This window comes from Sphaerodactylus townsendi, linkage group LG13, assembly GCF_021028975.2.
Source record: "Sphaerodactylus townsendi isolate TG3544 linkage group LG13, MPM_Stown_v2.3, whole genome shotgun sequence".
NCBI classification, from domain to species: domain Eukaryota; kingdom Metazoa; phylum Chordata; class Lepidosauria; order Squamata; family Sphaerodactylidae; genus Sphaerodactylus; species Sphaerodactylus townsendi.
Window position 1 is genome coordinate 5,986,083 of NC_059437.1, and position 144,179 is coordinate 6,130,261.

The 144,179-nt window shown below is 45.6% G+C and overlaps 1 protein-coding gene across 1 annotated transcript; it reads left to right on the forward strand.

Moving 5' to 3' along the window:
* Nucleotides 1–633: 633 nt before the first annotated feature.
* SMARCA1 (SWI/SNF related, matrix associated, actin dependent regulator of chromatin, subfamily a, member 1) lies at nucleotides 634–68,013 on the forward strand. The gene is made up of 24 exons (XM_048514236.1): nucleotides 634–817; nucleotides 7,334–7,420; nucleotides 9,904–10,070; nucleotides 11,478–11,578; nucleotides 11,676–11,776; nucleotides 13,979–14,158; nucleotides 15,962–16,117; nucleotides 16,476–16,607; nucleotides 16,762–16,830; nucleotides 18,267–18,376; nucleotides 19,575–19,801; nucleotides 20,562–20,683; nucleotides 21,823–21,975; nucleotides 23,306–23,438; nucleotides 27,270–27,418; nucleotides 27,691–27,810; nucleotides 32,934–33,044; nucleotides 34,026–34,139; nucleotides 42,106–42,228; nucleotides 47,413–47,545; nucleotides 49,723–49,841; nucleotides 51,094–51,306; nucleotides 65,014–65,124; nucleotides 67,528–68,013. The coding sequence occupies exons 1-24, from the start codon at nucleotides 698–700 to the stop codon at nucleotides 67,597–67,599; spliced, it is 3,123 nt and encodes a 1,040-aa protein (XP_048370193.1). The 5' UTR covers nucleotides 634–697; the 3' UTR covers nucleotides 67,600–68,013.
* Nucleotides 68,014–144,179: the final 76,166 nt, after the last annotated feature.

Consider the following 144,179-nt stretch of genomic DNA (forward strand, 5'->3'; position numbering starts at 1 on the left):
TGAGGAAAGGACAACCAGGAGAGAAAGCATCTATCAATTCTCCCTCCATCCTCCTTTTTGGCGCCATCTCTTACAACCAGTCAGGTTCACCTTGGCAGGCCGGGCATGACTACCAGGCATAAAAAGAGCTCAAGAGCGTCAGAAAGGGCTAAGGCGCATGCTCCGTCCGGGCTCGTTCCCCATGTGAGGGCAAAGGGCTTCATCGGTCACGACTTAGCACGCGCAACTCCTTCCGGCGCGCATGCCCAGTAAAAAGCAGGCGAAACGTGTGGAGGGAAGAAAATGCCCGACTGGGGGAAAAAGCGCAGAGCGCATGCATATCCCACTCCCAAACAATAGCATTGAAAATCCAGTATGATTCGCTCCACTTGCTGAGGGGATGTTCTGGGCTTGTCTAGGGTGACTTCCCCCATCAATAAACGGGGGCGAGATGGCGGGAAATGAAACGCCCACATTATTTCATTGTATTTTCATTTCTTTACGGCACGAGCGAAAGCGGGGGTAATGACGACGTTAGATGTTTAAAAAATGATTAAAAGCGGCTTCAGGCTCGCGCGCTTCCCGCGTTCGAAACAGCGGCCGCCAAGTCTCGCGAGAGTTGCCGTAGAAGACGCGGGGGGGGGGGAAGGGAGGCGGGCGGGTTTTGTGGGGGTCCCTTCCCCCTCCCCCCCGACCGGCGGGCCGTCGCTGACACAAAATGGACGCCGCCGTCACCAGCGAGGCCGCTGCCGCGGGCCCCTCCAGCCCCAGCGAGGAGGAGCCGTCCACCTCGGCCGCGGCCGCCTCCTCCTCCTCACAGGAGTCCAGCCTGGAGGAGGTAGGGCCCGGGGAAGGGGAGGGGAAGAAGGAAGGAGAGAGGGAAGTGGCGTCGCGCCCGCCGCGACCACCCCCCCCCCCCCGCGGCCGCAGTTGCAGGCCTCGGAAGGGACCCCGGAGGAACGCCCCCCCCCAAGACCGCTGTAACTCTCGGTTGCTGGAATGGCCCGTTCACACGTTACTTGTGTTCCTGACACGCAACATGCGCGTCAGGACTGAGTGAAGCCTGACCTCAAGCTTATTAGTATTGTCATCATCGAGTCAATAATAAAAATGTAGACTTGTCGTTATTGTCAGACACTATCACGCCCTTTCCCATCAAGGAATGGGGTGTAAGGCGTGGGGTGTTTCTCCGCCCAGGGGCTTGAGTAGCTTAGCTCTTGCACCTGCGTAGATGGAGGATCGCCAGTCTCCCCATGGATTGTACGGCTGCCGCTCTGCCTCAGTAGCTGGAGGCTCTCTTGCGCCAAGTATGTTAAGCGATGTTATTGAAGTGTGAATGGACCCCTAAGGAAAAAGACAGGTTATTATTAGAAATCATATAGTCAGTCGGTCAAGTATTTATTGTTTGAGCCATTGGCTGTAACAATACAGAGATACATGCAGTTAAAACATTTAAATTAAAACAATAACTTAGTTTTACATTAAAATATAAATTATTTGTATTCGTAATCTCTAAATTAAAATGCCCCATCAGATACTTTCCATGTCAGATGTTTTTGCAGCTTCTTCAGCTAGAAATCATATAGGCAACTTAAATAACACTGCTGAATATATTGGGTTAAAGAGAGCCCCCAGCTGCTGGAGCAGAGCGGTATTAGTACAACCTGTTGATGCACGTACCTCCTGATTGTTATGGTGATCTCCACATGGAGCCTGGAGATCTGGAATTACAACTGATCTCCAGTGTTACAGAGATCAGTCCCCCTGGGGAAAATGACTGCTTTGGAAGATGAACTGTATGGCATTATACACTGTTGAGGTCCCTTCCCAAATCCTACCCTCCACCCCAAAATCTTTTGGAATTTCCCAAGCAGAATTGGCAGCCTTACATGTTGTCAGGGGGATGGTATCTAATTGACTGAGATGCATTCCTAGCTCAATGTAATTGCTACAAGATATATGTAACCAGCCTGCTATAAGTTATCACTGCCATTCTGGGACATTCTTTCCTTGATCTTTGCTTTATGGCTTCACACGCTGGGTAGATAACTAGGCTTTCCCCTGACACTTTGGTCTCATGGGCAACGGGATTGTTTCTGTTGTCCTGTGGGGGCAGGAAGTCAGGTGGCTGTCGCCAACCTTGTGGTGCCTTAGCTCTAAACTAACTCTCACATTCTTTGGGAAAATAGGAGGGGGGATTAACATTGGAATAAAATGGGTAGCAAAAGCCAGGTTCCCTAGAACTGTCTTTGTCCAGCTGGGTGCTTCAGTTCCTATCAATAAACACTGCTGATCAGCAATACAGAGTCCATTGATTGCTTCAAGGTTCGAGACCTAACACATGTGTCCTTAAATTTATAACAAAAATTGGAGTGGGTTCCCAGTCAAGGCGTTAGTGCTAATCTGTGTGGAATGAGGGACCATGAATATGAGAAGCGAATGGCAGAATCTGGCCGCTAATTACACTATTATCACGCTGGAGGCCTGGCGGGGGAAGGGGGAGGGGTGCGGTGGGAGAGGGAAGTAAAACTTTCACTTTCTGAAACCCAATAATCCCACTATCACACAATAGAAGTAAAAAGACAGTCAGAAAAGGCAATCCTAAGCAAAAATGCTGTGTGAGGGGTAGGATAACTTCAGAAAAGCTAAATTTGTAGAGCAGCCATCTGATCTGCGGTTTTTCCTTCACATGTCATCACAGCACTTGACTTCCCACAAAAATGCAATAGGAACAGAAAAATAAAAGCATGGAGAATATTTTGAAATATTTTGAAATGGACCTTTCTGTTCCACATTTGCCTCTGTCAGAATGGCCCTAATTCTTACATGGGGGGTGGGGAAGGGATGCTTAGGGCAGTAAGGGATGCTCCTCTCCCTTTCCTGCCAGTTGGTCGGGGCCTGCTTTAGCTCAATTCTTTATCAGTGTGAAATGCCTTTTGTCTTTTGTACTTTTGCTTTGATCCTGTGGGAACGGGATTGGCGTCATGAGCCTAGGGACTTTGCAAGATCTCTCCTCCCCACCCTGGGCTCCCCGACACTAAAAGCTCCATCTCTCCCAGGGGAGGGGGGCCCTTAACAAACAGTTCACTCCAATTGGGGTGAGCACCTAAATCCCACCATTGCACCTGCCCTGCTCTTGGCAGACGCACTCCTCCCAATGGAAGCCAATCACCCGGACTGCTGCTTTTTAATCCTACCTCCAGCGTTTTAGTTTGGTCCCAAAAGTTACACACCAAGAAAAGCGTGCCAGCCTCCAGTCTCCCAAGCTTTGTGGGGGATGGGGGGTACTTGTGGGGCAGTAGATGGTACTTACAGCAAATCAGGTTGACTCAAGAGGACCTCCCTGAAGCTCAGCCCCAGCTGGCAGAGCGCCTTGTGCACGGCCAGCCTGTGCAGCATGACTCCCAACGTGTTTGATGGCAGCCACCTCTGGCTGGGTGAGGGGGAAATGACAGCATGCGTGCCCACAGAGACGGCTCTGAGTGCTGCCTTGGGAACCCGTGTCATAGGTTCGCCATCACAATACTAGGACTACTAAACTTAACCAAAGGCAGTCCTCAATAAAACAGCCCTCAATCACCTCTTAAAGACCGAAAGTGAGATGGCATGCTGTATGTCCCCAGGGAGTTTGTTTGTTTGTTTATTTATTATATTTATATACCGCCCTCCCCAAAGGCTCCATAATTGTGGGGTGCCTCTGAAAAAGCCCTTGTACCTCCCGAATGAGCTCCTTAGATTGATTGGGGTCAGGAGGGCCTTTCCCAGTGATCTTGATTCCCAGGCAGGATACATGTGGGATAAGGGGGTTCTTCAGAACCCTTTCCTAAGCCCCCAAAGGCTTCATCAGTCAGGGCTGCCCTTGCTCTTAATCTATCTGCCTGTTAAAGTATTTCTCTTATCATCTGCCCAGCAACTCTTTACAGAATCTTCATTTTATGTATTTATTTATAATTCAATTTATGGGCCACCCTTCCCTTTAAACAGGCTCAGATTGGCTTACAAAAACAATTTTACAATCAAAACTAAACAATCAGTACCACTACCAATTGGCCATGCTGGTAGGGACTGATGGGAATTGTAGTCCATGAACATCTGGGGCGCCAGAGTTGGACACCCCTGTGCTATGCTATATACTACACTAGACTTTTGCAGGCTTCCTTCCCAATTATTCCTCATAATTTGCCTTCTCCTATTGGCCACTTGCTTAACTGCAAAAAATCCCTGGACAGAAGACCTTTTGTGCACATCGGACACAAAACCTTTTGTGCACATTGGACACTTCAAGTCAAGCATACATTACCTTTGGGTCACTTTCTCCCTCTTCAGAACTCACTGGACCACTGATCAGAGAAGCCCCATGGCTTTCAAGAGCAGGAAAAGCACATTTTTTCCTCTGCCTGTGCAGGGAAAGTGAAGCAGAGCAGTACATGTTTTGCTTTGATTAGCTTTTCCATTCCTTCCTGCCTTCCCTGCCCACGCAGGAACGGTTCCGCTGGCATTCCTGGGGGATTGATAGGGCTCCTTTTTATTTTAATTTAAAGAGTTTTGATCTGTTTCAGGAGCAATATATCGAAGAAATGGCCTTTAAAAAAGTTAAGAAACAAGTGGCAAACAACCATCCGAATCTGGAAGCAGGGAGCAGACAAAATAGCCGCTAGGCTCAGGGGAAGCAGTGGGCTCCTTCTCACGTGTAAATGTGGGGAGAACCCACTGCTTGCACCCCCACCCCTCCCCCTTTGCATGCAGAGCCATAACTGAAGATTTCCTGGTTTAATTATTGTGGTAACCTAGATGTCTTTCTTTGGAGGGACTGCATTCAAATTACTATGACAACTGGTAATTAAACTGTGATTAAGCACAAATATAGCTTGTTGCTGTCACAGGCGTAGCTACCATGGGGACATCCGGGGACAAGCGCCCCGGGCGCCACCTTGTGGTGGGTGGAAAAATTGCAGGTTCGTTTGAAGCTTTCTGTATTTTTTACTGTTTTTTCCAATTTTGGTCTGCAGGAGGCACAGTTTTTAGGCTAGTGGCACCAAAATTTCAGGCTATCATCAGGTGACTCTCCTGATGATATCAGCCAAGTTTGGTGAAGTTTGGTTCAGGGGGTCCAAAGTTATGGACCCCCAAAGGGGGTGACCCCATCCTCCATTGTTTCCAATGGGAGCTAATAGCAGATGGGGCTATCATTTTGAGGGTCCATAACTTTGGACCCTCTGAATCAAACTTCACTAAACCTAGGTGGTATCATAAGGATAGTCTCCTTCTGATACCACCCAGGTTTGGTGAAGGTTGGTTCAGGGGGTCCAAAGTTATGGACCCCCAAAAGGAGTGCTCCATCCCCCATTGTTTCCAATGGGAGCTAATGGTAGATGGGGCTACCCTTTTGAAGGTCCATAACTTTGGACCCCCTGAACCAAACTTCACTAAACCTGGGTGGTATAATCAGGATAGTCTCCTAAAGATAGCCTAAAATTTTGGTACTGTTATCTTAAACATTGCTCTCCTGACAAGCACCCTCAAATTTTCCCCGGATTCTCTCTTTAAATCCACCCCCTTTGGAGTGGATTTAAAGGGAGAATCTGGGCTCCCTAGATTAAAAAAAAAACATTGAAAGTATTGTTGAAGGCTTTCACAACCAGATTCAACTGATTGTTGTGGGTTTTACAGGCTGTGTGTCCATGGTCTGGTAGATCTTGTTCCTAACGTTTCACCTGCCTCTGTGGCTGGCATCTTCAGAGGTGTATCACAGGGAGAAGTCTGTTATAAGAGAAGTCTGGACACAGTGTATAACAGACTTCTCTCTGTGATACACCTCTGAAGATACCAGCCACTCTGTGATACACCTCTGAAGATACCAGCCACAAGATCTACCAGACCACAGCCGGATGCAGCTTAGAAAACCCACAACAACCAACTTTGACAATGGTGCTGTTGGGGGTGGATGGGTGGGAAATCTACCCTGAAACAGCATCACTTTCAATGTTGTTTAAACTAGAGAGCCCAGAGTCTCTCTTTAAGGTGAATTTAAAAGGAGAATCTGGGCTCTCTAGTTTAAACAACATTAAAAGTGATGCTGTTTCAGGGTGGATTCCCCCCCTTCAAAAACAGCATCACTTTTAATGTTGTTTAAACTAGGGAGCACTGGGTGTGTTCAGATTCATGTGTTGGGGCATGTTCTATAATGTGATGGTGTTTGGTCATGGTGGGGAAGGGGGAGGGGCGCTGCCCATATGCCGGGGGCGGGGGCGGGGCGCAAAACTCAGATTTTGTCCCGGGCTCAATTTTCCCTAGCTACGCCACTGGTTGCTGTGCTCATGCATTTCTCTACCCTCCCCCTTCTTCTTTTCACAGAATTTAGTTAAAAGGGTTTGAGGAGGCTTTCCATCTGTTTTTTCTAATCCGACTTCATTAGACTTTATCACCACTAGCTAGTGTTCTAAGCTTTGGATAGCTCCCATTGGGTTTGTACCAGACTTTTCAGGTTATCTACAGTTTGTTGTGACATCTGAATTAACCTGTAACCATTTAATTTTGGATTGGAATTCCGGGCGTCTAATTTCTTCCGGTTTCTGCATTTGGAAATAATACAAATTTGAATTCCTAATTCAGGAAGTATGATGGAGGCTCTGCGTATAGTGAGAGCGTCATGTTAGTTATAAACTAATTCTGGTTTCCTTGTCATATCCAAATAGAGCGCTAGACACAGTTACATTTGCATTTATTGAATTACTTCCCCTTATCAAATATATCAGTTCCACAACTGTTGGTTTTTTGGGAAAAAATAGGACTGTTTATGACATATAATATTAAAGTGGTGCGTTTTTGGTGTTTAATGAATGTAACCAGATAAAGATGGTAAATTGGATCTCAATTGCTTTGCAATAGAAAGTTTTCTAATTCAGATTTTCTGGCAAATCTGCACCATTGCCTTCCACCATTGCTTTTCTGGCCAGGATCCAGAAGAGTACTTAAGCGTTGCATAATGGAATTTTTCATGTTTTTATTTCAGCAGCAGTGCTTGTAAAAGTCAGTGTGCTTAGAAGAGTGTAACTGTGCTTGGGGTTATACTCACTTTCAGAAGCAGTTTCTTATATAGCTAGGAGGGCCTCTTTTAGAAACAGGAATTAAAATTGCCCTTGGCCATATGGTGCTTGGGCCCTAGCCAATTTACTTAGGATATGGCTGTAGGCAGTATTTAGGTGTGATTGGTTATTAGGTATTGTGCTTGAAACAAACATAACAAACATAAACTTCTTTCTTAATTTCTGAACCTCATACCCTGTAGATTGTTCTTTAGGCCTGTCAGCCCTCAGACATACTGCCATGATAAAATTTTGAATTTTATTTGCAGAAAAATGACCGTCCATTTCTACTCAAGCCTCCCCCAAAGGCATCTAAACCTGAAAAAGAAGTTGATCCAGAGTATGAAGAGAAAATGGTGAGTTTTCCATCTTGTAAGTTTATACATAATAGTTACAGTTTTTAAATAAGACAATAAATTTCCATTAAGTAATTAATATCCGGCTTCAATAGCCTTTAAAAGAAAGATATGTAAGTATATACACAAATTTCCAAAGATTGCAGCTGGAACTGGTACACACAAACAGAATTTAAAATGTAAGACTATGTAACCTTCAGAAAGTATTTATGAAACACCTAAGCACTTAATTGAGAGCCAGTATGGCATAATAGGTAGTGTGTTGGAGGATCTGGGAGAGCTAGGTTGGGATATACTCTCCCATGGAAGTTTGCTGACTGACCTTAGGTCAGTGTATGACTTTACAGGGTTATTGTGAGGATGAAATGGGGGAAAGAAGAATGATTCTCCCAGTAGAGAAGAAGATGGGGGTATAAATGAAGTAACTAAATAAATAATCAGTCACTGTAGGAAATTTATGTGCATATTGACACAAAAGTAATTCTACTCTTGTGTAAATATGCATGGAATTGCAGCTCACAGATGCTTTCCAAGAAGTAAGTCTCCTCGCAGCAGAGACCCTGCAGCAGAGTACAAGTCTGAAGTGCTCTGTGTTGCCTCGGGCATATTTGACCATCTTTCCAGGGTGTGCTTGTTGAGGAGGCTAAAGTCATGTATAGACCAGCTGTCAAATAGCATTCCCTCCCACCAATCAAAGTGCCTAGTCCTTGAATGGCTGTCTCCTGAGCAATTATGCTTTTTGTAAGGAAATATTAAAGAATGATGTTTTGGAATCCACACAGTCCTCTCAAACCCTTTTGGCTTTTGAAGTTTTATTTCCCCAGTTGAATAGTGTAGAAAGGACTCCCAGTTGTTTGATTTCTGGACTGTTTTGATGGTCAAACATTCTTCTAGCGGGCTTACCTTAGGGGAGGGCAGGCTCAAGAAGGAGCAAGGCTCCCATACTTCTAAATCAGGGGTGTCAAACTCCAGATGTTCATGAACTACAATTCCCATCAGTCCCTCCCACACGAGCATTGGCTATACCGGCAAGGGCTGATGGGAATCATAGTTCATGAACATCTGGAGGGCCGTGAGTTTGACACCTGGGTTCTAAATAATCCTGTGGAACTTTTGGAAGGTGCAGATTGTCACATCCCAATGGTGTTGGGGTGAGAAAGCCTTCGCCCCTAGAATTCTTCCTGCTACATGGTTGTTAAAAATTAGAGGGGAACCATATCCTCTGTTATGCAAGACGGTGCCATGCTTGACACATCAGTGACCTAATTCTGCCTCTGCGAAAGGCCACGTGGTAGTTCATGTATGCTTGAAAATATTGAGGGTTCATTGTTACTTGGTAATGTCTTCAGAGCAAGACTTCCATATCATTCTTTCTGTCCTGGCCTTATATTAAATGGTCCCTCCCTGTTTTGTGGAAGGAGCCCTGTGATGCAGAGTGGCAAGCTGCAGTACTGCCGTCAAAACTCTGCTCACAACTTGAGTTCGATCCCGACTGAATTCAGTTTCAGGTAGCCAGCTCAAGGTTGACTCAGTTTTCCATTCTTTTGAGGTCAGTGAAATCAGTACCCAGCTTGCTGGGGGTCAAATGTAGATGACTGAGGAAGACAAAGGCAAACCACCCATAAACATAGTCTGCCTAGTAAACGCCATGATGTGACATCACCCCATGGGTCAGTAATGACCCAGTACTTGCACAGGGGACTACCTTTACCTTTTACCTCATTTTGTACAGATGTTTTGTCCCACAACGCACCGCTGGTCCTTTTTATTTCTGTGCAGGCACAGCATTGGAAAAAGTGCAGGAAGTCCCATGTTTTCTGCATGTTGGCAGCCCACCTCACTTTTTATCTTGATTTCTCAAAATCATATTTTGTAAGTTTGATAAATGAGGTTTGTTGGAAGTTAGGAACAAATTCTGTGCTCGTTGTTGCATTGCCCTCGTGTGGTGAAAAGATGTCAAGATGTGACTTCAAAGAGGGGGTCAGACATCCAAAAGTGTAATGTGTTTGTTTTATGTATTTTCTCATTATTGATCTTTGACTAAAAATAAAGTTTTGACACCTTGGCGGAAAAGCTGGTGACAAAGTATAGTACATTTCAAAGCACTTTACATATATTTTATTGCTGTCACCCTTACGATAATAATTTAAAATAGATCATTATGGTTACCTTCATATTGAAAATAGATGCATTGTTACACCAGCTGCATATTTGAGTTGTATTTATTCGAAAATAAAAAGTGTACATTGATTATGAAGCATATGTTTAGGTTTTTTTCCCCAAAGATAAAATACACCATGCATTTTTTAATTTGTTTCTTCTCTGGAGAAATTTGCCATGAATTGCCTTTTCAGAGCTAACAATGATTACAAGAGATAACATTTTTATCTATCAGTAGGGGCAGCAGTTTCTTTGGGTCTATTCTTTAAAATAATGAGTATTACACTTCAGATATCATTTTGCTTTTATGGCTTTGCCTGCAGAAAACGGATCGAGCAAAAAGATTTGAATTCCTGCTGAAGCAGACGGAGCTTTTTGCCCATTTCATTCAGCCTGCAGCACAGAAATCACCAACATCTCCCTTAAAAGTGAAGCTTGGACGGCCTCGGGTAAAGAAGGATGAAAAGCAGAGCTTACTATCAGCTGGGGAGTATGTTTCATTTTCACATTTTAATGTTTAAATAATGTTTAAATAATAATAAAGTTTGCAGCTTAACAGTCGAATCCGGGTGGGGGTGGGGGTCTGGGCAGCCCAGCAAGGCTCTTGGCAGCCCAGCAAGTAGTGGAGCTCTGGGTAGTGCAGAAAGCAGTGGGGCGGGGACGACGACCCCACTGCTACCTGGACAACTCCATTGGAGGGACAGATTTATTCCATTAGATATCGTGGTGTGAGTCTAAGGGCTACGCTGCAGGCATACCCAGGCCGAAAGCTCAGTGGAAGCCAACTAAACTTGACTCTGCCCCCAGAAATGTCCCTAGCCTCCCCCCTTCCGCCCCCACAGCTGCGCTGGCATTCACCTGTGGGCCAGCATAGTTCTGCAGGCATCAGACCTCTCTGAGTTAGGTGCCACCAAGCTGTTCAGTGTCTGCCTGCTACCCTGCTTGCCCTCCCTGCTGGTGTATGTGCCACTTATGCCAGGGGGGTGGGCAGATGTGCTGGCATGAAGCTGTGCCGGTTCCAGCAGTCACTCCCCTGCCCCCTGGGCTGTAAATCTTATTACATGTGTAACTTTTATGCTATACAACCAAAGGAGATGAAGTATCGTGTAAGCCTTAATTATGACTGCAATCCATTTGAAAGAAATACATTAGGATTGGTATCATTTTAGTGTAAGAGGGTATCCAGTTACATACTTTATAATCAATCCTCATAATATCTTAGTTCATTATTAAGTGCAATGCTGCAACCTTAAAGATGCCTCTCAATTATTTGGATTGCTGTTCTCCAAGTGCTATTTTTAAAATTTGCGTTTTGCTTAAATATTTTTGAGATAAAGTATTTCAGTTTAAAATCGTTTCCATGAGTGTATAATGATCCAATGACTCTTTGGCTACAATTAATAGGCATCTCTATTAGAATCTTATCAAGATGTATCATGCCCCCATGTACTTATAAGTACATTGAACAGAGTGAAAATAAGATGTTAGCGAGAAGGCTAGGTTAAAATACGTCATCCTGACATGTTTGGTTTCTAAATGTTGAGACTTCTACAGGAGCACAAGTGAGCTCCCACCTGCAGTCTGAAGAGGTAAAACCGCCAAACAAATTCATTTCCTCAGTGAGAATGAGGCCTTGGTTCTGTGTGTGTGTGTGTCAGTATGGTGCTTCATGTTAGTCCGGTCTGTCAAAGAGTCTGACAGATACAATGAATGTCTTCGTTATCTAAGGAATGGAAAACAACCCTGGCCAATTCTGGAGCTTACCCTGGCATAGCAGCCAAGATAAGCTGAATATCAAGGGAGATCCAGTTTGTATACTTGGTATGCAGAAAGATCCTGGCCAAGAGATCTTACTTTGTATACAAGCTTCAGTGTAATTTCTCCATTTTTCCTGCAGTTATCGCCACAGACGCACAGAGCAAGAGGAGGATGAAGAACTCCTTTCTGAGAGTCGAAAAACCTCCAATGTGTGTGTCCGATTTGAGGAATCTCCTTCTTGTGAGTATATTCACCCACAAGTCTCTGGATTTGTTTAGATAGCTCTGGTATAAACCAAGAGTCCAGATAACTAAATGACATTTTGTGTTTTCTGAAGATGTTAAAACTGGTACTTTAAGAGACTATCAAGTTAGAGGCTTGAACTGGATGATTTCCCTGTACGAAAATGGCGTGAATGGCATTTTGGCAGATGAAATGGTAAGCAGACTGTTTTCTGAATGTGTGTTTTTGGGGAAAGGTGGGAAGGGTGTGTGCCTCTTTGAGTAAGGTTATTTTGATAGATGGAAGCTAAGCCATGAGATTTCCAGTAGCCCACATACAAATGGAGAAGAACTGAATCTTAATCAGAGTGTAGCCCACACTGAAATCGTTGTCCACAATCCAGAGGTATGCCTATGCTTCCTCTTACAAGCAACATTCTTGTCAACTCCCCAAATATTTTTGAAGCTCTCTTAAAGTTAAAGAAGGAGTTTTAGACAGTGGCCTGTACCCACTTTCTTGTGGCGGTTCAGCTGATTTTTAAGTCAGCCTTGCAAATGAATGTAGAGCTGGGGTGCTGTCTGGTTTCCGGGCTGTATGGCCGTGTTCTAGCAGCATTCTCTCCTGACATTTCGCCTGCATCTGTGGCTGGCATCTTCAGAGGATTTGTGGCTGTGCATCTTCAGATATCAGATCCTCTGAAGATGCCAGCCACAGATGCAGGTGAAACGTCAGGAGAGAATGCTGCTAGAACACGGCCATGCAGCCCGGAAACCAGACAGCACCCCAGTGATTCCGGCCGTGAAAGCCTTCGACAATAGAATGTAGAGCTGTTTTCCTGTAAGTTGTTGCCCACAGGTAGCCATCAGAAATAAAATGTTATGGTGGCCAAACTCCCTTCCTCACCCTCTCATGTGGCTTTTGTGATTCCCAGGATATCACAAGACATTCAGATGAAATTGACAAGTCTGGTAACAAGATTACTTGAGATTGTAAATCAGTGGTTCTCAACCTGGGGGTCGGGAGCCCTTTGGGGGTCGAACGACCCTTTCACAGGGGTCGCCTAAGACTCTCTGCATCAGTGTTCTCCATCTGTAAAATGGATAAATGTTAGGGTTGGGGGTCACCACAACATGAGGAACTGTATTAATGGGTCGCGGCGTTAGGAAGGTTGAGAACCACTGTTGCAGATTGTGAATAGCATCCTTAGGGTATTGTCCATATCAGGCTGAAACAAATGGCAGCTCTCACATTAGTTTTGTTGACTGGGATGTAGAAGTTTTGCAAAACATTGGCTGTGGTTACAAAAGACTTTTCACCGTGTTCCATATGAAACGAAGGAATGCTGTTACGTTCACTGAGTCCCCCAGTGGGGACTCAAAGCAGCTTGCATTGTCTTCTCCCTTCATTTCCTCACAACAGCCTTATGAGGCAGGTTAGGCTGAGAGCATGTGATTGGCCAGCAGGCTTTCATAGCAGACTGAGAATTTGAACCCAGGTCTCCCAGCACTCTTAACTGATACACCACACTGAATATATAATCAGAAACTATCCAACTTTGCTTCTCTGATTATTTTGTGGAAAGTGCATCTGTTTTCCATATGTTGAAAAAATTAATGGATCCATAGGTATCTCAAATAATCAGAGAATAATTCTATGTTATTCTGCGGGAAAATGCATAATGCATAGCGGTAGTACAGGATGAGACACAAATATTCAGCTACAGCTCAGAGCTAGCTGTAATTAAAATTTAATTCTCTGTAATATTTCATTTATATACAGAAGAATGCTTATGAGAAACTGTAATTTTATAGTCTGAAAATGAACAAGTGGTACTTTACATATTGTAATATATTGAAATTACGGCAAATTTCTATTCTATAGTCTGTATCGTAATCATAGTTTATTTTTATTTAGTTTATTAAATTCAGCTGGATACCCAGCCCTTTCCTGAGTCAAAGGCCAGGTGCAGGGCTGCTAACAATATTAAAAAAAAATCACATAGAATCAGGGGTCTACAACCTGCGGCTCTTCAGAAGTTCATGGACTACAATTCCCATCAGCCCCTGCCACCATGGCCATCTGGAGAGCCACAGGTTGCAGACCCCTGACATAGATTATGTAACAATAATCAGTAACATCACCTATAAAACAGATCATTTCAGGCTAAATCAATCGATAAAATCATCTAGTCTTCTTAAAAAATCCTATGGCACTGGTTTCTATTCAGTATAATTGACATTGCCTGTTAAAGTAATTCCATATGATCTAAAACTGTCACCCTCCCTCTATCTCCTAATTTAAATCATAGTAATGGAAAGGAGGGTAGGGGCAGATAGACTTTTCTCATGCACAAGGATAAATGGAAAACAGTTCAGTGCTGCTGGCAAAGTTGCATAACATTGTTATTTTTAACTCCAGGGTCTAGGTAAGACTTTGCAGACAATCGCTTTGCTGGGCTACCTGAAGCATTATCGAAACATTCCCGGTCCGCACATGGTTCTGGTTCCAAAATCAACTTTGCACAACTGGATGAATGAATTTAAACGCTGGGTTCCTTCTTTACGTGCTGTTTGTCTCATTGGAGACAAGGATGCTAGAGTAAGTAAGAGCACAGATCACTCAAACAGTGTTATGATTTATAAGTAGTAGAAGAAGAAGAAGAAGAGTTTGGATTTATATCCCCCCTTTTTCTCCTGTAGGAGACTCAAAGGGGCTTACAATCTCCTTGCCCTTCCTCCCTCACAACAAACACCCTGTGAGGTAGGTGGGGCTGAGAGAGCTCCGAGAAGCTGTGACTAGCCCAAGGTCACCCAGCTGGCGTGTGTGGGAGTGTACAGGCTAATCTGAATTCCCCAGATAAGCCTCCACAGCTCAGACGGCAGAGCTGGGAATCAAACCCGGTTCCTCCAGATTAGATGCACGAGCTCTTAACGTGATATCTCTGAAACAGAATCTTTGTTTCTCGCATCGTTCAATTGGGGTAGAACATAAGTTGTAATTGCGGCCTCTTTGAAATCATTCTGATGTGTGTTTAGAATTTTTGCAAAATCTCATAGCAATAACTGGGTACATTGGCAGCCCAATCCAAAGAGAGTGTGTGTGTGATAGAACGGCAGCCTGGGACAGCACTGTGGCACTGCTTCCAGAGAAGCAGTCAATGGCGTGGACAGAATGTGCGGAGGAGAAAATCCTTTTTTCTCCTAGTGAGGCTAATCATCTGGAATGACTTACACCACACTTTTGGGTTGTATAAATCTGCACCGCAAAAAGGGGATGTTTCTGGGCCAAACCTCCACTGGGAGCCGACTAAATTTGACTCCGGCCAGAGAACGCCACCCTCCACATTGGCGTAGGCTTCGATGATGCAGAATGATTGTATAGTGGCAAACGTCTGGATTCAGGCACCGTGGAACCGCACAGTGCCTCACTGCTGAGATAAGTGCCTCTGCACGAGCGGCCATGCCACTTTACGTGGTGCTGGTGGCAATGGCACCAGTTCAGCGGTCATGCCGCTTCCAGTGCAACTTCAACCTCCCCCCTTTGGATTGCTCAGTTGTGGTCTTGTATTGATTCATTACAGAACTTGAACTTTTTTCTTTCTGCAAGTGGAAGGTAACTGTGTGGAGTTTTTTGGGGTCCTTGCTAATCTTTCTCCCTGACACTGATAAGTAGCATCAGTCTCCAGATGATTCTAATGGCCCTGCTTCATTTTAATTTCTTTTAAAACACTAAACATGATAATGGAAAAATATATTATTGATAACTAACCCCCAAAACACACTTAGCATATTCGCAGGTCTCAGGTTCAGATCATATGTCTTTACTGAAAAAAAAGTCTCTAACTCATATTTTTATATTTCTATTGAATTATGGTTTGTAGTTTATGGTCTATGTGAAAACTTAAAACCGTTAATAAAATTAACTTTAGTAACAGTGTGGTCCTGTGCAAAGATTGATTGTAACAGGTTTAGAATGGAATAACTTTGGCTCATTCTGCACGTGCAGAATAATGCACTTTCAAACTGCTTTCAGTGCTCTTTGAAGCTGTGCGGAATGGCAAAATCCACTTGCAAACAGTTGTGAAAGTGGTTTGAAAACGCATTATTTTGCGTGTGCGGAAGGGGCCTTTGTGAGATTGTGCTGTAAATTCCATAACTTGGACACCCATTCATTTCTTGAAGGTTCTATCTAAATGTCATTCTTGATTGCCAAATTTAAGACTTGACAATTGTTCTGCTGTAATCTTATATGCTAATGTGGTTCAGGTACTGAATGCGGTACATATTTTAAAGGAAATAACATATCTATAGACAAGGAAGTGCTCAGGATTTAATTAATTGTACTTGCTACCGGTCCTACCATACTTTCTAAGAAATGTTTACAGCCTTCATTTTTCACTAGGCTGCTTTCATCCGTGACGTTATGATGCCTGGAGAGTGGGATGTTTGTGTGACCTCATATGAAATGGTAATTAAAGAGAAATCTGTTTTCAAAAAATTTAACTGGAGGTATCTGGTGATCGATGAAGCCCATCGAATAAAGAATGAAAAATCTAAGGTAAGCTTCAGGGTTTTTTTTATCAGTAGCTCATGCTATAATAGCTAAAGTAGTGAATACTTTGGGGGTTGGAGGTGGTGTGCAATGTGGAAAGTTTTGGGGAGAGGAAAACTTGTTGGTACACCTGCCAAAAATAAAAAGATGCATAATGACATACTTCATTTCAGAATGAGAGATGGAAAACCTAGAATTTAAAACAAGAGTTGTTAGGACTGTTTTATTCATATTGAATTAAAAAAAATATTATTAGGAAGGTACAGTACCTGGGACCCTCATATTGAATTACTTGCGACTTCCATTTGTTGAAAATGGAACTTTTTGTATGGTGGTAATAAACTTTCTTTTAACATTTTCCTAGCTATCTGAGATTGTCCGTGAATTCAAGACAACAAATCGTTTGCTACTAACAGGAACTCCGTTGCAGAATAATCTTCATGAACTGTGGGCACTGCTCAACTTTCTTTTGCCCGATGTCTTCAATTCTGCCGACGTAAGACTAGATCTGGCTTTACAAATGTTGTTTTTCTGTTCTGCTTTTGAGAGAGGATGAGATAAAATGTGACGGCTCTGTTGTAAAATATCTTTTTGTGCTAATTCTAAGTGATGGGAAATAACATCACAATCACATGTAATATTTTTTACAGGACTTTGACTCATGGTTTGACACAAAAAATTGTCTTGGTGATCAAAAACTTGTAGAACGACTTCATGCAGTAAGTATAGCATTTTTCTTTGTTGCGGTAAAATAAGAGATTTACTCATTCCACTGCCCTATAAAAATGTGTAGTACAGAAAACATTAAATTATCTGAGAAACAAAGTATTATAGTAATGAAAAGTAAGCCTGCGTTTCTTGAATTCCAATGATGATGAAGAGTAGTTTTTATATCCTACTTTTCTCTACCTTAAGAAGTCTCAAAGCTTAAAAACTCCTTTCCCTTCCTCTCCCCATAACTAACACCTTGTGGGGTAGGTGGGGCTGAGAGAATTCAGAGAGAACTGTGACTAGCCCAAGATCACTCAGCAGGCTTCATGAAGAGGAGCAGGGAAAACAGATCCAGTTCACCAGATAAGAGTCCACCACTCATGTGGAGAAGTGGGGAATCAAACCTGGTTCTCCAGATTAGAGCTCACCGCTTTTAACCACTACACCACACTATTTGTAATAGATTTATCTGTTACAATGATTTCCAGTGATGCATAGTTTATAGCTGATAGTTAGTATAGCTCTTGGGAGGGAGAATGTGTCTTTTCCTGAAAGCAAATCATTTCAGTTAACTTAAATTTATTTATTTTATTATTTCATTATTTATTAGATTTATAGGCCATGCTTTCCATTGGACGGGCTCAGGGAACCCTACAACAGTCAGCGACTTCAGTGCTAAAATCAATCAACATCAGCAGTTACAATGCAATCACAGCACCATAAATCTTAAAAAAATATAACAACCAGGCAACCTGAAAGGGGGCTGGATTAGAAAAACAAAACAAGGATAGGAAGGGAAGAGAAATTAAGAGAGAACGTTCAGGTTGGATATAGTATAGGCTGACCAGCCGTCCCGCTTTTGTCGGGACCGTCACGCCTTTAGACAATTTGTCCCACGGGTTCTACAAATTGTCCCGATTTTTGGGAGGCTGCTGCACTGCCTTGGGGGCGGAAGGCAGTGCGGCAGCCTCCCGTGCGCCCGGCCGCAGGAGCGCATGGCCTTCTGGGGCTTGCCATTTGCCGCTCTGTCACAGGGCGGCAAACGGCAAGCCTCAGAAGCCTGTGCGCTTCTGCGGCCGCTTCCCCGTCCCGGATCACAACGGTGACCATCTGGTCACCTTAATACAGTAGCAGCCCTCAACCGTAGGCCTGGCAGCACAGCACAGTCTTGCAAACTCTGTGAAACTATGACAAGTCCCGCAGGGCCAGGATCCCATATTAGGCATTCAGTAAAGAATTTTGCCGGTTCAGATTTAGGGAAGAGTCTTGAGACCCTGCTTCAGAAAGAACAAATGGTCATTGGAAAGTAATGCATTTTCAGCAGGGAATTAATCAGAAAGGGGCATTGTAAGAACACAGAAAAGAGCCCAGGATTTGGGCAGAATTAAATACGAATATATTAACTGAAGGCTTGTGACAACCTGAAAAAATGATTGGTTCTTAGGTCCTGAAGCCATTTTTGTTGCGGCGCATAAAAGCTGAAGTGGAAAAGAGCTTGCCTCCCAAAAAAGAAGTAAAAATTTATTTGGGACTCAGCAAAATGCAGAGAGAATGGTAAGGAATCCCTTTGTCTTGCTTGCGTTGGGCTGGTTAAAGCTGGGAGCGGTAGGTGGCGAACTGAGGCATTCTGCTAACTATGTGGGGCCTGTCTTTTATTAGGATATTTCTGGCAACCAGACTTTGTCTATCTTTTTTCTTCATTTTATGGTGTGGATGCTGTAATGCTTGACGTATATTCTTCAGATGTTACTCTCGTCCCAGTAATTTGGAGTAAATGCATCTGTAACATAGTAATTGGCTTTGAGGAGTATCTGGAAGTGTGTCGAGATGCATTTTTGCTGTCATGTATTGTCTGTTGTTTATTTGTACCATTTGTTTGTACCATCTAGAAAATTGACCTGTTTTGTGATCTGTCCAAACTCCTGTTGATGGGGGTATATATGAAAGTTAGATATTATGTTAAATATGAATAGTATTATAAATAAAATCCAGTTTCCAAAATTGTACTGTGAGCATATCGAAGGAACAGAAGGCTGGGATTTGGAAGAGAGGTAGAGCTAGTGCAGGGGTCTGCAACCTGTGGCTCTCCAGATGTTCATGGACTACAATTCCCATCAGCCCCTTCCAGCATGGCTATGCTGGAAGGGGCTGATGGGAATTGTAGTCCATGAACATCTGGAGAGCCACAGATTGCAGACCCCTGATTGCATATCCACTGAGCATTAATATTGAAGAAGATAAGAGGGAACGAAAGACAGTATATCAGAGATGCTTTGTTTAAGTAAGCCCTTTGAGTTAAATTCAGCTGGAGCTGGAAGAATGTTTCCCTGACTATGTGCATGTCTGGTTTGCAGTGTTCATCCTTCTAACCTAGTCTGAGATTTGACACTACCTGTGATACTTCCTTGCCATTACTATAACTCTTGATAGGCCTATAAGTACTAGTGCTAAAAAATCCTCAGGTGGACTCCACATGGGCCAAAAACAGCGATGTGTAAACTCTTTTACACCATTTTAAACTATTCTACACCATTTTCACATCGCTGTTTTTGGCCCATGTAGAATCCGCCTTATTCTGTTTCTGCACAAATTGATTCTAATTTACCAAACTCTGTCACACACTTTCTTGGAAGTACGTTCCACTTCTGTAGTACTTGCTTTTGAATAAAGATGCATATGATTTATGTACAACATGTACATCTTCAGACTTTAAGGACAAGCACTTGTTCATAAATTGCCAACATTGCTACAGGTATACAAAGATCCTGATGAAAGACATTGACATCCTAAATTCAGCTGGAAAGATGGATAAGATGCGGTTGTTGAACATTCTGATGCAGCTGCGGAAGTGTTGTAATCACCCCTACCTGTTCGATGGTGCAGAACCAGGTCCGCCCTATACCACTGATACTCATCTTGTGACCAACAGCGGTAAAATGGTGGCTCTCGATAAATTACTATCAAAGCTCAAAGAACAGGGTAAGGAATTGCTGAGTTATGTGGGATGAACGGCCTGCAGTTTGGGCCACAGTTGGGAAAGAACAAAACTTCACCCTTAGTTTGATTTTTGGGGTTGCCAGAGCTAAGGAATTAGTTTACACCTTACACCAGACCTGGGCATTATACGGCCCGCGGGCCACATCCGGCCCGCCGGATGACCCTGACTGGCCCCTGCTTTAGAAGAACCCGTCGTCAAAATGGTGGCCAGGAGAAGCGGCGCGAGACTGGGATTATTTAAAAAAGCCTCTCTCGGTCATTCACGTGCGCGTGCGCACTTCCCCCTCTTGGGAGCCCCGCCTTCTTACGCAGGCGCGGTGTCAGGAACAGACGGGGAGGATCGCGAGAGAGTTAAAAAAAAGCTGTAGTTCTCTCCCCACCAGCATATACTGGTTGTGGTGGGCTTTCCAGGCTGTGTGGCCGTGGTCGAGTAGATCTTGTTCCTAACATTTTGCCTGCATCTGTGGCTGGCGTCTTCAGAGGTGATAGCACACTTCTCTCTGTGCTACACCTCTGAAGTTGCCAGTCACAGATGCAGGCGAAATGTTAGGAACAAGATCTACCAGACCACGGCCACACAGCCCGGAAAACTCACAACAAACAGTTGAGTCCGGCCATGAAAGCTTTCGACAATACACAAGCATATACCTTTAGCAGCCAGCTTGGCTAGTACCATGTTTTGGAGGATGTCGTTCTGGTAGCTGACAGTAGCTTTGTGATTTGTTTGTCCCTCCCCCACCAGGTTCTAGAGTTCTTGTTTTTAGCCAGATGACCCGTTTACTGGATATACTGGAAGATTACTGCATGTGGCGGGGCTATGAGTATTGCCGGCTAGATGGACAGACACCACATGAAGAGCGGGAGGTGAGAGAGATTGGTTTAGTTACTTGAATTTGTATCCCATCTTGTCCCCAAGGGTGGTTTGGAAACTGGTCAGTACCTGCTCTGTGGCTCTTATACGGCAGCAAGTCATTCCTCAGAAATGTCTCCTAATTAGGACACCCAGATTTTGTGAATTTTATGGGTCTCCAAAGGGATTGCCCCCAACTCCCATTGGTTCCAATTGTTTCTAGTGGGAGATGGGGAATACCCCCTTTGGGAACCCATAGAATGAAACCCCCTGAACCAAACTTCACCAAACCTAGTTGCTCTTGTCAGGAGAGTCTCCTGAAGCCACCCTGGATGTTTGGTGCCTTTACTTTGAAAAATGCCCCTCCCTACAGACAAATGCCCCTCAACTTCTCCGTATGCTCAAATGGAGCCAAACCTTTTCAGTTTTTTTTCAGTAAACCCAAAAATATTAGACTATTTGGGTTTTTCAGTTTTCTGGTCATTTTAAAGCCAAAGTAATCCCAACTTGAATTTTACCGTTTTTTTGTTTTTTGCTGAAGGCTCTTGGATTGCCATATTGTTCTCTTGATTCCAGTTAGCCCCATGTCTTGCCATGGAAATAAGCTACATAACTTGTTTTTTTAATAGCTGATAAAACCACTGTTGTCTTGAAATTTATTTTATTTATTTATTTATTTATTTATTTATTGCATTTTTAAACCGCCCTCCCTCAAAGGGCTCAGGGCGGTGTACAACAGATAAAATATGCAATCTAATAAGCTAAAATCATGTATAATAAGTTAAGCAATTTAAAACTGACAGCAGTAAAAGTAATAAAAATCAGAACCATTTCATAAAAGGCGATATACCCTCCCCTCTCCTCCCTTGCGCCCACAGGAGGCCCAGATGGTATTGGGTGTTATCCTCAGCCCGGCTGGCCAAAGGCCTGGTGGAATAGGTCTGTCTTGCAGGTCCTGCGGAAACTTGTATTTATATATCCAGTCCTTTATTGTTGGTATTTTCAGGAATTTCCATTCTTTAGCATGTGAAATTCTTGCAGCGGTGATCGTATACAATACTAAAATTTCATTTTCTTTTTTAAATACTGTACCTATTAAATTCAACAGAAAAAAATTGCTGTCATTTTAATAAAATAACTTTTTCCCTTTTAGGAAGCAATTGACACCTTTAATGCCCCCAATAGTAGAAAGTTCGTTTTTATGCTGAGCACAAGAGCTGGAGGTTTGGGAATTAATTTGGCTACAGCCGATGTTGTGATCCTCTATGATTCTGACTGGAATCCACAGGTGGACCTGCAAGCCATGGTGAGTGATATTTTAGTACGTCTCAGGCTGCTGTTCGCATCTATAAGGTATCGGAGAACTCTGGAGCTGAGAGGAGGGCTTAGAACGAAAGCCAGAGAGTTAGGAGAGGAGTAAAGCAGGTTGGTTTGGACTCTGCAACTCCAAACTTCAGCGTCAGGGGCATATAGGGAAGAAAAAGTGCTTGATTAGTTCAGGCATCCACTCTACAAGAAGAGGCTGACCATTCCATTGAAGTGGACTGAGCAGCAGATAGCTGCCTGAGAGCCACAGTTGACACACAGGAACAAATGGAAGGGGGCAGTCCTTCAGTTGAATGGCAGAGCATCTGCTTTGCATGTGGAAGGTCCCAGGTCCCAGGTCCACTCCCAGGCACCTCCAGTCAAAGGGTCAGGTAGTAAGCAATGTGAGAGACCAGCCTGAGACCCTGGAGAACCTCTAATATAATCTGTCTCTGATAAAGGCGTTAGTTGAGGTCCAGCTTTTGAGAAAATGGTATGCTTCCGCATTAGAATATAGTTCTGAATGAATAAGAGAATTATCATTTATTTTTTCATGCTGCATGCGAACGGCCTCCGCCTCCACGCCGGCAGAATTCTTGCCGGCGTGGAGGCGCCTCAACGGCCGTGCAGAAACAGCCAGAGTGTAGTCAGAGGAGATGGCTCTAACCTTGATGGAGCAATGCTCTGAATCATTATAAGACAGCTTCGTGTATTTTGATTTTGTGCTGCAAAACAGTGTGTGCTCCTTCAGGGACTTTGATCAAAGTTTTGGGCAGAAAGGGTGTCGGCTGGGCAGATAGGGGACTGGAAATCCAAAATGCAGTTATTTTGCTATTGACAGGATCAGAGGTCTTCTTCTCCACCTTCCAAAGTGGCAACTATGAGCACTGCAACTGAGAATTAACTCAAATCCCAAATAGCCTCCACACAGCATAAGTTGATGCTGGAATTCCAGTGTTGGGCCATGTATATGGAGCATAATTACCACATGTTTTTGAAGTGGCCATAGATTCTTCTTCACAGACCATAAAGGAAGGGGGGGGGTCTGTCTCAGAATGAACAGTGAACAGGACTTGCACTGAACATGGGTCATGTCTTAGTGGCAGGCACCAAGTCATTGTGAGAGAAAGGGTGCCAGCTGGTTTGGATTGGTTCAAGATGCTAAGCAGCTGTAGCTTTTAGGATCAGGCTGTGAAAGCTGAGAATGAAAGAAGAACAAAGTTGATCTGTAATAATCTTAGGGGTGTAAAGAACTATTTTGTACTCTTGCGATGTTTTTGTCAGTAAGGCTGTGCCTAATACATTGTTTAAAAGACCTGTTTTGCTATTAGGACCGTGCGCATCGTATTGGACAGAAGAAGCCAGTGCGGGTATTCCGACTTATCACTGACAACACTGTTGAAGAAAGGATTGTGGAGAGAGCTGAGATAAAACTGAGGCTGGACTCAATTGTTATACAGCAAGGTATGGCATGATTTGTGTTCTGTGGCTTAAATGCTGTTTAACCATTCTGAAAATATTGAGAATGGACAAGGTTTCTACACCTGTCCTGCTCCATCGGAGAGCAGAAACCACTTCTGTTTATGCAAATGCAAGTTCAGAAGCAAAATTTCCTTCCAGCTGCAGCCCCACAAGCATTTTTGGGTGCCATTCTGGAGGCTCCTCAACAGCCATAGCAGAGAGAGTGCTTAAAAGTACCCCTTTGTATCTCAGCCATACAAAGTGAGGGATGAAACAGAGAGAGGGCAATGCACAAAGGGTCTGCTGCATGATGGGGGCGAATGGCCCTCGCAGCAAGATTTCTTGTACGGAGGTATTTTCTTGAGCACTGCTTTCACTTTCCATTCTCTCCGCTGCAAACAACACCACTTCTAGCGCAACTTTTAATTTGCTGTGTTGCCAGAGCAGGCAGATCTGCCAGTTAGCACGGCTTTGCCCCAACCATCTTCCCTCCACCCATAGTCAGCCTACCTAGCTCCACTCTTCCCACCCCCTCGTACTGCCATCCATGCCCTCCCCCTCACCCCTTTCCCCTTGCATGTTGCTGGCTCCTTACTTCTCTAATTGCTCATATTGAGATATTGATATAATAATATAACAACAGAGAGTTGGCTTTTTCAAGGCACAGTACAAGCAGAGACTCTTTTGGGCTCCACCCCACCTCTTCTGCTCTACTTTAGCCCTTCTTTTGATTGGGGGGGACTTTTAAAATGTTTTTTGAACCAAGCCTTTTTTAAAAAACAAGTCTTTCTCTTCTCCTGTGGCAGCAGCAGCGGCAGGAAGTGTGTGTGTGTATGTGTGGAGGGGATGCAGAAAGGGAGAAAATATTAGCTATAGAAGATGGTCCTGTTCTTCAGCAGCATGTGGTCCATGGAACTGCTTTGCCTCTTTCATTTTGGGGGCAGGGGGTGGATTATTTCTGGAAAGGGGCTGCAATATCGTTATAACTGCAATAACTGCAATATCAATATAACAGTAATTTAAAAGCGTTTATGAAGCCAGCAATCTTGTCACTACTGGGTGTGATGAGATCTGTGCCTTTAAGGCTGAGTTGAGTAAAGAGAACCAGGAGAAGCAGGGCCTTGGAGAGTTCAGCAAACAAATTGCGTGGCAAGGAGAGCTCCTCATGTGTAAACAGAAACGTGAGGATACTCCACTGTGTAATGAAGAACCCTGAGGTAAGTGTTCCATTCATAACGGGGCAGAGTGTTGTACAGTGGGTGCAGTGTTTTGCTGTTGTACGTAGAAGAAGAAGAGTTGGTTTTTAAACCCAGCTTGTCTCTACCTTTAACACGTCTCAGTGAAGCTTACAGCTGCCTTCCCCTCCTCCCTTAAAGCAGGCACCTTGTAAAATAGGTTGGGCTAAAGAGAGTTCTGAGAGAACTGTGGCTGGCCCAAGGTCACCCAGCAGGCTTCATGTGGAGGATCAGGAAAGAAAATCTAGTTCATCAGATGAGAGTCCACTGCTCAAGTGGAGAAGTAGAGAATCAAACCCAGTTCTCCAGATCAGAGTCTGCCACTCGTGTGGAGAAGTGGGAAATCCAACCTGGTTCTCCAGATCAGAGTCCTCTACTCTTAATCACTATACCATGCTGGCTCTCTCAAGACCTATCTTGTAATTTCTGTTCAGACATTCTCTGTCTATTAATATTTTCCGTTTTTTGTTACACATGCAACCCCATCCCCCAGTAATGACATCATAGAATTTTTTTATGAAGGTGAGTGAGGTGTTACCCAAGCAAATATTGCTTTAAAGTGAGATGTTACCCAAGCAAATATTGCTTTAAAATAAATGAGTCCCTATTGTGGTGTTTTTTTCCTATTTTCATTCAGGCTGGATATGCTCAAAACTGATAGGACTTCTTTGCGGATAAATAAACTTAAGTTTGAACTTAATCTTCGCTGTCATTAATGTTAACTTCCAAAAAAGCAAATTATAGCCCCACCTTTTAGTTAACAGACAGGGAAAAAACCCTGAAGTAGTTGAGGTTTTCTGTCTGTGAAATATTACATGAGACAGCATATTTATTGCCAGCTAGGCTTTAAATATATATGTGTTGTATGTGGGATTGTGAACCTCTCAAATTCTATACATTCTCCAAGGTGTAAGATATAATCTAAGTCACCAGCTTTGTAATCATGATGATAAAAAGTTAGGCCAGGGAATGTGACAGTTATTTATTATAGTTTTATTTTGCTTTTCAGCCCAAAATTGGCACCCAGGATTGAAAGTGTAACACAAAAGCTAACAGTGAATACTAAATATGCCTCAGGGGGAGGGAATTCTCAGCTGAAATAGACACAGGCATGGTGTATGTTTATGTGTGTGCCTGACTTGTTGTTGCTGCCGATGTGGCCCTATTTGTAGCATTGGGCAGCTGGAGGGAAGCAGTCCTCAGCTGGAAGTGTTCCTGGCTCCTTCCAGCTGGCTGTTGTCTACCAGTTGTAAGAACATAAGAACATAAGAACTAGCCTGCTGGATCAGACCAGAGTCCATCTAGTCCAGCAATCTGCTACTCACAGTGGCCCACCAGGTGCCTTTGGGAGCTCACATGCAGCATGTGAAAGCAATGGCCTTCTGCGGCTGTTGCTCCCGAGCACCTGGTCTGCTAAGGCATTTGCAATCTGAGATCAAGGAGGATTAAGATTGGTAGCCATAGATCGACTTTTCCTCCATAAATCTGTCCAAGCCCTTGTAATTTGACATCTGCCCCATTAATTAAAATGTATCCAAGTTATCACAATGTATTGGTACACAACTTTGGGTGCCAGGCACAATTCCAAGTCTATGAAACACCTAATGAACTATTTTAGCTGTTCAGGAAATGTACATAGCTACATCCCCTTTTTCCTTTAGGTTGTATGTATCTCTGTTTGTGTGTTATGTCTTTGTTATGTGTTATATAGTGAAAGCGCTTAAGGCTTTCCCATGGTGGGCAAATTCCCCTCTTTTTTTTGGTTAAGTTTTTCTAGAGTTTTCCCCCATTCCTTCTTGTATTAAATCTTTGACATCATTTTTTTTTTTGCAATTTGTTTTTCTCAGCCAAAACTGAATGGAAAGTTTTAGGGCAAGCGCACCCTCCCCCCCGCCCCAATGCAAAGAAAATCTTGTTCCAGAATATTATTTTCAGTTCTGTTGACCATCTCAGCCTCTAATTTGCAGCTCATAACTTTTGGGAAGAAAAGCACTACTGTTTTAAAATTTAGTTTGGTTATTAGTCTATTGAAGCCCTTTTCTGGATGACCCAGTCTAGCCTGATCTCATCATATCTCAGAAGCTAATCAGGATTGGTTCGGGCTACTCCTTGGATGGGAGACCACCAAGGAATACCAGGGTTGCTATGCAGAGGAGGACAATGACAAACCACTTCTATATGTCTTTTTCCTTGAAAACCCTACTGGGTTGCCATAAGTCACTGCAACTTGACGGCACTTTACACACAAAAAACATCCTGATGGATCTGTCCTCCCAGCTCATGTAAGTTTTTCGTGCAGCTCTCAGAGCTGAACAAAGTGGCTCATCCCTTTTATGTGCTTTGTGCAGCTTAGCAGAGTAGGGGAGCCATTTGTCACTTGTTGAATTATTCCATCACACCAGTTTCATTTGATCCTCACTTTTAAGTTGAGTAAAGATGGCAGTTGTGTTTCCATTGAAGGGTCAGTACTGAATTAAGACCCTCCCCACATTACAGCAAGTGGGTTAAAGTCTTGGTTAGGTGAGAAAGGAGTGCCTGTCTACTTCTGACAGCAGGCTTGAGATTGCAGCTCTCTCTCCTTCTCCTTTCCCTGTGTCAGGAAGGCTCATTGACCAGCAGTCTAACAAACTGGCAAAAGATGAAATGCTGCAGATGATCCGGCACGGAGCAACGCACGTGTTTGCTTCCAAGGACAGTGAGCTGACTGATGAAGACATCACCACTATTTTGGAGAGAGGTGAAAAAAAGGTGAGATGAAATGGACCTTATTTATTTCTAAAGGGGCCTCCAGTTTTATGTGCAATCAGACAGTGTCTTAATCTTTTGTAACCATATTTACTTATTTAAAGCATTTGTTTATAAGTCCGTGCCTTTTTGTTTTCTCTCTTTATTTTTGTGCCTAGACATCAATCTTTGACTTAGGAAAAATTACAGCTGTTCTTCATAGTTTTCTTTTCAATGACAAATGAAATATTCTGAAGGTTGCTGCATTCTTTTTTTTTCTTGGTGACATGCTTTAGACGGCTGAAATGAATGAGCGTATGCAAAAAATGGGCGAGAGTTCCCTCCGCAATTTCACAATGGAAACAGAAATGAGCTTGTATAATTTTGAAGGTGAAGATTACCGGGGGAAACAGAAGGTATCTTTTCTCTACATGTGTTTGCATTGCAACTGTGTGTGTGTGGCCCATTGTTTTGTTTTCCATATTTGTTGGCATAGTCCCATTTACTTCTGGTGATTTGTTTCTCCCAATTGCTTTCGCTTCATTTTCTAAACCTGTAGGTTCTTCTTCAAGAGATTCTTGTTTGAAGGAGGGTGTCATCTTTTCATCTCTTCAGCATAGCTTTTGAGCGTGTTGTTCCTAACTTTATTTTGTCCCGTTTAGTTCATTCATTTCTGGGTTGATGTTTCAATATGCCTAACCATACTTTAAATGTCCTTTTGATTTGTTGGATCATGTGGAACTGACCTCTTCTTCTTCCTTGTTTGTTCTGTTTCTTTACACCTGTTATTATAACTGTTCTCTTTGTCTCTGTGTTCAAGTCGCTGGTAGGCTGGGTTCAAACATCTTGCAAATGTTCTCTAAGCAAAGTACCTCAGCTTTCAAAGAAAGGTTTGTGTTAGGAAGAATTTACGATTTTTAAAAAATGTTTTTTGTCGTCTTCTACTTTATGCAAACAGCACTTCGTAAGGGCACTGTCGCGTGAGACTGTCTCACATAGAAGTTTCCTTGCTTTAAGAACATAAGAACATAAGAACAAGCCAGCTGGATCAGACCAAAGTCCATCTAGTCCAGCTCTCTGCTACTCGCAGTGGCCCACCAGGTGCCTTTGGGAGCTCACATGTAGGATGTGAACGCAATGGCCTTCTGCGGCTGTTGCTCCCGATCACCTGGTCTGTTAAGGCATTTGCAATCTCAGATCAAAGAGGATCAAGATTGGTAGCCATAAATCGACTTCTCCTCCATAAATCTGTCCAAGCCCCTTTTAAGAACATAAGAACATAAGAACTAGCCTGCTGGATCAGACCAGAGTCCATCTAGTCCAGCATTCTGCTACTTGCAGTGGCCCACCAGGTGCCTTTGGGAGCTCACATGCAGGATGTGAAAGCAATGGCCTTCTGCTGCTGCTGCTGCTCCTGAGCACCTGGTCTGCTAAGGCATTTGCAATCTGAGATCAAGGAGGATCAAGATTGGTAGCCATAGATTGACTTCTCCTCCATAAATCTGTCCAAGCCCTTTTTAAAGCTATCCAGGTTAGTGGCCATCACCACCTCCTGTGGCAGCATATTCCAAACACCAATCACACGTTGCGTGAAGAAGTGTTTCCTTTTATTAGTCCTAATTCTTCCCCCCAGCATTTTCAATGAATGCCCCCTGGTTCTAGTATTGTGAGAAAGAGAGAAAAATTTCTCTCTGTCAACATTTTCTACCCCATGCATAATTGTATAGACTTCAATCATATCCCCCCTCAGACGTCTCCTCTCCAAACTAAAGAGTCCCAAACGCTGCAGCCTCTCCTCATAAGGAAGGTGCTCCAATCCTTCAATCATCCCCGTTGCCCTTCTCTGCACTTTTTCTATCTCTTTGATAGCTTTGGTTTTGGAGTAGCTTTTATGTGGTTATACAAGGAATGGCCTAACCTTTGCAGAGCACAGTAATGTGAGATTAGTGATCCAAGTATTCTCAGAAGCAGGAAGTACTCTGGTGGGGCATAGACCTACTCCTCCTTTGGATTCCCTTTTGATAGGGCCTTTGCTTCAGAGCCAGTTGAAGTTGACTGTAGAGTAACAAAAGCGCTACCAGAAAATACAGGCTATGCCTATCCTGGGAGAATCATATCTTGGTTTGATTAAGGCTGCTTCCACATGGACATTTAGTTCTGCTTGCCTTTAAAACTTGCATTCCCCCCTCCAAAATTTTCATATAACGTTATTGAGCAAGCATTCACCATCTAGATTTTGCTCGGCCTCACTGCACTTTTTCCCCATAACCTGCTGTAGTTTAGTTTTTCTAGAAATATCCTACTCAGAGTGGGTTTAGTCACTGCCTTTCCCTTTAGTATCACCTTTTCCCCACTCTTCTCCCCTAGTGTGCTTTTGCCAGCATTGAAAAAACCCAGTAATTTCTATATCTCTGCAGCAGAATTCTCCAACGTGGGCCCCGTATACTTTCTGGTGCCCACCACTACTACTTCTGATGCCTGCTGAGCTTTCCAGAAAGTAGGTGGAACAGTTGTAAGACAGGGCTTATTATTGGCTGCCCTCATTGAAATGAGCAGGTGGGGGTGAGTGGGCTGGGGGGCACAAAGGAGACACAGTGTATGCTCTGTTGTTATCGAGAAGGCTTTTAGTTTGCTTGTTTGTTTATTTATTTATTGGACTTTTAGGCCTCCCTCCCCCGAAGGGCTCAGGGTGGTGAACAACAATATATATAGTGTATAATGATACATAGATGGATAGTGCTGGACTACTGGAGAGAGATCTGCATTTCTTGTTGTGCTGTCAATATTTTTGCTAAATTGGAGATTTGTAATATATTTGGTCATTGACCTTAAATAAAGTATTCATTCATTCATTCATTCATTCATTCATTCATTCATTCATTTCATTCATTTCATTCATTCATTCATTCATTCATTCATTCATTCACAACAATAATAAGCAATAAAATCACAATTTAAAATACAATATAAAAAAACTGTTTTAAAACAAACTGATCCAGATGGCGACAATTCCCACCCCGCACCGTACCCACGGGAGGCCAAGATGTTCTATGCAATTGTCAGTGAGTCCTTAGTGCAGACCTGGGCATTATACAGCCCGCGGGCCACATCCGGCCTGCCGGATGACCCTGGCTGGCCCCCCTGCCTTGCTGGGGAGCGAGGTGCCTTTGAAAGCCCCGCAGAAGCCGGTTGTCTTGGCTGCCGGCTTCTGCGGGGCTTTCAAAAGCGCCTCCCCCCCCGCCTTTTGGCCCGGCCCTCCACAATATTTTCTGTTTCTTATGCAGCCCCATGGAAAACATAATTGCCCACCTCTGCCTTAGTGGGTACTGTTGTGTGAATGCAGTCTAACAGCCCCACCCAAAGCCCGAGGTGGTAGGGATGGCTTCTGCCACTTTGCCCGCCACTTCCAGAGGACTTTCAGGGGGTTCGGGGAGGCAGGAAAAAGAAAAAATTGCCAGCCACCTGAAAGCTCTCCATTGCCTTAAATGGAGTGGCATAACCTTGAGGTCCTGGGTGCTGCATTCCTGGCAACATAGTCCAGGTGAAAGCCGACTAATAGCTCCACCCCCGGGGACACCCCCAGAACACCCTGAGCCATGCCGGCATCCTCCTGGATGCCAACACAACTCTGAAGGCCCACTTCCCTTCCGGTTCAGGCACAGCCAAGGCCCACTGCACCTGCCCGCGTCCTAACTTGTCCAAATGCACCAGTGGAGTGGGCAAATATGCCGCCATGAACTCATGCTAGCTCCATAGACCTATTCACCCATCCCGTTTGGATTGGGCTGTAAGCATAACACTTAAATTGATTGGGGTGCTGTGTGGTTTCCGAACTGTTACGGCCGTGTTCTAGCAGCATTTCCTCCTGACGTTTCGCCTGCATCTGTGGCTGGCATCTTCAGAGATGCAGGAAATCTTCAGAGGATCCTCTGAAGATGCCAGCCACAGATGCAGGCAAAACGTCAGGAGGAAATGCTGCTAGAACACGGCCACACGGCCCGGAAACCACACAACAGCCCAGTGATTCCGGCCGTGAAAGCCTTCGACAATACTTAAATTTATTGTTTTAAAATTGAAAGACTGTCTGGGGTGAAAGGCAGTGACTTTGGGGTAGTCTGAAGGGCTCATGAATTGGTACTCTGTACAGTCGCTTTAACCACAAAGAGCATATATCTTTCCTGGTCGATCCAGGAGAATAGTTGTACATATGACCACTGTGCAATGAGTGTCCTCCTGTAGCACTCCCAACTACTCAAGTGACGTACCCTCAGAAAACTAGCTTGATCAACCCATCTGTTTTGAAGGAGCTGGGAAAGATGTAAACAGTCTTCAGTGCCCTGAGTAGAGGATAATTCTATATTCTGAAGCAGACTGGAAGTAATAAGCCTGCAAAGGAAATCTGAAAAGCCTCAAGTCAAGCGCTGATAAACAGAAACCTCTGAATGAGATGGCGGGTGGGGAAATAGGGACAGATGGCTCTTGTCCATTATTGCTGGCCTTCATTTCATAGTTATCTGTCAGTTTCTGGACACAATAGAAAAATGCAAGTGTTTCTTTGCTGCTCTGTGGATTGAAGTGTTATCTTTTAAAGGCAACCCAAAACAAACTTTCCAGTACTGTTACATGAAGTGGCAACAACTCATTAGCCTTCAGACGCAGTCCCAGTTTATAAAAAGAACCCTAACCGGGCAGTGTAAATGTAATCATTCCCTTTCAGAGCCATGAGGTTTCTTGTAGACTGAATTCAGTTTCATCTCAAATGTTCATAATCTCTTATTTGTCTCTTCCCTTGTTTGCTGGGTTGTTTCAGATTCAATAATATTATTCGTTGAGAGATGGGAATAAAAACTTGCTTGCACGATTATAGCATAGCTACAGTTTATGTTTGAATACTAGCCAGTCCACCTGCCTGTTAGTGAGGAAGGCAAGAAGGATACAAACACATTTCTTGGGATGTCAGCAACTGTCTATCTTGCCAGAAAATTTGGGATAGATTGGGGGGGGTGTGTGTGTGTGTCTTCTTTCAACTTGTATTTTTCACATCAATTGGACCATGTTATTCTGAAGCAAGGCTTCTTGAACCCTGTGATTTGTTATTATACATTTACATAGCAGTTTAGATCAGGGGTCTGCAACCCATGGCTCCAGAGCCGCATGCGGCTCTTTCAGCCTTATACTGTGGCTCCGCGTGGCCCGGAGGTCGGAGGGTAGCATGGGCGTGTCCCTCCAGGAAAGGTGAGTGGAGGGGCCAAACTGGAGGCGGCTCTGAGGCTCAGTAGTGCTGCCTCTCTGGCTCGGTAGATCTTCGGGGCCGTGGAAAATGGGTCCAAATGGCTCTTTGGGTGGTAAAGGTTGCTGACCCCTGGTTTAGATAATGTAGGTCTGATTGTTGAGATGTGTTTTTCTGAACACGAGCGTCGCAGTTGTCAGCACCATCTTTGTCAATCAGTGGAGTCCAGGTTATTTGCTCCAATGTCTCTTGCCTTTTCCAGAAAAAAATCGAACCTGCTTAAGTTTGCTAATTGTTTTTTGTCTCTAGCTAAGCATGATGGAATGGATCGAGCCTCCAAAACGGGAGCGCAAAGCCAATTATGCTGTGGATGCTTACTTCAGAGAAGCTCTCCGTGTCAGTGAACCCAAAATCCCAAAGGTGAAAAAATCTAGCTGTGTAACCCATACTGTTCTTTCCTGTGTTGTAACTTGGTTAGGTAAAGAGAAAAATATTCCTTTTCCTGAATGTGCAGTAGGAACTATGACACATCATAGTGAAGAGTGGTTGGATGCCAGTTGAATTAACCTGGGAGCTTCCAGGGCTTCCACACTCCCGCCTCCTCCTACTCCTCGAGCATGGTTCGGAATCAGTGATTTTCAATTTTGTGGAAAGCCGCAGTTTGCTATTTTGTCCAAACTGGCAAACTGTGGTTTGTATTTTGTCTACATCGCAGGATTACTAACAGTTGATTAGATCACGGTTTGGAATCCTGCTTGGGCAAAAGTACAAAACCCATTTGGATTAAAATGCAACATAGATGTTCTATTGGGTCTTTTGACCCATTCCATCTCACTGGTTTCCTAATTTTGTACTCCCTCCTTCTCCGTCCTGATAGTTAGAGGTTGATTGAACCTGTGATAAGAGTTGAGGATGAATTTTTAGGTTGTGCAGAAGTCCTTTATGGATACCCTAATTTGTTGCTATCAAGGATATTAATGAATTGTATTTTAAAGTTTTAATGTTTAAATATTGCGGTTATGGTTTCTATGAATTGATGTTCTTAAGTTATGTGTGTGAGGCACCCTGAGTCCGACCTTAGCTGGGGAAGGGTGGGGTATTAAATTTAATAAAATAAAAACTATTGATTTAAGGGAGGGAGGCAGATGAGGAGAGTATTCAAACCTGAGGATCTTCCAGGCCCCTACCTGTAGCGTGAAATTATGGCTTACTATTATCTCTGGCCATCTCACTAGAATCTAAGTATAGCATTAAGAATATGTTATTCCCTGATGCTAGATGATCTGAATATAAGTTTATTGGTTGTTAAATTCCTATATATCATATTTTCTTTTAAGAACTATTGATCAGAAGAGATCTGGAAAGGAAAAGCATTAATAGTATGTGCATTTATCTTTCAAGGCTCCACGACCTCCAAAACAGCCAAATATTCAAGATTTCCAGTTCTTTCCACCACGGCTATTTGAGCTTCTTGAGAAAGAAATTCTTTACTACCGCAAGACCATAGGCTACAAGGTAATGACCAATCCATTTTGCTTTTTTTTGCTAATGGCAGGAAAGTATGTTGGCATTGACGTTATCTTCATTTTTAAAAGGAGCAAAATTAGAAATGTTTTTCAGGCAAACAGAAGAAAGCGCAGATTCTGTCATGTGTGTTTCTTGTCCTTCAGACTTCCTGGTCATTTTGTATTTTGTTCCTTTTGTTTCTTGCAAGAGCAAGAAAATTACTTAGCAGAGAGTTATCTAGGAAATGCCTTGTTAATTAAAGGGACACCAGAAGGATTGTTGATTCAAGAGTTGGTAATTAGCTGACTTTTTGGATTTGAACCATTATGTCGGAGACCCATGATTCCTGGCATTAAAAACAGGGAGGGGGAGCTTAATCAGGGAGGAGCAGCAGTTCTGTAGGAGGTTAAGAGCTCGTGTATCTAATCTGGAGGAACCGGGTTTGATTCCCAGCTCTGCCGCCTGAGCTGTGGAGGCTTATCTGGGGAATTTAGATTAGCCTGTGCACTCCCACACACGCCAGCTGGGTGACCTTGGGCTAGTCACAGCTTCTCGGAGCTCTCTCAGCCCCACCCACCTCACGGGGTGTTTGCTGTGAGGGGGGAAGGGCAAGGAGATTGTCAGCCCCTTTGAGTCTCCTGCAGGAGAGAAAGGGGGGATACAAATCTTCTTCTCTTCTTCTTCTAATCACAGAATCATAGAGTTGCAAGGGACCCTACAGCCATATCGTCTACCTTTCTGTTCAACGTAGGATCAGCCTGAAGCATCCCTCACAAGTTGCCAGTCACGGGGAGCTCACCACCTCTTCTCCTCTGCCATTTTTCCAGGAGGCATCAGCCCATCACCCCCAGGCTGCTATTAGCACTGTTAAAGGGGGGAAAACCCCCCAAATATTTTCTTTTTCTTTCTGCTAGGCCTACTAGAGGGATTCCTACCAAGAAAACAGTATGGAAGGAAGGGGTTAATTCCCCCTCTCAGTGCTGTGCTCCATATAGGGGCCCTAAAAGTTTTGGCTTTTTAAAGTATTGTGTAGTTGAGCTCTTAGAGAAGGAGGCTGCTGTCAGAGGTGCTCATGAGCCCTGAAAATACTGCCGTGTGGCTGGATAATTTACATAAGGACTGCTTGCTTTATTCAGGAGGAAGCAATATGAATATTAATATTTTAGGAATAAACATCCGTGCCTGATAAATGAATGTATATTGCGAGCGGTGAGGTCTGAGCATGTATTATGTAGGCATCCTGTTTGGGTAGTACAGAACTGCATTTGTGCAGACTGATTATTGGCTGCCGCTTTCCTATGGTGTGGTGCAACATTTCAATAAGATTAGGGTTGTAGAACCAACCTGAAATATTAAAAGTCTTCTTCCTGCTGGAAGATATGGAGACTGTCCGCCTGCTGCCTCCTGAAGCAGTCCTGACCCCATTGTTCGTTGGGTGTCCTTTAATTTCTAATGAGATTTAAGGTCAAGATCACACGTGATGGTCAGGGAGGTATACTCTCTCGCTTTTTTAAAAAAACAGGTTTGCTCCCTGATGCTTCAGTTTGGATGGAAACTTGCTTCAAGAGATGTGGGCACACCTCGTTCCTCCTGGGCGTTTCTCGTGTCAAACATCTCTTACTCTGAGCTGCTTTTGTTTCTGGGGCAGAGGGGAGCTCCAGGTATCTCCTCACAGGGCAGTCAAGCAGCTCCATTGGTGTGATTTTGATCTGGAATATCTGTGAATATCTCTGTTGGTGCGATTTTGATCTGGATTTTGACCTGGAATGGCTAATAAAGAAAAAGAAACTCATCTTCCATACCCCACTTTTCTCCCAGATGGAGGGTTAACCCAGTCCCCTAAAAACACACGCGCACTAATGTGTGAGTAAACATTCATGTGCATCATGCATTATTTGACCCTGACCCAATTAGGGATGGGGGAGGGTGTTTTGAAATTGCTCTTATGGTGTCCTGCACAAAACGTGTCCAAATGCTGTCTTGAGGATATGTGAAATGTATTGTCATTCCATTTACAAGTGCCATTGTAATTCCCATTTACGAAAAGGGAGATCCCATCTGCCCTCCTAACTTTAGACCCATTAGCCTTTTTATCAATAATGGGCAGACTATATGCCAAATATTAAATAAACTGATGCTCTGGGTGGACCAATATCAGATTCTTGGACCTGAGCAAATAGGTTTTCGCCCAGGTTATTCTACCTTGGATCACTGTCTAGTACTCCATAACCTAGTGCAATCACCAGACATGCAATCAGGAAAAAAGGCAGGCTATAGGTGGCCATTCTTGACCTGAAGGGAGCATTCGATTCAGTGGGCAGAGCATTACTCTGGCGTAAACTTGATTTCTTAAAGATGGAACCTTTAAAGCCTCGGCTCGCTCCTCCTTTCATCCGGTGACTATGCCCCTTCCCATGGTGGCTCCCTTTCCCATTCCGCCCTCGCCTGGGCAGTGCCAGCTGGGCTCGTTCCAATCCCCCACCCCGATCAGCAACTCCGCCTCGTGGTAATTCACAGGCGCCTTTTGCTGCCCGAGGGTGGATCACTTCTTGTGCGAGGCCCCTCTATAATGATACACATCACACCGTTGCTGGGGTAATAAATTGGCCATAGCCATTTTATTGAGCAGAAGTGTGAGGCTAAGCATGGGTCTGGATCTGGTCATGCGGGTACATGCTACAACTCAGCAGGGCGGGTCCCCGGTCCCGAGCTTCGATCTACTGTGGGGCTCTGCCGGGCGGCCGCTCCTGGCCAAAGTTAAGGAACTCCATACTAATATATTCTGTCAGGTGAGAACGTCAAGAGAGGATACCCTGACAGAAATGATCCCTGTAAATAATGGCGTAAAACAAGGATGCCAATTGGTTCCTGTTCTATTCAGTCTATTCTTGAACGATTTATCCACTGTCCTATTAAAATCCAATGGGCATCCTTCAAGATTGGACTGACTTGGAATTCCTAATTTACTCTATGCTGATGATGCAAGTCATATTGTCAACTTCTCAAGTAGGATTAAAACACTTACCGAGACATAGGCCCCTTCCGCACATGTAGAATAATGCACTTTCAGTTCACTTTCACAATTGTTTGCAAGTGGATTTTGCTATTCTGCGCAGCTGCAAAGTACATTGAAAGTGGATTGAAAGCTCATTATTCCGCATGTGCAGAAGGGGCTCTTGTGTTGACTATTGTTCAGCCAACAACATTGTTCTTAACTGCGAAAAGTCAAAGTTATGATTTTTGCCAGATCCTGGCAGAAATATTGTCGGAACATGAACAATCATGACTTAGAACAGGTCAAGCACTATAGATGCTTAGACCTGCTATTTCATTATAACTTACCATGGTCAGTTCATTGTAGAGCAGCTATAAACAAGGCCAAAGAACAGCTGCAGCAATTGTTCCCTTTTTTTACACCCGAGGCCATCAGTTTATTCCTGCTGCTGTAAAGATCTTCAATGCCAAAGTCAGCGCATAACTATTCTATGGAGCGCTTATTTGGATAGAACACATTAGACAGGACATTGAATCTCCCCAATCATGTTTTTTGCGCCACATATTTGGGACTCCAAGATGTGTCCCTTATGCGGCTTTGTGTAGGGAAACAGCTCAATACAGCATGGAATCCATGGCCTGGCTGAGGGCATTCAAATACTGGATTTGGATTCACTTTAACACCAATCCAAATAGCCTTCTGTCTCATTTGCTCACAGAATCCAATACAGTCAGCTGGCTACCAGTTGTGGAAAAAGAAGCTGGCCACCTTAGGTTCATCAATCGATTTTTTTCCAACCTCCTCTCATACTACATCATACAAAATAATTAAAATTAGGCTGTTAGAGCTAGACAGGCAAAGGCTTGAACAGGAATCTAACAAAAGCTGCTCCCCTCAGCTGCTTGGAATTGACTATTTTGAGGACCTTTGTGCTGATTACTTGAATATATTGAGCAATCCAGAACAGCGCAGAGCCTACTTACCCTTTTCAGTTCTATTCCCAATGCAATGACCTTTGGTAGATTCAATGAAATTCTCTATAAGGATAGACTACGTCCATGTGAACTGAATGAAATTGAGACGATACAACATGTCCTCTTGGCATGCCCAAATTAATCCTTTCATAGGAAAATGTACATTTCTCCTCTCCTTGTAGGGTTAAGCGAAAATTCATTGGCGGGTTTGATGAACTACTTATTTAATAGTTTGAATAGTTTTATTTGTGAAAATGTTTCTAACTTTTTAATCTCTGCTCTAGCTTAAGGTGACCAGATGGTCACCTTTGTGAACTGGGACGGGGGGTAGGCGGCCGCAGCAATCTCAGAATTGAAGGATGGAGACAGGGCGGGAAACGGCAGTGCCCCAGAAGGCCGTGCTCCTGCGGCCGTGCACGTGCGGGAGGCTGCCGCACTGCCTTGTGCCCCAGAAGGCAGTGCGGCAGCCTCCCAAAAATCGGGACAATTGAAATAACCCGCGGGACAAATTGTTTGAAGGCTGGACTGGCCCGCCAAAAGCGGGACGTCTGGTCATTCTACTCTAGCTAAACGAAACCAACTTCTTTGAAGTTTGTATATAAATTTAAATTTTACTGTATTCCTAATGCCAATAAATGCTGTGATGATGATGATATGTGAAACTTTCACTCCATAGCCATGTTATTCAGCAATCTCCATCCTTCAATTCTGAGATTGCTGAATAGAACTTCTTTGGATCCAACCCTTTGCTTCCAAATACACCCACGTTTTGCTCTGAAAAAAAACAAAACAGTTTGCTGCATGTTCGCAGTAAATACCCTTCCGGAGCAGGAGACATTGACCCTGCGCTTGACAAAGAAAAATATGTTTATGTGTACTTTCATGTTCAAGCTCCAGAGTGAGTTAATTGCATGTCTCTCAACTTTACTTCTGTGATCAAAGTGTTTAAGCAGGTACATTCAGTGGCTAATTTATATAATTTACCAGGAAATTATTTTTGTGCTTTCTTCAGATAATTTTGATGCATCAAGCCGTGGTTAGGATTTGTTTCTATCATGCTGTATAGAGTACTGAAATTATATTCATGCTGAAGCCAGTGGGGTAGCTAACATAAGCCTCAGTTCCTTGGTGCTAGGAAATTATTGACATGAAGATACCACTCAGGTTTTCTTAAACTTGATTGACAGGAAATCTGTTAACTTCGCAAGCCTGATGTTGAAAAACTGTATTATAATTTAGACATAAAAGCCAGAAGTTCGTAGTAGCATTGAATGGGAAACAATGCAGTTTATTTTATCACCATGAAGAGGTATAATTTGAAAAACTGAAGCACTTGCTTTGAATAAATTAAAAAAAATGATTATTTCTTGGTAAAGAATATATAGGCTGTTGTTCAGTGGTGAGTAGGAGCCTTCTCCTGGTGTTGTGTTTTATATAACTTCAGCAATGACATCCTTTCACACAGCATGGGTGGAATCATACTAAAATAGACTAAAATAATTTGCTGCAGTCCTTTGCTCAGGATATTTTTCTGGTTTTCTGAGGTGGCTTATTTGTTTTAGACACAGTATGAAAGACCCCCTTTCCATCCATTGTTTTGTTAGACGACAACAGTTATGTGTAAAACACTTCTAAAATGGACTCTGGTAATTGATTATATATAACTTGTATGGGATTCGAAACCTGTAAGCTTCCATTCAGAGGTAGCGTTGATGGCTGTAAAGAAAGGCATTGCATTTAAATTGAGTGTGTAAGATTTGAGCTTTCTTTGGGCAGTAGCAAAGATAGCTGAAAAACATTTGAAACAGTCAATTGATATTTCTTATTAAGGCCCCGTTTAATTTTGCTGTAATCTTTCTTGAACAGCAGAGAAAAGCCTTCTAATCTGGTTTGTTTGTTTGTTTGTTTGTTTATTCGATTTGATAAACTGCCCTACCCCCGGAGGGCTCAGGGCGGTGTACAACAACAAACAACAACACAATAAAACAAATCAAATAGCCCCAGTTAAAATAATACAAAACCTTAAAACTATAAAACTATAGCAGCAGTGACCGTCAGTAGGTGATTAATAATAAGAGACGTCTGGTATCAGACCCCAGTGGTCAAACCCTGGGAGGGATGGGGTTGGCAGATGGTCAAATATATAACCAATGCGCAGGGCAACAAGAGGGGCGGGCTCAGCAGCCGGCCTCCCCAAAAGTTGACAATCCCTTCTCTATAAATACTGTGTCAAAGGGCCAGGTTAGATACGATGGCAGCAGATCTCCTTGTTTAAATCTGCCTCTGCCTCAATCCTGTAGAACGTGGTGGGTGGAGCAAGGTTGGGTTGTCCAACGTTAAAGGCCGCCGTGGCGCATGAGTGAGGAGTGCAGAATCCGCTCTTTGGCCATCCTGTACACCCCTCCCTGCATTCACTCTTGCCAAATGCTTCTCTTCTTGATAGGCTCACTTCTGAATAGACTATAGGGAGGAAACCTACAGGCAGGGGGAGAGTTCTGTACTTCTTCTGCGTCCACTTATTTTGCTTTTAAATTTAGACAACCTGCCCCCTCCTGCATTGGAGCTATTATGTCCCTCCTTTGCTACTTAAGTGTGACCCTTCCCCCTTCTACTCTCTCCTGCTGTCAATCAGAGAAACTTCCACTATCACAATATCGATGAACCTTTCGGAGCAGATCAGTAGGTAGAGCCAACTTTAAATACAGAGGTCATATCTCGTTTGGCCATAGAGTTCAGAGGCATATAACTGGCCTGTTTCGTGGGTTGAGTCAGAGACACAACAAATCTCACAGGTCCATGCAACGCACATGTTATGTAACCCAAGACCATAGTTCCCTTTGTTTCAAATGGTGGCTGCCCACTATCAGAGCTCGTGGCTCCTGAAGTCTAGCCCAGATGTTGGCTTGTTGCTTCCCAGATGTACAAGCAGGATGTTAATGGTGGCCTTATGTAGCTTGGCTGTTTGGAAATTGCTTAGTTTTGCACTTCCATCCCTTGAAATACAGCTTGCTGGAAGGAGCAGTTAGACAGGGCCTGTTCCTTGGTTCTGCGAGTCCCTTCTGCTGGGAGCTTGGAGAAATCTTAGATTATGGGTTGTGTCCCAAAGAACTCTGTGGCATTTTGCACCACTCTGTGGCATTGTGCACCAATTCTCTCGTGTGGTTTTGCACGAGTATTTGCAAATACTGGTCCAAAACCACATGAGAGAATTGGTGTACTGCTGCAAGAGAGAGAGTCTGGAGTCACTTGGATGCTTCTGCTTTCATGCGGCATAGTGTCACCTCTTGAGCAAGTGAGAAGGCTCCTTGGTATTTAGTTTCACTTGTCTTGCACATTTCCAACTCCTGCCGTAACAGCAAGATGTCTTCCACAAGTCAAAGGACTTAAGTCGGCACATGCTTCTTTCTGGCCACTACAATTGTTGAGGAGGGTTAGAAATATTGAACAAACCGAAAGCGTTATAAAACTACATTGAGAAGTTCTTTTAAGTACCGTATAATTGCAGTGTAAGTTCATTCCATTCTGGATAAAAATGACCATAAAAGTTAATGTCTGTTTCATGGTGCAGTCATTGGAGTATATATAAACCTCTCTGGCTCTCTCTTTTTCTTGGTGTCCCGGAGTGCTTTTCCAGCTTAAAGGAAACCTCTTGGGGTATATCAGTTACTTACTAGCCTCAGTTACTATTATACTTCACAGGAACAAGAGCCTCTAAGCCATTGAAGAACAAATGTAGATGGATGAGTTATGATGTTCTGCGTTCACCTTGCCTGAAGAAGTTTTGGAGGATTGTAAACACCACTAAAAGCCATGTTTCTCTGCTAGCATCCCCACACCATGGAAATACCTCCCTCTCTTAACAAATGCTCAGTAGATGTGAAATATATCAGTTTTGCCTGACTGGTGTTTCTGGAAGAAGCTGTAAAGGGAGATGGATTGGAGTGTATACCGAACTCTTAATAGCATTTCTCTTTTACTATTCATTCATTCTGTTGCTGATTCTTAGGTCCCCAGGAATCCTGACCTCCCAAATGCGGCTCAGGTGCAGAAAGAGGAACAAAGGAAGATTGATGAGTCTGCTCCTCTCTCTTCAGAAGAGGCTGAAGAAAAAGAAAAACTTCTCACACAGGTTAAGTGCTTAAAAACCCCACATTTTACAAAAGGAGAAATAATTGTAAGCAAGTCTGCTTGCTGGGCAACAAGGTGAAATATGATGATAAAGACTGATAATGAGCCTAGATGGTCAGGCGATCAGGTGATGTGGCACCTGTGGAAAACTGCACATGCCATTGTGTGATCATATAAATCATCCCTTTATCGCATTGATTTAGAGCTTATAGGACCCCTGTTGTGAACTTCTTTAGCAGAGGTTGGGAAAATTGCCTATGGCTTTCCCCATTCAGAACAATACCTATTGAGCTGCCTTACCTCCCGAGGCTTGTTTTCAAGTTAAAGCAGGGGTTCCCAAACTTTTTAAACAGGGGGCCAGTTCACTGTCCCTCAGACTGTTGGAGGGCCGGACTAAAAAAAACTATGAACAAATTCCTATGCACAAATGATTGTAAAATGTTTGATTTCACCTTTCAGCCTTTCTGTCATGGTCTATTTTTAAAACAGTGACCAAAGTATGTCAAGTATAGGGTGGGCTCCAAATATTGTTGTGGAGGCTGTGGAATACCTTCCCCTGTAAAAAAAAAAAAAGCAGAACTTTCCCAATGAAGCATTCCATCTAACCCAGGATCAGGTAGCTTCCTGGGTTCTTTCCTCCCTAGCAGCCAGCGAGCAATTCGCCAGCCTGGCTGATGCCAGTGGGAGTGAGGCGGAACAGAAAGCCTGAGAGCAACACATGGAGTAGCTGAGAGGGAAGGGCGGAGCAGGCGTTGCCACATGTAAGGTTTCCAACTCTGGGTCAGAAAATGCATGGAGATTTGGGGGTGTCATCATGTAACTGCAATCAACGGCCGTTGGGGCCAGTTCCTCCTCTCCCTCGAGCCCCCACTGCACATGAATGGAGCCATCGCTGCCATTCCTGGCGGGCCAGATAAATGCCTTCAGGGGACCACATTTGGCCCCCGGGCCGTAGTTTGGGGACCCCTGAGTTAAAGTCAGGCCACTTGTGGAGAGAAGTTAAAACTGGCAAGGATCTCAAGTTGAATCTCAAGTCGCTGGAGGATTCCCTTATAATGAAGGTGATGCGGCTTCTCTCAGAACGCACGGCCTTCCTCTCTCCTTGTCTTGGGCCACCTGACTAACCTTTCTTGGATTATCCTCTCATATTCATCCCTGTGGGCTCAGGCAAACCACATCAGTGTCCACCCACTGCAGCTATCTATCTTGACTGAATAAAATAGAACTTTATCTCATTTCAAAGCTACGCTTTTATTATATGGTAAACTTCAGATTTTTGGTATACATTTGATTTGCCCCGTTGAAATCGATAGAATTATTTTTGTGAGTAAAACAATCTGAATGGGACATGTTGACAAACGTTTGTAACTCAAGTTGCCTCCAAGGCAGGAAGCATAGAGAGCTTTTTTCTTGTGTTCTCAGTAATACGTTTCTGAAGTCGGCACGTACATTCTTAAAAGGTCTATAAGATTGCTTGTGTTAGTGATTGTCCTTTGAAACTGTAAATTGCCTGTGTTGATTGAAATGAATCTTCACTTGAAGTCATAATATTAGACATAATTCTTAACCTTTCTGCAAATAGGATTGAAATATTTAATTCTGCAGTTAATATTGAACAACAACTATACCAAAATGTTTGGAAATAATTTTTCTCCCCACTTTATAGAGATGAATATGAATGTCAGCCCAAGATGTCTCTAACCCACTTACTCATCAGTTGATTGGAAATGGTTTTACCATTCCTGTTTGACAGTCGTGAGTGGAGTAATAGATTCTTGTGAAATAAACAGAAACAGAGGAGTCTGAGGCTAGTGTTGCAATTAGCAACACCAGGCTGCATTTTATAGTCTTGAAGTGAACAAGGAAGACCAAATATAGAGCAGGAATCTTTCCATTCCTGTTGGTACTGTGCTGAGAGGTTCACTAGTCTTTCAATAGTATATTATCATCAAATTGTGCAGAACTGTTTGCCACCAAACGTGCATCATATGGAAAAAAAACTGCAGCAGTTGGTTCTTTACACAAATATATATTAAGGCAAGCATTGGATTATCTAGCTAAATAACATATGGCATAAAAGATGGGATTCTCTGATGTGTGGGAGCTGTACATCCTTCTTCAGTTTCTCATGAGCTGCTTTTTGAAAACTGCCATAAACACAGAACTGCATATTTGTTCCAGAACCATCTGCATGTGACAAAGGCAAGAAAATGAACTTGAGTTCTCTCTCAATTAATGTAATGACTTTGGTTTTTAAACCGTGCGGCTTCCCCCCTTATTCATTCATTCATTCATTCATTCATTCATTCATTCATTCATTCATTCATTCATTCATTCATTCATTCATTCATTCATTCATTCATTCATTCATTCATTCATTCATTCATTCATTCATTCATTCATTTATTACATTTATATACCGCCACTCCGGAAGGGGCCTCATAGGGCGGTGAACATGAAGGAGCTTCTAAAATAGAGCATGCATGCATAAAATCAATAAATCTCAAATCGTTAAATAAATCATAGTAAATGGCTCTATAGTCTTTGAATCATTAAAACCCCATTAAAAGCAGCGTGTTAATATCAAATACAATAAATAATACAAGAGGCGACCTTTACCAACCAATCCCCTAAAAGAGAGGGAGGGACGGGCAGGATCCACAGATGTTAACGGGGGCATCAGCGGCCAGCCTCCCCAAAGACCTGGCGGAACAGCTCAGTCTTGCAGGCCCTGCGGAACTCATTGAGATCCCGCAGGGCCCGCACAGCTGGAGGGAGAGCGTTCCACCAGGCGGGGGCCAGAGCTGTAAAGGCTCTGGCCCGGGTAGAGGCTAGCCCAGGGGTAGGGAACCTGCGGCTCTCCAGATGTTCAGGAACTACAATTCCCATCAGCCCCTACCAGCATCGCCAATTGGCCATGCTGACAGAGGCTGATGGGAATTGTAGTTCCTGAACATCTGGAGAGCCGCAGGTTCCCTACCCCTGGGCTAGCCGCATCATGGAGGGGCCAGGGATCACCAGCAAATTGGCCTCTGCAGAGCGCAGAGACCGGTTCAGGACATATGGGGCAAGACGGTCCCGCAGGTTTCCCCTGTTGAGGATGTGGGGGCCCTGAAGGGGGCGATTTCCTGAGCAAATGGAGCTTACATTCAACAGCTGTAATGTGATTGGACTGAATAACCCAGGAAAACTGTCTTTGCCTTTTCTTAGTGTTCCCACTTTTTTTGAGCCTCAGGTGAGGTTTTGAACACCTGCTCTGACCTGGCTACAAGCTGGCACCTGGCAGGTTAGGTCTGTACTGGCACCCTGCCTGAGTCCCTCTTTATAGCAGAAGAATGGCAGCAGAAGGCCATTGCTTTCACCTCCTGCATGTGAGCTCCCAAAGGCACCTGGTGGGCCACTGCGAGTAGCAGAGTGCTGGACTAGATGGACTCTGGTCTGATCCAGCAGGCTTGTTCTTATGTTCATATATCAGGGTCAGAGTCAGATAAGTCATTAAAGGACCCCCCTGCCTACAGGACTCCAGTGCCCGTGTCATTGGCTCCCTCTTCCCAAATAGCCACCAGATTGGGTGGGCGAGACTGAGCTGCTGCCCCCTAATAGATTAGTGGACTGGCATCATCCTTACATGTGTTAATATGAGCTCATCTATCGTGAACCAGGGCTGCCAACAGTTCTCCCATAACATGAGGCCCGGTCAAGTCTCAGGTGGCAAGTGTATCCTCTGTCATTGCCATTTCCTGTGTGAAGTAACCGTGCTGCCCAGACTTTCTGTGCTGGCACAGCGGATGTAGAACATTCTTCTGGTTCATGTAGCTGCACTGCCTGTGCCAGTATGTGCTGCTCTGATGGGTCCTTCTAAGCCAGGGGTAGGGAACCTGCGGCTCTCCAGATGTTCAGGAACTACAATTCCCATCTGCCCCTGCCAGCAATTGGCCATGCTGACTGGGGCTGATGGGAATTGTAGTTCCTGAACATCTGGAGAGCTGCAGGTTCCCTACCCCTGTTCTAAGCCAAGATGGCACCTAAGGGTGGAGTCGGCCCTGGCAGCTTTTCTTTTGCAAATTGTGAAAAGTCAAAAACAATATGTGCTATAAAGAATTTCCGGGGAGCCATATTTTATTTCTCTGACCTGGAATAGCCCAGGCCAGCCCATTCTCACGAGATCTTGAAAGTTAAGCAGAGTTGGCCCTGGTTGGTATTTGAACGGGAGACTTTCAAGGAAGTTCAGGGTTACCACACAGAAGCAGGTAATGGGAATCCATCTTTGTTCCTGTCTCGTCTTGAAAACCTTACCGAGTTGCCATACGTTAACTACAACTTGACAGGGAAATAAGAAAAAAATCTCTCGCGTACATTGCATGTTTTGGGTGCTGTGTGGTTTCCGGGCTGTATGGCCGTGTTCTAGCAACATTCTCTCCTGACGTTTCGCCTGCATCTGTGGCTGGCATCTTCAGAGGATCGAATGATCGAATGAATGATCCTCTGAAGATGCCAGCCACAGATGCAGGCGAAACGTCAGGAGAAAATGTTGCTAGAACACGGCCATACAGCCCGGAAACCACACAGCACCCAAGTGATTCCGGCCGTGAAAGCCTTCGACAATACATTGCATGTTTTACTTTGTAATTTTTGCACCAGCCTGTATAAGTTTTCTGCATCAAAATCAACAGGAGGAAAGGTGTTTGGCTCAGTCCTCTTCCTGTCCAGGTGTTCATTTCATTCACCATTTGCTTTGTAAGTATTCAGACTGGAATGTTATTGCATTTGGTTCCAGAAAGCTCAGGAGACTTGCCGGTGCCATCTGGACAAGAGCCCTCAAACTCCTGCCGCTTTATTTCTTACTCGTGTGTGTTCAAGTGTGATATAAGTTAGAGTCTGTTAAGATCGGGCTTGAACTTTTGTTTGTTTGGAGGGGCACCATTTACAAGCTCGAATAAAAAGTTTCTCTCTCTGATGCAGGAGGAGCTGTCTGCAAAAATAACTCACTTGAGTTTTTATGACCAGGTAATAAACCCTGGATAATAGATGTTTATGGAAATCCTCCAAGATCATTAACCCCTGTAATTATTCTGTGACACTGGACCGAAGCATTAATGAGCAAAGCCAGTAGTATCCTTCTAAGAGGCGAGATCCAGCGGAACTTTTCCTTCGGCACCTAATGGCAGCCTCTTGCTTTTTACAGGGCTTTACAAACTGGAACAAAAGAGACTTCAACCAGTTTATTAAAGCGAACGAAAAATATGGACGTGATGACATAGATAACATTGCCCGGGAGGTGGAAGGAAAGTCACCCGAGGAAGTCATTGAGTATTCAGGTCTGTCTGACATACCTTGAACAAATCAGAACGACCCCAGTAAGACTCTCTTTGGTTTAAGTTATCTCCGTACCATGTAAAAGATGGGGATTTTGAAGTATTTGCAGTTTGGGAAGTTCATAATGTCCTGCATGGAGAGATTTAAGGGCTGCGGAGGGTTTATGCTGAGGAAGCTACTCTGTAACCCTTTAGCCGTTACCATTCTGCACTAGCTGATTTTCAGATCATGACATGCTTCATTTGACACAGCCACGGAGGGCAAGGCTGGCTTTTATTCCTCCCTTCACGTGACAATGCCATAGAGCCGGTACTGATTTGGTTGCCTAGTGCAGAATTATTCTTTAAATAGGACCCCAGATGCTGTCCTGATGTTAACCAGCACATTTCTCTTTTTGCAACCCTACCCATGCAGAAGGGACAGCTTCTAGCAAGCATGAGCTATGTGTGGGGAGAGAATGACCCATATCTCAGGGTGGGGCCAGTTCCGGTATGAAGCATGCAGAATTTAATAGCATGCCAGTTGCTGGGAGGCAGCAGCAGGGAAAAACCACTGCTTTTTCTTCCGTCCTTGTGGGCTTCCTTCGGACAAGGGGTCGGGCCATTTGTGTGAAACAGGATGCTGGGCTAGGTGCCCATCAGTCCAATCCAGTAGGGCTGTTATGTTAATTTACAGCACACCTGAGTGTCTGCCGTTTTTTGACCCATAGGTCTCTCCCTCGTTTATGGTGCTGCTTTTCTCTCTGGCCGTTTCTGCACGGCCACGCTGGGGGCCGGGTTGGCATACATGACGCCGACCCCAACCCCCCCCCCCCCTGGACTGTTCGCACGAACGGTCCCGAAAACTACCGGGAAGACGGCACTGTGCTGCGCCGCTGCCCGATCAACCTTCCCTGCGACTGTCTGGCATGTCGCCGAGGCCAGGGGACATGCCCCCCTGCCCTGCGCGACCACTCCGGAGTCGCAGGGCGGGGGGGGCATGTCCCCAGGCCTTGGCGACGCGCCGGCCGGTCGCAGGGAAGGTAGGTCGATTGGGAAAGGGGGGAGGGATGGCGCCTTCCAGCTGCTGCCATTCACACGGCAGCGTTTGGAAGCCGCTGTTTCCCAAAAACCTCACTTGGGGAGCGAGGTTGGGAAACAACGGCTTCGCGCCGCTGGGGAAGAGCGAGGGTGGCGCGGCTGCGAAGCAGCTGCGCCCCCCTTGCGAACAGCTCCCTGGGGACGGCATTTTTGCCATCCCCAGGGCGCTGTTTTTGGCCCGTACGGAAAGGGCCTCTGTTCTTACTACTTTCTCCTCACTGGAGTATTAATAAGAAGGGAAGGAAGAGATGAGCCAGTACAGCTATGTTCTGGCTGGGCTTTGCATGTGTGTATGTGAAGAAATTAGACCTGGGCTGGGGGGGGCGGGGGGTTTGGTGTAATAGTTACTCATTGGTTTGGGTTGAAACGTTTTTGTTTTTAACGAAAAGCGGTTCGATGAGGCTGTCCGCAGTGAAGAGTGGGAAGAGCGAAGCCAGGGGTAAAAGGCTGTTTTACCCTTTCCTCTCCACTGTTTAGTGCCCCACATTGACGTCCTTATCTGCCGTTTTCATAACAGGATACATTTGTGTGCCCATTTCATTTGTAAGTGGAAAAACAGACCTGTGGATGCTATTATTTTTATCAGAAAACATTTTGTTGGGAAAGATTGAAGCACCTTCCTGCTAGTTCTGTGGTCAAATTTGCAACTTCCAATGCTGGGGGTGGGGGGACATTTAAAAGACCTTTTATAAGCCTGTTCCATGAAGTTTGGTCCTAAATGGGAGCAACTGGCTATTTTACACTGGAGCATTTTAAAAAAGATTTTAAAGCCGTTTGGAGAAAAATATTTGGAATCTTCTCCCTGCAGAAATGTCAGATTATTTCATAGATTTCGATAAAAGTGTATCAGAGGTGTATTTTTGGTTTCTGTTTTAAGTTTCTCAGGAGGTTCAGAGATTTGTAGGAGCTTGCTACAAAAAAGCACCTCAGTACATTTTAAGAGAGAGTTTTAAGTTCCTGTAAGTGTATAGGTAGAATATAGCATGTATATTGTGATTAAGTAACTTGACAAAACAGTAAACAGTGTAAAAATATGCAATTGTAGTCATTGGTCTTTTTCCAAACATTCCTGGCATTCAAGAATTTCTTTTTATTTTCAGCTGTTTTTTGGGAGCGTTGTAATGAACTTCAGGACATTGAGAGGATCATGGCACAGATTGAACGGGGGGAAGCCAGAATACAGAGAAGGATTAGCATCAAGAAAGCCCTGGATGTCAAAGTAATTCTTCTGCAAATGAGTATTTCTTCTGATTAATTTTGTCCCTCACAAATCAGCCTGTTCTGCACTGATAAAACACTCTTGGTCCCTATTCTAATTTTGTACTACACATCTCATGCTAATTCCGTGGTGGGCAAAATTATTCCTTTTCATGGCAAATGTTTCAGTGTCATAAAGGTAACCGGATTGAAATGCCCAGTGCAGACACTATAGGGCTGGTCAGGGGTGGGCAATTATTTTTTCCATGGGGCCGCATAAGAAACAGAAAATATTGTGGAGTGCCGGGCCAAAAGGCTGAACTCAATTCTGCATAATAGGGGCTGATAAGTGACAGACAGGTGCACAGATCAACTTGGAATCAGTGGCAACAGTTCTGCATACAACACTATTTGGCACAAAAAATCACAGGCTTAATCTACCTGCATAGTTGTCCACTGTGACAATCAAGCAAGTGGGGAAACTTAAGTCCCTTGACCTACTTTTTTCATCGACTGGCGCTTTTGAAAGCCCCGCAGAAGCAGGCAGCCAAGGCAACCGGCTTCTGTGGGGCTTTCAAAGGAGGGGATTGCCCCAGAAGCCACTGTGCGAGGGGGGAAGGGGGAGGGTTAACGTGAGCAGCGCGGTTCTAAACAGGTCATCTTAGGCCAGAGCCAAGTCTGTCATAAGGGCCAGTCAGGGTCATCCGGCGGGCCGGATGTGGCCCCCGGGCCGTATAATGCCCAGGTCTGTGGGGCAGGGGAGGAAGGAGGGAGATTGTCAACATTCAGGAAAAGAAATTCCATCTAAAGATTAGGAAGAACTTTTTGACTGTCAGGACTGTTCGACAGTGGAATGTGCTGCATCAGTGTGGTGGAGCCTCCTTCTTTGGAGGTTCTTAAACAGAGATTGGCTAGCCATCCATCAAGGGTGCTTTGATTGTGTATTCCTGCTTGGCAGGGGATTGGACTTGATGGCCCTTATGATCTCTTCCAACTGTATGATTCCGTGAGGAGTAATTGGGCAAGACTGTGTTAAAACCCTAACTTCAACCCCAAGAGTCTTCCGTTGACTCCTGCCTCATTTTACAGAAGAGTGTTATTGGATCCAACCCATTGTTATTGTTGCACCAGTGGGAAGTTCTGAACATTTGCTTGAATAATGGCTTGTCTGGGAAATGATTTAATATGTGCCCATGATAGTGTGAACTCACGGTGGTTGACTCACATGCACCACCCTTGTCTAATAATTCATTATCGTTGTTATTTAATTTCAGATTGCAAGATATAAAGCCCCTTTCCACCAGTTGCGTATTCAGTATGGAACAAACAAGGGCAAAAACTATACTGAGGAAGAAGACAGATTCCTGATATGCATGTTACATAAAATGGGCTTTGATAAAGAAAACGTGTATGAAGAACTGAGGCAGTGTGTGCGCAACGCCCCTCAATTCAGATTTGACTGGTTTATCAAATCGAGAACAGCAATGGTATGTACTGGTTTCAGTTTAAGCAGGGCTAATTTTTGTGTGCTTATTTTTTCAAGGTTTGGGTTTTATGTTTTATTAGGCTAAGCTTTTTGTACTGATTTATGCTTGCATTATGGTATGAATCAGATGTGGGATCCAGCAGGTTCTCACCAGTTCCCGAGAGTGGGTTACTAATTATTTGTGTGTGCCGAGAGGGGGTTACTAATTGGGTCCGCTTTTCCATCTCCATGCCCTCGCCTCCCCAAGAGGCATACTCGCTTTGAACGTGAAGGTTCCATATAGCAATTGCGACTAATAATGTAACTCCCTGAACTGGGTTAATCCCTTTCAGGTACTGCAATTCATTGATTCTCAGCCTTTCGTACCTTTTATCTCACCAGTCTCTATCAAAGAACCTGTGTGTTTCACCATTGGTGTGTTCAGATTTGTGAGTTGGGGCATTTTCTATAATGTGATGATGGTTTAGAAATGACCTGGTGCAAAAAAATTTTTGGGGTCATGGTGGGGTGGCTGCCCATGGGAGGGCATCCAACACAGGTTTTGCCCAGGGCTCAGGTTTGCCTAGGTACGCCTCTGCCCCCTTTGCTGAGGGGGGGCTGGCGAGGGAACCTGTTACTAAAATATTTGGATCCCACCACTGGTATGAATGCCTTATTAATTAGGCGTCTGTTTTTTTCCTTGTGTATTTCCCCCCCTCAAAAGGCATTTTGATGGCAGTATCATAAATAAAGCAGATTTATATGTTATGTCACTCTTGAAATGTGCGGAAGAAATAGATGTGAGGTGCATTCACGGTGTTTTTGTAGCCTAAGGATGCTTCTTGCTGGTGGAGTGGGCAAGTGTCTGGCTCAGCGCAGGTTCTTCTGCCACCAGGCCCCATAGCTAGCAACAAGCTCACATGCTAGGAAGAACTTTCTGTTTTAGTGCTACCACAGCTAAAGAAGTTTCCATGTGGCTGTTCTTGGGCCTTCTCAGCAACAAAGCTAAAGTAGATGATCGGAAATTAGGTCTGACTCTAACAGTCCCAACCATCCGTATTGTTCTGTGCAAAATCCAGAATAGGCTAAATCACCTGACACCTTTACTTGAGGATAACCCAGACAACAGAACACATTGTGCAAGCCGTGTAGTTCTGTGGAACCGTTCGCAAAAATTTGAAAGCGAAGGAGGAAAAAAAATGAAAATTTCCCAGGTCCAGATCATGGCACCCTATGATGTTGGATTCTGGCAGATTGACAGTCTGCTGCAGGTGTTAGATTATTTGCATTCTGAGGGGGGTGGGTGGGGAAACTATAGAGGGTGATCTCATTTGAAAAAACAGAGAGTCCAAATGGTCCAAATGTCACCCAAACCCAATTTAAGAATCAACAAGAGAGTCTGTACACAGACTGGATTTGGCCATCAGATATTGCTTCATGTTTGCACAGCAAAATGAAACAAACAAATCCTGTCTTGATGGCTGTCTCTCCAAATCAGATGGTATATATAGTGGTTTGATTCTCAGAAAACTTGAGAAAAAAATCTTTGGATATTTAGATTTTTAAAATGTTTGCAACAGAATAGGAAGCCCTTTTGAAACATCTGTGCGCAAGTCTAGGTGTCCAAAGCTTTTAATAACAAACTTTTTCCTGCCCCAGAATGTAGTCTGTTAACAATGGACGTCTATCTTTTGCAGTAAGATTCCTTTTTTGTTAAGGAAGAGAGGGTGGATTACCTTTTTCAGAACTCATTTCATATAGAGGACCTTACAAGAAAGTATGGAGGAAAAGACTCCTAGTCAGAAGATTTATAATCTATAATAATTACTTCACAAAGGGGTAGACATTTTGTATTCCAAGCTTTATTGAAACCTGGAGAGAAGATCTCTAAACAGACATGTGTTTTCTGGGTTCATAGACAATTCTTACTGCTTCCTGTTGGCCACTAGATGTCTCTGTAGTGCTGTGGAAACAAGCCGATTTTCCTCCCTGCTCATTTCACCCATGCACTGGTTTGAAAATTAGAAAACAAATATCCTTCTTCTACGTATGGCTTACCCAATAAGAGCTTATAAGTGGCCTGATGGTTTCTATAAGATTCTGATTTTTCTGCACTAGTTTTTGTACTGTGCAGACTCTTCTGAGGTGTTACGTTGTGGTAACTGCAGCTCTTTTCCTTTATGACTGTGATGAAAATAGGAATGGGAAGATGCTCACAATCAGAAATGGGTTCTTCTTGAGGCATGCTGTTTGCCTCTTCTCCTAATGGTCTCTCTTCTCATTCATTGGATCTGGTGCATATGGGGTTTGGTGTGCCCCGCCTTCTCACTTGTGGAACTTCTGTTTGCGGTTTAGTCCACTGCAGCAGGGAACAGCATCACTTTTAAGATGTAAAATAATACTGATGCCTCTAACTGGCATGGAAGATACACTTAGACCCGTGAACATATGCAACGCCCTTTACTTTGAGCTGGACCATTGGACTATTTCTTTAACTCGGAGCAGTTTTTCGGCATCTTTTCCTCAGCTCTTTTGTGCCTTCTGCTCTTACTCCAGGTTTTACTCTAAATCCAAAATATTTCCAATACTGAAGCATGTGATCAGATATGGAGGGGGGGTGGCGGCTTGTGCAAAATAGGTTCCATAAGTGTTTCATTGGCTAGGTTTAAATGGGAAGAAACTTGGAGGTGTTGTTAAAAGGTGTGATAGTTCAAGCTCAGGATATGAAATAAATCAAATAGACTGCTTTGATTGTTTATTTTAGAACTTTGTACCCTGCAAACCAGAAAATGGTTTATGATGCAGCTTTTGCGGTGAAAATATCTTAAATGTGAAGACGCTTGGAAAGGAACAAGCTATAAACCTGTTCCTGAGTGGGAGCAGCCACATTTGCAAAAGGCTGATTCCCCAGTCTTGCTTGGCAGTCTTCTCAGCTAATAGCCTTTCTATCATACGTGGGTTTAATCTTTTAATTTGCTCCAACCTAAGCCATTGTAGTCCAGACACCAGTTTAGGATTACCGTTCACCTGTTGCAGATGGCAAGAAGGTAAAGTGCATGCTGGTGTCTACAGATTGCTGGCGGCCCCACTCCACAAACACCTGGACAATCTCAGCCAGTGGTTTCATGTAGATGGGGTATAAAACAAAATGCTAAGCAGCCTTATAGCATGCCTGTAGAGATTGTATTTTAGGAACCAAAAGTCTGTTGGGTTCAGCAGGCTTTGGATGTCAAAATTGCACAGCCGAAAGGGACAAAGGTGGAAAATCAAGCTGCAGCAATAGCTGGCTGTTCTTTTTTATTATTACTTAAATTATTATTTATTCCCATGCTCCGGTTTTAGTTTTTCAGTGAGGTTCGCATCCAAATCAAAAACATCAGGTAAAACCTGCAGCAGCCAAGTAAAAAAATGTAGCAGTTAACCCCAACTTTAGAGAGCCATCGTGGCATAGTGGTTAAGAACGGCAGACTCGAATACAGAGAACTGGGTTTGATTCCCTGCTCCTCCACATGAAGCCTGCTGGGTGACCTTGGGCCAGTCACAGTTCTCTCAGAACTCTCTCAAACTACCTTAGAACATCTTTTGCCTTGGAAACCCTATGGGGTCACCTTGAGTCAGCTGCAACTTAGAAGAGAAGAAGAAGAGTCTGGATTTATATCCCCCCTTTCTCTCCTGCAGGAGACTCAAAGGGGCTGACAATCTCCTTGCCCTTCCCCCCTCACAACAAACACCCTGTGAGGTAGGTGGGGCTGAGAGAGCTCCGAGAAGCTGTGACTAGCCCAAGGTCACCCAGCTGGCGTGTGTGGGAGTGTACAGGCTAATCTGAATTCCCCAGATAATCCTCCATAGCTCAGGCGGCAGAGCGGGGAATCAAACCCGGTTCCTCCAGATTAGATACATGAGCTCTTAACCTCCTACGCCACTTACAGCACTTTCCACACCAAACCCAACTTTGCCATCAAAAACAAGAAGTAAAACCCCCAAATCTCAACAGAGGAATGAAACACAAAGGTTTCAAGCCTTGTGCTTGAATGTAATCAGTGACGATCCCAGACCTCTGAGAGAAGGCTGTTCCAGAGATATGCAGCATGGAAAGGGCTCTGTTCTTGGTCACCACCTTCCTTGTTTTCATTGGTGGGGACACCCCAGAAGGATCTCTGAAGAAGCGAATGGGGAAGTTCATGTCAGAGGAGATGGTTTGTCAAGCATCCTGGGCTATATATGGGTTTAAAAGTCATCACCTGCCCAATTGTAGAAGCCAAAGCTAGGAAATCTTACTTGTCCGACAGAAAATGTTTGTCTTTCATCAGCTTCATCGATGCAGAGTGCTGATTGACTTGCTGTCTTGTAGCATATTTCAAATAATTCTTGCATCAGTGGCTTAGACTGCGGTTGACATCAGCAGGAAATCACCTGCTCTCGCACCTTGCACCTTGGAGCACGTGGGAGTTGGTGTCACATTCTGTACCCCTCATAAATCGCTGTCCTGAGGCAGAGCATTCAGTTCTCCAGAAGAACCAGCAGAGATTATTGATGATTCTGTTACTCGTACTGCAGTGATGCTACCAGTGGCATCAGTCACCTTCAGTAAATCAGGAACTCTCAGTGGCCGCAAAGTTTCCGTGATCACAAGCACTGCAGATGTTACTCCGCCAATCAAAAAATTACCTCCAGCATCCCTTAATATTTTAAGGAACTAAAAGATCTGGGTTTATCTATACTGTCTTCTAGCATGTGGATGAAGAGATGGCAGGCACGTCTCTTTGAAGCAAATTCTGAATGCTTCCAAGGTGTCCCCCCCGCAGTCCTGAAATCTAATGCATTATTTAGTTCTGCATTCAGCTTACCATTGAAGCCAAAATCTGATCATCCTTTCAGTTTTGCCATTTCTTGAGCGAGGAAGGAAGTCTGATATGGAAAGACAACCCATATGTACTATTCTGATAGTGGTCACATATATCTCTGTTTAGGGAAGAAGAAGACGAGTTGGATTTATACCCCCCCCCCTTTCTCTCCTGCAAGGAGACTCAAAAAGGATTACAAACTCCTTTCTGTTCCCCCCTCACAACAAACAACCTGTGAGGTAGGTGGGGCTGAGAGAGCTCAGAAGAACTGTGACTAGCCCAAGGTCACCCTGGGTTAGAGTGCACAGGTTAATCTGAATTCACCAGATAAGCCTCCGCAGCTCAGGTGGCAGAGCGGGGAATCAAACCCGGTTCCTCCAGATTAGAGGAGGAACCTACTCTTAACCACTACGCCACAGCCTAAAGTTCAGGGCACAGAAAGCCATTGTCAGATTGTGTGTGTGTGTGTGATTGCAGATGTATTAATGAGCATGGACACTGAAAGGGAAAAACAATCATTGTACCGTAGTTATTCCACAACAGACACCAGGCAAAGGAATTCACCCATGGGAGCATGCATTTGTTGTCTTGTTGAAACTGGGCTGCCCTTCCATACAAAGCAGCCGGTGGCGCACTAACTAAGGGTGTGTAGCTGCTTTGTGTGGGTGGCAGCCAAGTTTAAACAAATCACTGAGCTGAGTGCAAAGTCTCGCAGGTCAGCGCTGTGTCTCCCATAAGGGCTGGCTTTAAGTCAGACCAGAGCTGTTCTTGGTTTGTGACCTATGCCAAGTTTTTTCCAAAGTCGTCCTCTGTTAGCACCCACCTGTGGGAGAAAGGAAAGGCCTGTAGTTGATCTGCCTGGCATTCTCTTGGCCTGGGGGGCGGCGGGGGGGAGAATCACCAAAGGGCACATGAGTTGTGACCCAGACTTTGCAGCAAGCCCCGCTTTTTCCTTCTTTTGCCATGCTTGCTCTTAATTTTACTTCTGATCTCTCTTGAGTCAATGGCCGAAATTTTATAGCAGCCCTATGAAGAAAACCACATGGGGAGATAACGGCTTGGCTTGCAGAAGGCTGTCCCACAGAGCTTGGTTGCAAAAGGCCCCGCTCCACTCAGGCAAGAGGACTGAGAATGGAGACAGCAGCTTGCCCACCCTTTTCCCTGCCTGTTGCTTCTTCACTCCAAGTTGGCACGCCCCCAGCCATTTCCCCCTGTCTACTTGGCATTTCGTCCTGCGTTGATTGTTTCATGGTTTTATTAAGAAACAGTCTGCTTTAATGGGCTGATCCAGCCAGTTTTTAGCTTCATCTTTATGCCCTGACTGAGTGCTGAACCGCTCAGCCACTCCTCTCCCAGGCAGACGAGGATTAGTTCACTTTTGATGAAAGAAGGTGGGAGTTTTCTTTGCCCCAAGGCCATCCCTCCAACCTTGCGTTTGCTTCTGGGGTTTGCTTCTGTGATACACTCACAAGCCACAAATCCACATGCTACTTTTTGCGAAGTATCACCATTTATTAAGAGAGAGAGAGAGAGAGAGAGCATGCTTTGAAAATGCTCCCCACTCATTTCAACCAAAGGAGGAGATAAAGCAAACTGATCGCATTGCAAGGGCTAAAATGAACTTTCAATCAAGTGGCCATCCGTAGAACGAAGAGCAAGCCCACAAAACAGATGAATTCCAGCCGACGGGCATGCTGCCTTGTTATAACCACATGGTTTTTTTCCTTGGAGATCTTGTGATCCCAAGCATAGGCTCATTCCGCACATGCAGAATAATGCACTTTCAAACTGCTTTCAGTGCTCTTTGAAGCTGTGCGGAACAGCAAAATCCACTTGCAAACAGTTGTGAAAGTGGTTTGAAAACACATTATTTTGCTTTTTACTTGGCCAAAGCGAACCCTGTTCTCTTTTCTCACTACTGGGAAAGTCAGTTGCATTCAATCTTTTATTATGCTATGGGCTCAGAGAGTCAGTGGGGCATCACCCAAATGGAAGAGTATTTGATGCTCCCAAATCAACATACTTTGATCACATTTAATGATTAACACGCATTTATGTATTTAAAAAAATATATCCTGATTTTCTAGGTGATAGCATTGGTGGTTACAATTGCTGCAATCATGTATTGTTATGATCAGTCTCAGAGAATATAAAACATAAATCATAAATAACATCATAGCTTTTCTCAGGAATATCTCAGTTGATGAGCAACATGAGAGATATAACAAAGGACCATCAGTTCCCATTTGCCCCTGTCCACCAGTGGCAGTCTGTGACTTGCCTCCTGCTGCCCTGTTTCCCCGAAAATAAGACATCCCCTGAAAATAAGACATAGTAGAGGTTTTGCTGAAGTGCTAAATGTAAGGCCTCCCCCAAAAGTAAGACGTAGCAAAGTTTTTGTTTGGAAGCATGCCCGCCGAACAGAACACCAGGATTCTTCTTCATGGAAAAATAAGACATCCCCTGAAAATAAGACCTAGTGCATCTTTGGGAGCAAAAATTAATATAAGACACTGTCTTATTTTTGGAGAAACATGGTACTTTTCCCTCCATTTCAGAAACTGCAGAGAGACCCTGTGCTGTCGTCCTACGGAATGAAGGATCCCTTTGTAGAGAGGAGGCAGTAGGGGGGCCAGTCCCCAAGTGGGAAGGGATGGTCTCACAGGATTGCAGCTGGTCTCTAGACAACAGGAGATAGTTCCCATGGGGAGAGTGGCAGCTTTGGGAGGTGGACTCTATGGCAGTACTTCCATGCTGAGGTCTCTCCCCTTCCCAAATTCTACCCCACTCCTCCCCCCATCTCAGTGAATTTTCCAGAGTTGCCAACCCTAGAGGCTGGTGGCATCTCTAGAGGAGTTTTGGAAGTCCTTCAAGGCTATCGCATTGCACTGTTAATGGTGTGTGTGGCTTGCTATCCTTTTTAGGGATTATATGGGGCTCTTATTATATTCTGCATGCTTTACATTTGAATTTGTAAGCTGCTTGGAGCCACAGGAAAGGTGGTGTATAAATATTTTAATTAATAAATGCAACAAAAATAAACAGTACTATCAATCAACCACTGATCACATATTCATGGAATCATGTTGACACAAGTGAATTGCAGTATCTACAGCCTCAGCAAGTCAGTTATAGTTCTGGGATATCCAAGTTCTGGTTGTATTTTTAAGTGCAAAATCAATTTTTAGGGAAACTGACTGTGAGCGAAACTTGGTAAAAATGTTGGTTTCACTGGAGGAAGGGATTCTTCCTTTAATTGGGTCTGTTCTTCCGTTCCCTCAACAGTTCGAGTTGTTCCATGCATGTGAAGTTGTCAACTAAAAATGGCCTGCAGGTTAGAAAGTTGCAGAACTTTGCTTTGAGGCAACATAAGGTGGATATTCCCAAAAGTTTGTTGCTACTGCAGAGGAGCTCTTCTTGAAGTCGGGCACTTCTGCCAGCCAGCGCTCCGGCTTGTGCACGAGGGAGCCAATTTTTGGTCTGCCTCAGCAGTGCTGATGCTGACATGCGGCTCTTGACTTTGGAAGGTGCCGGAAATAACTTAGAACAGCCTCTCCGCGCAAGACGGCTTAGACATGGCATTTCTTCCTAATTTGCAGAATCGGGGTCAGAGACTGAGCTGCAGCTCTTATTGCTAGGTTGGCCACACCCAATTAGCATTTTTATAAAGGTTGAAAAACCAGTAGAATCTCTGCTGTTGGTGGAAATCCTTAATGAATGTAAGACACGCCACATAGTTGTAGGTTTTGTTTCCTCTTAAACATGAGACCTGCCTTTTCTGGATGCCAGTTTGTCCTAAGCTGGAAACACAGCAGTCATCTGGCAGTGGACCTCGGGGTTGCTTGTCTTACTCTCGTTTGTCTTTCTCAAGTTAACAAAGACAGTTAAAAAATTCTGCCATTCTTTTAGGAGCGTTAATATGCCGTATCTCTGTTTCACTTTGCTTCTGATTTGTTTGAGGGGGGATATGATTGAAGTCTATAAAATTATGCATGGGGTAGAAAATGTTGACAGAGAGACATTTTTCTCTCTTTCTCACAATACTAGAACCAGGGGGCATCCATTGAAAATGCTGGGGGGAAGAATTAGGACTAATCAAAGGAAACACTTCTTCACGCCACGTGTGATTGGTGTTTGGAATATGCTGCCACAGGAGGTGGTGATGGCCACTAACCTGGATAGCTTTAAAAAGGGCTTGGACAGATTTATGGAGGAGAAGTCAATCTATGGCTACCAATCTTGATCCTCTCTGATCTGAGATTGCAAAAGCCTTTACAGACCAGGTGATCGGGAGCAACAGCCGCAGAAGGCCATTGCTTTCACCTCCTGCATGTGAGCTCCCAAAGGCACCTGGTGGGCCACTGCGAGTAGCAGAGAGCTGGACTAGATGGACTCTGGTCTGACCCAGCTGGCTTGTTCTTATGTTTTTAAGCGGTTCTAATTGTTTGTGTCCTGACCTGGATAGCCCAGGCTAGCCTGCTGTCATCAGGCCTTGGCTAAGCAGGGGCCGTTCTGGTTACTGTTGGATGGGAGACCACCACAGAAGTCCAGGGTCATGACGCAGAGTCAGGCAGTGGTGAATTACTTTTGTTAATCTCTTGTCTTGAAAATGCTAAGGCAGGGGTGGTCAACCTATGGTGCTCCATGGACTACAATCCCCATCAGCCCCTGCCAGCATGGCCAATCTGGCAGGGGCTGATGGCAATTGTAGTCCACGAACACCTGGAGCACCATAGGTTGGCCACCCCTGTGCTATGGGGTCCCCATAAGCTGGCTGCAGCTCGACTGCACTTTCCACCGCCACCGATTGTTTATATTTGTCTTAACTGCTGGAAAAGGTGGCACGTGAGCACAGTAAGCAACATTTTGGGCCCCCTCCCAGAGGTCAGCAGGATTAAGCAGCAACTTTGAAAGATCGTCTTCGTATTCTGTTCCTCCTCCTCCTCTGCCCAGTAAGTGGCTCTCCTGGAAAGGTTCCTAAAATGGGCCCTCCTGGCCTCAAGGGGAGGGTCGGTCTCTGGCTCAGAGGAAGAGCCTCTGCTTTGCACACACAAGGCCGCAGGTTCAATCCCTGGCATCTCCTGGCGAAAAGGGCCAGGCAGGAGGTGATGTGAAGGACCTCTGCCTGAGACCCTGGAGAGCTTCGGCCAGTCTGAGTCGACAGTGGTGACTTTGATGGGTCGTGGGCCTGATTCTGTATAAGGCAGCTTCACGTGTGACCCTCGGGCATTTGCAGCATCTACAACCAGAGTCAGGTATTTAATTGTCTGATGCGTCCAAAGTCTAGTTGCGTTTTTCACACTATGGAGGCTACTTTTAGAAGACAACAAGGGTGAGAGAGTTTGGTTTCACTGAAGGAAGCGCCTCTGCCTTTAGGGGGACAGATTCTTTCTGTTCTAGCTTACTAAGTGGACAGTCTTGCATAGTTCCACAGTTATCTGGAAGGGGGAATGGGGGTTGCTGTCAGATCTCTTCATAATGAATCCATGGCAGTACAAGGTGAGTCACCGTGCCAAAGTGGCCTGCTATGGCATTAAGGTGTAAGGCAGTGTTTCCCAACCTTTTCGAGGTCAGGGTAACCTTGACCTCACTCTTCATATCTATCAAAAATGCCAAAAATGACCAGGTGAGGGAGGGCGCAGTTGGGTCCCCGGCATGATGACATTGTTTCTGGTTTAACCTGGAAATTACGTCATCACACCAGGTGACCCTAGCACAGTGTTTCCCAACCTTTTCGAGGTCAGGGTACCCTTGACCTCACTCTTCATATCTCACGGTACCCCTGCCGCCACCCTCCACCTTCCCCTCCCATTGCCCCTGCTTGCCACACACCCCACCTTCCCCTCCCAGGGTGAAGGGAAGCACTGGGGGTGGGGGTGGCTGCTGACCTTGTAGCAGGCCCTGCCCCATGGGCCAGCTCCATGTCCTTGCTGGCGCCGGTGGGAGACACCACAAAAATGAGGGGGGGGGGCAGTAGTGTTGCCGCGGTACCCCTGGGACATGCTCACAGCACCCGTTGAGAATGGCTGGTGTAAGGTGTAGATGTAGTGCTTTCTGTGGACAGGGGAACGTTATACCTGGTGTCCATGAGGTCTTGAAATCCCCATTCCAATCACTGTTTCCTTGTGCAGGTTGTTTTCAACATTCCACACACCTGAGGGTGTGGTTCACTTCAGCCACCTGAGGGTTATCCTGTGTTACATAGAAGAGCCCCATTACTTCCACACACACCTTTCTTCCCCCTCCTTCTCCTGTCAGCCTTCCCTCCCCCCCTTCCTTTTCTAAAGCTACAACTTCTTACCTGGCCCTTTAGCTGAGTTTTGTCCCCTGTTCTCTGTTTCCTGCTCTCCATAGTCACAGCCTGCCCTTAAACACCTGGGCTAGAGAGCCATTGCTGAGTGCCCACACCTATTGAGCTTCTCTCAGGCAGACTGTTAAGGCTACTCCAACAGCACCTTTCTGCCTCTGGTCCCACCCAGGTGAGTCTTGTTGCTGGGCCCAAGGGCTCGTCCTGCTGTGCCAGGCAAGTTTGTTGCTGAGTAGCCACCTGCACTAGAACAACAAATCTGTGGAGTGCCTGATGGTTGCTCTTTGTCTTCTCAGCTTCATGCCTAGCGCTGCTCAGCCAGACATCTGAGGCAGCAGCACAGCTCAGGAATCAGCATCCTGCTTCTTTCTACAGGGGAGAAAAGCAAGTTTGAGAATACTAGAATACCTTTCTTGTCCTCTGCAAAGAAATGGCATTCTCAACCCCTGCTTTTTGTGGGGGGCGGGGGGGGGGGGGAGGGTTGCAAGCAGGGATTCCACAGAGAATGGCATTGTATATCTCTGCTTTTGTGACCCATTAATGTAGAGAGCCCCGGATTGGTGGGGAGAGAATTGCTATGGTAAAAGTTGTAAAGATTTTTCTTGACATTCCCGACAAGGCAAATTAGTGCCTTCATAAGGTTATGTCAGCTTTTCAAACCACTTTCAATGGCTTTCGGCTACTCTAAATTGCACTGAGCCAAACTGTGAGGTTAGATTTGATTAACGTTTTTGTTCGCCCCCTCCTGTTTTTGCTATTTCCCCCTCCCCCCCTGTTTGCAGGAGACATTAATTTTTTCTTTTTGGGTAAACCCAGGTGTTTATGCTTATTAGTACATACTGCTGGGGTCCAAAGAAATCTTTTAATGATTATTCAGACATACATCAGCCCAATCACTGGAGCCCAAAAACTGTGTAAAAAAGTTGCAGTAGCAGATCAGGGGTATAATGTCTGCCAGCATAAAATTTTTTTTGCCAAATGGTGGCAAATATGGTTTTATGGGATTGGCACTCTTTAAACAACATTTTAAAAATGCAACCAAGTGTCATGAAAATTTGGCGCAGTGCTGACTCTTAACTTGAAAAGCTCCCCTCCTCGTGAAGCCTCTGTTGAAGAGAACAGATTGATTTTTTTCCCCTTCAATAGGGAACAGAACTTCTGTGTCTCAAGATTTCTTCATACGGTTCAAGGGAAATTTCAGTCTTTATAATCTTTTTATAATCAGGGACAACGAGACCTGTTAAAGTCACCCCAGTAGAAGGAGCAGCAGTGGCGTAGGAGGTTAAGAGCTCGTGTATCTAATCTGGAGGAACCGGGTTTGATTCCCAGCTCTGCCACCTGAGCTGTGGAGGCTTATCTGGGGAATTCAGATTAGCCTGTGCACTCCCACACATGCCAGCTGGGTGACCTTGGGCTAGTCACAGCTTCTCAGAGCTCTCTCAGCCCCACCCACCTCACAGGGTGTTTGTTGTGAGGAAGGAAGGGCAAGGAGATTGTAAGCCCCTTTGAGTCTCCTGCAGGAGAGAAAGGGGGGATATAAATCCAAACTCTTCTTCTTCTTCTAATCAGCTTAACAGCACAGGCCTTATAATGTGGAAGCAATGTGGCGACCACGTTAAGCACTGAAGTTACTCACAGAAAGGGGAAGAAGAAATTGGGGCTAAGTTCAGATGTAACAACAAACTATGGTTTGATATCCCACGAATGAGCCTTTAAACAGCTGGTGGCTCATTGGCAGAATCTTTCATTTTCTGCATGGTCATTTCTGAAGTTTTGACAAACCGTAGTTTGTGTCTGAACTCAAAAGCTTGAGAAAACCTGGACGCCAAACCACTATTTATTCCCAATTTGGAATGCTTGTTTCAAGAGCAGGCCGGGGATTGCCAATTCAGACGGAACTGCAAACTATGATTTGCCCAAAATGTGGAAATTACTAAATTAGGTGACTGTGCGTGAGCAAAAGTGCAGAGGAGGAAAGTTCAAGAGAATCCTAGGATCCCCACGTGGTATGAAAGTTTGGGCCTTACTCCTTAACTCAGGCTGGGAGTTACTAGATGGGAAGGAAGTGGCTGAAAAACAAGAACATTGGAAGGGTGTGATGGCCAGAAACCCAGGGGGATGGTATCAAGGGCATCCAGCATCATTATAACGCCCCCCCCCCTTTGTTTTGTGTGCCAATCAGTCAGAAAGTTGTTGAACAGCCAGTATCTAAAATGGCCAGATATTTTCAGAAAATGGCATTTCAGTAGCTCTGCAGTTGTTTGTTCCAGAAAGCTCTTTTACTGTGCATATTTCTTAGTATGTCGCTGCAGAATCTCATAGGAAATAACAAGGGGGTGCAGTCTACAACCCATTGAATTTTATGATGAAACACCCATTGATTTTAATGGCTCAGCAAGGCACTCTGAAGCTGCAGTCAGCAAGCATGTCAACTTGAAACGTATTTTAACAGGGCTTCGTGGTGGCAGTTTCAGCATTTCGACCAGTGATCTGTGCCTTCCCTCCTGGCCTCTAATGCGTGTGTTTGGTTGGACTGTCCTGCAGAATTTGGTCCCTTCTTTTTTATCTTGCTGCTCAGGAACTTCAGAGGCGCTGCAACACACTCATATCGCTTATTGAAAAAGAAAATATGGAAATCGAGGAAAAAGAGAAAGCGGAGAAGAAGAAACGGGGAACAAAAACTTCGGCGGTAATTACTAGCTTAAGTCTGTTGCAGAAATGATGCATGAGTTCCAACAGTGAATTATTTCTGAAATGGTTGCATGTTCATGTAAGGCAGAGCCCACGGGTGGCCTTCTTTGCCTCCTCCTTTCCCTTTGCCAGGAGTCCAACAGTTGGAACAAGCACCCGGTCTGCTTTGAGGCAGCAACTGGAAAGGGAAGATCAAGTAGGAGAGAATGGAAGTATGTCTGCGGGATGGAGTGGTAGTGGTAGGCAGGGAATGCTGCAGCAGACCGTTGCAGGCTATGGAGAGTTGGTGGTGTTTTGGACATCGTGTCCTCCCCCCTCCCCTCCACACACCCTTCCCCTTCCCTTCCCATAGTCTATCAGAAAAATCAGTGTTTTGTTCTGGAAGGAAAATGGTATTTCTCTTTCTACTGCTGCCCCCTCTTCCAGCTTGCTTAGTGCAGCTTCCCTTTCTGCACTGAGATAGTTTTAGGGGGGTAGCCATGTTGATCTGCAGTAGAAGAACAAGATTTGAGTCCAGTTGCACTGTAAAGACCAACAGGATCTTCAGGGTTTAAGCTTTCAAGAGTCTAAAGGTCTCTTTTGCCAGATTCTGATGAATGGACACTCTCAAACTTGGAAATCTTGCTGCCCCTTGAGGTGCTACTTGACTCAAGTCTTGCCCTTCTGCATTGTATCATGCTCCATCCCAGGGCTGCTTCTGTCTTGGATGCCCCGGGATTGAGATGGGAGAACTGGCTGTTGTGTCCAGACATTATTACTGGTTAACCACAGTCACAGGTTCTTGGCAAAGTCAAGCACGGAGTTACAACGCTTGTGGGTCAGCCTTGCATGTGCCTTCCTGGCCCAGCCCTGGAGTGTGGCCTTCCCAAGAGTTTCTCACGTCCACAGATTGAACACTTGATGGGCTGCTCTTTGCTTGGTGATCGGTAAATTAAGTGCATGTCACGTTACAAGGATAGGGTATGGTACTGTCAGACGGAGACCGTGGAAAGGTTCTACAGCATTTATTCTAGATACGAAGAGTAACATACTAAAGTTGGATCTGAGCAAAGGCTCAGATCTCACCACTTTATTTCACTAGCCCCCCCTCCCCCTGTTGCACGCCACACCAAATGGTCACTGCGACTATACTACAAAACATCAAAGAACCTGGGAACCTTTCGCACCTTTTTTGAAGAGGTAGACCGGCGCCCAGAGGTTGCTGAGGGGGAGGAAGAGAGGGACATTGCAATAGTGATAACATTTGCATTTCACTCAGAAAACATCAAGCACAGTCAGGATGATCCTGACAGGTAGAGCCTCACCTCTAAGAATAAGGGGCAACAGCCTGTTTCTTATCAGTCACAAAGTCCAGCTGTGGCATCGTCACATTGATCAAGTGGTGAATGTAAAATCCTGTGTGTGATCCTTGATATTGGTCAGCACCTGTTTTATGACCTATCATTTAATGGCTGATCAACATATATAATTCTGCTTTATGATGACCATTTTCACACATGTGCAGTTTAAGTGACCTATGTGTGCAGGGGTCAACTCCGGGCACTTCCTTTTTCACATGATTGTATCCCTTCCCTTTTTGCTCAGAAGAACTTTTTGCCAAGTAGCTCCCAGCATGATTTCTCCAAACTTGCTCCTCTGGGCCAGCAGTGCTGGCCAGTTCCTGGGTTCTGCCCACAGGGGGTATCGGACCTCGGTCTAGGAAGCGCTTTCTTTGCACCACAGCCCTGAAAGAGATCCAGGTGGGCTCTTTCAGTTTTTATACTGATTGTGCAGATCCTGCCAAGGGTATCCACATTGTAGGGTTTTTTCCCTCTTGGGAATTGGAGCTTTACATGTGCTGAAGCAGCAGCGGAATATACAAGTGAAAAAAGTCTTTAAAATGGATCCTTTTCTGTCATTGGCATTCAAATCCCAGACTAGATTGTCTTTTACCCTTTGGTATGAAGATCCTTATCATTTATGTAGTACTGTTCTGGAAATCTTTTATTCATTTATATAGTACCGGTAATTCGTTTATATAGAAATTCATTTATATAGTACTGTTCTGGAAATCTTTGAGACTGGTAATCTTTACACAACCGCCCTATAAGGTAGGCATTGTTGTTGAGTCCATATTGCAGGTTGCAAAGTGGAGGATGAGGAGGTGGGGTGGGGGTGGGTGGGTGTGGGTTGAATGACGTTTATAAGGCTTAAGGGAGAGGTAAACCAGAGACTTCCTGATTCATGCTTTACCTTCTTAGTCACTAGGCTAAATCCCTCTTAGTAGAGAAATGTAGAGTCCTTTTTTAAAGCTGGGAACATCATGGTGAATTCCAACAAGGTTGTATTTGGTTCAGACTTGTTAAGACTGATGAAAAGGAATGCTTCTTTTTCTTTTCGTGTCTCCTCCTTCTCCCTTTAGTCACAAAAAAGAAAAGCAGAGTCTGCCGCAGAGAGCTCCGGAAAAAAAGATACAAAGAAGGTGAAGACGTAACCGGGAAAGTGGAAAGCCCGACTGTAAACTGCCATATTTTGCTCTCCGTCTACAAACGTTATTGCCGCCGTCTCTGTATTCATGGTAGCTGCAAGAAGGAAGGGAAGATATTCCATGGTTTTAATGTTTGCAAATCTGTATATTTTACAACGCCTTTCGTTACCTAATGTGTAGCTTTATATTTTATGCATTCCAATATTTTTGTGCACTTGTATTTTGTGATTCTCACGTCTTCAAGCGAAATTGACTCAGTCCTTGTTATTCTGAAGCTTGTGCTGAGGTTTTAGCTTTTCTATGTTTTATATGCTGCTGCTTTGACACACAAAACAACCCCCCCTTGATTCTATAGTTGTATCATCGCTACTTTCTATGATTGTGCAAAACTGAACTGAATTAAAAAATAACTGGAGGAGAGATGTGCTTTTTGTGGGTTTTCTCTAACTCGGCCCTCTTGTGGCAGGATCACTTAGAAACGATTTACTGCTATCGTAATCGGATGCATAAAAATGGTATTAACTTCCTGTCCATTTTGTATGTGTGTATATAGTCCCTCCCCTTTTGGTCTTGCAGTTGCACTCTTGAAAACATAAACTGTACTCTTAAACTGCAAGTACCAGTAATGAATATTATTTGTTGTGTTTCTACCTTGCTTTTCAGCCAAGACTTGTCCCGAGCTCCGCTTAGAACAATTAAAACCAGAGCACCCAGAAACAACTGCAAAGATATCACAGCAGTCTCTTGTTCACAGCAGGGGAGCAGCAGTGGCGTAGTGGTTAAGAGCAGGTGCACTCTAAGCTAGAGGAACCGGGTTTGATTCCCTGCTCTGCCCCTTGAGCTGTGGAGGCTTACCTGGGAAATTCAGATTAGCCTGTGCACTCCAACACACGCCAGCTGGGTGACCTTGGGCTAGTCACAGTTCTTCTGAGCTCTCTCAGCCCCACCTACTTCACAGGGTGCTTGTTGTGAGGGGGGGAGGGAAAGGAGTTTGTAAGCCCCTTGAGTCTCTTTACAAGAGAGAAAGGGGGGATATAAATCCAACTCTTCTTCATGTTTAGGCACTTCCCTCTAAGGGAGGAGGCAGAAGAAGCCGTGGAAGATGGGAGCGGACTGATGGTAAAGATCAGAATCAGCCCTTCCGCTTCTCACCTAGTAATGCAGAAAGATGCTCTCTGATCTCCCTGAGGCACGCAAACAATTAGACCAGGTTCAGAGGGTAGCCATGTTGGTTTGCAGAAGAACAGCTAGAGTTGAGTGCAGTAGCACCTTAGAGACTGACAAGATGAGCTTTTCAGAGTCAAATCTCCGCTTGTCAGAGAAATCAGTGTTTGATAACAGATGGGCAGATCTACCAGCGGTAGGATGGTCAGTAAGCAATTAGTATATCATGTTATATTCCAGAGTGAAAGTCATGTTGATCTGTTTGTGCAAATGCCCAGAGACATCTCATGGATAAGTATGGCGTAAGCTTCCAGGGACCGCTGCTTGCTTTTTGTCCTAGGTGAAAGTTACTGTTGGTCTTTTGGGTAATGGTCCTACACGTTTTCAAGGTTTCCAGCGGCGCGCGCCTGGTGGTGCGCGCATTTTTAATTTATTTTTTTTATTTTTTAAATTAATAAGGACATATTTGACAGATAGTACGTGCAGATAGCTCCAGGGGGGCAGTGACTAAAAGCTTAATATCTAAATATCTAAACAAATCAGATATGAAGGCAGAAAGCCAGCAGGGGGATGGGGGCTTTCCAGTGTTTTGCTCTGAGTGTCACATGTATGATTATCTGCCACTAGGGACAGAAGTCGTGGGTGTGCTCCTCGCTGCAATGAGCTCCCTGGCACTCAAGGAACGTGGTAGCGTTCTCTTGAAGCCAAGGTGGCAAACCTGGAGAAGCTGAAAGAGGGAGAGAGGGTGACAGACAAGGCTTTCAGGGACCTAACAGCCGGGTCCCATCTCTTCCCAAGGTGACATCTCTACAGATGTCAGGGAGAATGAAGGCCTTGGGGATGGAGGGTGCCAGTCTGAGTGTGGGGGAAGATGCTCCCTTAGGGATGGGGGATCCCTTCCTTAACTGGTGATCAGCTATCCTCGCGACTGAGGATACCCCTCGGGGAGGTGTGGGGGCTCCTTGTAGTGGGTGATCTCGATCATTAGAAATGTAGAGAGTTGGGTTTGTGGAGAGGCGTGATGACCGCATGGTGACTTGCCTGCCTGGTGCGAAGGTTGCGGATGTCACGCTTCGTCTAGATAGGCTTTTAGACAGTGCTGGGGTGGAGTCAGCAGTTGTGGTCCACATTGGCACCAACGACATTGGGAAATGTAGCCGGGAGGTTCTGGAAGCTAAATTTAGGCTGCTAGGAAACAGGTTGAAGTCCAGGACCTCCAAGGTGGCATTCTCAGAAATGCTACCCGTTCCACGCGCAGGGCGAGCTAGGCAAGCGGAGATACAGGGTCTCAATGCGTGGATGAGAAGGTGGTGTAAGGCAGAGGGTTTCAGATTTGTCAGGAACTGGGGAACCTTTTGGGACAAGGTAGGCCTGTACAAACGGGACGGGCTTCATCTTAACCAAAGAGGAACCAGGCTGCTGGTGCTCAACATTAAAAAGGTGGCAGAACAGCTTTTAAACTGATCACTGGGGGAAAGCCGACAGGAGCTGAGGTGACTTCGGTTCGGAATACAGTATCTATGGGGATGCAGACAGAGAGGGAGGTTTTTCTAAATCAACCACATACAAGCGAGGAACATAGCAATGTGCATGTGACAAGGGATAGTGTCTACAAAAGGCTAGAGGGCAAAACACATAAATCCCAGGTTAAGGACAGAGACAGGGTATACAGGTGTCTCTATGCTAATAGTAGAAGCATTCGACCTAAAATGGGGGAGCTAGAGTACAGAGTTTTGAAGGAGGACTTTGATATAGTGGGCATTACAGAGACATGGTGGAATGAGGAGAACCAGTGGGATGCTGTTATACCAGGCTACAGGCTCTATAGGAAGGATAGGACAGGGCGCATTGGGGGTGGAGTTGCCCTTTACATCAAAGAGAGCATAGTATCACATAAAATAGACAATGCAAGGGGAGCTGGTTCCCCTACAGAATCACTGTGGATATCAATACCAGGTGTGAAGGACAGTTTAATATTAGGAATATATTATCGTCCCCCTGACCACAAAGTGCACAAGAGAGATCTCTGAGGATGGAAAAAAGAAATTAAAGAAAGTAGAGGCCAACAGAAAGCAAAAAATGTAGTGGTAATGTGGTGATTTTAACTTAATCCCCATATAAACTGGAAAAAAATGCATGTTCAGGTCATAGTAAGGGAGAGAGCATTCCCTGGATATATGCTAAATGACTGTGGCTTAGGAGCAGATGGTTGTGGGAACCAACCAGGGGAGAGGTGATCCTAGATCTAATTCTATGTGGGACCCAGGACCTGGTGCAGGAAGTCAGTGTTGTTGAGCCGATGGGAACAGCGACCACAATTCTGTCCAGATTCAGTATCTCAGCATGCGAACAAGTGGCAACTACTAATGTAGTTACATTAAGCCTTCAGAAAGGGAAATTTCTCAAAGATGAGGGGGGGATAGTCTTGAGGAAGCTGAAAGGGAAAATCAAGAGAGTCAAAACTGTCCAGGATGCTTGGAGGTTATTTAAAAACACAGTAATAAAAGCTTAGCTGGAATGTGTTCCACAGGTTAGAAAAGGCAGCACCCAGTCCAAAAGAAAGCCACCATGGTTAACAAGAGAGGTTGAGGAAATTATCAGAAAAAAGAAAATGTCTTTTAGAAAATGGAAGTCCAGTTTGGCTGATGAAGAATATGAGAGGGAACACAAATGGTGGCAAAAGAGAAGCAAGTTAGCTGTAAGGGAGGCAAAAAAAGTTATGAGGCATGGCTATGAACATCAAGACCAGCAACAAACAGTTCTTCAAGTACATCAAAAGCAGGAAGCCAGCAAGGGAAGCGGTAGGCCCGTTAGATGACAAAGGAACAAAGGGTGTGCTAAAAGATGGCAGGGAGATTGCAGAGAAGCTGAATGAATTCTTTGCATCTGTCTTCACCCAAGAGGAGGTGAGGACATTCCTGCACCTGAACCAAGCTTCTTAGGAGGGGAATCCGAGGAACTAGCGAAGATAGTGGTAGACAAGGAAGAAGTTCTGGCAGCCATTGATAAACTAAATGTTACCAAATCCCCTGGCCCAGATTGCATTCACCCAAGAGTTCTTAAAGAGCTCAAGCATGAAATTGCTGATCTTCTCACTTTAATATGCAACTTATCCCTGAAATCAAGCTCCATCCCTGAAGACTGGAAGATGGCCAATGTCACACCAATCTTTAAGAAAGGATCTAGGGGGGACCCGGGAAATTACAGGCCAGTCAGTTTGACATCTGTTCCTGGTAAATTAGTAGAATCTATCATTAAAGATAAAATTATAAAACATGTAGAAAAGCAAGACCTGCTGAGAAAGAGTCAGCATGGCTTTTGCAGAGGCAAATCCTGTCTTACAAACTTACTAGAGTTCTTTGAGGGTGTAAACAGGCATGTGGACAGGGGTGAACCGGTGGACATTGCCTACTTGGATTTCCAAAAGGCTTTTGACAAAGTTCCTCACCAGAGACTGTTGAGAAAACTCAGCAATGAAAGAATAAGAGGGGAAGTCCTCCTATGGATTAAAAACTGGTTGAGAAACAGGAAACAAAGAGTGGGTGTAAATGGGAAGTTCTCACAATGGAGAGATGTCGGGAGTGGTGTCCCCCAAGGATCCGTTTTGGGACCAGTGCTCTTTAACCTATTCATAAATGACCTGGAAGTAGGGGTGGGTAGCGTGGTGGCCAAGTTTGCAGATGATACCAAATTATGTAGGGTGGTGAGAACCACAAAGGATTGCGAAGAGCTCCAAGCGGACCTTGATAAATTAGATGAGTGGGCCCAGAAATGGCAAATGCAATTCAATGTAGCAAAATGTAAAGTGATGCACATAGGGGCAAAAAATCCAAACTTCACATACACGCTACAGGGGTCAGTGCTATCAGTCACAGACCAGGAAAGGGATTTAGGCGTCTTAGTTGATAGTTCCATGGGAATGTCAACTCAATGCATGGCAGCTGTGAAAAAGGCAAACTCTATGCTGGGGATCATTAGAAAAGGAATTGATAATAAAACTGCAAAGATTGTCATGCCCTTATATAAAGCAGTGGTGCGACCGCACTTGGAGTACTGTGTCCAGTTCTGGTCGCCGCATCTCAAAAAGGATATTGAGGAGATAGAAAAAGTGCAGATAAGGGCAACAAGGATGATTGAGGGACTGGAGCACCTTCCCTATGAGGAGAGGCTGCAGCGTTTGGGACTCTTTAGTTTGGAGAGGAGGCGGCTGAGGGGGGATATGATTGAAGTCTACAAAATTATGCATGGGGTAGAAAATGTTGACAGAGAGACATTTTTCTCTCTTTCTCACAATACTAGAACCAGGGGACATTCATTGAAAATGCGGGGGGAAGAATTAGGACTAATAAAAGGAAACACTTCTTCACGCAACGTGTGATTGGTGTTTGGAATATGCTGCCACAGGAGGTGGTGATGGCCACTAACCTGGATAGCTTTAAAAGGGGCTTGGACAGATTTATGGAGGAGAAGTTGATTTATGGCTACCAATCTTGATCCTCTTGATCTGAGATTGCAAATGCCTTAACAGACCAGGTGATCGGGAGCAACAGCTGCAGAAGGCCATTGCGTTCACATCCTACATGTGAGCTCCCAAAGGCACCTGGTGGGCCACTGCGAGTAGCAGAGAGCTGGACTAGATGGACTTTGGTCTGATCCAGCTGGCTTGTTCTTATGTTCTTATGTTCTTATGTTCCTAGGATCTGAAGCGTAGCCTGTACTGCAGAGGCTGACAGAGCTGAGTGGTGTCCCAAATCCCCATGCCGCTGTGAACCTCGCTTGTACATGCTGGAGACGGAGTTGCACGAAGTGGCTGTGAAAGAAGCCAGAAGGGAGCAGCCGTTGGGAAATGGCGGCTGGGCAGGACTGGAAGCCACCTGGGGGCGTGGGGAAGACCGAGCTTTAAGTGCTGGAATGGCTGGCCGTTCCATAAAGTTTGAAAGCTCTGTAGTGACATTAATATTGTCGCACTGATTGCTAATATTTTATGACAGTCTGTAAAAGTGAGGATTTGCAGTGCCCACTCCAGTATATAAAACTGTTTATGAGTCAAGAAAAAAACCAAAACCCCACAGCCTTGCTTGAAGGTAAAATAGACTGCGGGTGCTCCTTTTGTCCTTTGGGGAAGGGTGGGCGGAAGCTTCAGCATCCAAAAATGATCAAGAGGGAGGAGAGCTACCCTGTTTCCCCAAATATAAGACATCCCCAGAAAATAAGACATAATAGAGGTTTTGCTGAAGTGCGAAATATAAGGCATCCCCCGAAAGTAAGACGTAGCAAAGTTTTTGTTTTGAAGGATGCCCGACGAACAGAACACAGAAAAATAAGACATCCCCTGAAAATAAGACATAGCGCATCTTTGGGAGCAAAAATTAATATAAGACACTGTCTTATATTCAGGGAGACACGGTAGGAAGGATATCCTGCTGTTTCTTAGTGTGGCTAACAAGGAGGACACCAGCAGCTCATTTCTGGTATTAGGAGGTGTTGATGGCCACTAACCTGGATAGCTTTGAAAAGGGCTTGGACAGATTTATGGAGGAGAAGTCAATCTTTGGCTACCAATCTTGATCCTCCTTGATCTCAGATTGCAAATGCCTTAGCAGACCAGGTGCTCGGCAGCAGCAGCAGCAGAAGGCCATTGCTTTCACCTCCTGCACGTGAGCTCCCAAAGGCACCTGGTGGGCCACTGCGAGTAGCAGAGTGCTGGAGTAGATGGACTCTGGTCTGATCCAGCTGGCTTGTTCTTATGTTCTTATTTTGCAGTTACTCCAAAACTAGAGGTGCTTAGAGATGAAGGATGTTCTGCCTTGCCCCTCCACAAGCTCTGAGGGGCTGGTTTCTCCACTGCTGGTTTGTTGCTGGTGTTGCTGCCAAGTCACAGCCAATTCCCGACAACCCCGTAGGGCAGTGGTGGCGAACCTTTGGCACTCCAGATGTTATGGACTGCAATTCCCATCAGCCCCTGCCAGCATGGCCAATTGGACATGCTGGCAGGGGCCGATGGGAATTGTAGTCCATAACATCTGGAGTGCCAAAGGTTCGCCACCATGGCCGTAGGGTTTTCAAGATGAGACATTCAGAGTTGGGGTTGAGAGAGATCTTTGATCCTTGCCTTCAGGGTCTGTTCCTGCAGGATTCTGGGGGGTACCACTTGATTGGGAACGCCTTTGGCTCTAAAATAGCTCTCAAAAGGGAGGAAATTCATTCCCCAGAGACTTGCCCATGATATATACCCTGTTTCCCCGAATATAAGACATCCCCGGAAAATAAGACATAGTAGAGGTTTTGCTAAAGTGCGAAATATAAGGCATCCCCCAAAAGTAAGATGTAGCAAAGTTTTTGTTTGGAAGCATGTCTGACGAACAGAACACAGGAAAAATAAGACATCCCCTGAAAATAAGACATAGCGCATCTTTGGGAGCAAAAATTAATAAAAGACACTATCTTATTTTCGGGGAAACAGGGTATGTTATTGCTTAGTGTCAGCATCCCTACATTTCACTCTGGGCTGTCCTTCACATCCTTAGCTGAGGCCCAAAACATTGAAGGAGACCAAGGACACTCTAGTCATTTAAATGGAAGGACACTGGAGACTTGAAATGCTCGCAATTAAAAACCACCAAAGATGCCTCTTCAGTGCAAAAGACTCAAAAGAGCTCAGTATTCCAAGGCAAACAACTTGATAATCATAATCATAAGCACAGCACGGGTAGGCAGAAAGGGTGAAAGCTCAGGCTGATATTAAAAGAGAGAAAGCTATTAATTTTAAAGGGCAAAACAAATTGAAATGGCATTTTAAAAAGGCAACGCAGGTATCGTAGAAAACGGACAAAAAGGATTTAAAAACAACATCAGCCATACATTTCTACCCCATTTGGTGCCAAACACATCTCCAGGCAAAATTCCAAACTTACTTTCAGAGTTCTTTGACCCTGGCATGCTGAGTTCTTTCCAACGAAGGGGAGGTGTTGGCGTTCAATCATATTGGCAGCCTCCCTAAAGAGTTTCCGGCATTTCTAGCAATCCATTATAACTTGCAGTTTTTCTTCTCCTGTTCCGGCCAGAGATCCAAAAATGTGTTTCAGGTGGATCAAAATCCTGTATTTTGATAGGTTTTGCCTTTGCTTGGCCAAGTAGAAAACAATAGACAGCCAATCCCAGGGCATGAGCCGAGCAAAGCATTTGTGAAAGAAGGAAACAGACTGATGAGCAGCCTGGGGAGGAAAGGAAAGTTCCCTCCAGCAAAAGTTTCAGTGGCCTGTCAAGAAAACAGAGGAAGAAACTCCAGGCAGCTGTTGAGAGGGTTAAATGCAGGAAAGTAGATGTGTTGTTTTGCAGTAGAAAAGCTTAGAAACCAACAAGATTTTCAGAGTGTCAACTTTCAAGAGTCAAAGTTCTCTTAGATCTGACGAAAGGAAATTTGATTCTTGGAAGCTTCTCTCCTGGAAGTCTTGCTGATTTCTAAGGCCCTTTCCCCACTTACTTTTGCCCGAGGGTTGCTGCGCACAATTCCCAGTGCGCGCAATTCCTGGCGTGCGCCCCGGCTTCCCCAGAGCGCGGGGTCATCAAAAGGCGCCATTTGAAAAGGCGCCAGGAATTACGCGCGCTGAGGAGGCGCGAGAGAGGCAGCCTCGGGGCGGCTGCTTTCTCACCGCCCCTGAAGTGGGGAGTGCAGCTGGACCCTGCGCTACTTTAGGAGAGTAGCGTGGGGCTTAAGGTAAGTGGGGAAAGGGCCTAAGATGCCACTGCACTCAAATGCAGTGGAAGTCATCCTTCGGAAGTTAGTAAACGAACCTCAGTGAGATGGAGGAAAAGTCTTCTAGGGCTCTGCCTTCAAAATGAGCCTTGAAAACCAAAAACAGCAAATGAAACAATATAAAATTAAATATTTTCTACAGCTAATGTTCAGTTTTGTCTCAGTGCTCTTTCCCTTTTTAGGATTGATGCCGAGATGCTCACAGCAGACATTTGGCAAAATCTTGAGGGTGGACTTCACCAATTAAAAATATCACAAGGATCTTCTTCCTTGAATAGCTCCTTTCCACACTCAAGTTTTAACGATGTATTTTACCTATATTTCACACAGTGGCCCCAGCAAGGAAAATCCATCAGAAAGGTACAATACAATGGTGGCACTCCAAGGGGGAGGGGGGGGGGGCTTTGTGCACCAGTGATATCCCAATCAAGTAGTAACCGGGGCTGACCCTGCTTAGCTTCTGAGATCTGACGAGACTGGGCTATTCCGGGCCATCTAGGTTAAGCCAGTCTTTAGCTTCATGGCTTTAAAAAGGGGTTAGAGACATATTAATTGAGAAAAAAGGCTACCAACCCCAGTTAGCCAAATGAGACCCTGATATTAAACTTGGCCCCAAAATAGTCCAAATGTTGTCTGGGAAAGGGACTGTGCTATGTGGCATGTAATGTACCTAGATGCTATATACCTGCAACTGTAAGGCCAAAATGCACACTGATCTATCGCACTAGTAAAAACAAAGAAGAGTTTGGATTTATACCCCGCTGTTCTCAGCCATTTGGAGTCTCAAAGCAACTTACAAATTCCTTCCCTTCCTCTCTCCACAACAGACACCTTGTGAGGTAGGTGGAAGTGAGAGAGTTCTGAGAGAAAGCAGGCTTCATGTGGAGGAGGGGGAAAGCAAATCCAGTTCACCAGATCAGAGTCCACGGCTCTTAACCCCTATACCACACTGGTGTGGTGCTTGACCACTTCCAAATCTCGAGAGAAAATGACCAGCTGGGTTATGTGTAAAGACTACTCTCGAGAGCACTAGATTTTTGTCCAGTAGCACCTTAGAAACTAATAAATTTTTTAGGATATAAACTTTTGAGAGTCAAAGCCCTCTTATCTGATGAAGGGAGCTTTGACTCTTGGCAGCAGTGGCGTAGCACCCACGGGAACAGGGGGCATGATGCCCCAGGCAGAGCCATGGCGGAGACATGGTGGGGCTGTGGAGGGCATGGCGGGGCGATCTGGAGCGTGGTGGGCAGTGCCACGGTAGGGGCGCAGGCAGTGGTAGGATTCAAATAATTTAACAACCGGTTCCAAAAGGACTCAGTAGTGTGATTACAACCATTCTCTGAACTAGACAAAATATTAGCTACCGGTTCCACCGAATAGGTGCGAATAGGCTGAATCCCACCACTGGGCGCAGGGCACTCGTGCTCCCTGGGCGCAGTTTCCCCTCACTCCGCCTCTGCTTGGCAGCTCATATTCTGAAAATCTTGCTGGTCTCTAAGGGGCTCCTGGACTCAAATTTAGCTGTTCTGCTGCAGGCCAACATGGCTTTCCTTTGAAACTACCTTCAGATCTCCACTCCAGTAGTTTGAAAAGTTATTGTCTAGAGACTAGGCCCTCAGTTCAATGTAAACAGCATGGTAACATCTCCAGTTGAAAGGATTTCAGGAAGCAGGTACTCGGGAAGGCCTTTCCCTCTTCGAATGCCTGCGGAGAACAATTCGAAGCTCTGTAGGCCGAGGACCTGGTATGCTGGAAGGCAACTCCTTACGTTCACAGTCATTAAATGAAAGCCATCGTCTTTACAAATGTGCACTTCTCTAGTGGGGGTATGTGGGCTGTTTTTCATACACAACCCTCCTTTTTAGAGGTACTTTTGTGAGTTTGCTCTTGGCTTTCTCTGCACCCTTTCAAAAATGTTAATTGTGAAATTATTGCAGTTCGGCCTTTTCATAAAGGAACAGCAAGGTCAACAGGCCGATGAAGTGCAGCGCTCGCTCTTCTTTTGACCGCCGCAAGAGCGCTGTCGCATGTCAAGGCTTTCAGACAATCACAGCAGAAACCCGAAAACTCTTGAGTTCCCTATGCAAAATATATTTGTAATCAGATTGTAAAATTCCAGGCAATTTCCATGACTTAAATAAATGATCAACTCGCATGTTTCAGATTGTGGTAACCTTTGCCCTTTCCTTTGGATGAAGCGAGGCCTTGAATACAATTGAAGATCCTTGAAAATATTTAACCTACTAAAATTTTAATTAAGTGTCAGTCAAATGAAGGGAACTGGATATAAAATACTAGCAGTTTCTGGTGAAGTCAGCAAGTTAGCAAATGATTGTACTGGGAAGCCATACACTTTTTAACATTTTTATTATCTTGATGCCAATAGACATTTTCCTCCATGCACAAATTTACAAAACTTAACTGTGCTTCTCCCGTTGTGTGAGCCTAGAGACCAAGAGTTGGAAGGAACCTTAGAAGGAATCTAGTCTTACCTCTTGCTTAGTGCTACAGCATAAATGTCCAGGGATGTGGCGTGTATAGCCTGATCTCAAATCTCAGTTGCTAAGCAGAGTTAGTACTTGGGTGAGAGACCACCAAGGAAGGCTCCGCAGAGGAAGGTATTGGCAAATCAGCTCTGCTTCTTACTTGCCCGGGAAGTCCCTTGCTGTTTCCATAAGTCAGATGTAACTTGGCAGCACTTATGTATGTACATATGGCTGTCCAGCGCTGCTTGAATAGGCTGACCAGACGTCCCGCTTTTGGCGGGACAGTCCCGCCTTGAAACAACTTGTCCTGCGTCCCGCGGGTTTTTTCAAATGTCCCGGGTTTTGGAAGGCTGCCGCACTGCCTTCTGGGGCGCAAGGCAGTGTGGCAGCCTCCCGCGCAGCCGCAGAAGCGCACTGCCTTCTGGGGCGCTCCTGTTTCCCGCCCTGTGACAGGCCGGGAACGCTTCCAGAAGGCGCGCCCCGCGATCAAGACGATGTAGCCGCCGCTGCCGCCCGCCGCCTCGTCCCAGTTCACGAAGGTGACCATCTGGTCACCTTATGCTTAAAGAGCTTCTGTGAGGAAAACTCCATCCCTCCCCAGTAACTGGATAGTGAACTGCTGTTTCTGTGGCCGATTATGCACAAAGCATCTGCTGTGCGATGGAGCGAGTTGCCACAAGAGTTCTTGAACGGACGTATTTCCTCAAGGCCCGCTTTCACTTTCCATTCTCCTGGCAGCAAACGAGACCACTTCTAGCACAAATTTAATTTGGCTTTGCAGCCAGAGTGGACAGATTTGGGGAGGCTCAAAAAGTGAAAACACTTCCCCGCTGCCAAGAAACCTCCATGGCTCTTAGTAGACTTAGCCATCCCCAAAAAGGTGACTTGAATCTCAATTTTCAGCTGCCAGTGTGGCACGCTGAATGCCTGGGAGGAACCCAACTAAGGTTGGATCCTCCTGCAGCCCTGTTCCAGGCTGCTCCCGCTACACTGGTGGCAGCAGAAGTGCTGAGACACTGGCACAACGTCCGGCGCCCTGTTTCAATGCTGGGGAGGGCTGTGGCAGCCACACACTGGCAACTTCACCCCTCCGCCAGGGTAAGTTCCCTGCCCAATGTTTTTCAATGGGAGTCTTCCAAGTGGTTAAGATTCTTTTATGTGTGTCTGCAATTCTTCATAAGAACATAAGAACTAGCCTGCTGGATCAGACCAGAGTCCATCTAGTCCAGCTCTCTGCTACTTGCAGTGGCCCACCAGGTGCCTTTGGGAGCTCACATGCAGGAGGTGAAAGCAATGGCCTTCTGCTGCTGCTGCTCCTGAGCACCTGGTCTGCTAAGGCATTTGCAATCTCAGATCAAGGAGGATCAAGATTGGTAGCCATAGATCGACTTCTCCATAAATCTGTCCAAGCCTCTTTTAAAGCTATCCGGGTTAGTGGCCATCACCCCCTCCTGTGGCAGCATATTCCAAACACCAATCACACGTTGCGTGAAGAAGTGTTTCCTTTTATTAGTCCTAATTCTTCCCCCGAGCATTTTCAATGTATGCCCCCTGGTTCTAGTATTGTGAGAAAGAGAGAAAAATTTCTCTCTGTCAACATTTTCTACCCCATGCATAATTTTGTAGACTTCAATCATATCCCCCCTCAGACGCATCCTCTCCAAACTAAAGAGTCCCAAACTAAAGAGTCCTCAAAGATAGTTCCTCCTATTTTTTTTTTTAATAGGAAAACTCCATATTGCTGGAATGGGCAGGACCAGCTGAGTACAATTATGTGGTTTTGGAGCTGAAAAGGCGCCCAGGATCAGAGTCTGCAGAGCAAACGTCCTGAGGCAACCTTTAGAAAATGGTGGCAAGGAGAATCCCTTATGTTGCACACAAATGTCAGGCGCAAGCTGAGGGTGAAACTAAGCAGAGAGCAAAATGGTCGAGTGGGAAAAATAAGATGCCTCCTGAGCTCTGGATTCCTCACAGCCATGCAGGAGGCATCTTGAAGGCGGCTTCGGGGGAAAAGGTGCACTTTGAAGTGTTCTCCAAAAAAAGATGCCTTGAGCTAAAATAAAGCATCCTGAGGATGTCTTGGGAATTAAGCTGTGCAGAGTTCCTTCCCAGCATGTATCATTTTTTTTCATTAAGCCTTTATTGGCATACAGAACATACAATATAAATACAGTTAAAATTACTAGATAAAACTTCACACTGGATCATAAGTTCAGTTCGCAAACCTCAGCCAGAAACTTTGCCACTGCGAGACAACAGTCAAGGTCATTACAGTTTAAGAGCATATCAAGCTCTGTCAGGGTTTTCATAGAGTCAATGATTTGTAATAATAAGCTGGATCTTGGATTCTGGTAAAGTGGGCAGTGGAGGAGGATGTGCGCAATGGAATCCAGCTGCCCTGGACTGCAGGGGCAAAGCCTCTTATCGTTTGGTAGACCCTTGAGTCTTCCTCTATGGAGCGGGGATGGCATAATGTTAAATCTAGCCAGCATGTAGGCTCTCCTATATATAGGGTTGGTAAGCGCTGCAATATAGTAGGCTGGGTTTCCCTGCACAAATGGAATTGCCATGTTCATTGGCAAGCAGGATTTGTTGGCCAAGCTCTGCAGTTGTTGATAATCCAATGCTAGTAGCCGCTCTTTGATGAGGGCAAATGTCTCAGTAAGAGTTAGCATTTTCAGAGAGTCACTATCATAGCCCAATTCCCCAATCTTTGTTATAACTGTTGTGCACCATTTAGAGTGATGGAGTTCTCTCAAGGTGAGTTGCGTCAGTGAGTTGTCGGAGCTTTGATAATGAATATGCAGCCAAAATTTTATGATGTTTCACCAGGTAGTGGCCTCTATAGAGTATTGGCCAGATTCTAGACATAGAACTGCATATGGGTCCTTCCCAGCATGCCTTTTTTGGCATCCCCAGGACATCTTATTTAGGCTGTGTGGAATGGACCTTCTGCATTTAGAGGGAAAGGAATCAAACGCACCCGTACGGGATGGGGATACTGGCTTGGCAGCAGGAGAGGTGAAACGGATCTCAGAAATGTGGTCTATCACAAGCTAGACCTGATTCTGTGGTGCTAAAATGCGAAAATAAACCTGCCGCAAACACGCCTAATTGTCTAAGTGGGGAAAAGAACTAAATGATCCCACGTTGTCAACAAAGACCCCGAGATAGACAGCAGTGCATAATTTAACAGTAGAATAAACTATGCTTTACAAATTATACTAATGAACCGGTGTCAGAAGCATCATTTAAAAAAAGAAGTGAAGTGCCTTTCGAACAACCAAGAATCCAGTTTAAATCTTGCCTCGATATTCTCCACTGGGCTCGAAGTAAATCATACCGTGGATATGCCCTCTAAGTTTCATGGCAAGATTGCTCAAAACAATTTCTCTGTATACTACCACATTGCAACAACGTTCCTTTCTGATCTGCCTGCCATAGTCCTGTTATTACCTGAGATTACTGTCCAGATGACCATAATTGGCACACGGGTGGGTTACAGAAGGAGATGGTCCTTCAAATATCCATCCATCCATCCATCCATCCATCCATCCATCCATCCATCCATCCATCCATCCATCCATCCATCCATCCATCCATCCATCCATCCATCCATCCATCCATCCATCCATCCATCCAGCCATCCAGCCATCCAGCCATCCAGCCATCCAGCCATCAGACTTTTATACCGCCCTTCCCCCAAAGGGTTCTGGGCAGTGTATAACAGAGTTAAAACAACATTAATGCAGCATAAAACAACACAATTACATAGAATTACAGCTCTGCAGAACATAACATTAAAACCCCATAAAACAGCGTATCATACAAAATAAATAAGTTGGCGTACAGCTTAATATGGGGGTCGCGGTTTGAGAAGACCTTTAAAGGACATGACCAGCATGGAGTTAATTCAATGATTTTGTGAGTTAGTTTAAGCTTTGAAAAGGTGAGTGATCGACAGTCATTCATGGGGCGTTACAGTTCAAATACTAAAGGCCTGATGCAATTGCTCCAATGTGCAGGGAATTCTGCATGCTGTATTCGATCCATAACGTCTTCTTTCTCAGGCAGGGTTTTGTCCTGGAATTCTTTTACACAGGAGATACCCAGAACTGAATGCCCAGAATCTTCTACATTTGCCCTTTTGGGGTGTTGTGTGGTTTCTAGGCTGTATGGCCGTGTTCTAGTAGAAGAAGAAGAGCTGGATTTATATCCCCCTTTCTCTCCTATAGGAGACTCAAAGGGCTTACAAACTCCTTTCCCTTCCCTTCTCACAACAAACACCCTGTGAGGTAGGTGGGGCTGAGAGAGCTCAGAAGAACTGTGACTAGCCCAAGGTCACCCAACTGGCGTGTGTTGGAGTGCACAGACTAATCTGAATCCCTCAGATAAGCCTCCACAGCTCAGATGGCAGAGCAGGTAATCAAACCCGGTTCCTCCAGGTCAGAGTACACCTGCTCTTAACCACTACGCCCAGAGGTGGGATCCAGCAGGTTCTCACAGGTTCCCGAGAGTAGGTTACTAATTATTTGTGTGTGCCAAGAGCGGGTTACTAATTGGTGATTTGGCCACGTGATTTTTGCCTTAGCTACGCCCCTCCTCTCAGCAGTAGTGCACAGAACTTGAAGCAGTCTAGCAGGAGGTGCGCCGGCATGCGTGGCAGCCTGCGCCTGCGTGCATTCATTTCCCGCCCAAGGACCGGCGCAGTGGCTGCGTCCTTGCCACAGACCCGCCCAGGAATGCCCCACCCCTAGAATGCCTGGCCACGCCCCCGTCATGCCCCGCCCATCCCCACTGGCGCTACCCCACAGTTTGAATCCCACCACCATGGGAACCTGTTACTAAAATTTTTGGATCCCACCACTGACTACGCCACTGCTGCTCCTCCTAGTAGCATTTTCTCCTGATGTTTCTCCTGCATCTGGGACTAGAGATGATCCTCTGAAGATGCCAGCCACAGATGCAGGCGAAACGTCAGGAGAGAATGTTGCTGGAACACGGCCATACAGCCCGGAAATCACACAGCACCCCAGTGATTCCGGCCATGAAAACCTTCGACAATACATTTGCCCTTTTACTGACCTATGCCCCTTCTTAAACCAGCTGCTCTGCTCAAAACCTCTTTCTGTTTTCCTAACCAAGGCATTTTATTATACTGCTAAGTTCTCCTCTGACTGATTTGCAATTCACAAATGTACTCAGAGGCCCGAGAAAAGCTCTGGGAAAATTATCTCTTTTTTCCCCTCACCCCCGCACATAACCTGTGAATTTCCCCAGCACAATAATGTATTTTCTTCCCTGAGATGCTGAGTTCTTGATATTTACTGATAATTAAGTGCTTTTGTACACTACAGCTTATCGATGCATTGTTTCCCACACAGACCTGGAGATTTTCTCTCGAAAACAAAAGGGAAATCAATTGGGGCAAATTCAGTTGTTGCCTTTTTATTAGGTTACGGTACTCAATGTAAATTAATGTTTTGAATTTATGTCCTCAATCAATAGGTGTAGTTATTGATTCCAGTCACATGAGGCAAGAAGTGAAGGAATAAATCTTTCCTGGCTTGGAGTGTGTTTTTTTTTCCACAGTGTGCAGGAAAATATTGTTGTGCCCATGGAGCTGGAAAACACAAGATCATAGTCAAGACAGCAGGCAGCACTGGAACGAAAACACTTTGTTTAGATATGTTTTAGAGATTTTTAATAAATGTCAGCTTTTTGAATGTGCACGTTTAAAGGAACACTAAGTTATGCCACTTGAAACGGTAGGACAGGAGTCTTTGGGTACGGGATTATTTGGGTGGGGTAGCCATACCAACAATAAAGAAAACTTATTTTATAATTTTAGGAGAGGGAAGATTGTAATGACAGTTAAATAATGATGGTTGAGCAACGTCAACTGGGAGGGATTTATGTATTTATTTAAAACATTTTCATGTCTCTTTTATCAGCTCTGCTGGAGGGAAGATTTAAGAATATGGAACGTTCTAAAAGAGTTTGTTCACGTGATATGACTACGGTTGAAACACTTGACCATTCTTTGTTTCTATGCCCTAAATTCAATAAGACGCGCATGAAATACATGAATTCCATTTTCTTGCAATGTTCTCAGTGGCATGAGTGTTATAAGATACCCAATCTCCTGAACAGCTCTGATGTGCTCTTTTGTGAAACTGTTGCAAATTTTATACTGGAAATTAGTAATTTTAACTGCATTTCTTAACCTTGTTTTGTTTTAAAATTTTGTCCTGTTTTATATGCCAATAAAGGCTTGTGTTGTTGTTGTTATTGTTGTCTCTTTTCCACCCTATTAACGTTAACATGGCATCAGACATCAAAAATATTAAAAATTTACAATAATGGAAAAGTTCACTTAAAATTATAATATTCCATTAAAAACACATAAACATATAGCACTAGAAGGAGGGTTTATAACTGTTACTGAGAGGCAAAATAAAAAAAAAGTTTTCAAAATACTGATAGAATGCCCACCAAGTGTTTTTAGGAAGTGATTGGTGCCATATGGAACCTCTGCCAGCAAGACTTCTGATTTGCCACTATAGATTTGATTGGTGGTGCAGATTTTTTAGAAATGTTGCCTTTCGCAGCAGCTACCACCATAGAACAAAGCTCTTCACTGTGTGACTGAAAGTAAGCTGTGGCAGCCATTTTGTTGCTTGCTCCACCTCCTATGACAGCCATTTTGTGCAGCCATTTTGTGGCTCCACCTATGTCAGAATGGCAAAAGTACCTGCAGGATCAAGAAGGTTCTCTGTTCTGAGCTGCTGTAGTTTTTGGGCAGCTCTGTAGATGCTAGGCCAGGGGTGTGCAACTGTAACCCCCATGCTCAGAATGGGCTGACCCGGAAAGGGGTGGAGACTCAAAGCAGCAAGAGGCTGCAGAGCTCATGTAGTTTGGAGAAGACAAGGCTACCAGACTCAGACCTTGATTTGTAGAAGCCCTTAACACCTTGTTAAGGGTTTTTTGTGTTTGTAATGGGTGAGAGTTCTCCTGGAAACCTTCATCATGTTGAATCCTGTTCATCAAGCCCTTGGAGTCTTCAGGAGCCAACCCACTTTCAAAGAAGAATTGGACTTAGCAGTATCAGTAGATTGTAAATATAAGGACTTGAAAATGCAACCTGAACAGGACCTTGAAGTGTGATGTTAAATGTTGATGTTTGATGTTATATGTTAAGAAAGTAAACCATTTTGTTTTTAAAATTTGTTGTTGCAAACTCATTCCAAGTTCTGCCCCACAGAACCCACAGATAGAGGTTACACAACCTGTGGCTCTCCAGATGTTCATGGACTACAATTCCCATTGTAGTTCATGAACATCTGGAGAGTCACAGGTTGCAGACCCCTGTGCTAGGCCTTTTTGCTCAAATCTCCTAAAACGTTTGCAAAACATTTGTAAAAAGTTTTCAATCACCACTTTAGATCGCACTCCCGCCCTTGAAATATTTCTGGCAGCCAATTTGTGATTTTTCCCATTTTTTTGAGTTTTGCGTTGAATGGATGCTTCAGTGCTTCCCAGCCATGTGCTGCAATTCTATCCTCCTCGTATACTAGATGCTTTGAAGACCGAAAGAACAGAGAAATACTGCAAATAAGCAAGCAATGGGGAACAGAATGAGCCCAGAAGATGGTGCCGAGGAGGAAGGTCAGGGAAGCAGGGAAGCCTGGGAAAAGTAGTCAATAGATCACATAGCAACTGAGTGCGTTTTCAGAACATTTCAGCCAGAAATCACTTTAAAAGGGGATTCATATAAAAAGTTTTGAGACAGGAAATGTTTTGGGGTAAGAATAAGGTGACCAGATGGTCACCTTTGTGAACCAGGATGGGTGGGTAGGCGGGCAGCCGTGCTCGTGTGCGCAGCCGCAGGAGCGCACGGCCTTCTGGGGCGCTCCCGTTTCCCGCCCTGTGACAGCACCTGCCACTCACTCCCCTCCCTTGCATGCCACCCCTCACTTTCTCCCCTCCCTCCCTTCTCTTCCCTTGCATGCCTCCCCCTCTGTCCCTTCCCTCTCCCTCCCTCTCTTCCCTTGCATGCCACCCCTCCCTCCTTTCCATCTCCCTCCACTAGGGTGGGTGGGTCATATCCAGATGCTGGGGCCCCTCCCTTGCATGCCACCCCTCACTCTCTCGCCTCCTCTTCCCTTGCATGCCTCCCACTCTGTCCCTTCCCTCTCCCTCCCTCCAGCTGTCTTTTACATTCAAGCTTGTTCATTATGGGTTTGAAATATGGGTGAGGAAGTAGTTAAGCGGTGGTTGGATGTGAGGGAGGGCAGAGTGAGAAGTGTGAGGATGAGCTGAATGTGTATGAGAGTAGGTATGTTGTGTGGTAGTAGTGGGTGAGGCACAGAGAGTGAAAGGTACCTGCGTGTGAGGGGGGGGAACCCCACTTGACGTCTCACACAGCAACGTGTGTATGTGTTTCACGTCCACTGGAGTTATTGCCTATGTGCTGTTTCCACTGCTCATCTTTGGCCATCTGAGTGAACATTCTAAGGGCACGAACATTCTAAGGCTGACAGTTACACACAGTGTGGCAGCCTTCCAAAAATCGGGACACTTGAAAAAACCCGCGGGACGTGGGACAAATTGTTTTAAGGCGGGACTGACCCGCCAAAAGCGGGACGTCTGATCAGCCTTGGTAATAACAATGCCGAACACCTTGGAGGAAAGGTTTTATTTCCTGCCTCAAAAAGTTTTAAATAAATTGTGCAGAAAACATCAGCATTTCAAAGCTTATTTATTTATTTATTTCATTTATACCTTGTCTTTCTCCCCACTGGGGATCCAAAATGCCTTACATGAGTATTTTTTTCTTCAATTTAGTCCCCACAACACCCATGTGAGGTAGGCTAGGTTGAGAGAGTGGGACAGGTTCAAGGTTACCAATGAAGCTTGGAGGGCAAGGCAGGGATCCAAATCTGGGTCTCCTAAGCCCATGGTGGTGAACCTTTGGCACTCCAGATGTTAATGACTACAATTCCCATCAATTGGCCATGCTGGCAGGGGCTGATGGGAATTGTAGTCCATAATATCTGGAGTGCCAAAGGTTCGCCACCACTGTCCTAAGCCGATGTTCTTAGCCACTATACCATGCTGGCTCTTGACGTGCACCATTTGTTATGGCCTGTTATTAGCCAAGGCAGTTTGGAGCACATCTGCCCTTTGTGAAGAACAAATGTCCTACTGTGCAGGCCCTGCCTTTGACTCGTGGCTGCTTGTGTGCAATTATGCATTTCAGGAAAGCAAAGAAGACCCAAAGAGGCGGCTGGGGACTCTGGCCCAGTGGATTTGCCGCCTTCGTTCAAAATCGTGCCAGGCTTGAGCACCGCAAACTATTTGTTATTTAGCTTGGCAAAACCATCTTTTATTTGATCAATACAGCTGAGCCCAGTGGGATGAGATGAATCATCAGCATTAGGAGAGACAGGTGGCCGAGCATATGCGCCAAAGTGGCTTCCATGACTTTCACAGTATGCCGCGCGTGTGCTAGCTTGTGTTTGATTTTCCTACCGAGGCACAGGAGAAGGGAGGGGCGAAGAAGAAGCTCTTACCTGGACAAGGGCCAGAGGAACCGACTTCAGAAAAGCATGCCATCTTCCTGGTGTCTCTCTCACACTTTCCATAGTAGGCAGGCATAAATCCCCAGAAGGGAAAGGCTCTCCCAAGTTCAGGGGCATCTGCTAACACAGAACCTGGCTGGGTTTTATGAATCCCACCAACAGTGCTGGTGACGTTTCTTCAGTCTCTCTTGCGCTCCGGTTTGTTTGCCGAGTTTTATTTTCCCCGCAGGCTGAGAGCAGCTTCCATATCGATCCTACATTTGAAAGAGAAGGCTTCAAAGCACGATGCACGTGCCCACATCTATGGTGGTATCGCAAAGTGAGGTGAGAGTTGTCGGAGTAGCAGCAGGGCCATGCTGGCGAGGGAAAGCTCCCTTCAATCAGTTCAGGTTGGAACACGGACAGACTATTGCCACCAGTGGTGGGATCCAAAAAATTAATTAACAGGCTCCCATGGTGGTGGGATTCAAACTGTGCCATAGCGCCAATGGGGCTGGGCGGGGCACGACGGGGGCGTGGTGGGACATTCTGGGGGCGGGGCATTCCTGGGCGGGGCTGTGGCAAGGACGCAGCCGCTGCGCTGGTCCTTGGGCGGGAAACGAATGCACGCAGGCGCAGGTTGCCACGCACGCCGGTGCACCTCCTGCTAGACTGCTTCAAGTTCTGCGCGCTACTGCTGAGAGGAGGGGCGTAACTAAGGCAAAAATCACATGGCAAAATCACCAATTAGTAACCCCCTCTCGGCACACACAAATAATTAGTAACCTACTCTCGGGAACCTGTGAGAACCTGCTGGATCCCACCTCTGATTGCCACAGAAGTTCCAGAGATGGCACCCTCAGTTCATTTTTGTTGGTTCTTTCATCAGTGAAATGTATCAGGGTTTTAGTGCCAAGTCATTTGTCTGCGATATTGATTGCCCATCCTTCCTCTGTTCCAGGTAACATTCATCCAGTACTTAGGGGGTCTCCCACCCAGGTGGCAGGGAAGGCAGGAACGTTTCATTCTGCTATTGGAAATTTTAGTTCAGATCCAACCCAGTATATCTAATGTATACATCCACTATATGGATGATGCTAATTTACTGATGCTGTTGCAATGCTGAAAAAATACATAATTTCACTGGGAGAGAAAAACTCGTCTCAGGAAAGAGAAAACAGCAAGAAAACAAGGAAGTCCCAAGTCTGATTTGCACAAAGGAGAAATGCTGAGAAATTCAGAACCATCCCTCTTCTAGGTATGCATGCACAACCATTATGCACACACGCATGGGGCTATATCAGACCTGGGCATTATACGGCCCGTGGGCCACATCCGGCCCACCGGATGACCCTGACTGGCCCCCCTGCCTTGCTGGGGAGCGAGGTGCCTTTGAAAGCCCCACAGAAGCCGGTTGCCTTGGCTGCCTGCTTCTGCGGGGCTTTCAAAAGCACCAGTCGATGAAAAAAGTAGGTCAAGGGACTTAAGTCTCCCCACTTGCTTGATTGTCACAGTGGACAACTATGCAGGTAGGTTAAGCCTGTGGTTCTTTGTGCCAAATAGTGTTGTATGCAGAACTGTTGCCACTGATTCCAAGTTGATCTGTGCACCTTATCAGCCCCTATTATGCAGAATTGAGTTCAGCCTTTTGGCCCGGCCCTCCACAATATTTTCTGTTTCTTATGCGGCCCCATGGAAAAAATAATTGCCCACCCCTGGGCTATATGAAAAACCAACCATGGAATTTAGCCTGCTCTTCTCCTCTGGTTCTCTGCATTTTTCCCCCTCACTGTTTTCATCTCATTCTGGTGGACAGGAAGGATTCAATGGAACGTGAAGTGTCAAATGTCTGAACTACAATGGGTTCCCATTGGAGCCTAAATCATGACCTACCCTATTCAATATTTACCGCGTAATTCCAGTTATTGATGAATTAGAAGCTAACACCCTATTAGCAAAGGAGGCGGCCACCTAAACGAACTTCTATTTCATGCACAACAAAGTAGTTAACATCTAATTTCCTAGCGGAAAGAAAGATTGCTTTGTTAATCTATTGGGGGGAACCTGCTCCATAAACATGTTATCAGTAGAGATGAACTTCCCCTAAAGATGTCGCCTTTGAGTGCCAGGAGCCGTCATCTGCAAACGAAGCAGGGTTGCAAATAATGGGGGAATGGAATGTGGTTTATATCTCCCTTCCCCAAATCAAAAGGACTCATAAATACAGTCTCTAAAAATGTCGGCGGTAGAGTTAACATAACTGTACAAGCAATAAGCCTGACCTTTCTGTGTAATTTATTTTCTCTCCCTTCAATCCCTTTTTATTAAAACTAGCACATCTGAAGCAGAATTAAATCCTAGTATACCAGCTCTGGGATCAGATCAATTTTTCTCCGGTACTGGCACACATTATTAAAAGTTACTTTGTTCCACTGAGGATAACACAATCAGGGGAACAGATGAGGCCTCACGAACGGGATGGTAAAGAGGAACATGTCTATTGTCCTTGCCCAGAGAAGATGCCACCGCCACTGACGGGCGCTTTCCAAAGTTAAGCTTCGCAGGGCCTTTGGGGATGCAGGTTGTGGTTGCAGACTCAGCAATTCAGAGATGCCCCCCTTCTATGGAAACCCCCCCCCCCCCTTAACACAATGTCAACTGATTTATTGACTCTTTATCCTGCTTTTCAGCCCGAGGGGGATCCCAAAGCAGCGTATGGCAAGGTGAAATACAGATATTCATATAAAGTACAATAAAGAGGACTCAAGGAATCACTTGAGATGAGGCCTGGATCCAGGCCTAGCGGAAGACTGACTTCCCCGCTGCTGCTTCCCGCCCTGGGAATAACTGGGAGAAAGGGTACTGGAGAATCCAAGCCCAACAAAATATCTGTTGTTTCTTGTGGATGAGAGCAATAGAAAATGTGTTAGGGAAACATTGAACTGTGAAATCCTCTAAGCTCAAACTGCTGAGTCCCTTCATTGATGAGAGCTGAATTTTAGCCCTGTGATCATGCTTCTTCTCTGTTTATGAAGCCCAAGAACTTCATAAATGCCATGTTATAGATGTTGGGGGAATGCAATCCTCACTGCATGAGTAAATGGGTTATAAAAAAAGGTGTGTAGCTGCCCTCTTTTTCAGCAGCCAGTCAAGGCCTAGGACCAGAGCCATAGAGAGGGGGAACCGCCCCTGGGGCATGTGTGTGCCATGTGCCTCTGCCATGCCCCAGAACGCCTCCTGCGTGCCTGGGACAAGATTCTCCCCACCCCCTGGGCGCTACGCCACTGCCTAGGATCAACCAGGTGCTTGGAAGAAAGAGCTGTGTGGCTCAGTACAGCCCAGCCCCGGAACGCCCCTGGAATGCCCCCTGCGTGCCTGGGACAAGGGGTGCTTTACCCCCTTGCTACGCCTCTGCTCTGACAGAAGGTTTTGGGGAAGACTTACCTCATCAATAGACATATTTCCCCCAGGCCTATGGGGAGGTAGGGTCTAGGCCAGGGGTAGGGAACCTGCGGCTCTCCAGATGTTCAGGAACTACAATTCCCATCAGCCTCTGTCAGCATGGCCAATTGGCCATGCTGGTAGGGGCTGATGGGAATTGTAGTTCCTGAACATCTGGAGAGCCGCAGGTTCCCTACCCCTGGTCTAGGCAATCAACGTATGACCAGCTCAGAATTCTTCAGCAGGAACCCACATGAAGCTCCCTTCGACTGAACCAGGAGATCATCAAGATCAGTAATTGACTACTCAGACTGGCAGCTGTTCTTGATGGTCTTAGAGCAGTGGTGATGAACCTATGGCACGGGTGCCAGAGGTGGCACTCAGAGCCTTCTCTGTGGGCACGTGCAAACAGAGTGCCCCCCCCCACCACACATCTAGGCTGATGGGCCACTGGGCTTGATTATTAGCATTAAACCTAAGACCTAGTTTTGGGGAAGCAGTGTAGGTAACCCTGTTAAGCCCCACTGATTTTCATGGGAAGAACTTAAGCGCGATCCTTTACCTGGGAGTAAGCTCAGTTGCTGGCAATGGGGCTTGCTTCTGAGTAAACCTTCCTAGGGTAGTGATTCACCTGTTGGAAGAGTTGCACGGTTGCTTCAAAGTAAAGCCGCCAACTACCACCAAGCTTACTCCTGAGTAACACACACCTTGGAGTCAACCCTTTTTTTCTAAACTAAAGCCTCAGTATTCAGGTTAAATTGCCGTGTTGGCACTTTGCGAATAACAAGTGGGTTTTGGGTTGCAATTTGGGCACTCGGCCTCGAAAAGGTTCACCATCACTGTCTTAGAGGGAGGTCTTCCATTTCATCTACTACCTGATCCTTGTGACTGGGTGTGCCAGGAGTCGAACCTGTGAATGTAAATCAGTTGCTCTGCTACTGAGCCACAGCCTCCCTGTACAGCAACAAGAACGACACGGAAAGTATCCTTGAGCGTATATAGAACGCTTGTCCCTCATAAAGGAGCGGTTGCAGTCTCTTCTTCTTTCACACACAGAAAGCAGGACAGATAGCATCATGGCTTAAATGCCACTCAGAATTAAACCACAAGAAGTCTATCTTTATGGTCGAGTGGAATGGTCCTCTCCCTGGGCCAGGTGTGGGAAAATTATAAGGAGAGTTTGTTTCTAAACACCACCTGATGCTCATAACCTCTCCTCCCCCCGCCCCCCCCAGTCTGGTTTAAAATGGTAAATGCTTGTTCCTAAGCTCATCTTTATGAGAAAGGGTTCAGCTGCCCCAGAATTGTGAAACCCATCATGCAGTGTGACTTGGGCTGCCAACTCTGTGTTGAAGAACTTCTGGAGATTTGGGAGTGGAGACTCGGGAGGGAAGGGAGCTCAGGAGATAATAATGTTGCAGAGTCCATACCCCCTGTCCGGGCATGGGGCTGCCACCCAGCACCCAGCAACCTGCTCCACTCTCCTCCCCGTGGCAGATGCGCACCCAGGGACCACAGAATACCCCACAACTGCAAGGTTTGACTTACCAGCAACAGCAGGGACCTCCAGGAAGCCAGAAACCAGGAGAAACTACAGACAGGAGGGCCTGAACAGCAGGAGCAAGCCTCAGCAGTTCCATGGAGAAAGGTGGAGTCAGCACAGCTACAGCCAAGCTGCAATCAGCAGTCTCCAGCTGTCTCAGAGAGTGGGGCAGAGCTGGCACAGCCCCAACCAGGCTGCAATCAAGGGGAAGCTAAAGGGCCAATCCCAACAGGGCTCAACAGCCCACCCACCTGCCACTAGTAGGCTGGAGCAGGGAGCTCCCAGAGGGAAGGGAACTTCCTGATAAAAGGAAGGTGGAGGGCAGGTGTTGGTGGACAGGCAGGAAAAGGATGTGATTTGTAGAACCTGGCTTTGATATAACAGGAGCAATGTTAACTGCCTGAGCAGAAGTAAAGAGCACGTAAACAGAAGTCAGTTGTGTCTTCAATGATCCTGAAGGTAGCCCAGATCCTGTGTGGCCAAGGTGGCCTACCTTGCAGGGGTGGCAAACAAAGAGTGTGCGGTTTGTAAGCTTGCTAGTCCCTTGCTGTGCCACTCTGCACCTCCCCCCTGCACCTCCTTAGGAGCAGCAGTGGCATAGGAGGTTAAGAGCTCGTGTATCTAATCTGGAGGAACCGGGTTTGATTCCCCGCTCTGCCGCCTGAGCTGTGGAGGCTTATCTGGGAAATTCAGATTAGCCTGTACACTCCCACACACGCCAGCTGGGTGACCTTGGGCTAGTCACAGCTTCTCGGAGCTCTCTCAGCCCCACCTACCTCACAGGGTGTTTGTTGTGAGGGGGGGAGGGCAAGGAGATTGTCAGCCCCTTTGAGTCTCCTGCAGGAGAGAAAGGGGGGATAGAAATCCAAACTCTTCTTCTTCTTCTTCTTCTCCTCCCCTCGTACCAATCAGCAGCTGGGCGGGGGAGTTACTGGCAGCAAAATGATGCCTAGGCCTGCCTTGCTGGCAATGCAGCGGCATAATTTCTAGGACACACCGGAAATGATGTCATCGTGATGCCCGTGGCCCAGCGGCACCCTGGCATCTGTGCAAAACTCTACAGTAAAAACAACTTCTCCAGATCTCCAGGAATTTTCCCGATCTGGCGTTGTCAACCGTGTTCACACCCAAAGTGAACAATAGATCTATTGAACAACATTTCTCCTCCTCAGTTATATTTGCCTTCCGATCTGTTGTTTGCCCTCCCAATACAGAATGCCACCGGCAGCGAACTTTGCAGTACGTCGCCTAACCTGAGCGCCCACGCGGTATTTTACAGCTGACCGAGATCAAGTACGTTTTGTGGAGTTTACTGTTTCTATTTAACAGGCTGTTTACTGCCCCTCTATATCAGTCACAGGTTTTTTACTGTGCATATTTTCCCCGCCATATGACAAGTTTACAGAGAATAATAACAACAGACATATTTTGTGTGCACAGGTTAACGGCCTCTCCCCCCCCCCCCCGCCCCCAACCAGGTTCGTAAATCGTGAAGAGTCTGCCGCTCGGAACTGCAGCCATTCTCCCATCTGCTTGGCAATTGTGTCGCCATTTTTATACAAGACTGGGGAAAGGTTGGCTGCAGATGGGCCTAGATCCGTGGTGGCAAACCTATGGCACTCCAGATGTTCATGGACTACAATTCCCACCATCCCCTGCCAGCATGGCCTGATGGGAATTGTAGTCCATGAGCATCTGGAGTGCCATAGGTTCACCACCACTGTCCTAGATGCTTGTCAAGGGCAAGCTCCCGAGGCCAGTTTCCAGATCAGGGCAGCTGTTTTGCAGGATTTTGCAGTAGATGGAGCAGGTGTGGGATCTTACTCGCACCCCTGGATGCAGTGGCGAAGCTACAAGGGGAAGGGAGTGCACCATGCACCGGGTGCATGCCTGGGGGCGCAGAAAATCACCCCAGGAAAATCACCCCCTTTCCCCCCATGGCGCCCCCCCACCCCCACCCCACACTTACCTTAGTTCCTTTCCTTTTTCTAGAACTTTTTCAGGCTGCAAAAGGCCTGTTCGCAGTAAAAACGGCCTGAGGAACTACAGTTCCCAGGAGACCTTGGGGCTCACAAGGTCTCTGGGGAAGTATAGTTCCCCTCAGGCCGTTTTTACTGTGAACAGGCCTTTTTGCAGCCTGAAAGGTAAGTGGGGGAAGGGGGGCACCGCGGGGGGGGGGGCATGGGGGGCAGAAAATATAGAATGCGCACCGGGCGCAGTTTGGCCCAGCTACGCCTCTGCCTAGATGCCATTGCCTCTGGTCTCAATTACGGCACTCTTGAACCTAATGACTGATTAGGGACGCCATATAAGATTCATTAACACGCGTGGCACATAAGCGCTGGCCCAAGCAATTCATATTACCTGTTAGTTTCTTGTAAAGTATGCCAAATTGTTGGCTATTAGACTAATCAAACTATTATATCTTCATAACACATCTATATCTTCACTTTAAATCCAATTCACGCAACAATTTATTACAAGACAACCTTCTCTCAAGTCCATAATCATGTATTTGTTAAACCAACAATGTCCATAGTCTTGTAAATATTATTGCGTCAATGTCACCCGTTGTGACTGTAATACAAGTTCGTGACAATTAATGAAAATCCTGAATTGGTGGCTTGAATTACTTATAAATGCTGTTGAGGGTTCCTTATCGAGTGCACGAACACTTCCCTTGAAGAAGACAGACGAAAACGCGATAATCAGCGCAAAGGCGTTTGGGAAGTACAACGGAGTGGATTGAAATATATACAACTGAAAAAGATGAGAAATTTGACTGCCCTTGAATTGGGACAGTATTTATTGTTGGTTTACAAGAAACTAACAGGTAATATAAATTGCTCGGGCCAGCGCCTATGTGCCACGTGTGTTTGTGAATCTTATATTGTTTTGGACGTAGCACATTAACGATTAGGGACCTCAGCCTCCAGATAGGACTGAGGGATGTCCCGGAATTACAGCTCATCTCTATACTACAGAGATCTGTTCTAGAGGAAATGGTTGCTTTCGAGGGTGGCTGTATAGCATTGTACCCATTGAGTTCCCTGCCCTCTTCAGGCTCCACCCCCAAATCTCTAGGAGTTGCCCCACCTGGATAACCCCCACCTCCCCATCTCCTGGCGGTGTCCTTGGGAGACCCGACAGCCTTATGGCTGATGCATCCTATTTTCTCTTCCTGGGCTCTGAAGTGGCACCTTTTTCAGGATACATCTATATCAGTGATGGCGAACCTTTTCGAGACCGAGTGCCCAAATTGCAACTCAAACCCAATTTATTTATCGCAAAGTGCCAACCCGGCAATTTAACCTGAATGCTGAGGTTTTAGTTTAGAAAAAAGCGGTTGGGTCCCTCTTCCTCCGCCCCACCCGCTCGTGCAGGGGCCAGCCTGCTCTAGCCTCCAGCAAGTCCCACGCGCACCGCTCTGTGCCTCTCCAGCATCTCTGCCTTCTCTGTGCCCCCCCCCTCGGGCAGCAGCCACCCGGAGCACAGGCACCAGGCCTGCCAGCCGAGTCCTCCCTGCTCACCATGGTGTGCACACGTCATGCTCAGTGGCCCAGGCCAGCTTAGATGTGTGTGTGTGTAGGGGGGTGATTTTCCGCCCCTCCACATGACAAACTCTGTGTGCACGTGCCCACAGAGAGGGCTTCGAGTGCCACCTCTGGCACCCGTGTCATAGGTTTGCCATCACTGATCTATATGGAACATTTTTATCCTACTGTACTGTACATTCAACCTAAATGCCTCCAGAACCTAAATGCCTCCCACTCGGCCTGGCATCCCAGGGACCAGCCTGGCTCCACAGAGTCTGGCGGTTCCTGCTACTTGCCCAAGGCCACCTCTGGCCCATTATTGCCGTTTGAGCATTTGGATGGCCCATCTATTGCTTTGCTTTGTAACCGGTGATTCAGGCATGCATCCCTCTTATCTCCCATTTCCTGGGACGAAGGGGGAGTCTTTCGCAGGCTCACGGTTCCGTAATAATACACGCTCTCGGCTTTCCCTTGTGTGTCGCAAATTGTTTTGAGAAATGTGGGAGGGGGAATGCTGAGGGGTAAAATACTGTCTGATGTATACCAGGGACAGGAGCCAGAGCCCCCAGCTCTGGCTACTTGCTCTTGGGGTTCTGACACGGTTCAATAAAGCTCTTGATACCTTCATGAGTCTCAGTTATTGACATGAGTAACAGACCCTTACAGTGAGGTAGGTTAGGCAGAGAGAGAGAGAGAGAGAGAGAGAGAGAGAGAGAGAGAGGCCCCTTCCGCGTTTTCAAACCACTTTCACAACTGTTTGAAAGTGGATTTTGCTATTCCGCACAGCTTCAAAGAGCACTGAAAACAGTTTGAAAGTGCATTATTCTGCATTTGCGGAATGAGCCAGAGAGAGAGAGAGAGAGAGAGAGAGAGAGATTCGATCAAGGGCACTCAACAAGCTTCATAGCTAAGACAGAATTGGAACCCAGGCCCTGCTCTGACACTTTATTACCTCATGCTAGTTTCATTCTGATGGTGTGAGGTGAAACTCAAGAGGGATGAGGGGATGATTACCACCCACCCACTGCCTCTTTTAGCCAACGTAGCCGCTGGGGGTGACTGTACCAGTGGGTGGGACCAATGTCATTCTAGTGCCCAATAATTGAAAGAATGAGGGACATTGGCTCACTGCTACCCACCCGTCAGAGCTTCAATGGGTCCCTGAACCCACACCTCAGTAGCACCTCAGTAGCCTATAGAACAGTGATTCCCAACCAGGGTTCCGTGGTACCCTGGGGTTTCCTGAGCACGTCCCAGGGGTACCATGAGAATGCTACTGCCCGCTTCCCCGCCCCACCGGAATCAAATGGATTTTGAAGGGGGGGGGGGTTGGAAGCCTCCTAGGCTCCCTTTAAACAACATTGAGAAACGGCATTGTTTTATTGCCTAAATTCGGTGTGGATCGGGGGGGGGGTAGATTTAAAGGAGCTCTCCCTTTAAACCCCCCCCAATCCATGCCGAATTCAGGCAAACAAACGCGGCTGTCAACACTGCTTTCCCTCCCCTCCCCCTGCTTGCCACTCCCCCCACCTACAGGCCAAAACCAGAAAAAACCCTTAAAAATGCAAAAAAACCCTCAAGGGTACCCTGAGATATGAAGAGCGAGGTCAAGGGTACCACGACGTTGAAAAGGTTGGGAAACACTGCTATAGAAGTTCATTTTCCTCAATTGGCCCTAGTGGCTTGTAGTGGGTCCTGTGATTGCTCCATTTCAGTCCCCATCGGAGTTTGGAGAAGATGACTCCTCCCAGCCAAAGGGAGGGGGTGTATTTCAGAATGGCCTGCATGCACACGTCAAGTTTGGGACAGAAGCTGAAGAAACCCTCTTAAAGATGTTTACGGCTGCCAGCCTGTTTAGATCTGCGTTGGTCTGGTCCACGTGCTGTTTGCAAAAACCAGATGCAAACATGCCCAGAAGGTGGTTGAGGCATTCGGTTTCAAACCAGATTCAGTGATTGGCTCCCACCAGATTGATGTGGTCAAAAATGGCCAGATGGATGGTTGGACATATTCACCATGAAATTAGCTGCATCGTCACCTACCCTGTATGCTTCTCCCAACTCACAGAATTGGGAACACGTAATATAGATGTGTAGGGTTCCCAACATCCAGGTGGGACCTGGAGATCCCCAGGAATTACAACTGATCCCTAGCTGACATAAATCAGTTTCTCTGGAGAAAATGGCGGCTCTGTGGAGGACAGAAGCAACTGGAAGGCTCCATGCTGGGGCCTTGGCTTTTATAAGCTTTATTACTTTTAACTGTGTTTTTTTTTTAAAATATACTATACCAGTACACTAAACCAAAATTGGTTCATTATTATTCGGCACAGAATCAAATCTTTAAATATCAAATATGATACATAAAACAAATGTAGAACTTCTTCTAAAAGATAGGTACCTTCTCCAATTTAACTGATACACACTGTCTAATATTTAGGCATGGTAGGATACCTATTGCTGTATTATTTTGCTTTTAACTTGCTAAACCAGGGGCAGGGAACTCCATGGCTATGGTCAAGAACCACACATGCGCTCTTCTTGCTCCTTGCACTTGTTGCTCCACGAGCCGAGCCTGGCTGGTTCCCGATGTCCTTGCTCCGCTTCTCTGCAGGCAGCAGGGCGGGCGCACCAACTGCCCGCGGCCGGCTGGACCGCAGACCAGTGGCCTCTCTCAGCCTCTGCCCCATTGAGCGGGAAGGGTGCCTTCGGGCGTCGGCGGCAGAAGCCGAGTCAGCTGGCCCTCATCTCTTGCTCGCCTCTGCAGGCAGCAGGCATGGAAGCATCCATGCGCTTCTCAGAATGGGCGGAGTAAAAGGTAAAAAACCCCAATATATATAGTGTTATCTTTATTTTAAATGTCAAAAATTATTTGCGGCTCCAAGTGTTTTCTTTTCCCATGGAAAACGGGTCCAAATGGCTCTTTGAGTGTTAAAGGTTCCCTACCCCTGTGCTAAACAGATCTATTTATATTGCAATTTTATATTAGATTGTATTTTTACATTGCTGTGTAGGGGTATTTACTGTCATTTGCTCTGGCTATTTCTTTTAAAAAAACACTGATCTGAATCCCTTGAAGTCAACCATCAAGTTATGTGGACTATTTTCTTGCTATTGAACTATATTTGAGACTGCAGATTGTGTCTGTGTAAATCTTGATCTATCTATGCCTATTAAAGGTTAATAAAGATAAAGAAAAAAGCTTTGATAAGCTTGGGGGCGGGGCCATGCCCCCAATTTTGTGCCCCCCACGTGACCAGATCAGTGGAGCTCAAGGACAGAGGGTACCCCCTGTCCCTAGGCAAATACGCCACTTCCATCGCCATGCTCTGCTTTCCCTGCAATCCTCCAAAAAACCTCCAGGAATTTTCCAACCTGGACCCGACAGCCCTTGACGTTTGCGCCTCAAACGCTTTTCGGTTACCTCGAGATCTTTGCAGTCACTGCCCAGGTCAATCGAGAAGAAGAATAAAGTTTCCTAACAATGAAAAGTTGGCTAGACGACTCTCTCCATGCTTTCCTTTATATCTCTGAAAGCAACTTTGTAAATTTCTAGTTCAGTGGTGGCCAATTGGCCATGCTGGCAGAGGCTGATGGGAATTGTAGTCCATAACATCTGGAGTGCCAAAGGTTCGCCACCATGGTTCTAGTTAATAAACAATTCACTTTTTATATTAAATATATTCAAAAGGGTTTACCATAATTCTATGGCCATGCTGGCAGGGGCTGATGGGAATTGTAGTCCATAACATCTGGAGTGCCAAAGGTTCGCCACCATGGTTCTAGTTAATAAACAATTCACTTTTTATATTAAATATATTCAAAAGGGTTTACCATAATTCTATGGCCATGCTGGCAGGGGCTGATGGGAATTGTAGTCCATAACATCTGGAGTGCCAAAGGTTCGCCACCATGGTTCTAGTTAATAAACAATTCACTTTTTATATTAAATATATCTGCAATACTATAATTCTATGGCTATAAAGCAGTAGGCTGGATGGGAATCAGGTCCACAACATCTGAGTGCCAAAGGTTCACGCACCATGGTTCTAGCTAATAAACACCCAATTTTTTTATATTAAATATAGTTCAAAAAGGGTCTTCTACTTATAATCTCTACACATGCTGGCAGGGCTGAGGGAACTAGTCCACAACATCTGGAGTGCCAAAGGTCTCACACCAAGTGGTTCTAGCATAAACAATTCCACTTTGAGTATTAAATATATCTCAAAAAGGGTTTACCATAATTCTATGGCCATGCTGGCAGGGGCTGATGGGAATTGTAGTCCATAACATCTGGAGTGCCAAAGGTTCGCCACCATGGTTCTAGCGTTGCTAATAAAACAATTCACTTTTTTTATATTAAATATATTCTAGGAGCCACCACACTTAAGGGCTGCTACAGCTGGCAGGGGCTGATGGGAATTGTAGTCCATAACATCTGGAGTGCCAAAGGTTCGCCACCATGGTTCTAGTTAATAAACAATTCACTTTTTATATTAAATATATTCAAAAAGGTTTACCGTCATTCTAATTTCAGCAACAGAGGACTTGTAGTAGCTCTGAAGGGACCCGCCCCCTCAGTTCCCCCTTACTCACGGCCTCTGACCTGGCCATGCCCATCTCTGCAAAAAATAAACATGCTTTAAAACAAAGATTCTGTATTTCTGGAGAGAGGAAGAGAAATGAGGGACAACGAACCGCCTTCCTTCCAATTTGTCTGCAGTGTCTTTGCTTTGCAGGCTGCAAGTAAGAAGTGCTGAGTATGAATCACTCTGAAGAACAATTCCTTTCCCAGGGCATGGAAAGCGTAATCACCACTTGCTGCTCTGCAATTGCGAAGAGAAGAAGGAAAAAGGGGAGGAGGAGGAGGAGGAGGAGGAGGAGGAGGAGGAGGAGGAGGAGAAGAGTTCGGAATTATACCCTGCCTTTCTCTCCTGTAAGGAGACGAAAGGAGGTTTACAAACTCCTTCCCTTCCTCTCGCCCAAGAGACACCTTGTGAGGTAGTTTAGGCTGTGAGAGTTCTGAGAGAACTGTGAATGACCCAACATCACCCAGCAGGTGATCCAGTTCCAGCTCACCTGATAAAAGTTCACCCCTCACATGGAGGAGTGGGGAATCACACCTGTTCTCCAGATTCCACTGCTCTTAACCAATACACCATGCTGACTCTGGCAGTGAATTATCAGCAGTGGCGTAGGAGGTTAAGAGCTCGTGTATCTAATCTGGAGGAACCGGGTTTGATTCCCAGCTCTGCCGCCTGAGCTGTGGAGGCTTATCTGGGGAATTCAGATTAGCCTGTACACTCCCACACACGCCAGCTGGGTCACCTTGGGCTAGTCACGGCTTCTCAGAGCTCTCTCAGCCCCACCTACCTCACAGGGTGTTTGTTGTGAGGGGGGAAGGGCAAGGAGATTGTCAGCCCCTTTGAGTCTCCTGCAGGAGAGGAAGGGGGGATATAAATCCAAACTCCTTCCTTCCTCCTCCCTCCTCCTCCCTCCCTCCTCCTCCCTCCCTCCTCCTCCCTCCTCCCTCCTCCTCCCTCCTCCTCTTCTTCTTCTTCTTCTTCTTCTTCTTCTTCTTCTTCTCCTCTCTTCTTCTCCTCTCTTCTTCTTCTTCTTCTTCTTCTTCTTCTTCTTCTTCTTCTTCTTCTTCTTCTTCTTCTTCTTCTTCTTCTTCTTCTTCTTCTTCTTCTTCTTCTTCTTCTTCTCCCTCTCATTTTAATGTGGGCACAACAGTGTTTTCCTTTTAAATCATTCTCCTCAGCTCAGAGGGACTGGGACTGGAGGGAAGAGGTCTTACGCAAACATGAGAGAGCTCGGACACTCTGAAACATGGGCCGAGCCGTTTCTGCTTCTAGTAAGGTGGCTTAAATTAATGTCAGGGAAAGGAAATGGAGCTGGGTAAACAGACCAGTAAACAAAACATTGTGAATGCAGGGGAGGTTTACCAGCTCCTCAGTTAGGGCCTCTGCCCTTAAACCCTGAGCCTTCTGCTTAGAATGCGCGTAGTGTCCAATTTTGCCCGCTTTCTTTCATGGCCTCGCAGTTTTCTCTCTCTGTCGAAAGCCATCTAGCTGGGGAGCGCTACGAAAGCACCAGGCATTAACTCGCTCACGCTTCGCGATTCTTTTGACTGAAACCTGATTTGATTCACTTGAAAATGACTTTAGTGTATTGGATTTACAGTTCATTTAACCGCCGCTGTAGATGTCAATACATTAGTGCAAACTTGATGCAGGTAGTAATTTGGTTTCTAATGAGGTACCCAAGCAGAATCCTCTTATGAAAAATGGGACGATGCGCCAATGAGCCCTCGCTTCAGGCTGAACGCAGATGTTGTTGCGGGGAAGGGGGCGCCTTAGCACTTGGCAACGGACTTTGGAAATTTCTTAGCTTGAGAAAAAAAGTGCAATCAGAAAGGGAGAAAATCTCATTGCTGAGTAATTTGATTTTCGCCAGCACATTTGGGCAGGCCCTCACAGGCCTTTCCTGTGCTCTGGATTCAGAAATGGATGAGCAGGAAGAAGAAGAAGAAGAAGAAGAAGAAGAAGAAGAAGAAGAAGAAGAAGAAGAAGAAGAAGAAGAAGAAGAAGAAGAAGAAGAAGAAGAAGAAGAAGAAGAAGAAGAAGAAGAAGAAGAAGAAGAAGAAGAAGAAGAGAGGAGAAGAAGAAGAAGAAGAGGAGGAGGAGGGAGGAGGGAGGAGGAGGAGGAGGAGGAGGGAGGGAGGAGGAGGGAGGAGTAGTTTGGATTTATATCCCCCCTTTCTCTCCTGCAGGAGACTCAAAGGGGCTGACAATCTCCTTGCCCTTCCCCCCTCACAACAAACACCCTGTGAGGTAGGTGGGGCTGAGAGAGCTCCAAGAAGCTGTGACTAGCCCAAGGTCACCCAGCTGACGTGTGTGGGAGTGCACAGGCTAAGCTGAATTCCCCAGATAGGCCTCCACAGCTCAAGCGGCAGAGCTGGGAATCAAACCCGGTTCCTCCAGATTAGATACATGAGCTCTTAACCTCCTACGCCACTGCTGGTCCTTGAAAGGAATCCCATAGCAAACTCACAGCAGACCTCTGAGTTGCTCTGTACAACGTGTTGGATCTTCAGTCTTCTTCACGGGTGCTCTGGACCAAAGGGGGACCAGGACATCACCACTGCCCAGTAGCTGAAGAGTGCCTCAAGCCGTCACACCCTTCCCATACATCTCTCATACTTTCTCTCAAATTTCCTCCAAATTTCCTCTCAAATTTCCCCTAATGCTATATGCATGTTTTTGCATGTTCCTGCAGCCACACAGCAGTTGTGGGGGATTGCTTCTTTTTAAAAAAAGCATTAAAAAGGGAACCCAAATGGGCTCAGAACAGCTCTGTGGGGGCTCTGCCAGTCCCCCCCACAAGCAGTTTTCTTGTATGAAAACCATACTGGGAAAGACCTATTTCACCTCTTTTGCTGCTCCACGTTCCGAACCTGTCCATGCGGAGCAGAAAAACTAACTCCCAGCATGGTTTTCACACAAAGAATCTACTTGAAGGGAAGGCAGGAGCTATTTCTCCCCACACTAGCACTGTTCTGAGCCCATTTGAGCTCTCCTCTCTCTTTTTAAAAGAAGCAGGTCCCTGCAGCTACTGTGTGATTGTGGGGAATGTGTTAAAACACAAGTAAACTAGTGAAGAAGGGAAATGTCTAGTGTGGCTCTGACTAACATTTGTACCAGTCTGACAAGGGTAGAATATTGATGCAGCAGAAGGGAAGGGGAAAGAGGAGCCATGAAACATACCTCCGAGTGTTACCTGAATTAGTCTGCTCTGTTACCTTTTCGTTTGGGGAATTAGCAGGAACAAACCTTCCAATGTGAGAGGCCAGCTGGGGATCTTACACCAGTGTCTACAGAGGTCTTGCTCCTTAGAAATCCACACAAACCAGAATTTAGGAGAAGGTTTTACTATTTTACTGAAGAGCCAAAAATAATAAAAATATACAAGCGTTTCAGCAAAACACACACAGAGTTTTGAGGAGCCTAGGATGTAGAGAGAGATGAGGGATGGATTGGGAATAGCAGAGGGTGTCAAGGGAAGGGTTTAGAAGGAAGTTCAAGGAAGTGGAAGCCAGCACCAAAACTGTTTTGCAGGGGAAGGACGACGTTGGGCACAGTGGAACTAGAACCAAGGGTAGCACCAGGTCCAAAGGGGAAGGGACAGTGATGGGATCCAAAAATTTTAGTAACAGGTTCCCATGGTGGTGGGATTCAAACAGTGGCATAGCGCCAATGGGGCTGGGCAGGGCACGACGGGGACGTGGCCGGGCACTCCGGGGGTGGGACATTGCTGGGCGGGGCTGTGACAAGGATGCAGCCACTACACCGGTCCTTGGGTGGAAAACGAATGCACGCAGGCGCAGGCTGCCACGCACGCCGGCGCACCTCCTGCTAGACTGCTTCAAGTTCTGCGCGCTACTGCTGAGAGGAGGGGCGTAACTAAGGCAAAAATCACATGGCAAAATCACCCATTAGTAACCCCCTCTCGGCACACACAAATAATTAGTAACCTACTCTCGGGAACCTGTGAGAACCTGCTGGATCCCACCTCTGGGAAGGGACCCCGGTTTGTGAAGCTTAGTTACAGGAAAAGTTAGCCATCTGTCAATGATAAGGGGAGAGGGCTGCTTTCCAGAAAAAAAGCAAAATTCAGTTCCCAGACAGGAACAGTGAAATGGAAAAGGGGATGATTCAATTAAAACCTGGGCGCACCCGACTCCTGATAAGATCGGGGCTGCACTGATGAAATTAATGCCAGAGGCATTGCAAGGCAGACTGAACTTGCATTGACACAATAAAGACTTGATGGTTCTCTGATAGCTGGACAGGATATTGGAGATTAAGTTAAGGTTAGGAAGAAAAGGGGTTGAGGTGAGTTGATGAGTCAGGGAGTGGAGCGTTGGCATGTCCTTTGGGAGATCGAGAACAGGGGTGCCTTTCCACGGCCAAGCTTTATTATCCAGATCCAAATGGCTGAACTTTCAAGGAAGGCGCTGTTTGCTGCTATGCATACTTGATTGGGAGGGGCAAAGCATGTTCGGGCAAATGTCAGGTGTGACATAGAAGTGACGTCACTTATTTAAGGTTATGCTCTAGCATTCACCCCAAAGTCTATGGTTTAACCAGAGTATTTGGCAAATGCTAGAGCAGCCATTCTCAACCAGGGTTCCGTGGTACCCTGGGGTGCCGTGAGCATGTTCCAAGGGTACCGTGGCAACACTACCCCCCCCCCTCATTTTTGTGGTGTCTCCCACCGGCGCCAGCAAGGACATGGAGCTGGCCCATGGGGCAGGGCCTGCTACAAGGTCAGCAGCCACCCCCCCCCCAGTGCTTCCCTTCAACCTGGGAGGGGAAGGTGGGGGGTGTGGCAAGCAGGGGAAATGGGAGGGGAAGGTGGAGGGTGGCGGCAGGGGTACCGTGAGATATGAAGAGTGAGGTCAAGGGTGCCCTGACCTCGAAAAGGTTGGGAAACACTGTGCTAGAGTCACCTGGTGTGATGACGTAATTTCCAGGTTAAACCAGAAACAATGTCATCATGCCGGGGACCCAACTGCGCCCTCCCTCACCTGGTCATTTTTGGCATTTTTGTCCCACTGTCCAAATGAGTGGCAGTGGGCAATGGAGCCTGAAGGTGGGAGTTCCCTCATCCTCTGCAGGAAGCTCGCAGCCCTAGGCCACACCAAATGTCCCTCCAGCTGAGTATTTTCCATCCCACTGGTAGCAGTCTTGTAGAGCACCAAACGTCTGAGACCCTCACAAACACTCTCTCTGTGTCTTCCGCTGACCTTAGTTCTTCGGCTTCTCTTGCTTTCATTTAGTCAGAGACTTAACCTTGACTTTTGGTGCCGGCTTTTTTCCTCATTACCTTTCTCCATTATATATTATTTGGTTTTGTTACAGTCACTAGATTTTAACTGCTCGGACAGATTAATATTTAATGGCATAAATGACTTCATTAAAATGATGCCCTTCAAAGAAATATGCTTGGCGCTTCTGAGTTTGAGTAGATGACGCGGGCAGCAGAAGAACTGAACGAAGTTGTCATGAACAGGGTGGGTGGGAAGCCTAGAAGGGCCTCCTGTCTTTCAAACCTCTTATTCTCCAAAGGGTGATCACTACTGCACAGAGGATTATCGGCTGCCCTCTCCCCTCCTTGGAAGACCTCTATAATTCCCGAAGTCTAAAGAAAGCCCAAAATATTCTGAGGGACCCATCTCATCCAGCACACTCTCTCTTTGAACTGTTACCATCCGGCAGACGATACAGGTCTATCAAAACTAGGACAAAGAGGCTTAGAGACAGCTTCTACTCTAGAGCTGTGGCTATGCTGAACTCCGCGGCTTCGTGCTGATGTGTTTGGGGCTGTGTAGGGATGGGGGGAGGAAGGGGGAAGTGAGGATGGGGTATGAGTCTGAAATTGTGTGCATCGAGGAATGCTGCTGTAAATTTCATTGTGCGTGCACAATGACAATAAAATGCTTATGCTTATGCTTATTCTTAGACCAAGGTCTTGAAGAATAAATCCATAAACATTAAATAAGGCCCATGTGTTAAAACACCTCCTTTCAACTCTTCTCTGCAGTTTCTAAAAAACAAGCAACAACATAAGTATGTTGAGGGCCAGAGTCAGTGGTGGGATTCAAATGATTTAACAACCGGTTGTTTACAAGCACCATTTTAACAACCGGTTCTGCCAAAGTGGTGCGAACCTGCTGAATCCCACCACTGGCCAGAGTCCTCTGGTTCCTTCCGCACATGCAGAATAATGCACTTTCAAACTGCTTTCAATGCTCTTTGAAGCTGTGCGGAATGGCAAAATCCACTTGCAAACAGTTGTGAAAGTGGTTTGAAAACACATTATTTTGCGTGTGCGGAAGGGGCCCTCTGAGAGGAACTGAACCTTTTGCTCTAAAGTTGCTCGAGAAACTCTTCTCTTCTCTCTGAAATGACAATAGTCCTCAGGTTAGAAGCCGATCATAATAAGCAGCTAAAATGGTGGGAACCCCTTCAGTTAAAAGCTGAAATGGTTTAGTCTGGTACCTAAACAGCCGTGGGGTAGATGCCAAACAACTTTAAGGTAAGGCATTCCAAAGGTTATCCCCTAAAAGTCCTGTTTCTAGTTGCTATCTATCTCACTTCTGTAGGTGATTGAAGATTGATATATTCTAGAGATTTATACTCTCTTTTATTGAAAAGAATACCCAAGAAAGCTTGTGACAGGGAAATGAACACAAATACCAAACCACAACTCCACTAAAAAAAAGTTCTCCCCAAGGCAGACAACTTAATGTTAGCATCATGTAAACAACCATAGTGATGAATATGTAATGCTGGATTTCTGATAGTGCTTCATGCCACTTTATTCTTTTTATTCTCCAGTTAATATATGAGTGCCTTTTATTTATTTTCACTATTTGCATACCTTTTTGTAATTTGACTTATAGTTCAGATTCTACCTTTTTGTAAGCTGCTTTTGGGATAGTTTTTTAAAGTATTCAGATTAATTTGAGGAGTGGCTGCTTTGGTTTTCCATCCTTTCCCCTGAACTTTTTAAACATCTGCAGCCAGGGCAAAACCAATTAAAGCACTCTGGTTTTAAAATTGGTTCTGTCTTGGAAATTTGCTGATTTTATTATTTTAATTATATATCAGCTGCATTTTTTTAAAAAAAATGAAGAGCAGGATACCTAATTATAAGAGACAAATATTAAAACATCAAAGTTAGAGTTGTGCATATAGTGGTATAGAGGGTTAAGAGGTCAGGTATTTACCTGGAGGAACCGGGTTTGATTTCAAAGTTTTCGTCGCTTCGAGTTGTGGAGGGACGTTAGTTTCAGGGCCTGTACACTCCCACACATGCCAGCTAGGTGACCTTGGGCTAGTCACAGCTTCTTGGAGCTCTCTCAGCCCCACTCACCTCACAGGGTGTTTGTTGTGAGGGGGAAGGGCAAGGAGATTGTAAGCCCCTTTGAGTCTCCTGCAGGAGAGAAAGGGGGGATATAAATCCAAACTCTTCTTCTTCTTCTTCTGAAGCAGTGGTTATGACCCCATTTTTACATTTAAAAACTTTACAGACTCCTCACGTGATAGTACTTATACTATTAGTATGTGTTTAATGAGAAAATACAAGACAAAAAGATCAAAGTGATAACGCCTAGTGCCAGATATAGATTTATGGACATTCCATAACCCCCCGGCCCCCAAAGGTCCCCGGTTCCCAGATTGGGAGCTATTGTTGCTTCTGTTAAATTAAATTTAATTTGTTTCTGTTAAATCACCTTTATGTAAACTGAAAGTTAAATAAAGACATTTCTATGCTTATGATGATGATGAAGAAGAAGAGTTTTGGATTTATATCCCCCCTTTCTCTCCTGCAGGAGACTCAAAGGGGCTTACAATCTCCTTGCCCTCCCCCCCTCACACCAAACACCCTGTGAGGTAGGTGGGGCTGAGTGAGCTCTGAGAAGCTGTGACTAGCCCAAGGTCACCCAGCTGGCGTGTGTGGGAGTGTACAGGCTAATCTGAATTCCCCAGATAAGCCTCCACAGCTCAGGCGGCAGAGCGGAGAATCAAACCCGGTTCCTCCAGATTAGATACACGAGCTCTTAACCTCCTACGCCACTGCTGCTGATCCCCTAAAACAGGGGTCTGCATCGTGCGGCTCTCCAGATGTTCATGGACTACAATTCCCATCAGCCCCTGCCCTAAAACCCTGACCAGAAAGGCCCAGACTAGTCAGATCTCGTCAGATCTCAGAAGCTAAGCAGAGTTGGCTCCAGTTAGTTCTTGGATGGGAGACCCCCCAAGCAAGTCCAGGGTCATTATGCAGAGGCAGACAGTGGCAAACCACCTCCGAATGTCTCCTGCCTTGTCCCCATAAGTCGCCTGTGTCTTGACAGCACTTTCTGCCACCACCGGGCGCTCTAAAAGAATTGCTGATGTGTGAATTTGAGTGGGGGCTGGGAACGGGTCAGGAGGCAGAGTCATAAGTAAGAACACAAACTGCAGAGCTGCGGCAAACATATTGGATTAGGCACCAGTCCTCGGAAGCGAGTGTGAGACACAGATTTCAATTAAACGCGGATATTTTTACATCACTTCTCAATCCTCTGTGGATAAAAGGACTTTAGAAGAAACACACATAATCTTGTGACCATGAAGCTGGTTCATAAAGCTGACGGAATTTCTTTTTGAACCAAAGCGGAGCTGGAGGGGTGGAGGAAAAGAGGAGGGGGGGGGAGTACATCTCAATATCTAAATCCACTTATCCATTTGGGGGCTTTGAAATGATTCCTGAGACTTTTAACGGCTCAGGAATTGAAGTCAGCACATTTTTTTCCCCCTTCTTCTCTAGGCCTTTTTGAAATGTTACAGTATTTGCAGAAATGGAAGGCCTGAGTGAACCGATCGCGCGTTCTCGTGAGTAGCGTGCCAAGTAGTTGCAATTGGGATAAGGGTACTGCCTGGAGGATTCAGAAGTTGCAGGTCATTCCCAAGGGTTGCCAGCCTCCAGGTGGGGTCTGGAGATCTCCCGGAATTACAACTGATCAGAGTTGCCAACCTCCAGGTGGGGTCTGGAGATCTCCCGGAATGACAACTGGCTACAGAGATCGGTCCCCTAGAAAAAATGGCTGCTCTGGAGAGTAGATTTTATGGCATCACAAACTGGCTGAGCTTCTGCCCCCCTTCTGCAACTTAGCCTTCTCCAGGCTTTGTCCTGAAATCTCCAGGCATTTGCTAACACAGAGCCGGCAACCTCACATTATCCCCCAGCAGGAGGTAAGCAGGGATATGGAATGGTGCGGTATAGCCCAGTTTTGTCAGATTTCAGAGGATAAACAGGATTGGACACCACCAAAGAAGATTCCGCACAGGAAGGCAAAGGGAAACCATCTCGCATTCTCACTTGCCTGGCAAGCCCTTTGCTGGGGTTCTCATAATTTAATATTGCTCTATTAATTTAATATTGTTATAGATTGTTTTTATATTTGTATTTATATGATGTTGATGTACACCGCCCTGAGCCCTCCGGGGGAGGGCGGTTTAAAAATGGAAATCAGTCAGTCAGTCAGTCAGTCAGTCAGTCAGTTGGATGCAACTTGATGGTACAGACGTACATACCAGGAAAGCAAACCTTGGCTACTCTATAAGACTTTTGCTCGGAATTCAAAAGCCACTAAATATTTGCGACTGTTTGTCCCTTTTGAGGTCCGTTGGCTTTTCTCTATTTTTCAAACTCGATTCTAATTCACACGAAAACACAAAGGATACGACAGGTAGAACGGTCTACATCTTTCCCCCTCTTTCTCCTCTCCGAGTTATTTGTTTCCAAGGGATGTTGAAACGTTGGCAATAATTGTATTCAGCAGAGCTGCCACCAGCTATATAATACCTTTACCTTCACACATGATTTGAATGTTGCTGTCGAACGTGATAAATGATACAAACAACAAGGGCTCCTGTGAAATCCAAGTAAGCCTGCAAGAAATGTACTCACTCTGAGGTGCTGGAAAGAAGTAGGCAAATGAAAGAGTACTGCTGTTTAATTGTCAGCAAAGAGGAACATGTTGCACATGGCCAAAATGTCATGGTCAATGTTTGTGTGTGTGTGTGTGTGTGTGTGTTTTGTTTTTCCCTGCTTTTAATTGTCAGCTGCCTTGGTGGCCCTGATGGGGCAGAAACACAGGAAATAAACGTTCACTAATAAACAAACAAGAAATAATGTTGAAGTCTGAGTGGCTAAAGGATTTCAGATTTCAGAACAAAGCAGTCGATTACGCACAAGGCATCTGCTGAGCGATGGGGGCAAATGTGCATCACAAGATTTCTTGTGTGGAAGTATTTCCTCAAGTCCCACTTCCACTTTCTATTCTCCCTGTGGCAAACAAGGCCACTCCTAGCATGAATTTAATTTTGCTTCACAGTCAGAGTGGGCAGATTTGCCAGTGGGCACAGCTTTGCCCCGGACCTCTTCCCTCTGCCCCCAGCTAGCCTGCCTAGTCTCACCCCCCAACTCTCTCATGCTGTTTTGCATGCTTCCCCTTTGCTCTCCTCCCTGTTGCCGACTCCTTCCCACTTCTCTAAATGCTCGTATTGATACATCAGTATCAAGCAGGGTCTCTTTCTGGCTTCATCCCACCTCTCCTGCTCTGCTTCTGCCCTTCTTAATGATTGGGTGGGCATTTAAAAAACTTTATTTCAGACAAGCTTCTATTTTGAAAACAAGCCTCTCTCTCTTGCAGCAGCTGCAGCTGCAAGGGGTGGGGTGCAAGGGGAAGGGGTGGGGAAGAGAATATCAGTGAGATCTGTGCCTTTAAGGTTGTTGATGGGTGGAGAGAAGTAGCAAAAAGAGAGAGTTGAGACTTCAGGAAGCAGTTGAGTGGCAGGCAGTGGGCTGCCTCCTCACATGTAAACAGAAATGTGAGGAGACCCCTCTGCAACCCCACTGCACAGAGAAGTGTTTTGAGGTAAGCGTTCTCTGCATAATTGGCCAGCAAGACGTGAAGAGCCATTGCCAGTCAGAGCAGACAATATTAATATGGATGAAACAGAGGTCTGGTTTGGTATAAGGCAGCTTCATATGAGAGGGATGATCGGAGGCGTATCGGGGGAAATGGCGCCTGGGGACATAAGAACATAAGAACATAAGAACTAGCCTGCTGGATCAGACCAGAGTCCATCTAGTCCAGCATTCTGCTACTCGCAGTGGCCCACCAGGTGCCTTTGGGAGCTCACATGCAGGATGTGAAAGCAATGGCCTTCTGCTGCTGCTGCTGCTCCTGAGCACCTGGTCTGCTAAGGCATTAGCAATCTGAGATCAAGGAGGATCAAGATTGGTAGCCATAGATTGACTTCTCCTCCATAAATCTGTCCAAGCCCTTTTTAAAGCTATCCAGGTTAGTGGCCATCACCACCTCCTGTGGCAGCATATTCCAAACACCAATCACACGTTGCGTGAAGAAGTGTTTCCTTTTATTAGTCCTAATTCTTCCCCCCAGCATTTTCAATGAATGCCCCCTGGTTCTAGTATTGTGAGAAAGAGAGAAAAATTTCTCTCTGTCAACATTTTCTACCCCTTGCATAATTTTATAGACTTCAATCATATCCCCCCTCAGACGTCTCCTCTCCAAACTAAAGAGAGTCCCAAACGCTGCAGCCTCTCCTCATAAGGAAGGTGTCTCCAATCCTTCAATCATCCTCGTTGCCCTTCTCTGCACTTTTTCTATCTCTTCGATATCCTTTTTTGAGATGTGGCGACCAGAACTGAACACACAGTACTCCAAGTGCGGTCGCACCACTGCTTTATATATAAGAGGCAGGACAATCCTTGCAGTTTTATTATCAACTCCTTTCCTAATGATCCCCAGCATAGAGTTTGCCTTTTTCACAGCTGCCATGCATTGAGTTGACATTCTCATGGAACTATCAACTAAGACGCCCAAATCCCTTTCCTGGTCTGTGACTGATAGCACTGACCCTCAGAAGCCGATAATGCTTATGTGAAGTTTGGATTTTTTGCCCCTATGTGCATCACTTCTACATTTTAGCTACATTGAAGACTGCATTTGCCATTTCTTAGCCCACTCTCACCTAATTTATCAAGGTCCGCTTGGAGCTCGCCGCCAATCCTTTGTGGTTCTTACCACCCTACATAATTTGGTATCATCTGCAAACCTTGGCCACCACACACTACTTCCACCCCTACTTCCAGGTCATCATTTTATGAATAAGTTAAAAGAGCACTGGTCCCAAAAGCGGATCCTTGGGGGGGACACCACTCCCTTACATCTCTCTATTGTAGAGAACTCTCCCATTTATACCCACCCTTTGTTTCCTGTTCCTCAACCAGTTTTTTTAATCCATAGGAGGACTTCCCTCTTATTCCTTCATTGCTGAGTTTTCTCAACAGTCTCTGGTGAGGAACTTTGTCAAAAGCCTTTTGGAAATCCAAGTAGACAATGTCCACTGGTTCCCCCCCTTATCCACATGTCTGTTTACACCCTCAAAGAACTCTAGTAAGTTTGTAAGACAGGACTTGCCTCTACAAAAGCCATGCTGACTCTTCCTCCGCAGGTCTTGCTTTTCTACATGTTTAATAATTTTATCTTTAATGATAGATTCTACTAATTTACCAGTAACAGATGTCAAACTGACTGGCCTGTAATTTCCCGGGTCCCCCTAGACCCTTTTCTTAAAGATTGGTGTGACATTAGCCCATCTTCCAGTCTTCAGGGATGGAGCCTGATTTCAGGGATAAGTTGCATATTAATGTGAGAAGATCCAGCAGAAGATTTCATGCTTGAGCTCTTTAAGAACTCTTCTTGGATGAGATGCAATCCTGGGCCAGGGATTTGGTAGCATTTAGTTTATCAATGGCTGCCAGGAACTTCTTCCTTGTCTACCACTAACTTCGCTTAGTTCCTCGGATTCACCTCCTAAGAAGCTTGGTTCAGGTGCGAGGAATGTTCCTCACCTCCTCTTGGGTGAAGACAGATGGCAAAGAATTCATTCAGCTTCTGCAATCTCCCTGTCATCTTTTAGCACACCTTTTGTTCCTTCATCATCTAACTTGGGCCTACCGCTTCCCTAGCTGGCTTCCCTGCTTTTGATGTACTTGAAGAACTGTTTGTTGCTAGTCTTGAGGTTCGCAGCCATGCGTTCCTCATAATCCTTTTTTTGCCTCCCTTTACGAGCCTAACTTGCTTCTCTTTGCCACCATTTGTGTTCTCTCTGGTACTCTTCTTCATCAGTTAAGTTGGACTTCCATTTTCTAAAAGACATCTTTTTTTTTTCCTAATAATTTTCCTCCAACCTCCCTTTGTTAACCATGGTGGCTTTCTTTTGGACTGGGCGCTGCTCTTTCCTAACCTAAGCGGAACACATTCCTCCAGCTGAGCTTTTAAGACTGTGTTTTAAATAACCTCCAAGCACCTTTGGACATTTTGACTCTTCTTGATTTTCCCTTTCAGCTTCCTGCGCACTCATCCCCTCATCTTTGAGAAATTTCCCTTTCTGAAGGCAAATGTAACTACATTAGTAGTTGTCACTTGTTCGCATGCTGAGATACTGAATCTGACAGCATTGTGGTCGCTGTCTCCCTATCGGCTCAACAACACTGACTTCAGCTTTACTCAGGTCCTGGGTCCCACATAGAATTAGATCTAGGATCACATCTCCCCTGGTTGGTTCTACAACCATCTGCTCCTAAGCCACAGTCATTTAGCAAGGCATATCCAGGAATGTTCTCTCCTTACTATGACCTGAACATGCATTTTCCAGTTTATGTGGGGATAGTTAAAATGCGCCCATTACCACTTACATTTTTTTGCTTTTTGTTGGCCTCTCTAATTTCTTTTTTTCCATCTCAGAATCCCTCTTGTGCACTTTGGTCAGGGAACGATAATATATATTCCTAATGTTAAACTTTGCTTTCACCCCTGGTATTGATATCCACAGTGCTTCTGTAGAGGAATCAGCTCCCCTTGCATTGTCTATTTTATGTGACACTCACATGCTCTCTTTGGATGTAGAGGGCCACCCCACCCCCAATACGCCCCTGTCCTATCCTTCCCTGTAGAGCCTTGCAACCTGGGGATAACAGCATCCCACTGGTTCTCCCTCTCATTCCACCATGTCTCTGCTTGATGCCCACTATATCAATGTCCTCCTTCAAAACTCTGTACTCCAGCTCTCCCCATTTTAGGTCGAATGCTTCTACTATTAGCAGCATAGAGACACTTGTATATTTTGTCTCTGTCCCTAATAACCTGGGATTTCATGTGTTTGCCCTCTAGCCTTTTTGTAGACACTCATCACTTATATGCACATTGCTATGTTCCTCCAAGCTTGTATGTGGTTGATTTAGAAAAAACCTCTCTCTGTGTCTGCATCCCCATGGACTCTGTATATTTATTCGAACCGAAGTCACTCTCCCAGCTCCTGGGTCGGCTTTCCCCAAGGATCAGTTTAAAAAAGCTGTTCTGCCCACCTTTTTTAACGTTGAGCCTTCCAGCAGCCTGGTTCCTCTTTGGTTAAAGATGAAGCCCACGTCCCTTTTGTACAGAGCCTGCCTTTATCCCAAAAGGTTCCCCAGTTCCTGACAAAGCGCTGAAACCCTCTGCCTTACACCACCTTCTCTCATCCACGCATTGAGACCCTGTATCCTCCGCTTGCCCAGCTTCGCGCCTACTTGGCTGTGGAACCAGGTAGCATTTCTGAGAATGCCACCTTTGGGGGTCCTGGATTTTAACCTTTTTTCCTAGCAGCCTAGAATTTCGCTTCCAGAACCTCCCGGCTACATTTTCCCAATGTCATTGGTACCAATGTGGGACCACAACTGCTGACTCCAATTCCCCAGCACTGTCTAACAGGCCTATCTAGACGAAGCGTGACATCCGCTAACCTTCGCACTCAGGCAGGCAAGTCACCATCACCCGGTCATCACGCTCTGTCACAAACCCAACTCTCTATATTCCTAATGATCGAATCACCCACTACACAAGCGAGCTCCCCCACCTCCCCTCAGAGGGGTATCCTCAGTCGCGAGAGGATATCTGACCACCAGCTAAGGAAGGGGTCCCATGTAAGGCAGCATCTTCCACCACCTCAGACTGGCACCCTCCATCACCCAGACTCTCATTCTCCATGACATCTGAAGAGAATGTGTCACCTTGGGAAGTGGGACCCGGCTGCCTAGGTCCCTGAAAGCCTCGTGCTTGTTGCCCTCTCTGCCTCCTCTCAGCTTCTCCAGGTCCTGCCACCTTGGCTTCAAGAGAACGCACACGTTCCTTGAGTGCCAGGTGCTTCATTGCAGCCGAGGGCACACCCACGCACTTCTGCCCCTCCTCCTAGTGGCAGATAGTCATACATCGCGACACTCAGTGCAAAACACTGGGAAAGCCCCCCACCCCACTGCTGGCCATTTCCCTGCCTTCATACATCTAATTTTGCTTTAGATATTCAAATATTAATTTTAATTAGTCCCTCCCTCTTACGGTTTCTACACTTTCTACTATCCATTAAAATATGTTTTATTTGAGTAAAACAGCTGCTTGTAGCGCCGTTAGGCGCGCGCCGCTGGTTCCAGAGACTAACTGAAAAGATTTAAAAATGTGAGAAGCCCCACCCCTTCAGCACTAACTGAAAAGATTTACAAATGTGAGAAGCCCCACCCTTCAGCACTAACTGAAAAGATTTACAAATGTGAGAAGCCCCACCCTTCAGCAGCTTCCGCCAATCAGCAGCCCTAGGACAAGGAGAAAAAAAGAGAAACCCCCTGTTTAAAATACACTGTTTAAAAGATGTGGCTTTGAGAAAAGCCCTCTGTAAAGAAAAATCAGGGCTCCTCAGCCCTTTCTAGCCCACTGCTGTTCTCCACTGCTCCTCTTCTCTGCTGGTTCCAGAGACTAACTGAAAAGACAGGGACAACTCCTCCTCCAAACTCTGGTACCATCTCCTCCACCAGGGACGGTGTCAATCCTCCCTCTTGCGGTTCATAGTCACGCTTAAATGCATGACCTTGTCCAGGAGTTGCCCCATTGAAGGCTTCAGGCAAGAAGCCCCCACTAGCTTCATAATGCTTCATAGGGCTTCAAAGTCTCCTGCTGCGATTCTCTAGGCGTCATCTCTTTGTAGCTTCAAAGACACAACTCCCTGAAATGGAAAAAAAAACCCTGATGGAAATACAGTGCAAAGCCAGTATGAACTCAGAAAAAGGCTCTGACAAGGAAGTCCAAAAGGCACTGGAAACATCTTAAAGAGATAATGCCATAATACCATACAGCCCATCTTCCAAAGCAGCCATTTTCTCCAGGTGAGCGGATCTTTGTCACCTGCAGATCAGTTGTAATTTCAGGAGATCCCCAGCTGCCACAGGGAGCTTAACAATCCTACCAATGTCCCTAAAAGGTGTTGCAACAATGGAATAGAATTTACTTGGCTGTTGGTTATCATAACATAGCTTAAGCTACCCTGTTTCCCCTAATATAAGACATCCCCGAAAAATAAGACATAGTAGAGGTTTTGCTGAAGTGCGAAATATAAGGCATCCCCCGAAAGTAAGACATAGCAAAGCTTTTGTTTGGAAGCATGCCTGACGAACAGAACACAGGAAAAATAAGACATCCCCTGAAAATAAGACATAGCACATCTTTGGGATCAAAAATTAATATAAGACACTGTCTTATATTCGGGGAAACATGGTAGGAGCAGCAGTGGCGTAGGAGGTTAAGAGCTCGTGTATCTAATCTGGAGGAACCAGGTTTGATTCTCCACTCTGCCGCCTGAGCTGTGGAGGCTTATCTGGGGAATTCAGATTAGCCTGTACACTCCCACACACGCCAGCTGGGTGACCTTGGGCTAGTCACAGCTTCTCGGAGCTCTCTCAGCCCCACCTACCTCACAGGGTGTTTGTTGTGAGGGGGGAAGGGCAAGGAGATTATAAGCCCCTTTGAGTCTCCTGCAGGAGAGAAAGGGGGAATATAAATCCAAACTCTTCTTCTCCTTCTTCTAGCCTAATTTCATCAGTTCTTGGAAGCTAAGCCCGGCTGACCCTGCTTAGTTACTGGATGGGAGACTGACAGGCAGTGGCAAACTACCTCGGAACATCTCTTGCCTGGAAAACCTCACAGAATCCCAATAAGTCAGCTGTATCTTGACAGCGTTTTCCACCAGGCCCTTCTGCAGTCCCAGCAAGCCAGAAATGAAAGAAGCATTTCTCCTTGGAGGAGATTTTCTTGAGGTCCTTTAAAAGTGGCTAAGACTGCTTGTGTCAGCAGGATGGTAATCGTACCTTCTGCCTCGAGTCTCTGCTGACAAAGGGCATTAAAAAGATATTTGATAAAACTTTGAATCCTCCTCCAAAGTCTGACTTTGGAAGCAGGGCTTGTGTGTTTATCTAAAGAGAATTTGTAGATGTGTGCTTTTGCGGTCTCACTCTCTGGCACGCGTCCACTCCTGTTCCCACTCCTTTTGCAGATGTTAAAGAGCAAATAAAAACAGAGCAGAGAGATTCGAAGGGCGGAAGAAAATATACCTTTATTAGAATCGAGGGATTGCAAATGAAATGTATCCTGATGTCAGCCAGGGAGAAGAACGCCTCTGCGTGTCTCAGATGCATCCATCCCTTTTAATCTATTGATACTGAAACCTTTTTGGGCCTCTTGATACCTTAATTGGAAAAGGAAGTCGAACATTTATGATACGTAACATATCAGCTTCTTATTAAAGCCGTCAACAGTAGAAAACTTTGATGGCACCTAACTGGATCAGACCCTCCGGTCAAACATGATGTTTCTCAATATCCACCAGCCGGATACCCCTCACAATTGGAGCAGGAGGGAGAAAGGTCCAATCCAATCCAAAAACCTTTATTAGGCATAAACCAGAAGTACCGTACATTCCAAATACAAAAACAGGATCATTGTTACATATCATGTAGAACATGGATTAAAAATGTAGCAACTGCTTCAGACATTTCTACATGAGGGCTGTTCAATAGCTTAGACATTTTTAGTTTGTCTGAGAGAAACATAAATTCTAGAGGTAGTAAAGCTCCCAGATCGGTTCTAATATCATTATACTTCGAACAGTAAAGCAGGATATGAGGAATTGAGTCCATAGCGTTGGGACAGTACCGACAACAACGCTCACTTTGTGGGATGTTAAGGAAACGACCTTGAAGATAGACAGAGGGGAATGAGTTGCACCTTGCTCTGGTCATGACCCATCTGCACTTATAATTAACAAGCTGTTCTAAGTATACAGCAGGGCTAGATTTCGGGGGTGTGATCCCAAAGTATAGAGGGGAACAGGAGCTTTGTGCAGTACTCAGGAGAGATTGGTGTTCCTGGTCGTACAGTCTGATCTTTAGATGCTGGTAAATTTCCGTGGCGGTAAGCATATGAAGAGACTCCCATGAGAAACCCAAGGAGAAGATTTTTTTTTCAATATGGAGCCACCACTTCGAAAGCTGAAGCTCCCTCATTTCTAGCAAAGGTGACTTCTTGTTTATCCTCTAAGACAGGGGTGTCCAACTCTGGCGCTTCAGATGTTCAAGGACTACAATTCCCATCAGCTCCTGCTGGTGGGAATTGTAGTCCATGAACATCTGAAGCACCAGAGTTGGACACTCCTGCTCTAAAGACTACATGTTACAATTTACATGAGTTCACCGCAGGGATTGGCAGCCACATTCAGCCATGAAAGGCCCAGAGGTGGGATCCAGCAGGTTCTCACCAGTTCCCGAGAGTGGGTTACTAATTATTTGTGTGTGCCGAGACGGGGTTACTAATTGGGTCCGCTTTTCCACCTCCACGCCCTCGCCTCCCCGAGAGGCATCCTGCCTTTGAACGTGAAGGTTCCATATAGCAATTGCGACTAATAATGTAACTCCCTGAACTGGGTTAATCCCTTTCAGGTACTGCAATTCATTGATTCTCAGCCTTTCGTACCTTTTATCTCTCCAGTCTCTATCAAAGAACCTGTGTGTTTCACCGTTGCTGTGTTCAGATTTGTGAGTTGGGGCATTTTCTATAATGTGATGATGATTTAGAAATGACCTGGTGCAAAAAATTTTTTGGGGGGTCGTGGTGGGGTGGCTGCCCATGGGGGGGGGGCATCCAACTCAGGTTTTGCCCAGGGCTCAGGTTTGCCTAGGTATGCCTCTGCCCCCTTTGCTGAGGTGGGGCTGGCGAGGGAACCTGTTACTAAAATTTTTGGATCCCACCACTGGATAGGCCACTATTTGCTCCGTGGCACTGTGTAGACTTTGGAAAATGGGGCAACCTGCCCAGTGGTGGGATCCAAAAATTTTAATAACAGGTTCCGATGGTGGTGGGATTCAAACAGTGGTGCCGCCGCACACACGCACCTCCAGTCCCTGTTGGGCGGGGCAATTGCTTTAGTAACCCCTTCTCGGCACTCAGAAAAAATTAGTAACCTCTTCTAGAGAAGTGGTGAGAACTGGTTGGATCCCACCTCTGAACCTGCCCCTCTCCCCCCCGGCAGTTATGATTAGGATCAGACCCCTGTGGCGGTTCTGAATGGAGTTGTTACTGGGAACTCGTGAAGAACGGCCAGATCTGGGCTGGGAAATTCCTGCAGATTTGGGAATGGAATCCGGAGAGGGCGGGGTTTGGGGAGGGAATAAAACCATAGAGTCCCTCTTTCAAAACAGCCATTTTCTCCAGAGAACTGATCTCTGTAACCTGGAGACGAGAGGTAATTCTGGGAGATCTCCAGCCGCCCCCTGGAGACTGGCAACTCTAACTGCCCAGTCCACAAGCTCTGGCGCTTGGGGACGGCACCACTGCCAAGTTGCTGCACCCCTTTAGAGGACTTCCAGGCAATGCAGGGGGGCAGTGAAAAGGGAAAAGAGCCCCGGTCGCCTGGAAAGGGCTACATAGGGCTGCACGGAGTTATGCCACCCTTTTGAGTGGCATAAGTCAGAGGCCTGTGCTGCGGTGTTCCAGCTTGAAAGTCGAGGTGGAAGCATAAGCATAAGCATTTTACTGTCACTGTGCACGCACAACGAAATTTACAGCAGCATTCCTCGATGCACACAATTTCAGACTCATACCCCATCCTCACTTTCCCCTTCCTCCAGCCATCCCTACACAGCCCCAAAACATCAACACGAAGCCGCAGAGTTCAGCATAGCCACAGCTGTCTCTAAGCCTCTTTGTCCTAGTTTTGATAGACCTGTATCGTCTGCCGGAGGGTAACAGTTCAAAAAGAGAGTGTGCTGGATGAGACGGGTCTCTCAGAATATTTTGGGCTTTTTTTAGGCTTCGGGAATTATAGAGCCGACTGAAGTGTATTTCTGCATGGCAGGAGGTTGGATTTGATGGCCCCTGTGGTCTCTTCCAACTTTATGATTCTATGTTGATTTAGCCTCAGGGGCACTCTGGCCTACCCCTCATATTGGTGTCCACTTAAATACCAGCATAGCTCCATGCCGGCACCCACTTCAGGGTTTGGCAGCTGTGGAGCTGTGGGGTGCCTGGAAGCCAGCGTTATTGCCCTCTTTTCCGGCATGGGTGCCCATTATGCTGATGGAGGGTGCCCATTATGCAAGATGTCATGTCAGCCCGCCCCGCCCCCCCGGATTCGACGGTTAGCTACTCACAGCTGTAGTATGGCAAACTCATGTAACTTGTAACATGGAGCTCCTCCCGAAGCTAGTGACCTTTGCTATATCCAGTGGCAGTGAGTTCCACAGATTATATCACATGAATTATAGAAATGTTCTATATTAATCATAGATGTGTTTCTGAACGGAGTGCTGCTGAATGTGGAGCATTTTGTTTTCCTTATGCTGCATCAGAGCAGTGGTTCACGTAGCCTACAAGAAAAGTACACAAATGGCCCCTTCCGCACACGCAAAATAATGCGTTTTCAAACCACTTTCACAACTGTTTGCAAGTGGATTTTGCTATTCCGCACAGCTTCAAAGAGCACTGGAAGCAGTTTGAAAGTGCATTATTCTGCATGTGCAGAAGGAGCCATTAATTGTCACATTGTATTTGTGGAACTCTCTGCTTTTGGATGTAGATAACTTTAAAAGGGAAATGGTAAAGTCTGCCTAGTAAACGTTGCGAACTGATGTCACCCCAGTAATGACCTGGTGCTTGCGGAGGGGACTGCGTTTACCTTTTTAACTACATTCACTGGAGATCAGCCCATCTGTAACTATTCAACATAATGGGTAAATGGAGCCTCCATGTTCAGTGGTAGTATATCCTCAAATTCTAGTTTTTTGTGGGGAGGGGCAATGTTAGGGGTTGGCTTTGGCCTCTTTGGGTCTTCCAAGGCCTCGATTACTGTGGAAAAGAAGATATTGTATTAAACCATGGCCTGATCTGGCATGTCTCTCATGTTCTTACAGCCTTATACTGTGAACTGACTAGCAGCCATCCGGGAGAATTTCTTGGAAGGATCTTTCCAAGGTAGGGATGCCAGTGACAGGTTGGAAAATTCCTGAAGATCTGGGGACAGAGCCTGGAGAGAGTCCACTCTCCAAAGCCGCCGTTGTCTCCAGAGGTGACCACTGTAGTCCGGAGATCAGTTTTAGAGGGTAGCTCTGTTGCTTAGCAGTAGAAGAGCTAGAGTTGGGCCTATAGCGCCTTCAAGGCCTTGCGCGGCCTGGGACCTCTGTACCTGCGGGACCGTCTTACCCCATATGTCCCATATGCGCTCGGCAGAGGCCAACTTACTGGTGATCCCTGGCCCCTCAATGATGCGGCTGGCCTCCACTCGGGCCAGAGCCTTTACAGCTCTGGCCCCGGCCTGGTAGAACGCTCTTCCGCCAGCTGTCCGGGCCCTGCGGGATCTTAACGAGTTTTGCAGGGCCTGCAAGACTGAGCTGTTCCGTCGGGCCTTTGGGGAGACTAGCTGCTGATGGGCCCCCTCCCCCCCTTATAACATCAAGTGGATCCTACCGCCCCTTCCTTTTTGGGTTTTTAAGGGAGTTGATAGTAGGTGCCATCTTATGTTGATCTCAAAATGCTGCATTTTAATGGGGTAAGGTTTATATTATTAGAGCCGTATTAACTGATATTTAATGGTTTTAATCTGACCTATGTGCTCTATTTTATATGTTGTTCACCGCCCTGAGCCCTCCGGGGGAGGGCGGTATATAAACCTAATAAATAATAAATAATAATAATAATAATGATAATAATAATAATAATAACAACTACAACAACAACCCAACAAGATTGTCAGAGTATACGCTTCTAGAGTCTCTGCTCCCTTCATCAGGTACAAGTGAGAATAGAGATCCCTGACTCCTAATGACCCAGGTGGGAAGGAGGGGGTTGCAAAGTGTCAGGGTCGGTTAACTCCAGTCAATAATTGAGACTCAGGAAAGGTTCAAGAGCTTTATTGAGCTGTGTCAGGACCTTAGCTGCAGAAAGCCAGAGCTGGGGTCAGTGGCGTAGTGCCAAGGGGATAGGGGGCACGACACATTGGGCGTGCCCCAGTGTGGGGGCATGGCAGGGGTGATCCGGGGCGTTCCAGGGGCAAGGCAAGTTCCCCCTCGCTCCAGCCCTGCCTTAGGCTCAGGCTTTAACAGCAAATATATATCTCCAAACTTTTCCCCTTCTGGTGCTCCCCCCTCCCCCCTGTTCCCACAATAGGCTGCATAAGAAAAGGACAGTATTTATTTATTTATTTATTTATTAATTTATTATTTAAATTTATAGACCGCCCAATCCCCAAGGGGCTCTGGGCGGTGCACAACATAATCTATGTACAATATATAACAAGGGTCACAATAGTGACCATATATACTAAAATTCGTTAAAACCATTAAAACCATGTAAACAGCGGTCAAAACAATAACAATAAAAATGGCGTCCCGCAATCCAATTCCTTTAAAAACCACCCCAAAAAGAAGGGAGCAACCAAACTCCTCCCTAAAAATCGCAATAAATATGCAAGAACAGATTATAAAATAGGGAGCAAGAGAGCCAGGGAGCAAAGCAACGAGCATGGGGCGACTCCTCAGTTGACTGGACTGACTCCAAAGGCCCGGCGGAACAACTCAGTCTTACAGGCCCTGCGTGAGATTCACCACAGGTCCGGCAGAGTGCCCGGACAGCCCCAGCTGGAGGAAGGGTATTCCACCAGGCCGGGGCCAGGGCTGTAAAGGTCCTGGCCCGTGTGGAGGCCAGCCGCATCATTGAGGGGCCAGGAACCACCAGCAAATTGGCCTCTGCCGAACGCAGAGGCCAAGTAGGGACATATGGGGTAATGCGGTCTCTCAGGTACGAGGGTCCCACAATAGGCTGCATAAGAAAAGGACAGTGTTAAGACAGTATTGTTATTTGTTCCAAACTCAACAACAGCGATAGGGCTCAATCCAGCCTCCGGGAGGGGGAGGAACGAGGTCTGCATGTGTCACTAGGGACAAGCACAGCAATGGAAACAGTACGGCCCATTCACACACAGACAACAGAAAGTGCAGGTGTGACCCTGGCACCAGCCCATCGATGCCAGGCCAGGCGGGAGCCAGGTCTGACACAAAGCAACATGAACGATGCAATGGGTTACAAAGAAAGGATGCAAAGGCACAACACAAAACGTCTCTAGCTGGATTAGAATAGGGGAGAAATGTTTAGGGGCACAAAATTAGCATCTTTGCTTTTTTTTGCTGTCAAGTCGCGTCGGACAGGTGGTTTGCTATTGTCTGCCTCCGCATCACGACGACGCTGCCGTTCCTTGGAGGTCTCCCATCCAAGTGCTTACCGTGGTCACCCTGCTTAGCTTCTGAGATCTGACGAGATGAGACTAGCCCGCGTTATCCAGGTCAGGGTGAGAAAAGAGCCCTGTTCAGCCATGGCACGGGTCCCTTGTTCTGAATTTGTGAATGATCCCAAGGGATCTCCATTCCTGCTTGTATCTGACGAAGGGAGCGTTGACTCTTGAAAGTTTAAACCTCCCAAATTTTGTAGGTCTCTGTGCTGGTGGACTCAAGTGGAGATCAGTTGTAATTCAGGGAGCACACCAGCCTCCTCATGCGGGTCAGCAGCCCTGTTCCTAGGTAATGGCTGTGGAAGGCAAGAGTCAGTGGGGGGAGGTAAAGGGTTGCCAACCCTCCAGGTGAAGCCTGGAGACCTCCTGGGATTTCAGACTTCAGAAGTCTTTCAGCTGAAAAGGGAAGATCTGAACCTGGAGCCAAGAACAGGTGTGCCAAAATTTCACGTGTGGGTCACTCCGGAACCTAGCAACAGCCCAGCCATTTCCCTCTTAAGAACAGATGGAGCGTTTCCAAAAGACCTGGCGCCAGCCAAGATGCATTTTAAAATAAATGGGACGTCATTACCGCCTGTCATCGGGGCCATTAGTTGTGAGTTAGTGGCGTTTAGACGGACATTTATGGAGCTGCGAATGTCCTCTTTATGACAGAGAGCCAGTGAATCCTGTCACAGGGGAGGTTGTTGACTAACAGGAATTGAGGTCATGTTCTTCTTCCTCCCCTTCCACAGCAAGTGGGTCTTCTTTTTGGGGGGGAGGGTTGTGTGACCTGTTGGGGCTGCCAACTTCATTGTGGGAAATTGCTAGAGATTTGGACATACACGCTACAAGGGTCAGTGCTATCAGTCACAGACCAGGAAAGGGATTTGGGCGTCTTAGTTGATAGTTCCATGGGAATGTCAACTCAATGCATGGCAGCTGTGAAAAAGGCAAACTCTATGCTGGGGATGATTAGGAAAGGAATTGATAATAAAACTGCAAGGATTGTCATGCCCTTGTATAAAGCCGCGGTGCGACCGCACTTGGAGTCCTGTGTTCAGTTCTGGTCGCCACATCTCAACAAGGATATCGGAGAGATAGAAAAAGTGCAGAGAAGGGCAACGAGGATGATTGAAGGATTGGAGCACCTTCCTTATGAGGGGAGGCTGCAGCGTTTGGGACTCTTTAGTTTGGAGAGGAGACGTCTGAGGGGGGATATGATTGAAGTCTATAAAATTATGCATGGGGGGTAGAAAATGTTGACAGAGAGAATTTTTCTCTCTCTTTCTCCCTGGCACTACTAGACCAGGGGGCATTTATTGAAAATGCTGGGGACTAATAAAAGGAAACACTTCTTCACGCAACGTGTGATTGGTGTTTGGAATATGCTGCCACAGGAGGTGGTGATGGCCACTAACCTGGATAGCTTTAAAAAGGGCTTGGACAGATTTATGGAGGAGAAGTCGATCTATGGCTACCAATCTTGATCCTCCTTGATCTCAGATTGCAAATGCCTTAGCAGACCAGGTGCTCAGGAGCAACAGCCGCAGCAGAAGGCCATTGCTTTCACATCCTGCCTGTGAGCTCCCAAAGGCACCTGGTGGGCCACTGCGAGTAGCAAAGTGCTGGACTAGATGGACTCTGGTCTGATCCAGCAGGCTAGTTCTTATGTTCTTATGTTGGACATTATGGCTGTGGAAGGCAAGAGTCAGTGGGGGAGGTAAAGGGTTGCCAACCCTACAGGTGAAGCCTGGAGACCTCCTGGGATTATAATTGATTTGCGCGAGGGGCAATGGCATTATGCCCTACTAAAGTCTCTCTTCCCCCCCACTCAAGCCCCATCTTCCTCAGTTTTACTGTCCTATATCCAGGAATTTTCCAGCCCAGATCTGGCAACCCGGGAAAGGGACCACACAGTGCATCTTCCAAAACTGCCCTTCCCTCAAGGGGAACGCGTTTATATGATCTGGAGGATTCCAGCTCATACCTGGAGGTTGGCAACCCTCTAGCCATGGTAACGACAACTAGAGCTGTTGTTATGGGGATTTCCCCACAGCAGATGTTTGCTCCAGGTAAGCCTTTTAATTGCTCTGTTTCCCCCTCTCCTGCTTCTGAGTTTCCCCCATGTTCTTTTCAGACCACCATGGTTATACAACCCACCCCACAAAGCCGCCATTTTCCCCAGGGAAACTGTTTTAATTGTGTGGAGATTGTAATAGTGGGGAATTTCCAGGTTCCACCAGGGAGATGGCAACTCTAGTTGTTACCAATCTCCAGTTGGGGGCTGGAGTTCTCCTGGAATGACAGCTACCTCCAGGCTTCAGGGATTGGTTCCCCGGAACAAATGGCTGCTTGGGAGGGAGGGGTCTGCGTCACTAGGCCTCGTGGAAGTCCCTCCTCCGTCCCAACTCCGCCCTCATCAGTTTGTACCCCTAAATCTCCACAAACCCCTCAACTCAGAGTTGGCAACCCTGTCTGAATTTAATGAATGCCAATGAGCTAAAGCTGACTATCAAAAAGAGATTGTATGATCTCGAGTATAGTCACCTGATGCAGCAGGCTAATAAATGCTGCTCTCCCTTGCACTTGGGTATACCGTTAAAACCATATACCATGGCCAAATATTTCCATTTGGTTCTAGAACCCAAATTGGGATGAGCCCTGACCCTGGCCAGGTGCAATATTCTCCCTTTAGCTGCCACTCAAAGTAGAATACAGAAAGCGCCTTTTAATGAAAGATTTTGTCCCTGCAGTTCAGCTTATGAAGAATCAATCCAACACGTGATATTACACTGCCCGTTACACAGTTTAGCCAGGAATAAATATCTAAACCCGTGGTTAAAACCCCCCATTGATAACACTGATCTATCAATTGTGGGAACGATGCTGGATGGTGGTTCTGCAAGTGTATTGGAAGCGCTGGCTAACTTTTTGTGCTCTGTCATCAGCAAACGGTTATAACTGTACTGGAGATTGTATCATTACACTGAGGTTGCCATTGTTGCTGGTATATTGCTGCTGTTGTTTTAATTATGCCATTAAAGGTTTATATATATACTAGCAGGGCCCGGCCACGCGTTGCTGTGGCTTATTGTGGTGAAATGGGAAAGGAACAGTAGCAGCAAATCAATTGCAGAGGCCAGTAGTACGTGCTCATGCAAACACGCAGCCTGATACTGTGCGATGTCATTGATGTGTGTGCCCGCATTCCTGGGGGCGGGGATGGAAAGGCACCCCTCCCACACATCTAGGCTGGCTGGTCATGATCCTTTACCTGGGAGTAAGTTTGGTTGGTGGCAATGGGTGTCGCTTCTGAGGAAACCCTCTGAGGGGCGCGATGCAGCCATTCAAAGTATGTCATGGTTGCTGTACCAAGCTTACTCCTGAGTAATGCGTGCCTGGTTTTCTTAACTGTAACTGCAGTATTCAGGGAATCTAGGGTGTGTGGCCCCTCCCTCCCATTCCTTGCATATCGCCCCTCACTCTCTTCCCTCCCTCACTTCTCTTCCCTTGCATGCCACCCCTCCCCCTCCTTCCCTTCCCTTTTCTTCCGCTAGGGTGGGTGGGTCATATCAAGATGCTGGGCCCCCTGCCTCCCTTGCATGCCACCCCTCACTCTCTCCCCTCTCTCACTTCTCTTCCCTTGCATGCCACCCCTCACTCTCCCTCGTGTGTATGTGTGTGTATGTGTTTCACTTCCACTCGAGTTACTGCCTATGTACTGTTTCCACTGCTCATATCTGGCCATCTGAGTGAACATTCTAAGCAGCACGAACATTCTAAGGGTGACAGTTACACACAGGCAGCTGCATGTCCTTCACCAGGGAGCGCCAGGAAAAAGGCGTTTTACCTGGGCCAGGTGTGAAATTTCAGGTATGTGAACATCTAAGAACACTCTCACCTGGCTGACTATAGTGGCTGGGAATTTTCAGAGGAATTTTCAGAGGAATACCTCAGTTACTGAGGTATACTATCATCAACAAAAACACTGTTAGCTTTATATATATATAAAGCCATGCCCATGCTGACAGAGGCTGATGGGAATTGTAGTTCCTGAACATCTGGAGAGCCGCAGGTTCCCTACCCCTGGCCTAATCCCACCAGCAGGCAGATAAGGGTGCCATCATCGTTAAGTTTTGTTTCCTGACCCCAAGCACCCAAAGGACTCTTTTGTGTTCTTCCCGCCAGTGCCTACGTCATCGCCTCGCCCTGCCTTTGCCACGAAATTCAAGAAGGGACTGCCCACTGGTTTCTAATTGGTTCCTATGTACCTGTAGATGTATGATTGATTGTCATGTACTTTGTGAATGAATGGATGTAGGCTGTCCCGTATTCTCCCGGACTCCTGACGGGAGAAAGTGTATTTAAGATGTTGTAAAGCTGCTAGGCAGCGCAGTTGCCGTGGTGCGGAGGTGCTGACACGTAGGTCAGCATTTCAATAAAATCTTTTATTATACTCGCTGTGTCGGGTCCCGTTTCTGTTCCCCTGCGCTGCTGAGAGCTGGTTGGTCCGGAGCTATCAAAAGTTACCAGGCAGTGCGATAACATTATAATCCAAAATAATATAAAAACACTGACAAAATGATGAACACAACAGGGCACACTGAACAGGCAGGCAGAACTTCGACGTAGCTCCCTTTTGGCTGTAATTATATTCCAGTGGCGTCTTCCGGTTCCGGCAGGCAAGAGGGAAGCACGCTCTCATCTTCTCCTCCGCAAGTTTTTATCTGTTATTTGTTATTTTACCAAACAATTCTCAAAATGGTTTTTTTGTCTTCGCCCTTACTATCAAGCTAGCTAACTGCTTTAAACGTCTCGAATACTGGCAACCTGCAACTTGAGACAAATTGTCATTATCAAGCAGCTTACTGATAGTAAATCAAAGTCAAAGTTCAAAGACCTTTATTAGGCATTAAAACATAGCAGAACTAAGTAATCCAAATACAGTTTTACAAAATAAAACAGGTACTCCTGTTTCAAAAATGCATACATCAGAGCGAAAGAGGAGACCAGGAAATCATTTCGTAATAGTGAGCAAGAATTTGGCCACTATGTCCAGTTGCTTGGGATTCTCTGTATTCAGAAGATAGTTCAATTTAAGATTAAAAAGGCTTGGATGGACCAGTAAGGGATCCCCTAAAAACAGGTTTGGTCTAAAATCGTTAAATTTTGGACAAACTAATAAAATGTGCTCCAATGACTCCTCAGAGGTTTGACAGTATTCACAGGTACGCTTTTGCTGTGAAGGTACCGTGAATCTCTCTGGGGAAAAGGTTAGTGGAAATGTGTTGGTTCTCGCTCTGGTCAATAGCCACCTCAGCTTAGGGTCAGACAAGATGTTTAAATATGCAGCTGTCTTGCATTTCCCGGGCATGATGTTAAAATGGAGGGGAGATGATAGTAAATCATCGTAGCAGTGGGCGTTGAATTGAGGAATTCCTCTGAACTTCATGCTGGACTGTTGCTATTCTGTGTAAGAGTGGTTTGCTAATTACAATGGGAAATAGGAAACGCAGACGCTCCTCTCCCAATCTATCGGGACAGAAAAAACAAAAACAAAGCAAAATGGCCAATTATTTTTTTAGAAAGACCTACTGCTGAGGAACTAACAACGGATGTTGATCTTGAGAACAGGTTCACTATCTTAGAGGAGCAACAGCTGACTAGGAAAGATGCTGCCTCAAAGGACTGATGCACTCCTTTATCCCCTCGAACTGATGCCAGCAAAACTAAATTAAACTCCTCCCAGTCTGAACTTGTTGCAGGTCAAACTATTCTTATCTCCAAAACGCTGGAACTTCTCTTGGATAATTTTAATATTTCAGTGGCTTGTTGGGAAGCAAATTTTCCTGGTGTGTTTTTTTTTGTTTTGAATTTGCGAAAATGGATAGGAAGCCCTCTCTAGCTCCTCCTTCCAATACCAGACTTGGCAGCAGCCACGGGTCCGATCTGTGGCCCCCATACCAATGGAAAGCAACTTAACTATGCCGTGAGGGCCTGCGGTGTGACAGCCTGAGGCAATCTTATCTCTCCCCCACACCTCATAAGGCTTGCCAATGTGAGGTGTGGGGGCAACTTGCAAGAGGGTTAGAGGCTGAGGTCCTCACTGTGAGGACATCCGGTATGTGTGCTGTTGCCGATGCCACTGCTTCACTTACGGGTACAACACAAAAATGACAATGGGTAGCTCTAGGAATTGCAGGGAAGTCCACGGCAAAACCATGGAGATTCCAGTGATTCCTAGAGCTGTCCATCATCACATCCATGTTACACCCGGAAGTGACGTACTGGCATGCAGGCTAAAAAGAAATTCTCCTGCTGCAGCTTGGGAGAAGTGAGCAATCGAGGTGATAACTGGGAAGTCTCCCACCATAATGGGAAGCCTTGCAACTCTATCTCCCATACCTTTTCAAGTACCAAAATAGCTGTGGGGGAAAAGGGCACAGCTATTTTGGCCCTTGAAGGCAAGGGTGGGGGCACAGCCTAAGGCCCCTGCATTGCAAGCCTTATCAGGATCGGTCCCTCATACCGTTTTTCAATCGCTTTAAGATGGCGGCAGAGTCCATGGGCCAGATTCGTGGATGACGTCACAGCTGTTTCTGCTAGGAAGAAGTTTTAAAATGCAGGCCTTGTTCCTCCAGTAGAATTCCCCCCTGCGATTTAGCTGCACTTAATAGTTTCCAAAGCTGCAAACCTGATTATCAAAAGTAATCATTGATGTCAAAACCGATGTGAATGATTGCGAGAAGTCTGGTGAATGGAAACGGCGAGTCATCCCTCATTCCGCAAAATGCGCACGTCCAACTTTACTGCCGCGGTAATTGCCTGAAAATATGTAATACTTAATTAATTCCAAGGTGTCAATCTTCATAACGGTTTATTAGGAAAAATTTAATTGACGGAGCAGCTGCTTCCACGACCAAACATATTTGCACCCGAAACTGGCAATTCTGCTTTCAATATTATTCCTCCTAGATCAACATTATTTCTTCCTGCTTGCCCGGTTACTGCTGTGGCAAATTAAGGGAGGGGCTGATTTATCTAGTTGTTGTGCTATTAGTCCCATTGTCTTCTGGTGGGCCTCCAAGCTTTAGTGTTTCTTCCACTATGACCGAAAGGACGAAGCGGCTCTTCTCTCCCTTTCAGACAGGGGAAGGGAAGACAGTACAAGGGAAAGTTTTAAGGAAAAAAGGTAACGGACAAACACACACACACACAAAGGTTAAAGGAATAGGAGCCTAGAAAAGATCCTGTTCTCCCTGTGCAAGGCAGGAAGATACTGGGGCTAAGATGGCTCCTGCAGGGCAAGTGGGAGTGGCCAAGAAGTTTGATCCTGCCTCCTGAAGTAAGAGCGGTGAAAACCCGAACAAGACAGCCTCCCACATCCATTAGAAAGGCCCATAATGCATGGAACATTTTCCCTGGGCCTCTTTGTTGCACGGTGGGGCTTGTTCTGAAGTCTCCTCGCATTTCTCTGTTTACACGCGCGGAGGCACCTGACGGCCAGCTGCACAGCTTGCCTGCTGAACTCTCTCGGGTCTCAGTTCTAACTGCCTTTCCTGGTTCTCTTAACTCCATCCATCCGCTCACTCTTAAATCACACCTGATAGCCACAAGATGGCTGGCTTTGTGAAAGCCCTCTAATATTGTTATCATTGCTGTTATATTGATATTGTAGCCCCTTTCCAAAAATAATCCCCCCAAAATGAAAGAGGCAAAAAAAAGTTCCCTGGACCACACTCTGCTGAAGAAAGGGACCGTGTCCTAGAATGGATATTCTCTCTCTCCCCTACCCTACCCCACTCCACTCCACACATACACACATACTTCCTGCCACTGCTGCTGTTGCAGGAGGAGGGAGAGACTTGTTATTTCACTATTCCTTGGTATTTCAGTATTCCTGGATTAGATCTATCATTATTTCAATAGATCAAATATTGTACAAAAGTTGAAATAAAGTTTTTAAAAAGCTCTCCTGATCATTGGGGAGGGTGGAAGTAGAGTGGAGGAGGTGGGGTGGAGCAAAAAAGCATGAAGCAAAGAATAACGTAGAACCATGTTCCATTGCAAAGAAGGGGGGAAAGTCGCTCTTTGTCTGCTGTCACAAACAATGGAGATTATGGTATGGTAATTTAATTTATATACTGCCCTCCCCCGAAGAACTCAGGGCGGTGTACAGCAAACATAATACAAGCAACAATAAATAGTAATATAGGATCAAAACATCAGTAATCATGATACAACAACACAACATTAACAAGCAGAGCAACAATAATCAAATATCAAATCACAACAATAAACAGTATTTCAAATATCAAATATCAATAATCAAAACAATCAACATAATAACATTTCATAACAATAATATAGTAACATTATATCATAGTAGCATTATAACAACATAATAACAAATCATAACGTAATAAGATAGCATCAAACAGCAAAAAAAACAAGCAAGTGACATCATGATTAACAATGTAAATAAACCAGATGGTGACTTTCCATAATATAGTCAAATTACAAACTACGCCTAGGACTAAATGTCTGTGTAGTTCATTGCAGTGTCAGTATAATAAACTAAACTAATAACTAATCAAAACAGCATCTCATCACTCCTATACTTAACACTACCCACAACTACCAATAATATAACAAGTTCACTATCTAATACTAAACTACTACCTAAAACAACCTAATTACTAACGTCACAACAGGAGAAAATACAATACAATCAACTAAGAATCTCAAGCTAACCTCCAATTATGGGATCTGATGCACAGAGTATGCATGTGTGTGTGTGTGTGTGTGGGTGAGGGGGAGGCATCCGTAACAGAAGCTGTGCCCTGAAGAGAATTTTCCTTCAGCATGAGGCAGAGCCCCAGTGTATGTTTCAGCAACTTGGTGGGGGAACAACATGAGAATCATAACCAGTTTCAATGTATTTTTGAAGGCTTTCACCTGCGTGTTCCAGTAGTATTTTCTCCTTCAACCCATGCATCTTCAGAGGATGCATTGGTTACTGAATGTCGAATTTTGTTGATTGTACTGACCACTGTGTGTAACCTAAGGTGACCAGATTTTTACTATTGAAAAGCGTGGCGTGCGCACGTACACACACACACGCAACACATGCACGCATGAGCACACTGCCTTTTGTGGCGGTGCTCCCCGGTCAGGAAACAGGGGAGCGCCCCAGAAGGCACTGCGGCAGCGCAGGAGGTGCTCCCTCCTGCGCTGCTGCTGCACTGCTTCTGGGCGCTGTTCCTAACCGAAAGCATATAAAATGTTTCCGCGCCTTCGGCTTCCCCTGTTCCTGGCGAAGGAAGCGCCGCCCGCAAACAGTGTCTTTCACGGCAGCATTTTACTGGGAGCACATTGCCTAATCGGGACAATGTCAAAGCCCGGCGGGACGCGGGACACATCGCGCAAAAGCGTGAGTGTCCTGCAAAAATCGGGACGGCTGGTCACCTTAGTGTAACCTCCCTTGAGTACCAGTGAGAAAGGCGGATTACAAACAACACAAATATATAAATATATATTAATAAATAATACACAAGACTGCATTACAAATTCTCTTGAGATACTGCACCCTTGCCCAGTGGTGGGATCCAAAATTTTTAATAACAGGTTCCGATGGTGGTGGGATTCAAACAGTGGCGCCGCCGCACACACGCACCTCCAGTCCCTGTTGGGCAGGGAGATTGCTTTGGTAACCCCTTCTTGGCACTCAGAAAAAATTAGTAACCACTTCTAGAGAAGTGGTGAGAACTGGTTGGATCCCACCTCTGCCCTTGCCCCACAAACACCCCGCCCCCTCCAAGTTGCCAGACTCTGCTTGACAATCCTACTGCTCCTGGTGCAAACACTACAGTTGGTGTTGTAGATAATTGTCTGCTGGAAGAAAGAATGGGGTTTCGGGCAGCGGACATGACAGGTCGTGCAATATAAAAAGACGGCTGTGAATCACCACGGGCCGCAGTTGCCGTTCGGGGTGGGCAAGGCAGAGTTTCTGATTCTGACCCCAGGAAGGGCGGAAGCAGACAGATGGCCATGTCGGGCCAGGGCAAGCGCCAGTGCACCGACTGCCCACTGGCCACGTCAGGGAAGGGGAGGGTTAGCCCAAGCCTTTAAAGAGCCAAGCCCTCTTTTGTGCCGGCCATGTGCTTGAGCCGGCTAGCGATTTGCCCACCTACCTCTCCCTATCTTTGCAAGACTCTGTTAATGCATGCTACCTTGTCATAGTCATAGGCGGTTTTTGGCGCATGGGTATTGATCTGGAAGGGTCAGGGGAGGGGAGCTAAGGAGCTAACCCTTCCCCTCGGGAGTGGCTGACAGCAGCAAGGGGCAACTGCCCTGCCAAAAAGGGCGTCTGGGGAGCACCTCTTGCCAGGAGCGTCTGCCCGGCAGAGCCTCGTCTGCAAGGGGGGTTGCCCCACAAAGAACTTTGATTGCTATGTCTTTAAGTCTCCTACATCAGCAAAGGGAGACACCCACATGAAATGGATTGTACAAAATTGGTGCCAAAAAGAACTTTTCAGCGAACTCCTTTGCCATTTGCCAGAGTATTTCAGCGGATTTCAAAACTGCACCATGAGCAATGCTCAAAATTTTCTTTTCCACAGTTCTGCCATCCAAAGACATTTGGTTCCTGCTTAATAAAAATGTCAATTTATTTTATTGATGTATTAAACAATTGTTGCATTGTGCTATGGAATGTATTTGTATCTGCATATTACCTTTGCAAGTTTGTTTACTTGAATTTATGTAACCAGTCCAAGAATTTTAATTGTATTCTACAGTTCCAATGCTTTCTTCATCTCTTTATCCCTTTCCCTTCCAAAAAGTTTTGATCCCTTCATTTGTTGCATAACACATGTTATGGTATGTGTTTATAGGAATTTAGTTCTCCATTGATTATTTTAGTTAATTGTGCTATTGTAAGAATATATGCTTTGTGCTTATTGCTACTTCATGTTAAAGAAGGCAAGGATTCATCCCTGGGTTCACCTAGGTCTCTAGGGGTGGTGGTTCCTGATAGTGTAGGAAGCCCACTGAGACATCCCCAATCCTCCTTCCTGCCATTGTTCTTTGTGTTTGTGAAGACCCTTCCACTGCGCTCCAGTGGTCTTCAAGGGGGGGATCTGTAAGCCCTCTGACCAATCCTATAATATATATATATATTATTTCATAATATTTTCCTGTTAAACTACATAGGCAGAAGCCACCTCTCATATTTTTGTGTGGTTAGCAGAGTGTCCAAGCTGAAGGCAGACCACAGCCAAAAGGTCAAAACTACTTTAACAAAAGCTGAGTTAATGAGTTACCCCAGCACATATCCTGGAGGCATCATTTTGTTTGTGGGCATGATCTGATTACCACACCTTTGCTATAGAGACTGTTAAAAAAGACAAAGAATATGCCGAAAAGCCAACTCTGCTATCAAATTGCACTGCACTTCCTATCTCTTCTGGGAAACCAAAGTTAGCAACAAAGGGGTTGCTTCTTTTGCATCCTCCTCTTCCCATTGTTATGAGTTTTCCTAAAGCACCCACCTTTCCCCGGTCTAATGTCTCAGCCCAAAATCAGGAGTTACTTTTGCTCTAAGAAGCCAGTCTGTGCTTCCTTCTGAAGTATAATCTAGGACCAATTGACTCCCATTGTGTCCCCAAGGTGTAGAACAATAGAAGAGTGACTAATTACCCTCAGCACCCCTCAAGCTCCAGCACATGGGAAATTCCCAGAGAATTCTATAGGTAAAAAAGGAAACTTAAAACTCACTTCAGTTCACACGCCCTACTTCCTGGGCAAAAGAGTATAAGAGGTCAGCAGAGTATAAAGAGAGAGATCCAGTTCACCCCTAACACACATGTGCTCTTACTTAGCCTGTACCTTCCTTTGGTCCTGGTCAGTTTGAGACTTGCGATATCGCCCCTCGCCCGGATTCAGATGCTGGATTATCTGAATCCTTGCCTTCTACAAGATCTTCCTTTCAGCTTCGAACTTAGGTAAAGTATTTCCCTTGAAAACCCCCCTCCATTTCTATAATCCAATCTATCATTTTAGAAACCTTTTTTTACTTATCTTAGGAACTTGAATGTATGGTGCTCTTTATGTCTCACTGTTATTGTGTGTATTTCTAAACAAATTTATATAAACATTTAAATTCAATTGGTGGACTCTTGCTTCCTCTGTGGGAATATTCATTGCCAGAATTCACTCCCTGTATCATACAGTCTAAAAGATCTCCTCTCGGCCCCTCTCGCTTATGCCAGCGTGAGAGAGCTCTCATTCCCCTTTGCTGCACTTTTAAAATCCTTATGTGTGCTGTTATATGTTTAGCAGCTGGTGGAGAATCCCTTTAATAAAATCCTTACCCCTGTTAAGGCCGTAACAGCATGCTCCTTGTCATAGTCATAGGCGGTTTTTGGCGATGTGGTATTGATCCTGGAAGAGGTCAGGGAGGGAGCTAAGGAGCCTAACCCTTCCCTCGGGAGTTGGCTGACAGCAGCAAGGGGGCAACTGCCCTGCCAAAAAAGGGCTACGTCTGGGGAGCACCTCTTTGCCAGGAAGAGCGCTCTGCCCGACAGCAAGAGCTTCCCGCAGCCGAGTGTGAAGCTCCCAGTATGGGGAGCATCTGCACCGCAGAGACCGGCTGTGATCCACTTTTATATGATCAGATCAAGACCCATGCTAGGCCTCACGCTTCTGCTTGATTAATAAAGAATGGCTGTGGTCAATCGATTTACCCCAGCCAAAAGTGTGGTGTGATTATTGGATAGGGATTTTGCCCAAGGGGTTCCACCTTCAAATGGCAACTGCATTTCAGATGTGCCTAACGTTGGTGCCTGGGCTTTTGAATGGAGAACGTGAGGTTCGGTTAAGTCAACTGTGACAAATGTAACACACATGTCGTTAGCTCAGATTAACACAGCAAAGTACCACACATCTGCTTTTGTTGTGGGTGTTCTTGATGCATTAATATAGTGTAAAAGAAATACACAAACCTGGGAAATTTGGGGGGGAGAAAATAGCTGGTGGGTGACATGAATTTTTCCCCAGAGAAGAAAGCGGATAGTTGTGTGTGTGTGAGTGTTATTTTCCCTTTATAAAACGGACATCGGAGTTTACTTAGACAGTAACCAAAAAGATTAAAGTGGGATTGAAACCCCACCCTGCAATTACCTGCGAGAAACAACCTAGTGCATCTGAATGCCTGAGATGAAGGCATAGGCAAAGAAATGCCGGCTGCATAATATTTTGTGCTGTTCTTTGGCTTTTCAATTATGCATCTCGAAGGCAACATTTCACTGACAAGGCAATGCATGTGCCGCCTTCCGTGTATTTTGCTTATTTTCTCCATGTTTTATAGACCTTTAGTGCATCTTCAAATTTAAGTCTGAATGGCAAGAACGCAGGGGTGAGAAAGTTATTAAAGAAATGCCTCTGTGGTTAATGAAATATACGTGCTTACAATGCACAGAAAACATTGAGGAAACTCAGCAATTTCAATATTTAATCCAGGCAGGCCTGTGTGTGTCTCTATATATAGACACACACACACATCTTTGCAAATGCAGCATATGTTAATACATGGGCAGGAATTCGTCTGGCAGATCCCATTTCTACTCATAATTTTTCATTTATTAGTTTCTTTTCCCCATAAACACCACTGTGTATTCTGAACTGTGTCACTGATATCCAGGGACATTTCCAGCACAGAAGTCAATGATTTATTATGAAGAGTTATGGACTGGATTATAAAGACTGGTAGCCTCTCTGCAGAATACATATTATGATTTCAGCTTCTCTCTTCAAAACGTGCACTGACTTGCCGTCCAGAACATCTCGAAAAAGAAACTTGAGGCATGGAGACTCATACGTCTACCATACAGTATACTGTGTAGCAATAGAGCAAATGCTAAATTTAAACCTTCTTTGTTTTTAGTCTATGGCTTTGTTCAGACTTAACTGGAAAGTATGGGTCTTTTTAACTATGGTTGGACTGGGAAGCCGGGGTTTGGCTTACAGGCAAGTTTTGAGGGCTGTGAATCCAAGGAAGGCTGCTGGACCGGATGGTATTCCCGGTCGGGTGTTAAAGGAATGCGCTAACCAACTGGCTGGTGTTTTTACTGGGATCTTTAATCGATCTCTATCCCAGTCCACCATCCCATCTTGTTTGAAAGCTTCCACCATTGTTCCACTACCAAAGAGATTTCCTGCTGACAATCTTCAGGATTATAGACCAGTGGCACTCACCCCCATCATCATGAAGTGTTTTGAAAAACTGGTCCATAGGCATATTAGTTCTTGCCTTCCAGATACATTTGATAAACATCAGTTCGCATATTGGACTAATAGATCTACGGAGGACGCCATTGCCATTAGCCTCCACACTGCTTTGACGCATCTGGAACATCAGGGGAATTATGTGCGAATGCTCTTTACGGACTTTAGTTCCGCATTTAATACAATCTCGCCACAAAGACTGGTGACGAAACTCGTGGATCTTGGACTCTCACATTCAATCTGTTTGTGGATTAGGGACTTCTTGTCTGGACGTTCCCAGAGGGTTAGACTGGGAAATCGGGTTTCCTCAGTTCTTACTCTAAATATGGGAACGCCACAGGGCTGTGTGTTGAGTCCTTTACTGTTCACCCTTTATACATATGACTGTACTCCTGTCTATCATAGTAACACCATTATCAAATTTGCTGATGTTGCTGGTGGTGGGGCTCATCTCTGGGGGATGAGTCTGCCTATCGGAATGAAGTGGACCGACTGCTCTCATGGTGCAGGGAAAATAACCTGGTTCTTAACACTAACAAGACAAAGGAGCTCATAGTGGACTATAGAAGGAATAGCTCAGAAATTCAGCCCTTGACTATAAATGGAGATCAAGTGGAGCGGGTAGCTAGTTTTAAATTTCTGGGCGTTATGATTAAAGAGGACTTGACCTGGGGCATACAGACTGCCGCGGTGGTTAAGAAAGCCCAGCAAAGACTGTACTTTCTGAGACTTTTAAGGAAGCAACAACTAGATGGAAAACTTCTGGTGTCCTTTTACCGCTGTGCTATAGAGAGTGTCTTAACCTACTGCATCTGTGTATGGTTCTCCAGTTGCACAGTGGCGAATAGGAAGGCGCTCCAAAGGGTGATCGCTACTGCACAAAGGATTATCGGCTGCCCTCTTCCCTCCTTGGAAGAAATCTATAATTCCCGAAGCCTAAATAAAGCCCAAAATATTCTGAGGGACCCGTCTCATCCAGCACACTCTCTTTTTAAACTGTTACCATCTGGCAGACGATACAGGGCCCTCAGAACTAGGACAAAGAGGCTTAGAGACAGCTTCTACTCTAGAGCTGTGGCTATGCTAAACTCCGCTTCTTCATATTGATGTATTTGGGGCTGTGTAGGGATGGGTGGAGGAAGAGGAAAGTGAGGATGATGTATGAGTCTGAAATTGTGTGCATCGAGGAATGCTGCTGTAAATTTCGTTGTGCGTGCACAATGACAATAAAATGCTTATGCTTATGCTTATGCTTATGCTACAGACCAGCACCCAAATTCTGGTTTTGGCTCGATGAATGCCAAGTTTCATTTCCTTCTCTTTGTTCTCTGAGAGGCTTTGCCAGAAAGCTAGCGGGGTTAAGTTAGGATTAAACCAGGATGTGAAACTGTTACCGCTGCCCCGGTAACATAAAGTGATTTCTAGGAGTGATTTCAGCTCGTGGCAGCAAGGCAAGGAGGAAAGGCACAGGAGACCAGAGTTTCTTCTAAAGCAGGGAGGTTCTTTATTGGCAAGTGATTTCTTGGCACAGCTCAGCAAAAAGGACCCCCCCCCATGGCTGTGCATCAGCCCCTTTTATACATTTCCCCAGTAACCCAGAAAGGGGATGTAGAGCAGTCCCACCCCCATAGTGCAAAAACCAGGAAGGGGTGGGGGTCTCCTTCCATCTGATACAGAGAAAATATCCTAGAACACCAAAGGGAGAAAACAATCCTTTTGCACATGCTGATGAGATCAAATCCCAGAAGAAAAGTTGCACCTTCTTGCCTGAGGTAGTTCCTTGGGAGTGTTAGACAGAGACAAGTTTAAATGATCCAAGGAAATCTTGGATCCTGAAAGTAAGAATATGAACAGTCCAATGTGCTTCTGGATCCTGAGAGTAAAACTTCAAACAGTCCAATAGTAAAACAGGGTGACATCTTCCAACAGGCAGTCCACACCCTGAGTCCATCCTTTTTTAGTCAAAAGGCCCTTTTGTTGGTGAAGATGGGATTACCTGGGTGTTGGTCCGAACTGAATTCCAGGACTAACTTCCTTGGGCCTTAATATCAGCTGTTACAAGCTGCTGCTTTTTCCAACATATACAGATATCTAAAATAATATTTATAAACTTAAACATTAGAGGAAATCTTAAAGAACCTTCAATACAGTACAAGCCCATATAAACATATAAGCAAGAGTATCCTAAATTAACAGTAACAAAACCTTAAATCCACTGGAGAACCTAGCTAAACTATAATCCTAAACATTTGGCAAATAATAAATCCAACACTGAGGGGTTTACATTACATCTTAAAAGGGACAAAGGCAAGAAGGAAACCATGTAACATTGGCACAGTCACATATATACGTCCTTTGCAAGCCTTATGGAGGCTTCTGAGCCACACAGGTCTCTGCGTCCTGACATGGAGCCCTTTACAATAATAATAAGCGGTTGATGCAGCGCGTTTTGTTTTTGGAGAAGATCAGGGTTCCCCAACTTCCCTTCCAACTGTGAGGCCTCTGCCTCAGTTTCCCCCTTGGTTCCCCTCTCCTGGGTTCCAAAGGGCAGATTGGAGGTCCTGAAGGAACAGCTGTTTGCCAATTGCCAGCCTTCCTCCCCCCACCTAGTTAGATAGCGCATCCAAGACGGTGGGGCATTCGTGATACAGAAATCTGTTCTCCAGATTTTAAAGTATTTTAAAAGTATTTATTAAAACTAAAATGGCCACAGGTGTATTTTAGCACTGCACCAGATTGAGCAAGGGTTTCCGAAACAAAGGAGATATAAACGAAAAATCCTCTGTCCCTCTCCCTAAACATACCCGAGCAGTTGTTGAAAATAGGGTGAACCCTTCAAGCCTGGAAGATTGCAATTCTCAAAGAGTTCCCATTCCCTGGCAGGCTGAGTGAGCTCCCTGGATGATCACAGGCTTCAAAAATGGCTGCTCTCTGCCCAGCCCCAGCAAGAGGTCTGCTCCCTTCAGTGACCCAGCAGAAAGAGAAGAGACTGCACCTCTCTGTTCCCAGCACTTTCATCAATTCCCTGGCCCCACCCGCTTTTGAGCTGGTCAGGCTGGGTCAAGATATCTTTTTCCCCTAGGTCAGGTCCTGATGTCTCTCTGGCATCTTTTAACTCCTCCATATCTATGATACTGATTGGAGAAGAGGGGGGTGGGAAGGAGCTGTATTGAAGGGATCAACTGCATACAGTCCCAAAACAGCAGCAACTGTGAAGAAGGAAGGAAGGAGGCAATTCAATCAACACAGCAGATTCAGGCCAACTAGTGATAAGAATTAAAGGAAAAACCAAGACCAGTTTTACTCTGTAGTGCAGACAGTTGCCAGCTCTGGATTGGGGAATACCTGGAGACTTTGGGGGTGAAGCTCAAAGGAGGCAGGGTTCGGGGAGGAGAGAGACCTCTGTGAGAGGAGAGAGACCTTCCGAGGTGGCCATTTTTTCAAGGTGAACTGATCTCTGGAGATCATTTGTAATAGAGGGAGATCTTCGGGAGATTGGCACTTCTAAGGGCAGGCCTCCCCAACTCTTTTTATGCCTTTGGCTACCTTCTGACCCGCCTGCAAAAGAGTGGCAAAATGTCAGCCACAAAATGGCTGCCACACCCTACCCTCCATCATACTATGAAGATGCTTCAACTGTGGTAGCAGATCTTGCTAAAACAATGTTTTTAGACATCTGCAAGGCCAATCAAATCTCCAGTTGCCCATTTTGCTGGGCAAGAGCCCCATCGGGCCACTTTCTAAAAACATGTAGTGGGTACCAGGAAAGGTGTCAGTGGATTCCATAGTACCCACAAGCGCCATCTTGGAGACTCCCTCTGTAGTGACTGACAAGCATTTTGGAAAGGCCCAAGAAAAAGACCCACACATATCCCTCCAACTGTATAAACATCACAACATTTTATTACAATTAGTCCTCCACCAGATTTATTACTTGTACTCCTCCACATGGTTAAAAAATGGCTGCTCTCTGCGCAGCCCCAGCAAGAGGTCTGTTCCCTTCAGTGACCCAGCAGAAAGAGAAAGAGAAGAGACTGCACATCTCTGTTCCCAGCACTTTCATCAATTCCCTGGCCCCACCCTCTTTTGGCCTGGTCAGGCTGGGTCAAGATATCTTTTCCCCCTAGGTCAGGTCCTGATGTCCCTCTAGCATCTTTTAAGTCCTCCAAATCTGTAATACTGATTGGAGAAGGGGGGGAGGAGCCCATTTCTCACAGAAGTCAGAAGGAATCAAAGGAAGTGCCCACTGAACTGAGTTCGTGAATAACCTGGCATCTGGACCATTTAGATCGATAGTGGTCTGATTGCATGAACTGGACCAGACTAGTAGAATTGGATCTGAAAAATAAGTGAAGTCAGAATTTGAGGGTTAAAAGCCAATATTTGTTGTACCCATCCCCAAATCGCAATGCCACGAATAATTCTTGATGCTTTCAACAAAGTTAAATGTATTTTCCAGGACAGCGTCTCAAAAAACATTATTCCCAAATATTTCTAGGCTCTACGTTGGTCAATTGCCATTTCCAAAATTGCCGAAGAGTGCCATC

Coding starts and splice junctions, on each gene's coding strand:
- SMARCA1 (XM_048514236.1), top strand. CDS start 698: ATGGACGCCGCCGTCACCAGCGAGGCCGCTGCCGCGGGCCCCTCCAGC. Junction 18,377..19,574: donor AGCAAAATGCAGAGAGAATG/GTAAGGAATCCC, acceptor ACATTGCTACAG/GTATACAAAGATCCTGATGA. Junction 34,140..42,105: donor GCAAGACCATAGGCTACAAG/GTAATGACCAAT, acceptor GCTGATTCTTAG/GTCCCCAGGAATCCTGACCT.